This window comes from Vipera berus (assembly GCF_964194415.1).
Source record: "Vipera berus genome assembly, chromosome: Z".
Classification (NCBI taxonomy): Eukaryota; Metazoa; Chordata; class Lepidosauria; order Squamata; family Viperidae; genus Vipera; species Vipera berus.
In genome coordinates, this window is record NC_138205.1 from 72,221,603 (window position 1) to 72,365,781 (window position 144,179).

The 144,179-nt window shown below is 39.6% G+C and overlaps 1 protein-coding gene across 1 annotated transcript; it reads right to left on the reverse strand.

Annotated features, from left to right (window-relative positions):
* Positions 1-3,213: 3,213 nt before the first annotated feature.
* Positions 3,214-49,277, reverse strand: NME8 (NME/NM23 family member 8). Its single transcript, XM_081345098.1, has 16 exons — positions 49,143-49,277; positions 45,722-45,763; positions 45,570-45,627; positions 43,932-44,038; positions 42,871-42,942; positions 37,198-37,314; positions 31,441-31,507; positions 28,184-28,260; positions 25,678-25,770; positions 20,958-21,196; positions 18,645-18,823; positions 17,409-17,553; positions 16,163-16,270; positions 14,530-14,678; positions 13,196-13,340; positions 3,214-3,490 (listed from the first exon to the last, which is right to left on the reverse strand). Exons 2-16 carry the CDS (start codon positions 45,752-45,754, stop codon positions 3,241-3,243), a joined length of 1,839 nt encoding a protein of 612 aa, XP_081201224.1. The 5' UTR covers positions 45,755-45,763; positions 49,143-49,277; the 3' UTR covers positions 3,214-3,240.
* Positions 49,278-144,179: the final 94,902 nt, after the last annotated feature.

Sequence of the window (144,179 nt, forward strand, 5' to 3'; positions counted from 1 at the left end):
GAGGAAAAGGAAGAAGAACTGATTGAATAGAAGATAGAGCTGTTCGGAGAACTGTGGGGAATTGGAGAAGGACGGAGGCTGTTCAATGAATATCAATGGTTTCATTCTTCCAAAAATACTTCAATTAAATGGTCTTTCTTAGTCCAAACAATATACACAAAAACAGAGGAAAAATTATTTGATGATTCAAATGCATTGACTTGGAAAGTTAGTTGGAAAAGGAAGAAAGCTAGAGTAAGACTGAAGAAAATAGAGATTTTGATCCATTAGATGGGATATTATATTATTAACTAAATGTTTGAATATGGTGCATAGATAATTGGTAGAAATAGAAGTATTATCATAACTAGAAAGATAAGATTTGTAATTAGAATATTAGATTTTGGTATGAGAAGGGAAACAGGAAAATGCTAAGAAATTTGAATAAAGGAAGCTTTTGGTTACCCTAATATAACTTACTTTGAAATCATAAACAATGGAGACATTTTGAACGCTGATGGGAAAAAAAAAGTAAAAACAGGATATTGATTGAACATATGGATATTAAGTGCAAATGCAATTAAGATATATTTTGTTAGAAAAGTTATCTAAAACTGACATTATTGATATTATGAGAAAAATGTAACAAAGATGTTGATACTCAATTGTATATTTATTAATAATAAGAATTGTATTTGCCTAGTGTGAGAAAACAGGTACGACCAGAAGAAGATGGGTGACATTTGATGGTGTAATATTGGATCTAGACTGAAGAAGTTAATATATACCACTGAATTACTAATGGACCCTGAAAACACATTATTTATTAAGTATATGATGTAAAACTAGAAAATTAATAAATTATTTATATAAAAAAGAACATAGAAAAGCCTTTGTGAAAGCTAGGTGAGATGCCTGGGGAAAGGTCTTGCCCAGTTATCTGGGAAAAGTTTGATCCTGTTGGACTTGATGAAGTGGACAGGATCCTTGATGCTGTCAATGCAACCACCTACCTATTAGATCCCTCTCCTTCATGTCTGTAAAAGCCTCCAAGAAGGAAGTTGGTAGAAAAGGTGGCTGCTTTGTCCTGGATGAAACAGATTATGTTGACCTCTTCCAGTCAAGATTCAGGCTCTGTTATGGTATGGAAGTGGCACTGATCACACTTGTTGATGATATCTGGTAAGAGGGGAATGGAGGTAATGCAACCATCTTTGCTCTCCCAGCAGCCTTCAGTACCATCAGTCATGATATCCTTTTAGCCAGCTGTAATTTTGGAGCTGGGTGGCGCATTCTTGCACTGGTTTGGCTTCTTTCTACAAGGCCAGTCCCAATTGGTGCTGACAGTGAGTGAGAGATCCAGTCCACAGCTTTGTGGTATACCACAGGGCCCAGTACTCTCTCTACTCCTTTTTAAGATCTATATGAAATTGCTGTGTGACTGGAAGTTATAGGGGTCTGGATGGGAGATAACAAACTTTGAGTGAGACCAAATGGCTTTGAGCGCATGGAGCTTCAAGATCTTTAACATCTTTAGCTGTGGATAGGGTTGCACTACCCCAGAGATGCTGCAACTTTGGGGGGGGGATTTCTCCTGGACTCATGACTGCTTGAAGAGCAGGTGGCAGTTGTGGCTAAGAAAACTTCAACTTCATGTCGTATGCTAGTTATGCTCTTTCCTGGATCAGGAGTCTCTGATGGTTATCTCATACTTGGATTATTGCAGTGCACTCCACATGGGGCTAATTTTGAAGAGTCTTTATAAGCTACAACTGGTACAGTATGTGGCTGCATGGGCAGCTCTTGGGACCCTAGGGTGGCTCATATTACACACTTGTTCTGTGAGTTGCACTGGTTGCTGATTTACTTCCTGGTATAATTCAAGATATCGATCACCATTTTGAAAGCCCTTTGTGGCATGGGCCCAAGATAATAGGATTGATCCACCCCACTAGTGCCAGCAGAATGGACATGCTGCAGACCCCATCACTTAAGAAATTTTGGGGCTCCTGCCTTTTGGAACATCATACCTTCCCCAAGGTGAGATTTACTTCCACCCTTCTGACTTTCATAATGTCCTGAAAACCTGGCTGTGGCAGTTGGTCTACAGCCCCAACAGGGGTTCATCACTCTGGAGGTAGTTAACCAAATAAGACAACTTCCTCTGTAAGCATCTTGCTCCCTTGCTCCCCATATTTTACCGTAATTGTAATTTATACTTCATCACATAGTCAGCCAGATATTCAGACTGGATTTGGCATTTTTATTGATCTATTAAGTCCTTTCCAAGGATCTGGGATAGGAAGATGTGGATGGTTAATTGTGTTAAAGATATTGACACAGAATGTAAGCTGTTCTGAATAAAGTTGCTTTTCCAATTGGTGTGATGGTGATTTTGTCAAGGCCAATGGTGTTCAAGTGATGCTCCAATAATTTTTGGAACATACCCAAGGCTCCTATTACTACTACTACTACTACTACCACCACCTTTGGTTTTTTTTGTCATAGTTTTTCTATTTCTATTTGTAGGCCTTTGTATTTGTTATCTATCTCCAGGTTGTCTCCAGGTACTGCCATATCCACTATCAAGAATTTTTTTGTCTTTCTTATCAACAGTTATTAAGTTTGGGGTGTTATGTGGCAGATGCCTGTCTGTCTGAATTCTAAAACCCCAGGGAACTTAGCTTCTTCATTATTTTCTAATGTTTTACTGGCTTTTGTAGGTCATCCTGTCACTTCTAGGAAAGATGGTCAGCACACAAGTCAAATAAATAAATAAGTAAATAATGAAAAAACCTACTTGCACTTTTGTAAGGATGAAATAGTCAATAAGGGCTAAATGGTCTATAAAACTCCACCTCACATTCTTTTTTCCTCATCTGACCCTCTCTGTTCTAACCAATAGGCCAAGTGACTAGGATCCATTGATTCCGTATCCTGATTTGAGGCTCTTTCACATCATCACCTCTTCTACTTCCCAGTTCTTCAAGAGAAGTTTGAATATTTGTGATTGCCTTCCTTGTATTGGGATTTAGTGCCAATTATTAACAATATTATTACAGGTATTAATATGCTGCCACCTATTTATATTCTGTATGAAATTGATGATATGTTAAAATTGCACTCTTAATGGAGGAAGTACTCTTAATTTGAAGGGATCTTATGAATTTCTAATTAGTAACATGATATTTAATAAAGATATATGTAAATTTATTAATTTGTACAGATCATTTATTGTTGATAACAGGTTATCTCTGAAATTTACATATAAATGTATTTGTACTTTAGGCTCTCTAAATCAATATCTCCAAAGATAAAGTTAATGCTTTTTTTAGCATGTTCCTCATTTGAGGACCCATGAACAGCATTCTGCATAATATCAGTTGCAAATTTAGCACGTATTGAATTAGGATGTGTTTCTTTTGCTTTCATTGGATCTGTTGGTCCCATTAATTGTCGCCATTCCTCCACAGCATTTTCTTTAGTTAGAACCATAACCATTGATGGGCCTCTAGAAAAGCAATACAACCAACAATGTATGAGATGCTCACAATCTGATTTTGCAATGAAAACATTAAGTTGACATAACTAATGCTGCATGATATAAACAAATCTAGTCCATTTGGGGTACATTGTCTATCTGATTATTTCACAGTGTCAGAGGTTTATGTTACAGAAGCCAAGGCTTATGAAACATACATTATGTAACAGTATATGACTTCTTTAATAGTCCATCTCTGCTTGCATTTGTGCTTTGCTGTATGTCAGTCTGCCTGTATTGCATGTATATAAAAAACTATGATATCACGTCATATCATGTGCTAGAAATAGAAGTCCCATTTTTGCTGACTTTCCTTCCCTCCGAACATTCAATTATATGAAGATGCTCCATAGGTAAAAGAGGTTCTCTTTTTCTGTTCTTCAAAAGAGAATGTTAGATAGCATTCTTCAAAAAGTTATTGTTGCCAGAGCAAAAACAAAATTGCTCACATCACAGAACATCACCACATCATATTACATCACACAATTAAATTCAGTTAATACAATTTATCTTCAGTAATGTTCTTCTTTTGTCACACAACAAACATTGCAATTGGGCAATTGGGTTTCGAAATCTCTGCACCAAAACTATTTGAAGGCAAGCAGGTAATGTGGACTGCTACAGCTGACAAAATGTTGGAGCTGGGATCTACAGAGATGCTAGAGACATGACAGAAATCCATCAGAGAATAATATCCAGAATTTTTAATCATCTTACAAAACTTTCATGGTACTGGAACTTGGTATTTGCTATAAAATAGAAGAATATCCTACAGGGCAGAAGCACCTAAGACTTATCAACCAGATTCTGGTTTTCATGATTCTAGGAAAGAAGTAGCTACAAAATTAAAAAGTGAATTTCTGGATAGGGCTGAAATCAGACATTTCTATATTGTCTATAATTGTTACTTACTGAACAGTGCTGAGAATAACGCATGAAAAACATTGTCCCACCCAGCTGCCACAAGTTCTGTAAAAACAAATATCCCCTCCCCAAGAAAGAGAAAAAGAATCAGACACCTGATGGTTTGTATATGGCTCCTTCCCCTACTGAAAATGTCAACAATTTCATGCTTGTTTACTTTTGCTGGGCAATTAAGTAGGTGATGCAATAGTGTCAAGCCTGAATTCTGATTGGCAATTGAAACTCAGGCCCTGAGAGGCAGAATAAAACAAGAGTTTTCATTGAGGGAGAAATGACCCCTTTCCCAAGTTCCATAAAATTTTATCATTTATTTGTTGTTAGCTGTGGTCATGTCCGACCCATCGCGACCCAATGGACAATGTTCCTCCAGGCCTTCCTGTCCTCTACCATCTTCTGGAGTCCATTTAAGCTCACACCTACTGCTTCAGTGACTCCATCCAGCCACCTCATTCTCTGTCGTCCCTTTCTTCTCTTGCCCTCAATCTTTCCCAGCATTAGGCTCTTCTCCAGTGAGTCCTTCATTCTCATTAGGTGGCCAAAGTATTTGAGTTTCAACTTCAGGATCTGGCCTTCTAAAGAGCAGTCAGGGTTGATTTCCTCTAGGACTGACCGGTTTGATCGCCTTGCAGTCCAAGGGACTCACAGGAGTCTTCTCCAGCACCATAGCTCAAAGGCCTCAATTCTTTGGCGCTCGGCCTTTCTTATGGTCCAGCTTTCACTGCCATACATTGCAACTGGGAAGACCATAGCCTTAACTATACGCACTTTTGTTGACAGGGTGATGTCTCTGCTTTTTAGTGTGCTGTCTAGATTTGTCATGGCTTTCCTCCCGAGGAGCAAGCATCTTTTAATTTCTTGGCTAAAGTCTCCATCTGCAGTGATCTTGGAGCCCAGGAAAATAAAATCTGTCACTACCTCCATTTCTTCCCCATCTATTTGCCAGGAATTGAGAGGGCCGGATGCCATGATCTTAGTTTTCTTAATGTTTAGTTTCAACCCAAGTTTTGCACTCTCCTTCTTCACCCACAACAAGAGGCTCTTTAGTTTTTCTTCACTTTCTGCCATTAGAGTGGTATCATCTGCATATCTTAGGTTGTTGATATTTCTTCTGGCAATCTTAATTCCAACTTTTGATTCATCTAGCCCTGCCGTTCTCATGATGTGCTCTGCATATAAGTTAAATAGGCAGGGTGACAGTATACAGCCTTGCCAGACTCCTTTCCCAATTTTGAACCAATCAGTGGTTCCGTGTCCAGTTCTCACTGTTGCTTCTTGGCCCACATATAGGTTTCTCAAGAGACAAATAAGATGGTCTGGTACACCCATCTCTTTAAGAACTTGCCACAGTTTGTTATGATCCACACAATCAAAGGCTTTAGCATAGTCAATGAAGCAGAAGTAGATGTTTTTCTGGAACTCCCTAGCTTTCTCCATGATCCAGCGTATGTTGGCAATTTGATCTCTAGTTCCTCTGCCTCTTCGAAATCCTGCCTGTACTTCTGGTAGTTCTCGATCCACATACTGCTGGAGTCTAGCTTGTAGGATTTTAAGCATATTTTACTAGCATGTGAAATGAGTGCAATGGTGCAATAGTTTGAACATTCTTTGGCAATGCCTTTCTTTGGATTTGGAATGTAAACTGATTTTTTCCAATCCTGTGGCCACTGTTGAGTTTTCCAAATTTGCTGGCAAATTGAGTGTAGCACTTTTACTGCACCGTCTTTTAAGATTTTGAATAGCTCAGCTGGAATACTGTCACCTCCACTAGCTTTGTTGTTGCTCAGCTTTTCTAAGGCCCACCTCACTTCACATTCTAGGATGTCTGGCTCGAGGTCAGTGACCACCTCATTGTGATTATCAGGGACATTAAGCTCATTCTTGTATAGTTCTTCTGTGTAATTTTGCCACCTCTTCTTAATCTCCTCTGCCTCTGTTAGGTCCCTGCCGTTTTGGTCCTTTATCATGCCCATTTTTGCATTAAACGTTCCCTTCATCTCTCCAATTTTCTTGGAAAGATTTCTGGTCCTCCCTATTCTATTGTTTTCTTCTATTTCTTTGCACTGTTCATTTAAGAAGGCATTCTTATCTCTTCTAGCTATTCTCTGGAATTCTGCATTCAATTGGGCGTATCTTTCTTTTTCTCCCTTGCCTTTTGCTTCCCTCCTTTTCTCAGTTATTTGCAAAGCTTCCTCAGACAGCCATTTTGCTTTCTTGCATTTCTTTTTCTTTGGGATGGTTTTGGATGCTACCTCTTGTACAATGTTGCGAACCTCTGTCCATAATTCTTCAGGCACTCTATCAAATCTAATTCCTTAAATCTATTTGTCACCTCTACTGTATATTCAAAGCTGGACGTGGTCAAACAAGAGATGACAAAACTGAACATCGACATCTTAGGTATCAGTGAACTAAAATGGACAGGAATGGGTGAATTTAATTCAGATGACCATCAGGTATACTACTGCGGGCAAGAATCCCTCAGCAGAAATGGAGTAGCCTTCATAGTCAATAAAAGAGTAGGAAAAGCAATACTGGGATACAATCCTCAAAATGACAGAATGATCTCAGTTCGAATCCAAGGCAAACCATTCAATATCACAGTAGTCCAAGTCTATGCCCCAACCACCAGTGCTGAAGAGGATGAAATTGACCGGTTCTATGAAGCCCTACAGCACCTTATAGAACTAACACCAAAAAATGATGTCCTTATCATCATGGGGGATTGGAATGCTAAAGTAGGAAGCCAAAAGATAACTGGAATAACAGGCAAGTTTGGCCTTGGAGTACAAAATGAAGCAGGGCACAGGCTGATAGAATTTTGTCAAGAGAATACAATGGTCATAGCAAACACTCTTTTCCAACAACCCAAGAGACGGCTCTACACATGGACATCACCAGACGGTCAACACAGAAATCAGATTGACTATATGCTCTGTAGCCAAAGATGGAGAAGCTCTATACAGTCAGTAAAAACAAGACCAGGAGCTGACTGTGGCTCAGACCATGAGCTTCTCCTTGCAAAGTTTAAGCTTAAACTGAAGAAAGTAGGGAAAAGCACTAGGCAAGTCAGGTATGAATTAAATCATATCCCTGTTGAATATACAGTAGAGGTGACAAATAGATTTAAGGAATTAGATCTGATAGACAGAGTGCCTGAAGAACTATGGACAGAGGTTCGCGACATTGTACAACAGGTAGCAACCAAAACCATCCCAAAGAAAAAGAAATGCAAGAAAGCAAAATGGCTGTCTGAGGAAGCTTTGCAAATAGCTGAGGAAAGGAGGGAAGCAAAAGGCAAGGGAGAAAAACATAGATATGCCCAATTGAATGCAGAATTCCAGAGAATAGCTAGAAGAGATAAGAATGCCTTCTTAAATGAACAGTGCAAAGAAATAGAAGAAAACAATAGAATAGGGAGGACCAGAGATCTTTTCAAGAAAATTGGAGAGATGAAGGGAACGTTTAATGCAAAAATGGGCATGATAAAGGACCAAAATGGCAGGGACCTAACAGAGGCAGAAGAGATTAAGAAGAGGTGGCAAAATTACACAGAAGAACTATACAAGAATGAGCTTAACGTCCCAGATAATCACAATGAGTTGGTCACTGACCTCGAGCCAGACATCCTAGAATGTGAAGTGAAGTGGGCCTTAGAAAAGCTGAGCAACAACAAAGCTAGTGGAGGTGACAGTATTCCAGCTGAGCTATTCAAAATCTTAAAAGACAGTGCAGTAAAAGTGCTACACTCAATTTGCCAGCAAATTTGGAAAACTCAACAGTGGCCACAGGATTGGAAAAGATCAGTTTACATTCCAATTCCAAAGAAAGGCAGTGCCAAAGAATGTTCAAACTATCGCACCATTGCACTCATTTCTCATGCTAGGAAAGTCATGCTTAAAATCCTACAAGCTAGACTTCAGCAGTATGTGGATCGAGAACTACCAGAAGTACAGGCAGGATTTCGAAGAGGCAGAGGAACTAGAGATCAAATTGCCAACATACGGTGGATCATGGAGAAAGCTAGGGAGTTCCAGAAAAACATCTACTTCTGCTTCATTGACTATGCTAAAGCCTTTGATTGTGTGGATCATAACAAACTGTGGCAAGTTCTTAAAGAGATGGGAGTACCAGACCATCTTATTTGTCTCTTGAGAAACCTATATGTGGGCCAAGAAGCAACAGTGAGAACTGGACACGGAACCACTGATTGGTTCAAAATTGGGAAAGGAGTCCGGCAAGGCTGTATACTGTCGCCCTTCCTATTTAACTTATATGCAGAGCACATCATGAGAAAGGCAGGGCTAGATGAATCAAAAGTTGGAATTAAGATTGCCGGAAGAAATATCAACAACCTAAGATGCGCAGATGGTGCCACTCTGGTGGCAGAGGGTGGGGAAGAACTAAAGAGCCTCTTGTTGCGGGTGAAGGAGGAGAGTGCGGAACTTGGGTTGAAACTTAACATTGAGAAGACCAGGATCATGGCATCTGGCCCTCTCCGTTCCTGGCGGATAGATGGGGAGGAAATGGAGGTAGTGACAGATTTTGTTTTCCTGGGCTCCGGGATCGCTGCAGATGGGGACTGTGGCCAAGAAATTAAAGGACGCTTGCTCCTGGGGAGGAGGGCCGTGGCGGGTCTAGACAGTACACTAAAGGGCAGAGACATCACCCTGTCAACAGAGGTGCGTATGGTCAAGGCTATGGTCTTCCCAGTTGCAGTGTATGGCAGTGAAGGTTGGACCGTGGGAAGGGCTGAGCGCCAAAGAATTGAGGCCTTTGAGCTGTGGTGCTGGAGAGGACTCCTGCGAGTCCCTTGGACTGCAAGGCGATCGGGCCGGTCAGTCCTAGAGGAGATCAACCCTGACTGCTCTTTAGAGGGCCAGATCCTGAGGCTAAAGCTCGAATACTTTGGCCGCCTAATGAGAGGGAAGGACTCACTGGAGAGGAGCCTGGTGCTGGGAAAGATCGAGGGCAGTAGAGGGGGGGGAGAACAGAGAATGAGGTGGCTGGGTGGAGTCGCTGAAGCAGTGGGCGTGAGCTTGGATGGACTCCAGAAGATGGTAGAGGACAGGAAGGCCTGGAGGAATGTTGTCCATAGGGTCGCGATGGGTCGGACACGACTTCGCAGCTAACAACAACAACAACAATGATTTAATTCATACCTGAGTGGCCTAGTGCTTTTCCCTACTTTCTTCAGTTTAAGCCTAAACTTTGCAATGAGAAGCTCATGATCTGAGCCACAGTCAGCTCCTGGTCTTGTTTTTACTGACTGTATAGAGCTTCTCCATCTTTGGCTGCAGAGCACATAGTCAATCTGATTTCTGTGTTGACCGTCTGTGTTGACCGTCCATGTGTAGAGCTGTCTCTTGGTTTGTTGGAAGAGTGTTTGCTATGACCATCATATTCTCTTGACAAAATTCTGTCAACCTGTGCCCTGCTTCATTTTGTACTCCAAGGCCAAACTTGCCTGTTATTCTGGTTATCTTTTGGCTTCCTACTTTAGCATTCCAATCCCCCATGATGATAAGGATATCATTTTTTTCGTGTTAGTTCTATAAGGTGCTGTAGGGCTTCATAGAACCAGTCAATTTCATCCTCTTCAGCACTGGTGGTTGGGGCATAGATTTGGACTACTGTAATATTGAATGGTTTGCCTTGGATTCGAACTGAGAGCATTCTGTTATTTTGAGGATTGTATCCCAGTATTGCTTTTCCTACTCTTTTATTGACTATGAAGGCTACTCCATTTCTTCTGAGGGATTCTTGCCCGTAGTAGTATACCTGATGGTCATCTGAATTAAATTCACCCAGTCCTGTCCATTTTAGTTCGCTGATTCCTAAGATGTCAATGTTCAGTCTTGTCATCTCTTGTTTGACCACGTCCAGCTTGCCTTGATTCATGGATCTTACATTCCAGGTTCCTATGGAGAAAAAATCTTTACAGCATTGGACTTTCCTTTCACCACCAGACACACCCACGGCTGAGCGTCCTTTCGGCTTTGGCCCAGTCGCTTCATTCTTTCTGGCGCTACTAGTACTAGCCCTCTGCTCTTCCCCAGTAGCATATTGGACGCCTTCCGACCTGAGGGGCTCATCTTCCAGCGTCATATCGTTTTACCTTTTGGTACTGTCCATGGGGTTTTCATGGCAAAGATACTGGAGTGGGTTGCCATTTCCTTCTCCAGTGGATCACGTTTTGTCAGAACTCTCTGCTATGACCTGTCCGTCTTGGGTGGCCCTGCACGGCATAGCTCATAGCTTCATTGAATTGTGCAAGCCCCTTCACCACGATAAGACAGTAATCCATGAAGGGGTTTTATCGTTTATATTACATTATAATTGAATCAGAAGTTAATCTGTTCAACTGTTGAAAAGATGACAAAATGGAGTCAAGGGAGAGTGGCAAATGCAGTTGTTGGAAGTACCCAAAAATTAATGATTACACTTGGTGGACACAAAATCATTGTTATCAAAGAAGCTTATTAATAGGCATTCTGGTTTCATTTGCTGGATCAGGAGGCTCTAATTATAGTCATTTTTGCCTCTGTGATTTCTCATTTGGATTACTGCACTGCACTCTGTATTGGGCTGCCCTCAAAGAGCATTTAGAAGCTTCAAATAGTGCAGAATGTGGCTGATGGGTAGTCAATGGTGTCAGATATTTGATATATATTATACCACTGCTACATGAGCTGCACTGGCTGCTAGTGTACCTCCAGGTACAAATCAAGACACTGGTTATCATCTTCGAAACCCTTCATGGCTTGGAGCTGTGTTATCTAAGAACTATCTTTTCCTAGTTGTTTCTAGTTGTCCAATTTGATCTGGCAAATTGAGCATACTACAAGTCCTATCAGCCAAGGACTAGGAGAAATGCATTCTTCGCTCTGCCCTGTAGAACATTCAAAAGTATACAGTATATTTGTAATCTTCATCATTAATTAATAATAATAATAGTACTATTACTAACAACAATAATAAAGAACATTAATAATCTTCAGAGATTAAGATAACCTTTAAGCTGCTGGGTTTTCATAAGATCATGAAGACTGCATTATATTCCTTGCCTGTTTCTAGATTACTGCATACTAGTATCCATGGCAATATATATTTATAGTTTGTATTGTTTTAATTGTTTTTATGATTCAAACCGCCAGAGTTACTTATTGAGATGGGTGACAATCAAGTAAACAAAATTAAAATAGAAGGAGAAAGAAGGCTTCTGTATGGATAGCAATAAAATTAGTAGAGCCTACTGGCCTAAAACATGTTCTATTTTGTAAACAAAAATGGTTAAAAAAAAGAGATGGACTTTAATTCTGAATTTGCCATGGTGTTATTTTACTAGAGGACTGAAAAGAGACTCGGTATGTCATGGCTTCACCAGGATGGCATTTTGGAGTTAAGAACAATCATGAATCAATGCAAGCTGGGAGTGAGGGTCAAAGAACTATGTGAAAACATATCAGAATTCTATCAGTTCTTACTGAACAAATAAGAAATCAAGTGGAATGAGCATTTTCTTATACCTATACTATACTGAGAAGTAGCCAGTGGCCAGCCTTAGTAAATGTAGCCAGCCTGCAGGAAGAATACTGCTTTTTTCTCTCAGAGAACCCTGAGTTATTTAGCTATCTATATTCTGTGGGGCAGGAGATCAGCTGCATGGATATAACTAGATGCGGGGGAGATCAGCAATTTTTGACAAGATATGTAGTTGCCCAATACTTAAAAATACACAGCTGGCATTCAGAGCTTGATTTTTCCTGCTTTGGTTTTGATTGTTACTCTGAAAAAATTCTAATATTTTTTTCAGTCATTATTAAATACGTTTAAGGGTAATATGATTAAGGAAACATATGTCACTGGAAATGACATAGCAGAGAGAACCTATGATGATTAAAAGGTGCTTTTGAAACCAAAGCATAGGCTTATTTTCAATGTTTTTCTTGAGGGACTTAATCACAGGCTTTCCATTTGTTCAAGAGTTTACCATAATTCATCAATTCAAAGTGTTGATTGTTTAAAATCTAGTAGCCTTTTGATCATCTACGAACAGAGGGATAAAATCAAGATCATGCAAAGTGTTAGTGCCACTTTATAATCCCTTGATAACACTACACTTGGAATATTGCCTCCAGTTTTGTCACCATGATATCAAAAAGATGTCGAAACTTTAGAAAGTGGACAGTGAAGAGCAATAAAGATGATTGGAGGTACTGGAGACTAAAATATGAAGAACAATTGCAAGAATTGGATATGTTTAATGAAAAGAAGAACTAGGGATGATGTGATAGCAGCATTCAATATCTAAGGGGCTGCCAGAAAGAAGAGGGAGTTCTCCAAAGCACCCGAGGGCAGGACAAGAAGCAATGAATGGAAACTAATCAAGGAGAAAAGCAACCTCGAAATAAGGACAAATTTCCTGACAGAACCATTAATCAGCAGGAATGGCTTGCTTGCCTTCAGAAATTGTGGGTGCTCTATCACTGGAAGTTTTAAGAAGAGTTTGAACAACCATTTGTCTAAAATGGTATAGGGCCTCCTGCTTGAAGAGGGCCTTTGGACTGGAAGATCTCCAAGGTCCCTTCCAACTCTGTTATTCTGTTAAAATGATGCAAAAGAAATCAACTGTTTCTTTGATATCTTAATGCCAGACTGGCAAAAAAAAATTATTGTCAGACAAATTTAAAGTCAGTTCTGCTTTCATCAAATTTTGTTTTTGGTTGTTTTTTTTTTTAAATTGGCACTTACTTTGACATATAATCCACTAGTTGATTATAATATGGCTTATCTTCATGATCTTGATAAAATTGTGCTGCTATTTCAGGACTTATGTGTGCTTCTTTCAATTCGGAGATTAGAAATCCAGCATCTTTTACTTCATTTATAATTTTATCTAAAAGAAGAGGGGGACATCAACATTTCATTATTTCAATCTTAAAAGTATTGCATAGTATAGTATTGAACTATGAAATATGTTCAAATGTGTAAAAACTGACAAAAAGAAACTATTTTTCTGCTACTTGCAGAATTTCTCTGTTTATATGAATGTGTTATTCCCAAATGATGGCTGTGAAATGAGATCTTTTACATTTATGAATGAAAAAAATCTGTTACAAAATAATTAGCAGAAGATGAAAATTACAGTACTGCAGACATCGGTGCTGAAAATATGGTAACAGAAGCATCCGTTGAGGGTATGTGTGTAAAAAACCTAAGATGGCAACCAGAATGGTGTAATTGAAGCCCTGAACCTTTAATATGAAGCTACCATATTGAGGTTTTAAGGACTCCCCCGCATATGCCTCTGCTTGGAGGTTAGCATTTTGCATGGGAGTGGCTACTTGCCTAGTTAATGTTAACCCTGTACAGTTAGTTTGTGACTTAAAACTGTAGCTGAGCCTGAAATTATAGCCATAAATTGTCCCAGTCAAGGGGTCACCATGTGACCTTACACAACTTTATGACCTTTTTTGCTGTGATTGTTAAGTGAATCCTGGGGTCACTTAGTGAATGCCACTGTCGTTCAGTGAAAACTGCAGTTGTTAAGCAAACACATTTTACTCAATGGGTGGTTTTTTACTATGGGGCACAGCAATGGATGTAATTGTGAATTGGTTGCCAAGTGCCCAAAATGCAATCACATGAACACAGGGGTAGGATCAATTGTTGGAATTTCAAAACTGGGTTGGAGGTAGCTTTGGGGAAGTCCATCACAATAGTGATGTAAGTAACATGTCATAAATTGAGGACTACCTGTAATGCCTAAGCAAGGTTCAGTGTCTTTTTTTTGTCTTTTTAATCCGTCTAATTGCCTCTTCCCTTTGCTTTTTATGCACCCACTTTTCTCCCATTTTATTTTTTCTTCTAGCCTCCTCTTACCCTTACTCTGTCTGTTTTCTTTGTTTTCTCACTGTTGCTGCTAAGTAGAGGGAGGACAGCATGTTTATGTATATTACTGTGTGAGGAAGAGATTTGTTGATATATGCAGATGGGGATGAAATAATTTTATAATGGTATAATTTATTTTACAGGCAATTACAGGGACAGAGAAAAATATGAACACCTCATAATACTAATCTTACCTTTCTCTTCAAAAGCAGAGGGTTTAATGAGAGCCATAGTGTTTTCTACAGGAAAGAAGAATTGTAATTCCTCTGTAGCTTCATTCATGTTTTTGCTGCCATGCAGCTGATTGATTGGACAATCTTGGATTGCAAACTCAGCACGTAAACTGGAACAATGAAGTCAGAAAATTAAAAAAAAGACACCAAGCCTTCCTTCTTTGCCAGCTTCTGATACAGATAACATCTTAAAAAATCATCTGTAGTGTCAAAGGGAATGGTCAAAGCATGCTCTAATATTGAAATAAGCAATTTGATCAATGCATCATTCAAAGTGCCAAATAAAATCAGTGAAAGTACTATCCCAAGAATTATTTCAATGTTTTGTTTTCCAACACATTCTCATTGCATTCCTTTTGAAAGGGACAGATAAAAAATGGCAAAATAACTGTATCTATAAGGATTCAGTAAGAAAATTCAGATAAACATTCTGCCCCCAGGCTTCTTGTTATCTTAAAAAAAAGAAAGCAATGACAGGGCAAACTCTGAAAATAAAGCATCAGGTGAACAGATCACTTTTCTCCTGAAATAAGTTTTAAGGGACTGGAACACCAACCACAGGGTTGACCTAAAGTTAAAATTGAGATTCATATAAACATTCCTTTCAACAGCAGGAAACTAAAATAACTTGGTGATTATTAGCAAATATCTTGTAGACAGAGGGATGTTTTTACACTTTATCTGTCCATAGATATCACCTTAAGTAAAATTCAACATCAGTTAAGAAAATCTCATTCAATAATAATCATTGACATTTTAAAGGACAATCTTATAAATGTTGAACAGTGTAATCACTCAAGGATTTCTGCATATGGCAATACCGATGCAGTGGAGAATACTTCTTAACCATAGCCAGTTTCTCTTATTTAAATGGTGAATCTTAGTATAATGAATGTTGATACTCTTCTGCTATTGATAGGGAGGGAAAAAATGACTCCTTCAGGGGCTCTACAAAATGTTTCTCATGGTCTGGTCCTTGTTTGTAAGCCATATTTTGATAAACTGAGGTTCTCTGAAAGATAATGGGAGACAACCCTGGAGTGACTTTTTATTCAATAATTTGGGAACCAATCCAAAGGTTATCAATAAATGAGTTACTGAAGTCGTTTTATTTAGAAGTCAAACTTTTCACTGAATAATTAATAATATTTATTAAATACAAACTTAATAAATAACAATGTAAAAAAAGAATGTAATCATTTTCAGTCACTAAACTACAGTGCCAGTAATATATAAAATAGATACAATCTTGCACATTTTGTCTTGCACTTTCTGTAAATACATGAGTGTAAGCTCCTGCTTGGACAATATTAATGCAATGTCCTTTTTAAAGATGTGTAATGACATTGTTGAAAATTATATCTGTGCCTTCTAAGTTAACAAGTGGTTTCCTATAGAGAAGTGCCCACAGAGAAGTGTCACTTGCAAAGTTATTTCTGTATTGTATATTAAAATTTGTCATAACATGCCGAAGTAGTATAAGATACTATCCAGATGATGGCACTATTATCATAAACATCACAAGAGTGCACAATTTCAATAGAGAAAATAAAACAAGTTCTCAATATGCCACTATTACAATAAAAAAGATTACCTTTGGGGGTATTGTTCTTTTGCTTCTTGGACTATCTTTGGGCCAATTAAATCCCTCCATTTTTGGATTGCATTCTCTCGTACCAAAGCAAGAACAAGAGTTGGCCCACTGTTCAAGACAAATATAGCTTGCTTGTTTATCTATCTATCTATCTATCTATCTATCTATCTATCTATCTATCTATCTATCTATCTATCTATCTATCTTTCTTCATAAAATTAAAACATTTACAATTATAAAGAAAACCATACAAATATGTTTAAGGCAAAATTCTCCAAAGTAATAAATATTGACCTGAAGGGTTGATAAGATTATCCTTTATTATAGTTGTTGCTAAAATGATACTGTTAAAATTGTTTTCACATAAAACATCTTCTGGGAGTCAATGAACAATCTCAAATTTCATGAATGGTCAATGAGGTGAAGAGTTGGAGACTCCTCGTTTAAGATATCAGCATTAAGGTAAGCATTTATCAGAACTTATTATATTTAGACAGACTGCTTCTCAACAAATAATTACAAATCCATGCTATTTCTGTTATTTTAAACTTTAATCACTAAGCTAAAATTCTCCATTATAACTATAATAAGTTATAATTACAATTACTACTCACAACAAGACATTCTTCACAGAATTTTTGCCTTAAGAATATTTTTCCTATACATTCAAAAGATTTTATCTAAATTAATTTGGAATTTCATGATTGATCAGGATAAGTACAATGATTATCAGTCTCAACACAAGAGTTTTATAATGTTTGCGGTGCATGTTTTATCACTGAAAATTGCTAAATTAAATTGTTACAGACATTGTGACTGTATGATGAAATCAAACATTGGGCAATAATAGGTGTATCTACAGGGACTGGGACCAAAGCAGTCAAGGTGATTGCCTCAATCCAACAATTGAATTTCTGCCCTTCTTAAATAATCCTGGATAGTAACAAAATTCACATAGGAGCCCATTGGTGCTGGTGCTGGAAATTAAGCTCTGAGAAATTCTTGCAGATTTGTGATGCTCAACATGGATTCATAACTTCTGCATATAACATATGCTTTCAATGGGATCAGGAGAAACAGTAAACATCTCCTACACATGACAAGTACAGCAGAAGGAAAGGAGAATCAGGGGGTCCCACCCAACACCCCCAAACAAAAAATACTAACATAGCTATGATTTCCTATTCTAAAATAAGATATTTACTATGGTATGCTGTATTGTAGAAAATTCATTTAACTTGGGTACCTGGTCATTTGTTCCAAAAGAAATGGAAAATAATCTTGATTTTCATGTTCTCGGTAGAATTGACGAGCTTGTTCTTCTGATAAGATGATTTCCTTTTGCATTGCTATTTCAAAGCCATTTTCTACAATTCTATTCAGAATAGATTCTGCATAGCAAAAATTATATTGACCACATTACTTTTATCTATGTATAAATATGGGTATATGACTGGTGCTTCTCTAATATGGGGGTGATACAGCTTCACAATCCTATCAATTTTAGTCTCTTACATTCTCTTTCATGTTCTATACATTTTTCTGATCTAATGGCTAAATTACATTCAAATACCTGGAGAGAGTAAACCTGTTAACACTGAAAAGAAAGCAATTGATGGGGGAAATAGACTTATCACAATTGTAAACTAAACAATAAAGAGAGCTATAATGGATTGAGACAAGATTATTTAAATTATTACGCAGATAATGGGTAATTTTGCTGAATGGAAAATCAGTATATAAGTGCAACAATATAAAGAAATCTTCCATAGCAAAATGACTGGTTCATTGTGCAGTTAGATATTTGCTGCTTTAGAATATTCATGTGTAAATGATCATTTGAAATACACAATAGATTTCTGTGATAGCCTTCTGAAAAAATGGGCACTCTCTCATTAAGCCCCAGTATTCTGAATAATGTCCGTAGTAGCTGAGGAATTTTCCCAGTTTACAAATCAAAAAGGTTTCAATGTTGGAAAATGCTGTTCCATATTACTTTCCTGTTGAGCTTTCCAGAGTAGTTTTCCTTTAAGCTTTCAATTAATTTGGATTATAGTTTACACATTTTCACTTACAATCAAGCAAGAAAGAAAAAAAGAGAGAATAAGTCTGTATGTTTCAAACTACACCACATTTTAAGCAACAGTGTGTATTTCTTTAGATCTGTTTGCTTAAATATATTCTGTTATTTTTATATGTAAAAAGATTGGATAAAATTGTAATGTATACATTTGAAAATAGTGTAATCTAAGAAAGAAACAAGTGACAGGACATTGAATCAGAGTAGGTTCCTCAAGCTAGAAAAGGTAACTTTTCAAGCACATGAAATCATCTGTCTAAAGTACTGTCAGCTCTTACCAAATCTCATAAAACACCATCACATCTGCCTTTCTTCCACTTTTTTTTATCAAAACCTAGTAAGAATAGCAAAGTACCATATATTTCAGTTGTGTGCAAAGTGCCTGTAATAATTTCCACCAACCTCTTCTTTCTTTTAAAAGAGAAGGTCTGATCAATGCCACTGTTCGTTCAACAACTTTTTCATTCCTTTGCTTGGAAAAATCAGAGAAAAAGAAGGCAAGTTGCCTGCTTGTTTCTTCAACACGATCCTGAATATCACAGTGATGTAACAGATCTTGGTTTTTCAACATCTCTTTCAAGCTGATAAAAATGAAAATAATTCTAAAAAATGTATTTACAGTAATATTAACACAGGACTTACTTTATCTTCAATATCTTCAAAATTAAATACCCAGAAGCCAATATTGCATGTTAATATGTCAAAGGCAAAAAAGATGTGAGGGTAATACCATATTGTACTGAACAAAGTAAGTATTTCCTTAAGTCCTTTGGCAATAATACAAAAATGATTTGCCTTTGCTTTTTTCTGAGGTGTTTTTTCATCTTCCCAAATTAGCCTTTTGGCCTGGGATTCCCAGATAGTTTCCCATTCAGAAACATAAACAATGTAATAACTGATTTATGCTTATGAGATTAGCCAAATTTACTGTTATGTATTGAATATATATAAAGTTGTGTTAATCCCTGCTAAAGTAAAACTAACAACTCCAACTGCTTGTGAAGCTAAAATGAAACTAACCTTTAGATGACCCTGACTGTTAACTCCAACTGTTTTGGAGGGAAACTTTGAACATTCATATTTGGGCGGGCTTTTCAAATGTTGTGATTGGTTAAGGCCCTGGGGGCTCAGAGTATAAATTACACACAATTGCCTGCAGTGCTCCTGTTCTAGTTTGAGTCAATAAATAATGTTGTAACTATGCTGGTCAGCTCCTTGCCTATTGAAACCCACTACTCAATACTTACTATTTGCTGTAACAAAATATAAGAATAGTAAGCATTTAAAAAATTCTCCCTCTGAAAATTTTCTCAATGCTCTGATGAATTGACTGTTTTAGAAGTGGTCCAAATAAATTAGTGAACTGCCATTCTGGTTTTTGAATTACTAAATTTATTCAAATAATTATATCTGCATACACATTACAGTATTGATAAATTTTGGTTTACCTCCTCTTTCCTTCTCCCTCCTTCTCTTGTATTATCAGAACATATCAAAGCATATATTCATCACAACATAAAAACCAAATCTTTATATGAATTCATGGTCTCTTTTTTCCTTATTTTAATGAGTTCTTGCAAACCTAGCTGGACACTAGTAGCTTCTGAAAGATTTTAAAAGCTGCAGCAAGTGATGTGGGGGCAAGCTGGCTGTTTGATTTTGGTCTTATCTGATTAACTTTCCTCGTTCACCAGTCCATGTGAATCCTATTCAAAGTTGTGCACTTGGTGGATTGTGACAGTTATTACAGATGGAAGGAAGGGACTAGTCAGGGCTATGACAGTTGGCCTTCTCTGCTATAACCTCTAAGTACTAAATTCTGCAAAAATCAATTAAAGCCTGAATATATTAAATCCTTTTAGCTTCAAAATGCTCCTGTAATATATTATGAACCTAATCTTTAAAGTCTGTTTAAATTATAGCCATTAGGCAAGTAATTGAATGAAACCAGGCAATTTTAGTTAGCTTAGATCAGATTGGGGAACAAGATATTCAAGGCTATAAATCCCATTAATTTCAACAGAAATTGTCTTCAGTGAACAAATGGTTGCATCCAGTGGTGGGATTCAAATATGTGAACAACCAGTTCTCTATATGGATGCTGCTTCTGGAAGTCCATTCTGGGCCTGGGCAACAAAAAATTAGCTACCAGTTCTGCTGAAGTGGTGGGAACTGGCTGAATCCCACCATTGGTTGGATCTCAATAACTTAATGGGATTTACATTAGACTGGGGTGTCAAACTCAATTTCATTGAGGGCCGCATCAGTGTTGCAGTTGCCCTCAGGGGCCTGGGTGGGTGTGGCCTGGGTGGGCATGGCCTACTGGGTGGGTGTGGCTAGAGTGCGTATGGCCTACTGGGTGGGCATGGCCAGCTCTACATCGTTTGCATCAAGGGTGCCTATGGGGGCCTGGGCAGGAGTGGGACAGATCTGAGGGTCTCTGGCAGAAGGAGGGTCCTCTGGGCCAGGGCCAAGGCAGCGGGGGCCGTTCCCTCACTGTTTCCAGGATGGCTTCGCGGGCCGCATGAAACCACTTCACAGGCCGGATCCGGCCCCCGGGCCTTGTGTTTGACATGTCTGCATTAGACTAATGGAATGCATTTGGTTGAAATGGATCTGTTTTAAGCCTGAATCCACCCTACTAATTGTGAATTATGGACTTGCAGAATAAATCTTTTTCTTGTATATACATAGATATAAACATACATGACATACCCAATTACAGGTGTCACAGAATGTTTCCTCCATGCTTCAGATAAAAATTCTCCCTTTTCTTTCATTTCTTCTTCTTCCTTTTCCTCCTCCTCCTCCTCCTCCTCTTCTTCTTCTTCCTCCTCTTTCACTGCTTCCAATTCATGTAAAAAAGGCATACTTTGGCCATGTTTTCTTTCAGATATTATCAGGATATAGGAGGGTGCAGACAGCATATATGAAACAAAGTCTTCAAAATCAGGCTGGAGAAAAAATGTTTTGCATTAAATACCAAGAAATATGCTGACCTCACTGCATTCATCCTGTTAACAATAAGATATAAAATATTACTATATTTATTACCAATTTTCTAATAACCTGTTAATGAAAATAATAAAATATGATATTTTAGATAGTCAGGAAATGTCACGCATGGGAATTTGTGCTCTATCTGCTTTTTTAAAAAAGATATTAATTTTTGTTCCTAGAGATGATGTTTCTGAAATTTCGCTTCATTGCTCTTGCAAAATATTGATGCCAGCTTGGTTCCTAAATCTTGCCCTATACCAGTGATGGTGAACCTTTTAGAGACCAAGTGCCCAAACTGCAACCCAAAACCCACTTATGTATCATCAGGTACCAGGTGGGCATGGTTCATTGGGTGGGTGTGGCTGTGGTGGTCATGGCAGATTGGGTGGTCATGGCCAGGGTGGGTGTGGCTGCTTCAATGTTGCTCATGGGGAGGGACGCCTATGGGGACCAGGCAGGGTTGGGGGAGATCCAGGGGGTCTCTGGAGGGTGGGATGGTGGGCAGGAGGCTCATCCTGTCGGGTGAGGTGAGGTGAGGCAGGGAGCAGGGCAGGGGTGCCATTGCTGCAGGGCAAGGCAAGGCAAAGCAGGGGCTGGGGTGGCTGCTGCCTGATACCATCGGTCCCCACACAGAGAGAGCACATGTGGAGGGCCAACTGTGTCCATCAGCAGCCACAGCCTGCCGGCCCCTCAGTTTCGGCATGAAGTGGCTGTTTGCCACCTCGCACGTTGCACCCAATGCAGCTGCCATGAGGCCGCGGAACAAGCCAGGCATAGGTAAGGAACCGGTATACTGGTTTCTTACCACCGCCTGGCTTGCTCCAGGTGTCATGGCAGTAGCACTGGGCAGGAGGCAGCAAACGGCCGGTTCCGACGCAATGTGGCTCCAGCCACAGCCACTTGTTGCCTCGTGCGTCACACCCACCCCCATCACAAATCTTTCCAGAAACTCACTGCAAAGGATGCCCAGCATGAAGGATGCCAGCACATTTCCCAGGAGCCAGAGGGGTGCTTCATGGCAGTGGCACTGGGCAGGAGGCAGCAAACGGCCGGTTTCGGCACAACATTTGCTGCCTGACACCATCGGCCCCCACACAGAGAGAGCACATGGGGGGGCAACTGTGTCCATCAGCAGCCACAGCCTGCCGGCCCCTCAGTTTCGGCATGAAGTGGCTGTTTACCACCTCACGTGTTGCACCCAATGCCACTGCTATGAGGCTGTGGAACAAGCGGGGCAGAGGTAAGGAAATGGTATACCAGTTTCTTACCGCCACCTGGCTTGTTTCTTGGTCTCACGGCAATGGCATTGGGCAGGAGGTGCCAAACAGCTGGTTTTGGCATGATGCAGCTGTTTGCCGCCTTGTGTATTGCACCCAATGCTGCTATAAAGCAGCTAGGCCAAAAGCAACTTTGCAGCTCTGCCCAAAGAGCCACCAAAGCAGCTGGTGGAGTGCCGGAGGCTCGGGGAGGGAGGGCGCTAAAGTGGGCAGTCGGGCCATTGGCAAGAGCAACATGTCTGAGTGGAAAGTGACCTCAGAATAAGTGGGGCGGGTAAGGAAATAAATCCTCACTCCCCCCCAGAAATTACCTTTCTTTCCTTACCTGACTTCCAGCCCCATGCCATTGCTCCTTCGAAATCCGCCATCGCCGCTGTGTACAAGGAAACAAAGGAAGGGTTTTGGGGAGAAAAATGGTTAATCAATTAATTCCATCTTCACGATCTTTCACGAGAAGTTAGAATTGATTGATTGACCTCCCAAAACAAACTTCCTTTGTTTCCTTGCACACGGCGGTGGCGGATTGCAAAGGAGAAACGGCACGGGGCTGGAAGTCAAGTAAGGAAAGAAAGGCAATTTCTGGGGGAAGTGAGGATTTCTTTCCTTACCTGCCCCACTTGTTCCAAGGCTGCTTTCTGCTCAGACATGTTGCTCTTCCCAATGGCCCAACCACCCACTTCAGCGCCCTCCCTCCCAAAGCCCCGGCACTCCACCTGCTGCTTTGGTCAGTCTGCTGGCCCCCACCTCAACACCCTGTCCACTGCCACCCAGCACGGCTGCCCCGGGGCTGCAGGGGCTGGCCTGGAATGGGAAGGGCATGCACCCCACCCTCCTGCCCCCATGCAGGGTAAGGTTGCCCTCCTCCCAGATACCCTCGCCTCCCCCACGTTTTTTTACTAACTTGCCTTTCAGCTGCATTCCGTTTCTCCGTTCACTTCTCAGCCTTCGCCGTGTGTTTGTGGGACTATCAGTAAAAAAAAATATCCATCAGACTTTCTAACCTCTCACGAGATCTCAAGAAGCTAGAAAGTCTGGTTTTTTTACCGATAGTACCACAAATGCGGTGAAGGCTGAGAAGCGAATGGAGAAATGGAATGCAGCTGAAAGATAGGTTAGTAAAAACAAAAAAACACTTGGGGAGGCGGCGGCGGACGTGGCAACCTTACCCTGTGCAGGTATTGATGCAGGTTGCTCATGGACGGGACTGAAGACCTAGGACTGGGGCGATGGCGCACATGCCCACAGAAAGGGCTCTGCATACCACCTGTGGCACGTGTAGATTTGCCACCACGGCCCTATACTGTTCATTTGTTGAACACATTTCTATACCTCCGATCTCACTAAGTGACCATAGCAGTTTACAATATAAACATAAAAATTGATATAAAAACATCAAAAAGCCCCAAAGATAAAACAGAATTAAGAACAAAGCTAAGATTAAAATATTAAAATTTTTTAAAAAGCAGGGGCAGTAACTTTCATATCAGCATACATCCCCAGAATCAGATATCACTCTTCAACCCCTATGGCAACAGAACCACAAAAGAAATTAATATTTCCTATCAAATATAGCAAACAGATTATGTGCTTCATATCTAACAATGACTATAGTCAAAAATACTACAACTTTAGAGAGGAAGAAGGATGCAAGGCACAATTGATGAAAGAAAATATAGGGGTAGAATATGTTATAGAAGAGAATATGTTTAGGTTTTAACACATGGATTAGTTATATGATAATTGCACTGTGTAGTAGTTCTTGGTTAAAAATGAATGTTAATGTTAATGATAAAGAATAAATGAATTAATGTTAATGAAAGAGAGCGTTCTTTTTTCATTCTTAGTTCATATTATCTGTTATATTTATATTTTAGTTTTCTTCCAAGGGCATCACTCCCTGATTCTTCTCTAATATCTTAACTTTTATATCATGCTGGCTCTCACATGTGCCAATATATATATATATTGGCTGTTGATGAACAAGTAGGTTGAATACACAGAATTGTATGCATTAAAATAAACTGATAAGAAATGTTTATAATAGTACTCTAAATTTAAGATTGTTTAAAAATTCTAGATATTTTATGATTAGCATAGTGGCTCTCAGTTCAACAATTCAGGAAGCAGTCAGTTTACATACCTCTCTCAGGCCATGGATTATAGTGCTCAAGTTAGCAACAAAAAACCAGGGAATCAAATACATGATATTTGAAACAAATAAACAAACAAAAAATGTGAACATAGCTGGAAATGGAAGCATATACAGTATAGCAATAAAAAAACAAGAAAATCAAAATTAAAATTTGTAGCTAATGATGACAATTTATATTTATACTGTATAATGGAGTATATTTGACCAAGCAAACTTTAGAATCGTGTTGTATGGATAAAATAGAAAAAATTGATGAGTAGGCTAGTATCCCAAAGAGCACCTATGCTTCTTCAACAATATTATAAGACAAGATATTAGAAATGAGAATGATTATGCCATCAATATAGATAAGGAATTGGTAGATGCTTGTAAGCTATATTAATATGAGAATGGTTTGCCTTCCAAATGTTACATTATTTGAAGTGCTACATTAATGACATGTAGAAGAGTGATGTGCAAAGAAAGGACATATTTTGTCCCTAATTGGGGTGTTGAGGTGCCAAGAATACCTGCAGGCATCAACTGCCTCTATCCAAATATCTTTCAATTGACACAATTGCTTTTGGTGATGCTGAGTTGGGAAATCTGAAAGGCATCTAGTGAGACTTTCAAACCAAAGAACCAAAACATCAAGCTCTGGCATTGAAGCATTTCTCCATTAGTGAATTATAATGTTTTTTTAAAATCACCCAGCCATTGTTGAAATGATGGAAAACTTGTCCTCATTACTGTTATATCAGAACAATGATTGTTCATGATTCTGGAAGAAGACACTTTAAGTCACTATTGGGAAGGAAGTCTGAGAAAAAAAAAATTCATATGGTGTTAACTTCTGGGTTATTTAAAAGGCATGATGTGATTGAGCTTTCACAGCTATATTAACATGCAATTTATATCATAAATATTTTCAGTAATTACAATGAACAATACTTCCCTCTATAGTGAAAGCCTTTTATATTTTAATAGTAACTGTGCCCTCACCTCCCCACCTTCTTGAGCTTATTACCTCTTCCGATTTGCTTTCATAAAAATTCCTAACTTGCTCATCAGTTAAAACCTTCTTCTCTTCTGCAAGAATGTTGGAGCCCATTTCAATAATCTTCAGTTGTAGAAAAATGCAAGTATATTTAAAAAGGGGGAAATGGGTTATTTGTTTCAGTTCTCAAAGGTTTTTTTTAATTAACCAATTATTTAAGAAATTTGTTAACTAAATTTAAATAAATGTACATCTTACCAAAGCCTTAAATGGATTTATTTTCTAAAGAAAAGAAATATATCCCTTAATAAACCAGGGATACCAATTATTCTTACGATTAAAAATGCCCTTGAAACTTTTTTGCTTTCTTTCTATTGCATCCCACATCTAACAACCCAATCTTTTTCCTATGGTTAGAAACCCAGAGGCAAACTATTAGATAATGTGATTGTGCCAAGAAAGTTATCAGTTCCCAAGTTTATAATGTTTATACATTCATTGGATTTTGCACAAAGAATGCTGCTCCTAAAACATTTAATATGGAGGTAGGACACAGGTACTTTTTTAATGTGCATATTCCATGTACTGCAGGAGAACAAGATTCTTTTCATTTAAATTAATACTTGGTGGGAAATCGGCATACAGGGTCAGTGTTTGAAGGTGTTTAAATTGTTATAATCTTTGTTGCTCATTGAAATGGAGACTGAAAAAAAGTTTCCATTGCTAGAGTTGGCAATGATTTTATTAGAATGCTTAACAAGGTTCTGCATTCTGAGAACTGGCAAAATACAGTTCAAAGCCAAAATCAGGACAGTTCTGGGGAAGTTTTGAATAGCAATTGGATTATAGAGCAAGGGGTAAATTGGATAAGCTATTACTTAGACTTAGAGCATGGCCATTTTTTTGTTTTGTTTTATATTTCTGGTGCTCTACGTTCAGAACTTTTTCTGTATCATGACTAACATGCATATAGAAGGAAGGATAAAGGAAAACTTTAAACCTTTGACATTGAATTAAACAGCCAATGGATTTTTTTTTATTAAACCACTACATTGATAGAATTTTACAAAATAAGTATCAGGCGGGAGAGATTCCCCAATTTCTTGGTGTAGAGCCAATTTGAAAATTAAGCATATGCTCCACAAAAGGACAAAAGCAAACCACTGTACTATTTTTATTTGCAGGTATTTGTATTTTGTTATCTTCTCCAATTCTTTCCCTTCTTTTCTGCTGTTTCCAAATATAGCCACATCCACTATCCAGACTTTTCTTTCTTACTGACAATTGTTAACTCTGGGGTGTTATGTGGCAGGTGCTGGTCTGTTTGAATTTTAAAGCCCCAGAGCACTTTAGCTTCTTCATTTTCTATTATTGTTGGTCTCTCCAGCACTCAATAAGCCTTTATGGTATATTATGTATGCAAAGTATATTATGTTTACTTGGTAAGTAATTCATCATATAGTTTGGCCATAAACTTTATTTTACATAAGTGGTGTGTATGTTTGGATACAGACTTTCATGAACACCTCACTAACAAGGTAAAAGTTCTCTGGATTTACATTTTTTTAACACTAAATTTCATTTTGTTCTTCCAGCTTCTTTTTTCACTACCCTACAGCTCACAATTATTGGGTGGTCTCTCATCTAAATACTAATCAGGTCGTAGTTTTATAAAGTCAGCCACATCTTCCCTTATATATGACTTATTAATTATTTTATTTATTCAATAGCTTTACTGCAGTCCATTACAAAAATGATTTTAAACAATACTGCACTTTAGGAGCTGACAAAACACTTCAAGGCTGCTACCTCCTGAATGCCAGAGAGAAGAGCATTCCTAAAAAGCAGCTGTCACATCTGGCAGTAAGTCACAATAATGACTTTTCCAATGATCTTAGTATTTTCCCGATCTGGTAGTTTTAACAGGCAACAAACATAATGGTTAGAATTTTGAATCCCCTTAGAAAAACCTTGACTTGGTTCAATAGCTAATATGTAGCCAATGCAGGAACTCCAACACTAATAGGTGCATAATAAGGTGCTTATTTCAGCAATCTGGCTGCTGCATTCTGTACAATAATAACTTCTAAACCATATACATGGTAACATTACAGAAAACATATTAAAATAGTCTGGATATTAGGGTATCCAGTGTCTGAACTAAACTACCCTATTAAGAAAGGGCATTGCTAATCAAATACCCTTTTTACAGTAGAGAAGGGGATTTGTTGATGTGAGTGGGAGGGGGTAAAAGGAGTCACTAAATAAAAATAATCCCTGCATGATTAAAGCCTTGGCCCATTCTTAGGTATCTCATCCATCTCATAGCAGTCATTCCATGATGCATGTAAGAGCAGCAAAACTGCCATGTAGGACAGTTTACTTGGGCTCTTAAAAAGCTTTGGCATGGCTCACAATAAACTGACATGACAATGTATCTTCTGCTCAGCTCAGGGGATTCATGAAATTTTATGGATTCAGTTTAGCAAATTTCTTCTATTCTCATTTAAAATTGTATGTGTGTTTTTATGCTCACCAATTGCTTAATTTCTTCAGCTTTTCCTTCTGAAACAGCATCAGGTTTTATAATGACAACCATACATTTTTCCTCCTCTAAAAGAAAAGCAATAATTAATTTAGGAAGCTGTATAACAATTCCAGAAGAATAAATAATATAAGCACTTAATGTTTATTTGTTTATTTGCTACTCTAAAAAGAACTGTCATTGAACTATTTGTGTCTGAGACCAATTTATTTGTCTGCAATTATTTATGGAATACTTTGGCAGGATTCCACAATTATTACATAAAACAAATGCTTTTCATAATCATAATAGTAGTAAAGTTGGAAGGGACCTTGGATGTCATCTAGTCCAACCCCCTGTTCAGGCACGAAACCCTATACCATTTCAGACAAATTGCTGCCCAGTCTCTTCTTGAAAACTTCCAGTGTTGGAGCATTCAGAGCTTCTGGAAGCAGGTTGTTCCACTGGTTAATTGTTCTAACTGTCAGAAAGTTTCTCCTTAGTTCTAGGTTGCTTCTCTCCTTGATTAGTTTCCATCCGTTGCTTCTTGTCCTGCCTTCGAGTGCTTTGGAGAATAGCTTGCCTCCTTCTTCTTTGTGGCAGCCCTGAGATATTGGAACACTGCTATCCTGTCACCCCTAGTCCTTCTCTTCATTAAACTAGACATACCCAATTCCAGCAGCCGTTCCTTATATGTTTTAGCCTCCAGACCTCTAATCATCTTTGTTGTTCTTCTCTGTACTCTTTCCAGAGTCTCAACATCTTTTTTACATCATGGTGACCAAAACTGGATGCAGTATTCCAAGTTTGGCCTTACCAAGGCATTGGTAAGGAAGAAACTTACAACCAGTTCTTGAAGTATGATAAAACTTCTGAAAAGCAGTTTTGCATAATAAAGGAAAATATTTGGGAAACACTGGATTAAAGTAACTTTCAAGGCAGTGACATCTTTTCTCAATCACACAGAAAACTGGAAAAGAAGATAGTGGCTGAATAGCAGCCACTATGGTTATGTGAGATCCAAGCATATTTCTTAGTCATTTTTGAAACATACATATTCTCGGTATGTATGGAAAGATACAGTTTACATAGCCAGAACAAGTTCTTTGGCTTCATCTGGTTACAGATTACATGAATGCAAAATAGCTAATTAGGTCTTTAGGAAACAATTAAATTTCTCATAAATACACTTTAGGAGAAATTTATATCTTCTTGGGATTTGCATCTTCTAATGTACACCTTCTAAAATGTATATCTTTAAGTGTACTTATTATTTACTACTGTTGCTATTTAACAATAGGACATCAATTTCACTAAAGAAATGCTAGCTTAGTATTTAGCTAATAATTTTACTTTTTCATTAGATTATTTTGTTATCTAATTTTGCCTTCCAAAAGACAGAAGCAGATGAAAAATGTGAGGTTCTTTCCTGTTGGCTTTTTGAATTAGCTGTTTTAGATTCTAAAAGTTTAGTTCCTAAAGAAGTAACCTTGTAAATAATTTTAATGTCCTCCTCTAGTTCAGGGTAGGCAACCTTGGCTCTTTTATGACTCAAGGACTTCAACTCCCATAATTCCTGAGCCACCATGGCTCAGCTAGGAAACTTCTCTCTTTCCCCTCAGAGTGGCTGGCTCAGGATTTCTGGGAGTTGAAGTCCACGAGTCATAAAAAAGAGCCAAGATTGCCTACCAGTGCAATAGGCTTTCAAAAGCCAATAGAGGGAACTTTCTTTTGTGCAAAAAAAAAGTGCCGGAACGCCATTCTGAGCATTCTATGAGAAAAAAAAGCCCGGCTTCTGACAGAATGGCATCCCAAAAGCTATGCACAACAAATTTTCCTTCCCCAAAACAGATACCAATAAGAAACAAATAACATCCAGAAAGGTGTTCTTGAGCACATTCATAATTAGTCTGATTTTCCCAGCAGAGTAAATAACGCATTATTGTTTACCATATATATTCATTCATAAATAATACCTAGCCACAACAAAAAAGCAACACTGATAAATTAATTTTGGTTATTTGAAGTATATGTGCTAGATTTGAAAAAGAAAAGACAGGAAACACATTCAACTAAGCAAGAGTTTCCTTTCCTTGAGATCATTCCCATTCCATCAGTTCAGTCATTACAAGTACTCCTTGACTTATGAGTGTAACTGAACCTGGAACTATAGTTGTAAGTTGTGGGAGTTGTTAAGTGAGTTACCACATGACTGCATCCAATTTTATGAACATTTTATGACAGTCATTAGGCAAATGTTGCTGTTGTGAAGCAAAAACCATGGTCATGTGACTGCAGGATGCTGCAAATGGCTGTAAATGCAAGCTGGTTGCCAAACACCCCAAATGAGATCAGATGTATGCAAGATATGTGTGTGTACAGGTGGGCATCAAAACTGTACAATCAGATTGTGAAAAGGGTATATGTATAACTGAAGTGCTTACTATATATGAAATATGCAAGATTTTAAAAAAAATGAGAAAGGTTTTTTGATCCATATCCTAAACTACTGCTAGTTTATACCTATAACATGTATGCAATTTAGAACCTCTATCAAGAGTCATGGTTGCTATATCAACATCTTGGGGGTTCTGTACTGATTGCTTCAGTTACATTGATTCACTGATTCACTCACGTACTCAATCAATCAATCATGTGCATGATGTACATTTAAAAAATGGCCCTTTGATCACATCCACAATCTTTGACTCCTCTATGGATGCCATCCTAAAACCTATAATACTGTCAAACCTGACTCAAGTCCATAGTTGCCTGCACTTGATTTCACTCGCAGCTTTGCCAAACAGTTACAGGGGAGGGTGGTGAATTCCTGAGGGCAAGGGGGAGAGGCTATGGAATGCAAGAGAGTCTTCTGGTGCCTGAAAAACATTATCTACTAAGGCCAAGTCATGAAGAATGTTTGACTGGAGGAGAAATTTTTTTCCAAAGCAAAAGAATTGAACTCAGTTGGTGAATTATGAATTATGGTAGGCCCAGAGGCGAAGAGAGGAGTTACCTAGGTGTGTTTTTGTATGAAAATCCCAGAACTGACTTTGCTTCTGCCTATATGGATTTTTCAATAAAGCAACACTCTTGGTCAATCTAAAGAGGCAGGAATTTCTTTTGTTGAAAGTGCCAAATGGGATGGTTGACAAGTATTTGCTGTTTCAAACCATTTTTTCACCAAAATATTTCAAACAGGCCATCCTGTTTATGAACAACTGTATAATTGTGTTGCTATCCCATAGCTTTCATAGAGTAAGACTCACCTCCAGCTTCTTCTTCTTCAGGTTCTTCTTCTGATTCTCTCTCTTCTATAAACATGAGCTCTGGCATCTAAAATTAAATATTTACATTGTCAAACTCTGGTGGAATTTATTTAAAAGGTCTGTATGGCAGTTATTAGTTTCGACATCTAATCTGACTTAATATATTTTAATTTTAAAATGCTTTCTACAGAGATGAGGTTTTCACAGTTTTCAAAATATATAATAAATTCAACTAGATTTTTTATATATATGAACCTCTGAGGAGTGAAATAGCAGAAATGGCATGCCACCAGCAAAATTTTATCAACAGGAAAGGAAAAAATGGGAAGTAGGCCATACTTCTGTCAGTGCAGTTGAGAGACTGGCACCCTTTATTATCCTTAAATGATTTCTATCCAGGTTGCTTCTTAGATAAACACTATAACAAGCAGAATGGGCAATGGTAGGCCAAAGAGGAATACCAAGGAGAATCATTATTTCACCCAGAAGGAAACTGACAAGAGAAAAAGATTTCTGATTTTTAACCTCTGCCTTTCCCAACCAAGCAGGCAAAGCCTATTAGTGTATTTCTTGAGATCAACCTGGAAAGATGAATCATTCTTGCCTGAATTCCACACTGAATTTCTGTTGGGTGCTATTCATGGACAATGGAAAATTTCTTCATAGAACAGCCTCTTTAGAGCAGTGTGCCTTTCCATTGACAGACAGTAATTAAGAAAATATGTCTCTTTTTTAGCCATTGATTTCAGGCCAGGAATCCATAGCTGAATTTGCTTCATTTTTCCCTTCTTCTCTTCTCTCCTGGTGGTCCATTTGCATTATTATGCTGGACAAGGATTGCCTAGAAAATTATCAGCAACTTCGACAACTTTAAGATTTGTGGGTGTCAGTTCAAGAATTCCTCAGCCTGCTTGAAGTGCACAATTTTAAAGTTCCTAAGTTTGAGAAACAGTATCCTAGGTCACAAGATCCTTCCTGGCTAAAGCCAATGGTTTCAAATAACTCATAAATTATAAGCAACTGAATAACAATTTAAATGTATTGAATTTAGTATCAGAAGATATTTGACATTGGAGGATCAACCAAAAATGTTTTTTTAAACTGAAAAACATTAGATGGGAGTTTCTGGGAAGCTTCCCTCTTTTCACAATTTAGTGAAAGTTCCAACAAATGTTATTAAATGGGGCGAGTGGGGGCAGAGATATTAATTAAGTATGAGAGCAATAAATGAGCATAAAAAGCATGACAAATCAAATTTCTCATTATACAAAACACTCCATAATTATATTTAAGGTGTTCATTAAAACCAATAGATTTAATAGACACCTAGATTATCATTATGAAATGTTGTATTGTGCTAGATTTGATTTGTCATCCTTTTTTATGCTCATTTATTGCTCTTGCACTTCTTTTAAACTCTTTTTAGATTTTTTTAAAAAGTATTTCTAGCTTTTTAAGTAATTTTATTTTTGAATTTTGTATTTTATGCTTTTAAATTCCTTATATGCCACCCTCCTGGTGCTGGTCTTTGACCATAATAAAGCTTGATTTGATCTGACTAAGCTTCATTTACATCAGAGCAACTCCATGCAAAATATGCCTAACTTGGTATTGCACCTTCTAAAGAATGTATTTAATGTTATTAGAATTGTGCTAATTGTGAATTTGCTGCTGATTTCTGCTCATCTTGAAAAAGCTAAAACCTGGTAAGTAATTGGATGAGAAATCAGCAGAGAATCTCAGATTAGTCTCAGAGGCTAAATTGGAAAGTAAAATGAAACTAGCAAACATCCTGGAAGAAGTCAATGGCAAATATCTTGCTGTAGATGTTTATGTATCATTATCCAGAGAGACATTATCTTTAATTATAAACCTAGCCTGCTGTTGTTAATTTGTATGGAGCTATGGAGTCCTAGGTGCTCTTTAAGCATGGTTGTTTGTTTGCAGATGCTTCATGTCTTGATTAGAAATGTCTGCAAGATAACAAACAAGCTCAGAGAGCACCAAGGACTTCACATTTCAACCCTGTGCTACATGTATTCTCTTCTATCATATGGTCCTATATACAAACTGATAATACATTGGAATGTTCTTCTTTAAATAGCACAAATAAAATTATCTATCTAAATTGGAACTATCACTAGTACTATGCTAATAGCACTATTCTATTTTACTGTTCCCAAACGATCTGTAAATTACCTTTATTGCCAATATGCTTTATTCAATTAAAAAGTCTGATTTAACTTTATCTGACATTGGTGCAGGATAGATGGGAAGGAAGGGGTCTCTGCTCATGAAAGTTCCTTTTGCTTCCAGAATGGTTTGTGACAGAGAAATATGCTAATAGGAAAGCAATAAAAATATAAGATGAGCGTAAAATAAACAGATATAAGCATAAGGTAAGCAGAGTGGATGAGTGCTACCTTTAATGGGAGACCAGGGGTTGAAACCTGGCTAGTACCTACTTTACCAGTAGGTGTTCTTGGGCAAAGACCCCTAATACTTCATCTGCTTATCTCATATAACAGTGCCAAAAACTAAAAGAATCATGCTGGCTTGGACATTGCCTGGATTAATAAGGTCTGTGCCAGATGTTGGGGAACCCTGACAGTCTTACAATAAGTAGGCTACTAGAACAAACCACATATGGACAAGCAAGAACCAGGAATTGATGGAATGCTGCTATAACAATAGATCTAACAAGAGGGGATATATGAGAGAAATGTGGATATGAGGGAAGTGGATTAACAGAAGACCTGCAACCACATTAGCTGAGAAACAGCTAGTTATTCAACACTTCAACATATTGAGCAAGCATCTGGTCCCATAACTTGAGACAGACCAATTTCCCATTACATCCCAGACTCAAGAAGACTCAGAAAAGAAACTAATTACATCCCAGATTCAAAAAGATACAGAATAAAACACCACTTGAAGCTGGAACATCACTGCCACCTTCAGAGCATGGCAACTGATATGAGGCATACATTCATGGATAAACTAGCTACAATCAATCCTCAAGATTGGTTACCAAGACTCAGTGGAGAAGTACCATTAGATAGGATGCTAGAATATGCCAATAGTATCATCATAAATATCACTATTACCACCATAATTTAAAGGATGAACTGGTTTACACTACAGCATATGTAATCTTGGAGATGCTTGGCTACACAATATAGAAGATCAGCTGTACATACCACCACCACCACTATAATTCTCACCTGGAAAATGAAATTAAAGGCTAAGATAAGGCAGCTTGGAGAGAAATTACTCAGCTGGGGGAACTATAGATGGGTATATAGATTAAGGGTAAGACTCAGCTACTGAAGAAATATAAGAATCTGACTCCACCTAAAGTCCCATAAACCACTAAACAACGACTCACAGCAATAGCTACCAGGCCAAGGAGATACAGTAGGTAGGCAGAGGTCAAGAAGATAAATGCCTGATTCTCCAAAAACTATCCAAAATGTACTCCCATCAGCAGTGCAACAACATAGTAACAGCAAAGCCACCAACACAAAAAACTGAATAGTACTGGAAGAACACATGGGAAAAAGAGAAAGCACATAAGACCAGGCAAAGTGACTGTAGGACCTGAGAACAAACCTCCACAATCTCCCAGTCACTATCAGAGTAGCAAATACCCAACATGGGTGGGTGATCAACATGAAAAGCTGGATAGCACCTGGCCTGGACATAGAAAATAGAATAAAAGTATTGGAAAGGACCTTGGAGATCTTTTAGTCCAGACATGTCAAACACAAGGCCCGGGGGCCGGATCCGGCCCGTGAAGTGGTTTCATGTGGCCCGCGAAGCCATCCTGGAAACAAGGAGGGAATGGCCCCCACTGCCTTGGCCCTGGCCCAGAGACCTTCCTTCTGCCAGAGACCCTCAGATCTGTCCCACTCCTGCCCAGGACCCCATAGGCACCCTTGATGCGAACGATGTAGAGCTGGCCACGCCCACCCAGTAGGCCATATGCACTCTCGCCATTCCCACCCAGTAGGCCACGCCCACCCAGGCCATACCCACCCGGCCCCCTGAGGGCAACCGCAATGCTGATGCGGCCCTCAATGAAATTGAGTTTGACACCCCTGTTTTAGTCCAATCTGCTATCCATGGCGGGAGATACTATATCATTTTGAACTTTGGGCTTGATGGAATGGATACACACTCATAGAAAGAATAGCAGAATAATAGAATAGAATAATGGAGTTGTAAGGGACCCTGGAGGTCCTCCATTCCAACCCTCCATCCAAGCAGGAGCCCTTATACCATTTCAGACAAATGGCTATCCAATCTCTTCTTAAAAACCTCTAGTGATGGAGCACCTATAACTTCTGAAGGCAGCCTATTTCTCTGGTTAATTGTTTCACTGTCAGGAAATTTCTCCTTAGTTCTAGGTTGGTTCTCTCCCTGATTAGGCTTCTTGTCCTGCCTTCAGGTGATTTAGAGAATATGTTGACCCCCTTTTCTTGTAGCAGCCGCTTAGATGTTGGAACACTGCTATCATGTCACCCCTAGTCCTTCTTTTCACTAGACTAAACATATCTAATCATCAAATGCAGCATATAGCAGGATGATCCACTGTCCCTCCTGCTGTTCTGCATAGGTTTAAATCCCCCCAGCAAAATAATCACAAAAACTAAATATACATATAAGTTCAAAAGTGGAAATACTATCATCCGTGCTTTCTTTATATATGCTATATGCTAAGAGTGAGTGAGACATTGACACACTCATCCATCTGTTGCTGATCTACAATAAGGACATTGGAATGTCATTCGATTGGAGATTTGTGGCTGGACGGTAGCCAATAGAAAGTAGTTAATGGTGATGGGATGGAACTAATAGAAGGCCACATAGCAAACACCAAGATTGCCTGCTGAGAGAATACCTGAGGCAGAGCAGACATGAAAGGAAGATCAAGCAGAGGAAGTACTATGTCAAGACAAGTTTCTGCATGGGATGTATTGTACCATCAACAGATAGCTGAAGTGGCTGACACTGGGAAATGTTACCAATGGCTGAAAGAGCTGGACTAAAGACAACACTGAGGTACTATTAATAGTAGCTCAAGAATGGGCACTAAGCATCAGATCCATAAAAGCTGGGCTCTACCATACTAAAAAGACCTAAGGTGCAAATTACGCAGAGAAGCCTCAAAGCCAGCCCAACACAAAGTGGCAGAGTGTAAGATACAGGTAGAAATAGTATACATTAAGCAGCACAACCAAGTAGCTGTTATATACAGGGACATCTGAATAGGCTACACCCTCCCAAGCCCAGATTCTACAAAAGGACATGGAGAATAACATGGCTAAGATCCTCTGGGGCCTCCAGATCCAGATGGACAGGCAGGTATTGATCAATCAACCTAACAGTGTGGTAGTACACACTGTAGCAGAGCCAAGGGGCAGCCACATCAGGAAGAAGGAGCTTATGAAACTGGAAAAGTATCAGGGTCTGGAGGAGGATATGGAGAGGATATTGAAACTAAATGCTAACATTGTCCCAGTAATAGTAGGAGCACTTGGAGCTGTGACTCCTAAACTGGGAACACAGGAACAACAACAGAACTCTCTGTCCAGAAGAGTACAGGGGTTGGAACATCTAAAATACTATACAGAACCTTTACACTTGCAGGTTTCTGGTAAAGGACCCAAGTTTGAGGAAGACACATACCACCCATAGAGATGAGAAGAGAATGTTTTATAAATATATAAAATAAACAGCCAAATAAAAAGTTACCTCTGGTCTTTTCACTTCTCCAGCTACAATTTTTCTTTCTAGTTCAATTAATTCTATTACTTTTCTATTTAGAAGAGGTCCATTTGCTCCTCTTACAATATCTATCATCTTGCCATCCTAAAAAACAAATATACTCATCATGTATTCTATTTCAGTCTTAAGGCTGAATCAACTAATTTAAGCTCAGTGGGTTAGGATGCTTAGCTTGTCGATCAGAAGGTCGGCAGTTTGGCGGGTCGAATCCCGAGTGCCGCGTAACAGAGTGAGCACCTGTTACTCGTCCCAGCTTCTGCCAACCTAGCAGTTCGAAAGCACGTAAAAATGTAAGTAGAAAAATAGGGACCACTACGGTGGGAAGGTAACAGTGTTCCATGCGCCTTTGGCGTCTACTCATGCCGGCCACATGACCACGGAGACGTCCTCGGACAAACGCTGGCTCTTCGGCTTTGAAACGGAGATGAGCACTGGCCCCTAGAGTCGGAAACGACTAGCATGCATGTGCGGGGGAACCTTCACCTTCATATTTATATCTGTCTGTATCACTAGCTATCTTGCAATCTTGCATTCAGCTACTCTCACATATAACTTACATTCTTTCATTCATAATTCTATAGAATTAGGGATATGACCTTGGGGGAAACATACAAGAACTGTTATATAAGATGGAGCATTTCTTCTCCCAGCCTGATTACCAAAGGATACACTGCAGATGGTTAGGATTTGCAACAGTTTCACCCAGCATGGCCAGTGACAAGGGACTGTGGAAGTGCAATTGACCACCAATACTTCACCCAATCTCTGAGTGCTGCCTTCTTAGATTAAAAAAAACTTATTCTGCAGTGGAATTTTCTGCAGCTCTGGGCTGGTGGTTTTGTTTTCATGAAAGTTTTTGGCCTGGATTTATATATATATGCCCAAGGCCATCTACAGGCAGTAGCCACAGCAGTGGCAGCTCATATTTGTGTAAATTTGTTTTTTGGCTTGCTAAAAAAGAATAAAGGGAGACAGATATGATCATTTCAAACTTATTTGTTCTCATCAGTCAGCCATACCCTTCTGAGATTCAAACCTGGGCCGACTGCATCTTAAGCAGTTATTTTAACCCCTAGGCCACAGGCTCTCTCTCTCTCTTTGTTAGCTGAGAAGCAAGGGAGATATGTGTTAAATGTTAGTTAAGTATTTAGAATGCACTTGCTTTGTCCCAAACACAGGACAAGTCTTATTTCCTGTTTCAGCCTAGCCCAAGGCCATCTACAGGCAGTAGCCACAGCAGTGGCAGCTCATATTTGTGTAAAAAATTTTTTGGCTTGCTTACAAAGATATAGAGTGGCTTAGACTTACATCTGCTGCCCCCTAGAGGTGAGAGATCTATGGGGTATGCCCTACCCAGGGTGTGTGTTCCAGACCACCCCCGGGATCAGAGCTGCGACCGTTGTGAGAGGATGGTGGTTGGCCTGTTCTGGGGGTTCACCCAGCTTGAGTGGCAGTGAAGCTGGGTTGATGGTCTGGACACCCACTCACCCTCTGTATTAGACCCTCCTGACTAACTAATTAATTATGGGACTGCCTTCCCCTGGATTTGCTCGGACAATTATGCCTCATCTTTGTTACACCAGTACGGACTTGTTCGCCCTCAGGGGTGCCCCCCCTTCCTGGGTGAGACCCGCCTTTCTTTCCACCTCTAATCTTGATGAAGGGCCCGATTGTTGGGACCCTGAGACATGGCTGGGCAGGGGCAGGGGCCTCCGGTACAAATTTAATAAGAGGCTCCTGGTTTTTTAGTTAATTTTTTTGTGGGGTTAGGGAGGGGGGTGGGAATCTTTCGTGGTAGTTTGGAAATGGGGGGTAGTCCATCAACCGTTGTTCAGGCCAGGTCCGGGATAGATCACGTGGGGGGAGCGGGGGTCGGTTGCCTCCGGAGCAGGTCATGGGATTACCTATTCCCATGACGTTGGGGAATGGCAGCAGGTGTATGAACAGAGGGCCGTATCGACATCCAGGAGGGCATCTCCGCTATTTACAAGCGGTGAGGTGCTCCGACCCTCTGCTTTCGCCCCGAGGTCCCGGGAATGAGGATGTGCAGCCGCCTGAGCTCCGGCTGGTGTACTTGAATGCCAGGTCCGTTGTTAATAAGGCTCCTCTCGTCCGGGATCTGGTTGAGGGTGAGCATGCGGACCTGGCTTGCATCACGGAGACTTGGTTGGGCCCAGAGGGTGGTATCCCTCTGGTTGAACTTTGCCCACCAGGTTTCCGGGTGCTACACCGGCCTCGGGCTCAGGGTAGGGGCGGGGGAGTGGCGGTAGTTATGAGGGAGACCTTGTGTCCGCGGGAGGCCACCGTTCTCCAGATAGTCGGGTGTGAGTCTCTCCTCCTGAGATGTGGTCCTAGGGCGCAGTTGGGCTTGCTGCTGGTGTACCTTTTGCCTAGTTGTGCAGCAGCAGCCCTGCCTGAGCTCCTCGACATCCTCTCGGGGTTGGTGATTGAGTTCCCCAAACTTATAGTTTTGGGTGACTTCAATCTACCATCCCTGGGAGGATCAGCTGAGTTAGCTTGGGAGTTCATGGCTTCCATGACGGCCATGGACCTGACGCAAGTAATTCATGGACCGACTCATGTGGGAGGCCACACCCTTGACTTGGTTTTCTTATCTGGACGGTGGTTAGATGATCTTGGTGGGGGCTCCCCAATTGTTATGCCCCTGTCATCATCTCCTGCGGCTGGTCTTCCGCTTTGCCGCTCTCCGCCGTGGGTGTGTGGAGCCAACTAGATGGTTCCGCCCCAGGCACATAATGGACCCTGATAGGTTCCAGGCAGCGCTGGGGTCCCCACCTGCCTCTGTTGCTCACAACTCGGCAGATGCCTTAGTGGAAGCCTGGGAAAGGGCAGCCACGGAGGCACTTGACTGAGTTGTACCCTTGCGGCCCCTGACCTGGTGCAGATCCCAGCGAGCTCCATGGTTTTCCGTGGAGCTTCGGGAAATGAAGCGTCGGAGACGGGGCCTAGAGAGCTGTTGGAGGTCCAGCCGATCTGAATCTGACTGATTGTGACTAAGAACCTATATTAGGTCTTATCTCGCAGCGATAAGGGCGGCAAGGTCTAATCACTTTGCTACCCTTATCGCGTCCGCAGATAACCGCCCGGCCACCCTGTTTAGAGTGACCCGCTCCCTCCTTAATCAGGAGGTGAGGGAGGAACCCTTGCAGGGTCGTGCCAAGGAGTTTAGTCAACATCTGTCGGACAAAATCGCTCGGATTCGGACTGGCCTGAACTCCGACTGGGCAGAGTCTGACGATCAGGACACAGGTGGTCTTGTCAATGTTATCTGGGAGGAGTTTGATCCTGTGACTCCAGAGGAAGTGGACAGGATTATGGGGAGGTTGAGCTCCACCACATGTTTATTGGACCCGTGCCCTTCCTGGTTGGTTTATGCAGCTCGGGAGGGGACATGAGGCTGGTTCCAGGCGGTTATATCTGCCTCTTTGAGTGAGGGCAGTTTCCCCACCGTCTTGAAGGAGGCAGTGGTGAGACCTCTCCTCAAGAAGCCTGCCTTGGACCCAGCTGTGTTAAATAACTTTCGTCCAGTCTCCAACCTCCGCTTTCTTGCGAAGGTTGTTGAGAGTGTGGTGGCGCATCAGCTCCCTCTGGTTCTGGATGAAGCGGATTATCTAGACCCGTACCAATTGGGTTTCAGGCCCAGGTACAGCATGGAGACGGCATTGGTTGCTCTGGTGAATTATCTCTGGAGGGCCCGGGACAGGGGATATTCCTCTGTCCTAGTCCTATTAGACCTCTCAGCGGCTTTCGATACCATCGACCATGGTATCCTGCTGCGGTGTCTCAGGGGATTGGGAGTGGGAGGCACAATTTTTCAGTGGTTCTCCTCCTATCTCCTGGGATGTTCGCAGTCGGTGTTGGCAGGGGGGCAAAGGTCAACCTCAAGGCTTCTCGCTTGTGGAGTTCCTCAGGGGTCAGTCTTTTCGCCTCTCCTGTTCAACATCTACATGAAACCGCTGGGTGAGATCATTCGTGGTTTTGGAGTTGGGTAACATCAGTACGCTGATGATACCCAGCTTTTTATTTTGACCCCAAACCACCCCAGTGATGCCCTCGACATGATGTCCCGTTGCCTGGAAGCAGTTCGGGTCTGGATGGGGAGGAACAGACTTCAACTCAACCCCGACAAGACTGAGTGGCTGTACGTACCGGCATCTCGGGATAATCAGATTATTCCATCTCTTTCTCCCCGTAGATAGGGCTCGCAACTTGGGAGTCCTCCTAGATTCACAGCTTACTCTGGAAGACCACATAACAACTGTGACTAGGGGGGCCTTCACCCAGGTTCGCCTGGTGCGCCAGTTGCGGCCCTATCTAGACCGGGATGCCCTGCGTACGGTCACTCATGCGCTCATGACCTCTCATTTAGACTACTGCAATGCTCTCTACATGGGTCTGCCCTTGAGGACCACTCGGAGGCTCCAACTGGTACAGAATGCAGCCGCGAGAGTTGTGTTGGGAGTCTCCCGATACTCCCATGTTACACCTCTGCTCCGTGAGCTGCATTGGCTCCCAGGTGTCTTCCGAGTGAGATTCAAGGTTCTGGTAATGGTTTTCAAGGCCCTACATGGCATGGGTCCGGAGTACCTCAGGGATCACCTGCTGCTGGCATCAACTTCCCTCCGCCCTGTGCGTTCCCACAGAGAGGGCCTCCTCAGGGTGCCACCGGTCAGAGAATGTCATCTGGTGGCCCCCAGGGGGGAGGTCCTTCTCTGTGGGTGCCCCGGATTTATGGAATCGGTTACCGGTTGAGCTCCTGTGCAACTCTAGATCCATGCATATAAATGTTCACTTATCTGTTTGGTTTATTTATTTAGTGAATTTATATGGCTACCCACTTACTCCCAGTGACTCAATGTGGCTTAAAAAATAATGTATAAATCTTTCCATTCCCCACCATCCAGTTAGAGCTGAGGAAGTAGATGAGAAGTGAAATGTCTTCAAAGAAAAACAAGAAAGTCCAGCTGCCTTGTGAAAAAGCATCTTTGGGATAACTATGACCTGGATGATTGAGAATCTCCATAGTCAAGCCACTTGATGGGCTCCATCCCATTCTGGGTTTCCCAGGCTCATTCAGGGCTTTGAGAAAGAGTATCAAAGTGGGAGCTAGACTAATCTCTGTGGTGATGATGTTTCAAAGGGAAGGAGCTATCATGGAAAAGATGTATTTCCTTTGGAGAGGAGACCCACAACATTCCCCAACTCCCTGCTTTGGTGGATCAATGGATGTAACTGAGAAGAGATGGCCCTTCCCAACTCATGAAGGGCTTTAAAGATGACAACCAGCACCTTGAATTATACCTGGAATCATTCTTTGTTGATTATTACAGGATTTTTTTCCTCTGAAACCCTTTTCTTATTGGGATTATTGTGCCAAAGGCAGCGGAATAAGGGCTAGAATTGTGAGACATCAGGGTATGACAATAGAAAGGGATTTGCATGCACAAATATTCACATATACAGTTCTATAAATATGTGATACAGAAGATTCCAGCCATTTTGAATTATTGTCCTCTTTTTGTATATTTCATCACGATTCAAGAAAACATCATATGTTATAACACACACACACTCACCCTATGCAAAGTTCTTTTCTCATCCCCATTATGGTGCACTTACCAAACAGAAGAGAAAAGCAGGTTCACATTTATCTTTAAATGGGAGCAGGGTCACCACACTATCAGCCTCTGCCTTAAATGAATAATACACAAATACATCTGCTATATTTTTTCTCCTAAGTCACATTGTACAGTAACAATCACCATATGAGTCTCTATTGTGGTTTATTATAGCTTTACTAGAACTTGGGCTGCAGTATCTAGACCAGTAGATGGAAGCAAAGAGATATAAACTCATTCTTTGAACTATGTATGATCACCCTGAGTTTTTGCAGTCAATATTCATTAGTCCTATTTATTGAGAGTTTTGGTTTAGTCTACTGCTTCTTTTTCTTTTTTCTATTGCAGAATCTCAATGAAAATTAATCCCATCATTTTAACCATTGTAGTTGCCACTGAAAAAAACAAAGCTAAAGAAATGGGTATGCTGTTCTGCTGTTTAATTTTGCTATCCTACTCATAGTAAAAAAAACTTAATTATGGGTAAAACAGCCCTAATTTCATATAATTCTAAATGCTTTAAATAATTTTAGATTGGATAATATATGTATGATTGTGACACCATTGTAAATCTAGGCTAACCTCTAGTATTTATTTCTTTATTCCCCTTCTTACCTACAACAGTTCACTCTTTTACCTTTCTCAAGTTTCAAAATCTATGTATCAACAAGAAGCCCTGTTTTAGCCAATTTCTACCCATTTCTTGTTTGCCCAAAATGTGAAAAATATCTTTGAGTGTACTCATTAAATGGACTAAATTTATTAAATTGGGATGGTTAGCCAGGTTCTTTGTCACTCCATCATCTCACCTCATCTCTAGGGCATAACAAAGCTATTGTGTGTCTTAAATTCCCTCTTCCCAATTTCAGCTTATGAAATTTTTTAATAATAATATTTTCAATAATCTCTCTGTCAAAATGAGATTGTTGGTCAATTGAGATATTAATGCCACAACGTATTTAGTATGAGAAAGTACTTAACATTGGAGGTATGGGAATTGAAATCCAACTCATAGGGAGGGTGCTAGTTTAGAAAAAGCTAGTTGATTATCCAAATTCTTACCACAGCAAAATGTAGAAGATTATCTTCACCATATTCATTTTTTAGCTTCCTGAACAAGTTTATTACAGCTTTGCAAGGTCCACACCATGCCTGATAAACATCTATCACTGATAAAACATAGAAACACAAATTTCTATTTTTTTAAAAAAAATAACAATACAGATTCCTTTGCTGGAACTCTCATCCATGGATAAAATGTGGATATGATCTCAAATTGAAATAATACATACATTAAGATTTCCAGAAAAAAAAATCATACATCAATAATGGACAGAAAGGGTGCATTTGCAATTCTTCAAAGCCCTGTTCCAAAGATCAGCAAGTGCTTTAGGCTTAATAACTGTCAGACTTCTAATGAATGCAATTGTTTATTGCACAATTCCTCCTTAACATAAAGCAATACATATTTTAGTGGAGGTTAAACCTGTTTCCGGCTTTATTATATCCAGAATACCTGCTTTTTAAAGTGGATATCTCAGGAAATGGTGGACTAAATAATCCAACATATCTAGAGCAGGGTTTTTAAAACTTTTTCAGTCTGCAGAACCTGGAAATTTAAAAAAAAGGAAAAAGAAAGAAAAATATCCCCAGAAATTCTGATCAAAAGACAAAATTCTAGTGAGAGAAAATTGGCTGAGGTTAATTGATTTTAATTTTATCTTATTTTTGCCTTTAATTTGGTGTTTTTCAGCCTTCACAACTTTATGATATGTAGACTTCAACTCCCAGAATTTCCTACAATCATATCACTTGATTTTTCTCCAAGATAAGCAGTGAGAAAGATTTAACAGATCTGATACATCTTAAGGTTGTTCTAGAATAGTATTTTTTCAACTTTGGCAACTTTATGATTTATAGATTTTAATTCCTGCAGCATCATGTTAGTTTGAAAAATTACACAGAAATAGCTTACGTGAGTTTCTGAATTTAATTCTAATAGAAGTCACTCAGTATTAAAGGGATGGAAAACTGAAAATTGACAAAGTTGCAGAGAGAACTAATTAGGAGCATAGAAAGGCCATTTGTTGACAGCGAATTTAGATTTAAATGTTTAAAAAGTATTCAAATATATTAAAGTTACATGTCCCTTGTGACTTCAGGAATTTTATTTTGCTTTATTTTGTCCTATCCTATACTTTGCTATCTTTTTTCTTCTAGGTGCACAGTAGATATTCGACATGCAAAGTACATGTGAGCTTTCCTATATATATATTTGTATCTAATCTGTTTAAAATTAAAATAACCAATTCCAGGAGATTGTAATAATGATATGCAGGGGAAAAAAACCTAGTGCCTTTCTTTCCTTGTTCTAGTTCTGTTGATAATTAAGTTTAGCAAAGTTCCCCTTTGTGTCAGGCATAAATTTCTCTTTGGCGCTGAAAGGGCTGGAACTGCAGGGATGGGCTGGCTCAGGAATTCTGGGAGTTGAAGTCCATGAGTCATAAAAGAGCCGAGGTTGCCTACCCCTGGGCTAAGCAATTTGAAATTACCAAAGATGGAGGGGAGGTTCCATTCCAAATTTATAACAAGCATGTACTTGCAAATCGCTTGCATTTGGTACACAAAGTGAAACACACATGTGCCAAAAGTACATCATGTAAGCAATATGTAAGAAGTACAAAAACATAGAAAAAGTACCTGTTAGACCTTTATTTAGCAGCATCTCATCCCATTGTATTTGATTGAGTATTACTGCCTATAGTAAAAACATACAGAAAACATTATTTCCTCAATTTGTTTGCTTATCTGAAGAACAGTTGGGTAATTGAACTAACAGAACAACAAGATACCTGTAGCTGAATTTCTTTCTTCTTACTTGCCATTGTTATTCTCTGTTATGAAATAAAGCAAATTCAAATTATTGGGAAATATACTATTACTATGCTTCAATGTTGGGTTCTATCTAAATCACCCTGCTTATACTATGAATTTGTACCAGGTTAACAAAGATCTTAGTATAATAACATGAAGATAAGAGAAGGAGGCGGAAACACGTTTTCAAACAAACACATTATTATCTCAGCCTATCCATAGAAATTTTCACATTTATGTACTTCAAAGCCATGTATCATGATACAATCACAGTACAAGTATCTTTTTTTCATTATACCTCCTTATTAATTAATCCAAGATAGCTCCTTCAGAAGGCAAAACTGTTGGCATGAGGGAACACGAGCAGGAGTGAGCAGGCTTTTCCTACTGTTGCTATGGTCACCAAAGAACATCTAGATAGATCCCAACTGTAAAAAATATGTAGGTGAGGATATACACAGGCAGAATGGATCTCAAGCCAGATATCCTGGCTTGAGGGTTTTGGAAATGATGGGCCTCTGGCAAGCTAGTGACTGAGAAGGATTAAAACTCAGGAAAAACATAATGGCTGAAAAAACTCAACCTTGAATGCTTCGCCTTCTTTCTGTGAGATTGAAGAAAGGAAAACAAGGCTATTATAATCATTTACATCTTGAAAGAAAATACAACAGTTGTCAAAGTACAGGTAGTCCTCGACTTGTGACTACAATTGGGACCAGAAATTTTGTTGCTAAACAAAGCAGTTGTTAAATGAGTCATGTCCAATTTTATGATATTTTTGACATGTTTTTGTTAAGCAAATCACCGCAGTTAAATTAATCACATGATCATTAAGTGAATTCAGATTCCCCCATTGAATTTGTTTCAGACACTCGTTAGGATGGTAACAAATGGGGATTATATCACCCTGGGACACCACAACTGACATAAATATATGCCAGTTGATCATGGGAGCAAGGGGATGCTGCAGTAGTCATAAGTGCAATTATTGGTTGTAAGTCACTTTTTTTTAGTATCCTTGTTACTTCAAACAGTCAGTAAATGAATGGCTGTTGGTTGAGGACTACCTGTATTAGGAGTTATGGCACCTGCTGGGCTGTGCGTGTTGCTGGAGGACCACATGAGGGAGATAAATGCATCACCAACAATAGAGTTGGTTTGCCCATTTTTGCCATAACCTTACTGGCTTACAATCACTACTGGTTTACAATCCCACATTTCCTAGGAAATTGGGGGATTATCACCCTAACCCATTTGGAAAGCATCAGATTAAGAAAGGCTATTTTTCCTTTTCTTTGTATTCATAAAAGGAATTATATTTCATTTATATTCATTTATACATTTATGGGCTTCTGTGCCACCCACCTGAGATAGTCTTAGTAAGACTAGTAAGACCACATCTGAAATACTGCAGCCAATTTTGGTCACCATATCACAAAAAAGATGTTGAGAGTTTGGAAAAAATTCAGAGAAGAGCAACTAAGATGATCAAAGGACTGGAGACTAAAACATACAAAGAATGGCTGCAGGACTTGGGTTTGGCTACTCCAGGAGTAGTCAACCTTGGCTATGCTGGCTCAGGAATTCTGGGAGTTGAAGTCCACTAGTCATAAAAGAGCCAAGGTTGCCTACCCCTGGATTAAGAAGAAATAGGGGAGACATGATAGCAGTATTCCAGTATTTGTGGGGCTGGCACAAATAAGAGGGGGGTCACCTTATTCACTAAAGCAGCAGAGGGAAGGACAAGAAACAATGGCTGGAAACTGATCAAAGAGAGAAGCAACCTGGAATTAAGGAGAAACTTCCTGATAGTGAGGACAATTAACCAGTGGAACAGCTTGCCTCCAGAAATTGTGGGCACTCCGTCACTGGAGATTTTTAAGAAGAGACTTGTCTGAGATGGTATAGGTTCTTCTGCTTGAGCAGGGGGCTGAACTAGAAAACCTCCAAGGCTCCTTCCAATTCTATTCTATTCTATTCTATTCTATTCTATTCTATTCTATTCTATTCTATTCTATTCTATTCTATTCTATTCTATTCTATTCTATTCTATTCTATTCTATTCTATTCTATTCTATTCTATTCTATTCTATTCTATTCTATTTGCTTTAAATTCTAAATATTCAGTAAGATTCATCTAAGATCCATTCTCAATGACTGTATGGCCCAAATAAATGTTTAAATGTGCTTGGATTTCACACTGGCATGTCCAATGATGCCTTGCTCTCAACTGTGTGGATTTTAATTTCCACAATTCTTAGCAATGGTCCTAGGTAAAGGTTTCCCTTGTCCAGTCGTATCTAACTCTAAAGGGTGGTGCTCATCTCCATTTCTTAGCTGAGGGAGTCAGAGTTGTCCAAAGACACTTTCCATGGTCATGTGGCCAGCATGACTATATACTGAGGTGCATGTAACGCTATTACCTTCCCACTGATGTGGTAGCTATTTACCTTCTTGCATTTGCATGCTTTTTAATTGGGCAGGAGCTGGGGCAAGTAATGGGAGCTCATCCTGGTGTGCAGTGCTCAGTTCTTGAACCTGGGCTTTCCAGTTGACAAGTTCACCATCTTTAACCACTGAGCCAGCACACCCATGTTGTATTCTGAAAAATTAAATCCTGATATCTGAAAGATACCTAGGTTAGGAAATATTGCTTGGTGGAAGAAGAAAATTAATTGGCTAATGGATAAAATTATTCTTATTTATTTTTTTACCAGACACTTCACAGACCCTTCCTACTTCTCCAGTGTTTGCAATCCTAAACAGATCCAGAATGTTTATTTAGTCTCTACCTATTTTAAGCCATAACTGGCTATTAATCTGTATTCAGCTTGATATATCACAAATTACACACACTGTTTTATACAATACATTCTGATTCCAGTTTTGCTCTCTTTGTTTTTTGTTATCTATGTTAGAACAAAAATAAGATTGGTTATTGGTCACTGATATTGTCTCTAAAGACCTAGAATGGAAAGAGGAAGGAAAACCATTTTTTCTGAAGACTTTTTTTTGAGAAGTTGTTTGTTTTCTGATTTCTTGGTTTTGTCTTGGTCAATCTTTAGGTCCTTTTTTCATTTCTTCCTTCCTGGCTATTTAAATTACTTACAAAACAACTTTGATTCTGAATGTCAAACTGTTCCCCCAAAATAATTTTTATTTTATCTTTTTGCTCAAAAGGATGGCCTTATAGACACATTTTATAGAATGAAGGACATTTTGCCTATAAAAATGAGCTCAACATATTGGAAGAAAAAGTGTTGCCTTGGTGATGATGTGATAACCTTAGGAAAGAGCACAACTATTGTATGAATAAAAGCCTAGACAGCAATCAAATCACATCCAATCTCTTAGGATACACCAGAGGCCTTTCTCTTGCCTTCCTCTCAGATAACTTACCTTAGGAGTTTTGCCCAGCCTCCAGGTATAGAAAAGGAATTAAGACATCCTTCTTGAACTATTGTCTGCTTTTTTTTTCTTCCAGAAGATATTCCAAATATATTGTACTTGTGTGATTTCTTGGTTTTTGGCTTGTTTTTACTTCTTGCAAACCAGATACAGTATGCCTGAGAAAGGGACACTGAGATAGGGTTATTTTGGATGAATGAGAAAGTAAGATTATACAAGGCTCTGGTAAAGAAAAAGCAGCCATCAAATGCTTCAATCTAGCGAGAGGGTATTTGTGTCAATAGCTGAGTTCTCTCATCAGAAAGACCCCCATTTGAAAGGTTGGTCTAGAACCATAGAGGATTTGGCTTAAGCTTGTGCTGGCATGGATTCCAAGTAGCTTCTGTTTGTGATCATATCAAGGCTGACTAGATTTTTCATCCCCTCTAACAAGAATATTTACTTGCCCACAGGCGACTGATATGCAGGTTCTGAGGTTTTGCTGGTAAAAAATACAGGCAACCAGAAGTTGCCTTCAAGCTTTACCTCTTTATTCAGCTGAACAAAAAGATGGGCTCCTCTAAATGAGAGCAGCCCCGAAAGACAAGAAATACTTGTATTTATTCTTTCTGGTTACATAAGCAAGCCATCCAGCTAATTCAAAAAAGCCAACAGGAAAGAAACATTTTTCTCAATGTAATATGTCTAATTTAGCTGATGCTAGAAAAAAAGTATCTTTTGTACATACTCTTGAAAACTATTTTGAATCTAACCATCTATTACAACTAAACCACTTTAAATTAAACAATTCTTAAGAATGAAATATTCTTAATTTGGACTTTACTTTTACTGTTTGGACTGTTGTGTGTTTTGAAAAATAGATTATTTAGAATCTTGTTACGTTGCACTTCAGTCTTTAAATAATTAACCTAGTATATACATAACAATATATGATGTTTTTCATGGTGAGCTTAACATCAATAACAACATTTATTAAAAAGGCTCAAATAATTTCTGGTGGTATTATCTGTACATTAAAATTTTGTTTAGTCACAATCTTTCACTTTTCACATTCTGGAAAAGCAGTGGTCATGTATCCTAGCAAAAGATGTTACATATCTGCATAAGTGTAGTCAGTAGCATATGCATTTTTAAAAATATCAAACATGAAAAGAAACAATAAGTCCAAAATATCTGTATTACATCCAGAAATGCCAACTTTGCAACCAATATTTCTCATCCATAACTATGGCACCCTAAGGATACCTGCATACATGCAAATGCTTCTCTGGGATCAGTAATGCAGCAGGGATTGCTTTTTCCTTCCAGTAACAGATTGCTGGGAAATACCAAACATGGCCTTAAGAATTCCAATGTTTGTTACAAATTTTTCTGGATGTGGTTGGAAAGAGGCCTAGAAATGCCAGCACAAATACACCACACTTGCTGAATGTGCACACACAACTAATTACAATCTTCAATCATATGTGATATATCCAGGGCTTTTTTTCCTCATAGAACACTCAGAATGGCGTTCTAGCACCTTTTTTGCACAAAGCTGAAGGAAACTCTTCCGGAGACCCAAATTCTTCTCAGGCAGCCAGGTTGCAGAGCAGCAGAATGCATCGCAGCGACAGGCCTTCAGATGGCTCAAATCGAAGGAAATGCAATCCGTACAGGCTAATTTAAAAGTGGGAGAGTAAGAAGGGCCGAGTGTGAACAGGTTGCTTAGCAACCTGCTTAAACAGTCTCTGTAACTTTCAGCTCCTGTTGCCTTGCCTTTTTTAAGCTGGGAAGTTGAAAAAAAGGCTAAAAAGAAGGCAATAGAGTGCTATCAAGGAAAATGTATAGATATAGCCAGCAGACTTTTAGGGAACCTTTATTTTTCATACACTGTTCGAATTTTGTTTTAATGCCATGGTGATACACAATCAAATGTAGTCAGTCTTTTTTTTTAATCCCACAGCATCTGTTCGTTAAATACAGTACAACAAAGTTTTGGATGATGGAATTATTTTTTATCTAAGGATAACTAATGATAATAGCTCTTAAATCTGTTATTTTGTTTTATTTTTGCACAAAATAATTGTATAATTTGCGTTTGCATTCATTTACAAATAGAATATATTGTTAAAATGTATTGGTGTTAAAATAATTAGTGCACACATATACCTAAAACCAGTTTATTGCATTTGGCAATTTACAAAAAAAATCTCATTGTCAACCAATATAATTCATTTAATTTGAAATCAAGTGAAAAATTGATTTAAATTATTTTATTAAAACAAATTAATGAGTTTCTTTCTTTTATAAGAAATTGCCTCAAACAAAATGAGTTTGACATGCCTCCTCTAAATAATTGAATGCTCCAAAATAAATTCTAGACCAGGCCTGTACATGCAGCCTACCAAGCACCCTTGGACAAAGCACAGACTTTTTTTTAAAAAAGTAATAAAATCACCACCACTGCCCTGAAAGTCATGTTGCCTAGTGCCTCCATGGCTTACCATGACCATGAACTCCAACACTGTAGATGCTCCTCTAATCACCAAATCATTGATTAGCCCACCAGCATTCCTTTGCAGACCACAAAGATTTTTAATTTACCAGTGTGGGCCTTTCCCTTCTACAATTTGCACACACCTCTTCTAGATTTTCCTCTTGCCTTTCTGAGTTAACTCCTTGGTCTGTCATTGAGCAAGAATTGACTTTGTAGGGAAGCATATTATCATATGATGTATATTTAACTTATGTTCTACCTTTATTTACCAATTATATAATATTTGTATGCAATCCACATGGCGAGGTTTGGGGCAACTTACAATATTTTTAAAATCATAAGATTAAAACATAAAAACAGGGCTTTTTTTCTCATAGAACACTCAGAATGGCGTTCTGGCACACTTTTTTGCACACAAAAAAGGTTTTTGCACAAGCTATGCTACTCCCTCTATTGGCTTTCAAAAGCCTATTGGCTTTCGAAAACCAATAGGAATTGCTGCTGAGTGTGCCAAAATACCTGGCCGCAAATGTTGCACCGGCAAGTTGTCTGCAGCAAAGTCGAGTTGGCAGGAACTTTGCATCCCCCCCTGCTGCCCAACTACACCATCTCAACTAGGTAAGTAAGAGAGGACAAGGAGTGGGAGGTGGGTTCTGCGGAGTCCATGTGCACTCTTTCCTTGTGCTCACTGGTGTCAGCCAGGCTGGTGGCCCACCCAGAGCTGGACCTGTGCCACCGTCACCTTGCACTGTGTGCCTAAGTGGCCGCCCTGCATCGCCTGGCCTGCACCGCCTCTGCTGCCCACCCCGCGCAGCCGCGCCATATAGAATAGGCTCCACTGCTCCCACAGCACCAGCAGTGCCGGCTCCAGCCCTGGGGGGGGGCAGCCCACCACCAACACCCCTTGCACCTGTGACCACAGCAGCACCCCCCCCCCCGCCCCAACCCCTGCGCCCACCAAGATGAGAGTTCCAGCACTTTTTTTTTTTGAAAAAAAACCACTGATTAAGAGTGTTGGATGAGCAGGTACAAAAACAGCCAGGGAAGTGATTGAAGTCATTGGGAAATGGCCCCCTCGTCAGTCAATAGGAGTATTGATTTATCACCATCTGATCAAGTACTTATGAGGTGAGGGCTTGGCAGCACAAGGAAACAAAAGCCAAACAACCTAATAGGCAACCACCAACACCCCAACTAACAACTAAGAAACCACACACAACTAGGCATCATATAAATACTACACACAGAATAGCCCAAACCACATACTCTGCTAGAGAGAAGTTCCCTGAGGATGGGGTCCAGCACAAGTCCAAAAGCTAGGAAGACTAAACCTCTGGTCCTGGTAACCAACACAGATTGAATCCTGCAACATTATCCTGGAATGCATATATTCATCTTCATTTATAAGAATATTTATTTTATTAATATGAGAAGACTAGTAATAAATTCTAGGTGAATGTATGTTTTCATTTAAAAAGTTGTGGATAAGCAAACTCTTTAAAGAGTAAAGAATACACATTGTTCTTTAAAAGTTAAATACAGATTTTTAAAAGAAAGATTATGAGTTCAACTTTATGGACTTGCTAATTAACATAACAGTCAAATAACATTTTGAAATATATATTGATCTCTAATTTTGGAATGGTATATCATCTATCTAAGTGCTTCCATGTGTTAAGTTAGTGGCTAAAACTAGATTTTGAAACAAGAATTTTCTTCTTTCTCCTCTCCCAGAACAGGAAAAGATTATATTGTTTTATATTAACCTCTTAATTATTCCTTAGTTTTAAGAAATGTTATTATATAAACCAATATATTTGACATTATGTTTTAACATAGACTTTACATGTTCAAATAAAAAGCTTAGAAGAATATCTACAGATTCCCATATGCTAATTATTTCTGTTCTAAGGCCAAAGTATACACAATTCTGAAAAGCCTGCTAGGTTAAATCTCAAAGTTTGTATAATTGCATCTCTTGTGGCCAGTTTTGATTCTGATGAAAAAAATAACAGTGAGTAGCCAGTTCCAGAGTTGTTGGATGAACTGCTGATTGAGCAGCTGCAGGCAGAGGAGACCACATTGCTACTAACCAGGAGGCGCTACTGCAACAGTCTCGGAATATCAGCAGTTTGAGCTGCCTCTCCTTCCCAATACAAGGATTCAAGGTTCAGAGAGAAGAGCAAAATAAAGGCACTCTGCAAGGTTCTTTGCAAGAAAGGAGCCTCACCCTTCCAAATGAGCAACATTGGAGCAGTTTCTATTTAAGAACAGCAAAGTCAATCCTCTCCTTTAGCAACATTTCATTTAGACAGAATACCTATGCTTTGACTCCTGACTTGAATTCTCATGACTGGGACTCTAGACTTGGACTGGATTGGACTGATGAACCTTCTACAACTTGGACCCTTGAATTTAGCTTGTTTACTTTGTTTTGATCTCTTTTGTTGAATTTGGGAGTATTTGTTCCTTTACTGGTTACCAAGATAAATACACAGAATAAAAGGGTGAGATACATATGAAAGTATACCATGGCATTCACAAATATACTTAATAACTGATGATCCAGTTGTTTGTGATGTAATAGTACAGGTAATCCTCAAGTTATGACTGGTCATTTAATGACTATTTTGAAGTTACAACATTCCTACCCTAAAAATTGCATATAACCCTGTTTCAAAGTTACAGTCGGTCTGTAGTCATTTGTCCTTACCAGAGGTGCTGTGGTGCATCCCCCACCTATATCCCCCCCATCCTGCTGTGCCAGGTCCCCGTAGGCCCTGGCCCTGCTTTATAATCCTACTAGGTTCCACATGTTCCTCCCCACTTTGGTCATCAATTACTCACTTACTTTCCAAAGGTCTCTGAACTCCTGAGGCTAGGAAAGGGAAGGAGAACAGGCCACTCCATTGCTGGGCTACATGGCACAATCCCACAAGCAACCATATTTATTTAGCACAGCTGCAAACCACTTTGACCCAACAATCCATGCAGCCTAGCAACTAAGCAGTTTGTGGTTGTGCAGCACACTCAAAGAAGTGTTGGCTTGGATAATGACAACCACTTGTAGGATTCACACAACATAGAGCAGAGCAATCCATTTTGTTCTGCCTGCCAAAAACGATCTAAGTTATCATTTGCTAGCTATTTGGCCTCTCTATCCTAGGCTATGCCAGCATACAGTCAGGAGGGGAAATAGCCCTCTGTCCAGCTAAAGAGGCTTGGATCTTTGAAATGAGAATCTCTTTGGTGAGCAGAGACATTTCTACTACCACCATCTCACTGTGTAAATTAAGCAAAAGATAGATATCGTTGGAAGGAGGGAATGCTGCATATTAATTTAATCCTGCAAACATAGCACAGTACTATAAATATAAAAATTATTACATTTTAGTTTCATATGTTGACAACTTGCAGATCTATATGTAGGAGGTCCTTCAGTTCTTATCAGAAAATTTATTTAACCACTGCATTGCTACAGGAGCCCCAGTTTAGTGTCAACCTTGAGGTTACAAAGTTGTATAAAGGTTATCTATACAATTTGCAGGCTAGTTCCAAAAACAATTTTAAATATTCAATCTTGGCTATAAAGGTTTTGCTGTAGAATTTTGTTTTGATAGAATATTGAAAAAGTTAACATGTGTAATATCAGAGGAAGGCTATATAATGAACTTTGGGACATATTGATAGAACATGTGAAAAAAATAATAGAATAGAATTGAATTTGAAATATTTTAAGTCATAAAATATTTAGGGAACACCAAACAGAATGGGAAAAAGTGGATCTTCTTCCAGATTATTTTGTTATATGTAATTTTGTTCCTACTTTTATTTTTATGAACTTGATGCTTTCAGCAGCTATTTGATTTCTTGATTCTTTTGTGGATGGGGACACCAAATTAGAATTAAATAGAATAGAGCTACTCCAGCCCCCTACACAAGCAGGAGGACCTATACCATCTCAGATAACTAACTGTCCAGCCTCTTCTTAAAAATCTCCAGTGATGGAGTGCCCATGATTTCTGGAGGCAAGCTGTTACTCTGGTTAACTGTCCTCACTGTCAGGAAGTTTCTCCTTAATTCCAGGTTGCTTCTCTCTTTGATCAGTTTCCAACCATTGTCCAACTATTATCCTGCCCTCTGCTGCTTTAGTGAATAACGTGACCCCCCTCTTCTTTGTGCCAGCCCCACAAATACTGGAATACTGCTATCATGTCTCCCCTAATTCTTCTTTTCTTTAGACTAGCCAAACCCAAATTCCGTAGCCGTTCTTCGTATGTTTTAGTCTCCAGGTCTTTGATCATCTTAGTTGCTCTTGTTTGAATTTTCTCCAAACTCTCTACATCTTTTTTGTGACATGGTGACCAGAATTGGCTGCAGTATTCAAGGTGTGATCTTACTAGGGTTTTATAAAGCAGTACTAATACTTCATGTGATCTTGATTAGTTGATATCCTCTATTTGACTTTGGTAAAACCAAATAGTTTTGGAGTTTTACTAAGATCAACTACTATAATAGCTAAACTATTATAATGGATAAACTGAAATTAAGTTGTTTATGGTATTCATAGCTGGATAGTGAGGGCCAAGTTATTATAGAAAGTTCCTTTGCATCCTTGTCTCATAAACCTGCAGATTGCAATAAAATTGGGGAAATGAGTAATTGGTAGTTTGCAATGAGAAACAAAGAAATGGCTTGGGTATTAGGAATGTGGGTGGCCAGGGCTAGTAATTACCTGTAGGCCGTACAGAAAGAAAAGAATATATACTGTAGATAACAAAAGCCAAAGAGGGTAAGACATTATGAAATGAAATTTTAAAAAGTTCTTACCTGACAATAGAAAACTTGTGAGAGAAGAACTTGCAAGGAAAGAGCCAGTTCGATCCAGCAATTATGGCACTAACTAAAAACTGGGAGTTTGTGAGTTTTAGTCCCACTTTACGCCTGAAATCTGGTTGGGGGATTTTGAGTCAGTCACACTTTCTTAGCCGAAGCCATATCACAGGCTTGTTGTTGTGGAGAAAAGAGGAGTATTAGCTATGTTCATTGCCTTGAGTTATTTATAAAAATAATAAAGGTGGGTTATAAATAAATAATAAATAAAATAAAATGAGCTGCAGCTTTCAAAAAGGAGGAGGGAGATCAGAGTATAAAAGAAAAAAATGAAACTTGGTTTAGGAAGGAGGTTATAAAAGAGCAAAAAACATGTAGACACAGGGACTGGCTTGACAGAAATCCTTAGAGAGAAACCAAGTTTGCAAGAAACAGCTTGTCACAGTTGTGAAGGAGACCATGATGGGAAGAATTAATGAGGAAATTGAAGACAATCAACAGGCAAGAGGAAAAGAGAAAGAAAACCCCTCCGATGTGTTTTTTTAACACAACTAAGCAGGAGTGTATTTGCAACTAAGCTTGTTAAATTATGTGAGCATGTTTGGGTTTTAAAATGTATTATATTTTTAAGAACCATTTCCTGCCTGTGGGGACCAGAGTGACATAAATTACATTCTCCGAGCTAGCCTCTCAGGACTGGAAGCCAAAGATTCATTTCCATGGAGTTCAATAGCTGTATTATGTGAACATATTATTCCTGCATTTATGTATCTCTATAAATCTAGTTGTGGCTCTTTATGATTATTGCTTAATGTAAGTAGAGAAAGACCACTATTCTCAATGTTTGAGTCTGAAAGTAAAGATTTGTTACCTGTTTGGGGTCTTATGGAATGGAGTGAATGCTTCTTAAAGCACTCTGCTGGCGAGAAATTTAACAGCAGATATGGTTGAAAGGGACGTGGTGGCTCAGTGGGATGCTGAGCTTGTCGATCAGAAGATTGGCAGTTTATTTATTTATTATTTATTTATTAATTAGATTTCTATACCGCCCTATTCCCAAAGGACTCAGTGTGCTTTACAGGGCAAAGTTAAAAACAGTTAAAACAGTACAAAAGTTAGAATACAGTTAAAATTAAAATAGAATTAAATAACGTTAGCCCAAATTTAAAATTTAATTTAAAATTTAAAAATTTAAAACCCCTCAGTCCAGGCCAGCTAAATCAAACAACCAGGTTTTTAGGTCCCGGAGAAACGAACGAAGGTCGGGGTCAGTCCAGAGTTCCACAGGCAGGTCGTTCCACAAGGCAGGCGCACCCACAGAGAATGCCCTCTCCCCAGGGATAACCTGCCGGCACTCACTGACCGGTGGCACCCTAAGGAGGCCCTCCCTGTGGGAGCGCACAGGACGATGGGAGATTGATGCTGGCAGCAGGTGCTCCCTAAGATAACCCGGACCCATGCCATTTAGGGCTTTATAGGTCATCACCAGCACCTTGAATCTCACCCGGAGGGCAACTGGAAGCCAATGCAGCTCACGGAGAAGAGGTGTTACATGGGAGTGGCGGGAAACTCCCATCACAACTCGCGCGGCCGCATTCTGCACCAGCTGAAGCCTCCGAGTGGTCCTCAAGGGCATCCCCATGTAGAGAGCATTGCAGTAGTCTAACTGGGAGGTCACGAGTGCATGAGTGATTGTGTGTAGGGCATCTCGGTCCAGATAGGGCCGCAACTGGTGCACCAGGTGAACCTGGGCAAACGCCCCCTGGTCACGGCTCCTATATGATCTTCCAAAGTGAGCCGTGAATCCAGGAGGACGCCCAGGTTACGAGCCCTATCAATGGGGAGTAACACCTCATCCCCCATAATTAAAGATGGACAAAACTGGTTCATCCAAGATGCCGGTATGCACAGCCACTCAGTCTTGGCGGGATTGAGTCGAAGCCTGTTTCTCCCCATCCAAACCCGGACTGCCTCTAGGCAACGGGACATCATGTCGATGGCATCGCTGGGTTGGTTCGGGGTGGAGAGAAAAAGTTGGGTATCATCAGCGTACTGATGATACCCCACCCCAAAACCACAAATGAGCTCCCCCAGTGGCTTCATATAGATGTTGAACAGGAGGGGGGAGAGGACCGACCCCTGAGGAACTCCACAAACAAGAGACCTCGGAGCCAACCTCTGCCCTCCTGTCAACACCGACTGCGAGCGGCCCAGGAGGTAGGAGGAGAACCACTTTAAAACAGTGCCTCCCACTCCCAACCCCCTGAGACACCGCACTAGGATACTGCGGTGGGTTGAATCCCGAGTGCCGCGTAACAGAGTGAGCGCCTGTTACTCATCCCAGCTTCTGCCAACCTAGCAGTTCGAAAGCACGTAAAAATGCAAGTAGAAAAATAGGGACCACTACGGTGCGAAGGTAACAGTGTTCCGTGCGCCTTTGGCATCTAGTCATGCCGGCCACATGACCACAGAGATGTCCTTGGACAAGCGCTGGCTCTTCGGCTTTGAAACGGAGATGAGCACCGGCCCCTAGAGTTGGAAACGACTAGCACGCATGTGCGGGGGAACCTTTACCTTTACCTTTTATGGTTGATTTAGATAGAATTAGAAAGGAAACTGCTGGATGACCTCTAGTGGACATGGAATGAGGATAGCATAGCCATTCTAGTTGTCATAAATTATAACCAGAAATAGAAATAGAATAGGCCCTTGAAGGCCTTATGGTCCAAACCCTGCTCAAGCAAAAGACCCTATACCATTTCAGACAAATGATTGTCCAGTCTCTTCTTAAAAACCTCCAGTGATGGAGTACCCACAGCTTCTGAAAGCAAGCCATTTCACATTCCCGCAAACAAAAATCTGAACTGCCACCTCTTCTAACTAAAGAAAAATGGTCATTTTTATAATTATTCCTAAAGTATGTACAAAACATCAATATGTTATCCAATGCAAAAAAAACCTTGCTGTTGGCAAATTGTCTATAATAAACTGATTAGTTGTTTGTGCAAAATATGGTTGGATTTGGCTATTTAATAACATTGAAATTATCACTGCATTTTTATTTATAATGCATAAGAGTTTTTTGTTTTCCTTTCAAGTAAAATAGTTAATTACTCCTACATACAAGCATTTCATTTTAACCTCAAGTTGTCTAAACATCTTCAGAATCAAAGCTTGATTTTTTTGAGGAAAAATAATTGAAAGGTTATGACCAAGATGAAAATCATTGAAATCTACTCCATTTTCCCTTTCCTTTTTAAATTTTTTTCCAAGTCTTTTAGCAATGTGTGCTAAACCCCAGCTTTACATATGTACACAGATTCACATATGGTACCTGCGTTGATGTTAAGATTTGTCCTCAGACTATACCCATGCATCAAATCTGAATTGAACGCCAAATAAAATAAGATTTACATGGTTTTTTTCCCAGAAGGAATGTTTATTTTTTAGTAGCTGCACAGTTCTATCCAGCTGTCATCAATTTAATATTATTTCTTTCTTTAGGAATAATTTTCTGCTTATACCTGTCAGGCATTAGATTTCAATCAGACCACACTTTTTGTCAAGTATCTTCAAAACCATTTGGTGTGATTTAAAAAAGGATTATCTTGAAGTGAGAATTGTACCAATCCATCAGCACTAAGAGAACCATTAAAACGCTAACCAAAACTAAACAATCGTAAGTCCTTGCTCCCCAAATCACTTAGCATATAGATGTGTGTGTATAAAAGCTATTTGCATTTCATCTAATCTTCATTCCCTAATTCCTCAAAAGCAGTTAGGAGCTGATTTGCAATTTTATTTATTGTATTGTCACTAACTTTAAAATGCCAGGAACAGTGTCTCAACCAAACTGTTTCAACAGTCTGAAGAATGGAGAAAATAGCTTCAGTTCTTCTACCATCTATCCACCCCATTTTTATATAGAATAGAATAGAATAGAATAGAATAGAATAGAATAGAATAGAATAGAATAGAATAGAATAGAATAGAATAGAATAGAATAGAATAGAATAGAATAGAATACTTTATTTGACCAAGTGTGATTAGACACACAAGGGCATTTGTCTTGGGTGCATAAGCTCTCAGCATACATGTAAAACAACAGAGTAATAATAATCAATCAACTAATCAGACTAGCTGGAAGAGAGCTTGGAGGTCTTCTACACAACACCTTGCTCAAACAAGGGACCTCATACTATTTCAGACAAGTGACTGTCTCTTCTTAAAAACCTCCAGTGATGAAGCACCTACAACTTCGGAAAGCAAGCTGTTCCACTGGAATTGTTCTCATTGTAAGGAAGTTTCTCCTTAATTCCAGTTCACTTCTCTCCTTGATCCCAATAATAATAAGGATGATTCCAATAAGAGAAGATAATAGAAATATAGTAATTTGCCTGGATCATGAAAAACTGAAGAAATGCAAACCCCTTTGCTATGAATGGAAGATTCAAAGGTGCCAAGATATATAGCTGATAATGTTAGAAAAAAGTGAGGAAAGATTAATTTAAACCTAGAAGCCAGGAGGGAAGACAATGTGCCCATAAACACTTTAGCTGTTTCACTGCAAACAGAAGAAGATTGTTTTTTTCTCTTTTAGCATACTGCAACAATAAACTGGTTTAATTCAGAGGGTGATATGAGATCTTACTAGTGCGGACTGAAGTAACTATAAGCAGTTCCTGCCTTAATCCATCAGTCACAATGTAAATTGGGATTTTCAGCAGTTTTAGCTTGCATGACAAAGTGTACTTGTTGATATCTGTTCTTCTGAACAAATATTAAAAAGTAAAAATTGTTTTTCATCTGTTCATCCATCTGTTATCACAAGCCACGAAACTATTGTTGGCCACTCCTTTTGATCACTTCCTGATAAAATAATAAAATGATCTGCATCATTTTCACTGAGCTTGGTAAACTTCCAAGTTGAACTGGCAAAATTTCAGAAGGCTATCTTTTAATGTGGGTCCTTCTCAGTGCTTTTTTCCTAAAAAAAAAAAAGGTGCTGGAACTCAGAGGTGCTGTCACTGGGAGCGATGCCGGTGTCTTGCTATGGTGTCACTGCCCGTCCTTTGCACCCCCGCCCCTGCGGCTCGGAGCCACATGCTGCGGCGATTCCCCTCCCCGCAGTTGCCATGCTGCGGCCCTTGCTGAGCCCCCACCCGGAGCTGCTCCGAACCCCAACCCAGAGCTGTGTTCCTCGTGGTAGTGGTCTCTGGCGCCAAACAGCCTCTTTCCAACCACATACAGAAAAATTTGTAATAAACATTTGAATTCTCAAGGCCATGTTTGGTATTTCCCAGCAATCTATTACTGGAAGGAAAAAGCAATCCCTGCTGCGTTACTGATCCCAGAGAAGCATTTGCATGTATGCAGGTATCCTTAGGGTGCCATAGTTATGGATGAGAAATATTGGTTGCAAAGTTGGCATTTCTGGATGTAATACACATATTTTGGACTTATTTTTGTTTCTTTTCATGTTTGATATTTTTAAAAATGCATATGCTACTGACTACACTTATGCACATATGTAACATCTTTTGCTAGGATACATGACCACTGCTTGTCCAGAATGTGAAAAGTGAAAGATTGTGACTAAACAAAATTTAATGTACAGATAATACCACCAGAAATTATTTGAACCTTTTTAATAAATGTTGTTATTGATGTTAAGCTCACCATGGAAAACATCATATATTGTTATGTATATACTAGGTTAATTATTTAAAGACTGAAGTGCAACATAACTAGATTCTAAATAATCTATTTTTCAAAACACACAACAGTCCAAACAGTAAAAGTAAAGTCCAAATTAAGAATATTTCATTCTTAAGAATTGTTTAATTTAAAGTGGTTTAGTTGTAATAGATGGTTAGATTCAAAATAGATTTCAAATATGTACAAAAGATACTTTTTTTTTCTAGCATCAGCTAAATTAGACATATTACATTGAGAAAAATGTTTCTCATTTCTTTCCTGTTACCTTTATTGATTTCATTGCAGAGATGTTAACATAGGAAATAGATTATTTTGTTATCTAATTTTACCTTCCAAAAGAGAGAAGCAGATGAAAAATGTGAGGTTCTTTCCTGTTGGCTTTTTTTTATTAAAGAGTTTTACAATTTTTTTTTACAAAACATCCCCAAAACCCACCCACCCCAACCCCCCCTCCCCACTTCCCAGAGCTGAATACAGGGTCATAAATATAATAATCATATTCTAACTAAAATTATCCATTATAAAATTAACCAAATTCATAATGTGCTTTAACTCCCCTTTAACATTGATACATTCAAATTATTAAAAACATAATAATAATAACTTAAAAAAATATAATCAATACTAATACTAAAGTTAATAAAAATCTAAAATCTACTCATAAGCTAAAAGGAACTTTTTAGTCCCATATTTATTCTGAATATAATCTATCCATCTCCTCCAAACTGAAATATATCTTTCTTGCGAATGATCCTTCAAATAAGCAGAAATCTTAGACATTTCTGCAAGTTTCGATACCTTAAGTACCCATTCTTCTATAGAAGGCAATCTATCCTTCTTCCAATATTGTCCCACCAGTAACCGTGCTGCTGTTATCAAGTTCAACATCAGATTAATTTCTTTAGTATCACAATCTACAACAATACCCAATAAAAACAATTGTGGAGAAAACTTTGTCTTTCTCTTAAAAATCTTTTGAATGTTCCACCAAATTTTAATCCAAAAAGCTTTTATATTTCTGCAAGTCCACCACATATGAAAATAAGTAGCATCTAAACTACCGCATCTCCAGCATTTAGACTGTAGGTTAGGATACATGTTAGACAACTTTTTGGGATCCAAATGCCATCTATAAAACATTTTATAAAAATTTTCTCTTAAATTTTGAGCCTGAGTAAATTTAACATTTCTAACCCAGATTACCTTCCAAGTATCCAACGGAATTGCTTCCTGTATGTTTTGTGCCCACTTTATCATACCTGAATTAGCTGTTTTAAATTTTTAAAGTTTAGTTCCTAAAGAAGTAACCTTGTAAATAATTTTAATGTCTTCCTCTAGTGCAGGGTAAGCAACCTTGGCTCTTTTATGACTCAAGGACTTCAACTCCCAGAATTCCTGAGCCAGCATGGCTCAGCTTTGAAACCTCTCTCTTTATCCTCAGCGTGGCTGGCTCAGGATTTCTGGAAGTTGAAGTCCACGAGTCATAAAAAAAAGCCAAGATTGCCTACCCCTAAAGCCAATAGAGGGAGCTGCTTTTTTTTTGCAAAAAAAAGGTGCCGGAACGCCATTCTGAGCGTTCTATGAGGAAAAAAGCCCTAATCCTTCTATATTTTTTTGAAACTTACAAATATTTTATACTGTTTTGAAGCTCTTATTAACAGGATTTCAAGACAAAGATACTTAAAGTAAGCACAGATATTTCTTCCGGACTATTGTTTTATTTAACAGCATTGTTTTACTGCACCCTCCAGATAAAAGGAAGAGATATAATTGTATGAATAAGCAAATGAATTCACCTTATAGAACAATTTTATCATTTTTGCTGAGTAGTCAGTTCCACTGAAATCAATTATTGCAGCCTTACATATCCAGGAAATTGGTTCTGTGTGAAGTCAGTCCCCCACCCCAGAAAGAAATATTTTGGGGAATATTAAAAAGGCAGAATATTTTATTTCCCCAAAGGATCTTAAAGGCATAGAAGCAGGCTCAGTTTTTCTTCATAGCCCCCATTAGAAACTCAGGAAACCACCCCATTCATGAGCAAATACCACCAGGCAGAAGCCCATTCAAGACAGGATATTTTGAAATCCCTTGTAGCAAAACTGAGAGGTAACAATAGCAGAGTGATAGAATTAGAACCAGCAACCCTCACCCAAAAAATCCAACACAGGACATAGTCATCAGCCACAGCCCCAAGGAAGCAGGATGTGACCTTTGGGACATAATAGGATTAACCCACCACCATCAGAATACCAAAAGGGCACACTCAGACTCAGGTCAAAGTACAAGACACAGGAAATACAAAGCCTCAAACAGGAACAACTCCAAACACAAAAGCCCAAGAAGGTATAAAAACGTATCACTCCCAGCAACATGTGGTCAGCTGCTCCAGAGCCCCATGTCTTGTGGTTCTGCTCTTCAATAAACTACAGCCTTCTTTCTAAAGCAATCTCCATTTTGTTTATTCCCAGCTTGGACTGGACCCTGATGAAGATTTTTCTTTCTACAGTTCCATTGAGTGCAGTGAAACATACACTTGGCATGTAAGATTCAATTTTCAACAAGCTATTCAACTTATACTTCTTCACCAAGAATTTCCCTGAAAGTTCTCTCTCTCTTCTTCTTCTTCTCCCTCCCTCTTTCTCTTTATAGGATTTCTTTTTTACTTCAGTGACTTCACTGTGGTTATAATCCTATTAGATTTAATTATCTGTGCTCATTATTACATGATAATTAAAAGAAAAGTATGAGAATGAGAAGGAATCCCAGAATAATTGCTATATTATGCATTTCTTTAAAAAAAAGCAAAATAAGAATATTTTATCCAGAAAAGCTGACTATTTTTCTGTATCTTATTCAGGAAAGCTGAAAAACAATCCATCTTTAAGGAAACTCTGCAAAGATTTCACCATTCCCTGAGTAAAAAATTATTACGTGTGCCAGTTTTGTATAATCCTATTATACACTGAATTTTGTATCTAATAAATAAGGGTTGTTGACATTTAGCCTTCATTTTCAATATTTCATCCACTATAAAACAATTTTTGCTGCTGATTTCACAATATCACCCTGAGTCACAAGAAATATTACCATGATTGTAGACTGTCTGCCAACTATAAATGATTCATAGCTCTAATAATCATTATTATGCTAGCCATAAAGTCATAAAGTAGATTTTGTTATGGTTGCTGAAGAACTCGTTAACATTTTGTGAAAGAAATTATTGACGAGGAAAGTCCTTAAAACAAATCTAATAATACTTTTCTAGAATATCAATAAAGGTTTTGAAGAAATATAATTGAACACAATTAACACACAATTATATATTCATATCAATTGAAAAGTGACAAGCTATCTATTACAACAGTTTTTGATATGCTCTGCAATATTAGCTCAGCATGTGTCTAAATACTTTTTCCAGAATAAAACCATTGTAAAAGTTCTGTACAAGTATTGAAATTTATGAAGGCTAAAACTGAATTTCAAAATCACTGCTCTCAACATATGTTAGAATAATTTGGGGGGTCAATTTTCTTTACTTATTTCCTTAAGAAAGTCAATGCAAACTCAGAACTATCCTAAATGTTCATAGTAAAGAGAGAGAAAAAGAATTTATTCAATTTATCTGCAATCTTCTATCTTCTAGGAACATCACTTTCCATATTATTTTGTGGTAATTCCCAGCTGCTTTCCTGGTTGGTTTTTTTCAGGTATATTTAAAGATCTTATTTTTGTTAATATTCTTTGCCATATGCTTATCTTATTTTTCCTCCAGTTCTTTTCTTTAGGCAGATTTTTCATTTTCTAATGGATGTCTTCTCAAATTTACAGCTTCCTGGACACTAGTAGAGAGTCACATTAGCTTCTTCCTGAATTTGGTTGACCATAAAGGGACTCTAAACCTATTATGACTTTTTGACACTCTTCCTTCTCCATGACATCTTTCTGAATGTTATTACAAATATTATTATAAGGAGGACCTAAGCAAGCAGCCCATACTCCCCATAAATTGTAACTTTATAAAAATATAACAGTTCTTTAGCTATATGACCAATAATGAGATTTCATAATTATTTAAAGAGGCTATCATGGCACCAAACAGTTTCAAGTGGTTTTCAATTTAAGTAGCAGAAATATACCTTCAATGCTAAATTATGATTAACAGTTTGTTTTCTTGCAAGTTTTGTTTTCTTGTAGTAAGCCTTATTTATTTATGTATTAAATTTATAAAGTGATCCATGTCACAAGTGGCTCACCTCAGTTAAAAACAAGAATAAAATAAACATTTAAACAACTGCAACATAAATCCATATTAAAGCCATCATGTTGGGGATAGACTGCCAGAGGAGTCAAGTGGAGAAATAGTCTAGAGTCCTTGTGTGGGCACAAGAGGGTGAAATCTGACTCCCACCTTGAATGTCATTAAAGCTCAATTCCACCAAGGTGCAAATCATCAGATTAAGAAGAAGCATAAGACATAATCAAATAATTGTACTCTTCATGTGTGGATCTGGTTGTTTATACCTGACAACCATTAAAATATCAATTAAATCCAAATATAATGGTAGTTAGGTAAATACAACCAGACATTTCATTCAGTACAAGGTTTGAAATGGCTCACTTTTACTATCAAATGTCCTGGCACAATAATCCAGCCTATTTTAAGGCCCTTCCTAAAGGCCAAAAGGCTAGTGGATAATCTAAGGCTAGGAGCCAATCTATGTTTTGGATGATGATATTGTCTGGGATAAAATTAAACTCAAAAGGAGAGTTGGAGGTCACTGAAAGAAAATTTTATTTAAAAGTGTTTGCAAAGGCTGGTGGACTTCTATTAACACAATCAAGAAGCCACACATGATCAAAATTGGCAAGGGTTTAAATGCCTCCAGATCCTGATGACACACCACATCCCTCCTCCATGGATCCAGTTGATAGGCCCACTTTGATCACATGATTTCTGACCACCTAACTTGACGACAGGTTTTCTGCCTGACAACAAGTTCCCTGCCTTTTTAGAATCTAAGGCTATGTGACATTTAATTAGGCTTTCATTAAAGAATTTTTTATTAAAAATTATATTCCCTTCAATTCCACCTCTTCTCTATTTACATTAAAAAATTCTTTATTCATATGTCTTCATTAATCAATTCAAAGTTTTTGCAATACTCATCTCTACTTTTAGAGGTTAACTTATCCACCTTTAATATTAGAATCTTTTCTCCATTCTTCTCTTTCCTTTGAACCAAGGTTACTTGTATTCATTTGATTGTATATTGTATTATTTTGACCATCAGGGGTAGAATACAAGGGAGAATCAATATTTCTCCTTTGAACAATAATAATATTATTCCCCATTTTGACCCTCCTCCTTCTATTAATTGGGACCACCAAGAAGTATCCACAATTCCTATCCAAGTCTGAACTGGCACATGAGCTATTTTTCTTATTTTAGTAGTGATTTCTTCAATTGCTTTCCCTTAATCACCTATTTGTAAGCAACAATTGGTCAGATTAAATTTACCACACACTCCTGCTTCTTGAGCCAATAAGTAATCTAAAGCTAAACTGTTCTGATGTACTGCTGTCCTAAGTTGAGTATTTTGTTTAGCGAGTAAGTTCAAAGCTATAGCTGTCTCATTAGTAATAATTTCTAACACTGCTTGAAGTTTTATTATCCTATTTAACACATATATAGGACATTTATATCCGTACGTCTCTTCTTCAGCCCAAGTGGCTGGCCCATATACCTGTATAATTCTTTCAGGAAACCATTCTTCATCATGCCATTGTTTTGGACCTGACATCTGTACTGATTGTTTTTCCCTGAGTCCAATTTCATCATAAACTGATATGCCTAACTTCTCCCCTTGTGTTTTATTGGAAGAAGGAAGAAGCTAGGTTTAATTGTGCCCAAAACACATGCTCCATTCCATTTTTGGGAAGTTTTACATAGGCATATCTGCTACAGATCCAATACATTCCATCCAGCACTTTCCACTCTAGAGAAATGTTTCCAGGTTGATTCCATATTTCTTTAAGGTTGATTACATTTGTAAAGGGGTTGAAGGGCTCACTCATATTACTGCCACTCCACCAGCTGAGAGCTGTGTCATTTATCTGGAATCCCTGTTCACATGCCAATTGGCCTACTGATTGATTGAATTGGTTTGATTCTTCTTGGATAAAGCACACTTTATCTATTATAGAGGTTTGTGTGATCTCTATCTTGTGATGACCAAGTTAAATTCATCCTGGCTACACTGCTGAGATTTAACTCTCAAGCTTCCCAGGGCTATTGTTCACCCATATTAGTTCCTCCACACACAAAGCAGTTAGTTACATTCAAGGAGGCTACTATTCTTTCAGCCAAATCAATGAATAAATTTTTGGTGATGGCTGGTATTTCAGTCTTGGTTTCCAACTCTTCATAGAAAGAATGAAACAGTTTATGTTGCTTACTCTGTTCTTCTATTTTTACTACTTTTATCATAATGAGAGTGACTGGGTCAGAGCCAGCACCATCTGTTCCCAATCTGAACTCCTGTAAAATCTTTCTGTCATTAACAACTTTCCCATTCACTAAATTTGGTGAAATTGAGCATTGGATTGCAGTTCGAGCAAGGTACCGGTATTCCTTTTCTTATGGTTAACAGCCATTCTTGCTTATCTCCATAACTGGACATGCTCTAAGACACACATCCCCACCCTATACACTTGCTTGGGTTATAACATGGGGATACTGAATCCCAATTCCCCTGATGGTAATTATGCTGAATACATAAGGACTTCTCATTGTGGGTATAGGTGCAAATCCAACTCATGGAACCACACTTTGGTATTCTCAGATTATGATCAATTGCCCCACATGCATCAATAGTAAAGTCCAGTGGAAAGTTAAGGTTCATAATTTTTGTGGAGTTCAATAACTTCCTTTCTCCAAAGGCTGACATGTTATGATCCAAGAGGGGAGGTTAAAGAGACTTATCTGGATCTCCAGATAAGTCTCTTTAACTTCCCCTCTTGGATCATAACATGTTGTCATATAATTCTCGGTACAGGTGGAGTATATAGTCTGGCTATGAGTACACTTCCCTTTCATTCATGTACACTCATAATAACTATGATAAATTAAAATTTGTGTCATTTGCCTTCCCTTTTTGGTGGTGGTAATGCAACTATTGCACTTCGACCTGTGGACTTGTTCCACAAAGGGTTTGGACCCAAACCCATAGTATCCAGATCAATATTTCTGTCATTCGTACATTCCTGTTCCCCCACCACATCTTCTATGATTATTACACTATATCATATTCCTGTTTAACGATAACAGTTGCACCATCATCTATAATTATAGAACTAGCACATCCTGTAGATGTTCTGTTGCTCGAAGGGTTAGTTTTATTTCTTCAGTGTTTGGTTTTCCATAGAAAAGCCTAGGCATCCATTCACCCCTGCAATAGAACATAGCAAACAACCAAACCAAGGACACTAATTCTGCTAACACTAGCCTGATCAATACTTCAACTGGTGGTTGCATTTAGTTTCTGGTAGCTTTTAGCTTCAATGGATCTGTTCAACCCTCCACCCCTTAGATGTTTGTGCATCAGCCTTCACACAGGTATGGTGAGTCTACCCTTTCTCTTTTGTTCAAACAGCTGTCTCAGTGTTTAACAACACTTGGTATGGCCCTTCCCACTTTGGTTGCAGCTTCTCCACTCCCCACATTTTTATTAGGACCCAATCACCAGGTTGGATTTGGTGTACTACGAATTCCAGCAGTGGTGTTTGTGCCATGAGTCTTTTTGCCCTGAGGACAGACAAATGTCTGGACAGATCACTGTATCTTTAATTCTATCCCTTTTTTCTTTTCTAACCCTCCCAGGTATGGTACTCCAAAGAACATTTCATAAGGTGATAAACCTACGTCTTTCCTTGGTTTAGTCTTTAATCTCAGCAGGGCCAAAGGGAGGCAGTTTATCCATGGTAATTTTTATTCTAGAATTAATTTTGTCATTTTTTTCTTTAATCAATCTATTAGCCCTCTCCACCTTCCCAGAAGATTTAAGGTTCAAGAGGGTGTGATGATCCCATTTTATTCCCAATGCATCCATCACCCCTTTCAGGACCCTCGAGGTAAAATGTTTCCCTTGGTCACTATTGATATAAGTCATATGGTCTATATGTAAGACCAATTGGTCTTAAAGCAGGAGGCCTTCCTCCCTGAGCTGTTTTTCTGAGAGCTTGCTTATTTATCTTCCTACATTATCTATTACCTGCTTAGCTATAGTATATATTCCCTTACAACCATACTTCCTTAAGAACAGATCCACCAATGCCTAAGACACCCCAATGGTTCCCTCATGGAGGGTATTTAATACCTCTCTGGTCGGATGAGGAAATCTTGTGGGGGAGGAGCCAAGATAGTGGACAGGCAGCAAAGGCTGTAAAGAGCTCCTCCAAAAGTAAAAGTTTTAATTTATTTTACTTTTTTATTTTAACCTCTCTGGTCAATGGCTTGTTCAACATCTCATGCCCATCAGGGAGCTCCCATCTCCCTTCCTTATCCTTAATGGCTCCCGTATCAACTAATCCCTCTTCCTCTTTTTCACTGAATGTCAGAATGACTTCCTTTAACATGGGTGTTATATATCTCCTTCCTCTGACATCCCTGCATCCTTGGCTTCTCTATCAGCCAGATTGTTTCCTATGGCTTCAAAGCTAGTTCCTTTTTGGAGTCCTTCTACATGTACCACTGCAATTTCTCTGGGCAACTTCAAGGCTTGCATTATTTCTTTTGCTAATTCTTCAAGTATTAATTCATTTAATTTTTATCCCTTTAGGGAGAGTACTAATAAAAGTCTGGGAGGCCCCATTATCAATTAAAAATACGACTTCCTCCTTATTAAGTCCCAGTAATAAATTTATCAAGGCTCTTGGTGGGGATCCCCAAATCAAGTGCCGCTGACCTCTCTAATCATCCTTAGTATGTACGTGGGACAAGGATTACGCGGAGACAGCAGGTTCAGCTTCTTAGATTTATTGAGGTACACCAAGGCAAGGTAGTGGGGTTACAGCTCCCTTATATAGCCCGCTGATCGTTGGTTCCGCCAATCCCTGGACCCGCTGCTTTCCCGCTCGTCGGATGGGCCAATCGTCTGCATTGGTTTCTGACAGCTCGGGTCCGCGTGTGGAGCTGTCAACGTTGCGCCTGCGTATTAGCTGCGTGCTGAACTGTCAATGGAGATTTACCTCACGAAGCGTTCTAAAACCATTTCAAACTTAACTAACAATAATGTCATTAACATGTGAACAGATAATACAATTAACAGATGAATACATATCACCCCTTACCCCTCCCCCGAACTGGTGCAATTCCTCTCCCTCTGTTGATGTGTGTTGCCCCGCCATTCATAGTCCCGCAAATATGTTGGTGGTCGTCTTCTTCGGCTGGAGCGTCTTGGAGTTCCGTCGTTCTCTTGTTCCCCTTCCCCCGGTGCTGGTTGGTGGAATGTGGGGATTTGACGGGTTCCGGTTGCTATTTGTGGGGGTGATGTGCGGGGCGGGGTTGGTGGCTGAATGTTTTGGGGTTGTCGGTTCCGTAACTGATCTATGTGTCTGCGGATGTGTTCATTGGATTGAGTCTGTATAATGTATGAGAGTGGCCCTGTTTGGTCGATTATGGTGCCTTGCAGCCATTTAGGTCCTGATGCATAGTTATGGGCCCATACGGTTTGGCCAATGGAAAAAGTTCTCGATGGGAGGGGTTGTTCGCTTTCACTGTTGCCTCTGTCTGGGTGCATTCTATCCAATCGGGTGATTAGTCTTCGTCCCCATCGTAGTTCCGCCGGTGATTTTCCGGTGGTGGTGCATGGTGTGGTGTGCTGGGCGAGAAGGTATTGGGAGAGTCTGCGATGCCAGTTGCCTTGTACAATTTTTCTGAGGGCGTCTTTGGTGGTCCTCACCATGACTTCAGCCATCCCGTTGGAGGAGGAGTGGAAAGGAGCTGATGTAATGTGTTTAATAGAGTTGCCCCTCGTGAATATCTGAAATTCGCGAGATGTAAATTGGAGTCCGTTGTCAGTAGCAAGGGTGTCAGGGAGGCTGTGTGTAGCAAAAAAACCCCGTAAAGCCTGGATTGTGTTGGTAGTGGTGGTGCTGTGGACTGGGGCAATTTCAAGCCATTTAGAAAAACTATCTACTGCTATTAGGAATATTTGCCCCTGGAATGGTCCGGCGAAGTCCAGATGGACCCTGGACCATGGGTTCTTTGTTGCCTCCCATCTGTGTGGAGTGTTTTGAGGTGGGGCTGATCTTGTCAATTGGCATGGGTAACAGCCCGCGACATAATTTTCAATGTTGCTATCAATGTCCGGCCACCATACATAGCTTCTTGCTAGGGCTTTCATTTTTACGATCCCAGGGTGGCCCTCATGAAGAGTTATTAAGGTCTTTTCTCTGTGCTTTTGGGGAACTACCACCCTGTTTCCCCATAGAAGGCACCCTAGGTGTGCTGAAAGCTCGTGTTGTCTAGCATAATATGGTTTAAATTCCTCCCCCGGGCACGAGGCTGGCCATCCTGTGGAGACCCATTGATATATTCGGCTGCATATTCTGTCAGTGGCTGTAGCCGAGGAAATGTCCTTAGCTGTCAGGGGGGTATCTGGAAGTTCTGTGATTGCCAGAATACGCCCAGCTGGAGCTGGGTCTGGGTCTAGTTCCGGCAGGGGAAGTCTGCTGAGCCCATCAGCGTGTCCTAATTCTTTTCCTGGTTTATGGATTAATTGGAATGAATAAGCTGACAAGAAGGTTGACCAACGTAGTATTCTAGGTGAAAGTATTTGCGGGGTTAGTTTGTTCCACGTGAAAATGCCCAGAAGGGGCTTGTGGTCGGTGTATATGGTAAACGTTCTACCGTATAGGTCAGGGATCAGCAACCTGAAACAGTGAAAGAGCCACTCAGAACCGGTTCCCTCACAAAAGGAAAAACTGGGAGCCGCAAAAAATGTGTGCACATGCGCATACATGCGCGCATGCGCAGAACAGGGTTTGACTGAAGAGTGGAGCCAAGGGAAGATATGCACCTACCCTGCATATTTGATTGGTTGAACTTTTTTAGTCCCACTTTTTTTTTTGGACTGCACATGTCAGAGGACTGGGAGCCGCAGGAGAGGGCTGAAAGAGCCGCATGCGGCTCCGGAGCCGCGGGTTGCAGACCTGTGGTATAGGTAGTCGTGGAACTTCTTGACCCCCGCAACGATGGCTAGCGCCTCCCTGTCAATTTGGGCGTAATTTCTTTCTGCCTTTGTCAGGGTCCTAGAATAGAATGCTATAGGTTTTTGTTCCCCTGAGGCTAAGAGATGACTTAATACCGCCCCGATACCGTATGGAGATGCATCGCAGGCGATGCAGAGGGAAAGGTCTTCCCTGAATAATGTAACTGTAGAACTGTGGCACAGGGCGTTTTTGAGTTTGTTAAAACTGGCATCGTGTTCCGATGTCCAGAGCCAGGGGCGTCCCTTATCTAAGAGGCGGTGCAATGGTTCGGCTAGAGTAGCCTTATGTGGTAAGAATGCATGATAAAAGTTCAAGAGTCCTAAGAACGCTTGTAACTCTTGCTTATTTTTAGGTGTTGGGGCAGCTTTGATAGCTTTGATTTTGGCGTCAGTGGGGTGGATCCCGTGGACATCTATTTTGTAGCCTAAAAATTCTGTTGAGGGAACCCCTATTTGACATTTCTGCTTGTGAAGTTTAAGACCTGCTGTTCTGAATCTTGTCAGAACAGCTGACAGGCACTCCGCTAAATTTTCTTTATTTTCGCCGGCGATAAGGACATCGTCAAAATAGGGGCATACCCCAGGAATCCCTTTTAAAGTTTTTTCCATTACTTCTTGGAAGATTCCTGGGGCTGCTGAAATGCCAAATTGTAAGCGTTTGACTTTAAAAGCCCCGCGGTGAGTTACAATCGTTTGCGCATCTGCGGTTTCAGGAGTTACTGGAAGCTGCAAATACGCTTGCGCCAAATCAAGTTTGGCAAAGATGGCGCCGGACCTGATAGAAGAGATGACGTCTTTCACCGCGGGGACCGGGTAAGCATGTGCGTTTAGTGCCCGGTTTAGAGTAGCTTTATAATCGGCACATAATCTAATTTGGCCGTTAGGTTTTATAGGTGTTACTATAGGGGTTTCCCAGGTCCCACCGTCGGTGGGTTCTAGGACTCCTATTTTGACGAGGCGGTCCAGCTCGTCCTCAATTTTTTGTTTGAGGGCGAACGGGACCCTTCGGGCTCGGATTCTTATGGGAGGTACCTCTGGTCTTAGATTAAGGGTGATGGGGGGCCCTGTGTAAGTTCCTAGGGAACCGTCAAAGACGTCTGCAAATTGTTTGGAGACGTCTTCGAGGCTTGCGGCCTGTACCCTGTTGATGCCTGTTAATTCTATGCCTAGTGCCCTGAACCAGTCTAGGCCGATTAGGTTAGATCTGTTCTCTTGGGTCACTAGGATGTTGAGGGGTCACCGGAATTTTTTAAATTCCACTAGAATTTTTGCTTGACCCTTCAGGGGTATTGGGGAGTTCTGGTAGTCCGCTAGGGTCACCTGGGGAGGTTTTAAAAGAATTTGTCTCCTGTTTTTGCGACAAATTTCCCTGAAGGTTTGCCCTGAAATGAGGGTGACTGCTGAGCCGGAGTCTACCTCTAGTTCACATGGTACCCCTTGTAGTTTGGCTTTAATTTTTACTTTAGGGGTTAACTTGTGGCTGTCCCCCCCTCCTGCCGTTTTGTTAATAGCCTGTACTAGGTGGCTGGGGGGCCTGCTTTTTTGCCTGCTCCGGGGTGTCATACCTGGGGACGTTGCTTCAACTTCGTGTAGCTCCCCACGGTTGCGGCTTCTGCATGCTGTTTTGATGTGCCCCGATTTTCCACAGTTGTGGCACCGGGCGTTTCTAAATCTGCAGGAGGATCTGATGTGGTTCCCTCCACAGCTGGCACAAGCGACTCGGGGCTCTCGGTTGTTGTTCTTGGGTCTCGGCCCTTCCTTGTTGTCGGCTTTTCGGGTTTGGAGCTTTTCGAATCGACGGTGGATGGCGTCCACGTCGGTGAGATCTTCTATTTCCCCTTGGTCTCTGGGGACTGTTTCCCCTTGGTTCACGGCCCCGGTTTGGCTATTTTCGGCCTTGGCGAAGTCTTTGGAGTGGGTGTTTTCGTACGCCTGAATCTCCCTAGTGACTTCAGCTAGATTCAGGGACGGTTTCGCCATTATTTTTTTCTGGAGGTGCTCGTCTCGGAGGCCGATGACCAGTTGGTCCCTTATCCGGTCCTCCAGGTCCGGGAAGTGACACCATCTGGCGGCCTGTCTAACTCCTGCTACGAAGTCTGCTGCCGTTTCCCCAGGTCTTTGGCGACGCCTCGCGAACTGGACCCTCCAGTAGATTTCGGAATGGGTTGGCATGTAGTGCTTGCTGAGCTTTTCTGTTAGCTCAGCGTAGGTCACCTGCGCGACCAGCTCTGGGCTGCATAGACCGACGGCCACGTCGTATACCGCGGTTCCGCTGAGGTATAAAAGTGCTGCTGCCTTAGCGCGGTCGTTGGTTATCTTGCTGACCTGCAGGTAGCCTTCAACTTGGCCGAGGTGTGATTCCCAATGCTCAGGAAATCGAGTGTCAAACTCGCGTATCTGGCCGAAAGCTGCCATGCTGTCTCGGTTCTCCTTCGGCTTGCTTGAGGTGGAAGTTACAACTTCCCGTGACTAGCTCAGAGCCTCCAGAAGGAAACCTTCCTAAGCTCAGTGACTTCAGCTTAGCAAGCCGGATCCCACCCTCGTCGCCAGTAGTATGTACGTGGGGCAAGGATTACGCGGAGACAGCAGGTTCAGCTTCTTAGATTTATTGAGGTACACCAAGGCAAGGTAGTGGGGTTACAGCTCCCTTATATAGCCCGCTGATCGTTGGTTCCGCCAATCCCTGGACCCGCTGCTTTCCCGCTCGTCGGATGGGCCAATCGTCTGCGTTGGTTTCTGACAGCTCGGGTCCGCGTGTGGAGCTGTCAACGTTGCGCCTGCATATTAGCTGCCGGCAATTTGACAGCTGTCAAATTGCCGCGTGCTGAACTGTCAATGGAGATTTACCTCACGAAGCGTTCTAAAACCATTTCAAACTTAACTAACAATAATGTCATTAACATGTGAACAGATAATACAATTAACAGATGAATACATATCAATCCTCCTCCTCCTCCATCAATTGGTAAACTTTATTCTCTTCCTTCATGACAGGGCAATCTTTCTTAAAATGGCCGACCTGGCCACACCCAAAACATTTGCACAGGCTTGGTTTTCTCCTTTCATTGGGGTGGCCATTTTCTTTCTGCCAATGCTCTACTTCCCTCCATTTCAACAACGGTCTTTCTGTTTCCCTCTCTTGCTTTACTACTTTCCTCATAGTTGCTACCAGCATTTTTCTTTTTCATTCATCCCTCTCCTCATCCCTTCTTACATATACTTTCTGAGCTACTTTTAAAAGATCATCGAGAGGTTTTTCTGACTAGCCCTCAAACTTCTGTAACTTTCTATGTATGTCTGGCCAGGCTTTAGTTACAAAATTTAATTTCAGCAAAGCTTGTGTGGTTTTTGTCTTCAAGATTCATACCAGAGTATTTTCTCATTGCATCCTTTAATCTTTGCAAAAAGGTGGATGGAGTCTCATCTTTTCCCTGGCTTATTTCAAAGGTTTTAGAAATGTTTTGCAATCTAGGCACAGCTTCCTTAATTCCCCTAATCATTATAGCTCTCATGTCTTCCATATTTTGCCTACCTGCAAGCACATTATTATCCCAATTAGGTCTCACTATCGGGTATTTTTGGTGTCTAATTTTATTATTAGGGTTCTCCATACTTTTACAGCAGCTGTCTGTATCAATTCTCTCTCTTCTCCATTAAAGTGAGTGGTAAGAATGGAATTGAGTTCACCTCAAGTATAAATGTTAAGGCCCAATAAATTATCCAATTGTTCAGCCACTTCCATGGGGTCTTCCACTAAACTTTTTAAATCTCATTTAAACATTCTTACTTCTGAACTTTTTAAGGGACCCTGCACATAACTGATGATAGACATATTTTGTGCATTCAATCCACTGGCCACTTCTCATGGGGGGAACAAAGTATCCTCCTCCTCTAATTTTTCTCTCTTCTTCTGTCTTTTCCCTTTTTCTGCCTCTATTTCAAAATTTGCAAAGGGGAGATTAGCCAAATCCCTTTTACATTGCTTTATTTCTTTCCTGAGTCTTTCATACCCATTTCCCCTGATGCTCCCATTGGTGGTTGATGAGCCTGGGGATTGTATGGTGGTGGAAGAAAACGTCTCCTTGATTCTTCCTCTATTTCCTCAATTGGTTATAGTTAAGTTTTCACTTATTTTGACTTAAGAACAAATAATCAGTTTCTGGAGGCCATTTATCTGGTACCCAGATAAGTGCATAATTAATCTCCTCAGGTTTCTTATCTTTTTTATTTAACATGTAGTTATATAGAGACTGAAAAATAAAATAGTTGAAACTTCCTAACTGTAGCCACTGTGTTCCTTCATCTATTTGTTTTTGTCCCCACACAAAATAACAATACTGAATCATTAAATTTTTATCTAAGTCCTTCACCATTCTGTGATATGGGGGAGACTTCCATCTAGCCAAGACTTTACCAAGGGGACTCCCTGGAGGAATAGAAATATTAAGTTCTTTCCCCAGCTTCCCCTCTGGGTCTTTTCTGCTCTTTCTGGACTGTTGATTGCCCATGGGTGGTTACTGTCTGGTGCTCAAGTCCTTACCAATCTATAGAGACCAGCTTGCATTTCACCAAATCACTTTGTCCATCTCCAGCCAATCTCCTCATGGAGGTATGGAAATGCAGATCAAGACTGTGCTCTTGCTTTGAGCTTTACCAGACCCTATTGGTCCTAGGCTTGTTTCATTCACTCTCTTTCAGGTCTCAGACTCATACCAGTCTACCCACCCCCACCACCCAGGTTTCCATAATTCCTCACTTGGGTCCATGCATGAAGTTACCTGGTACAGGCCGCTGGCCTTGAATCCTCTCCCTTTTTCATTCTCTTTCAGTGATCTCACTGTTTAGTGTCTTGGGCCCTCACGGGTACCAGGACAAGTGGCAATGTTCTTCCGGAAACATTAAAATCAATGGGGCATGCCTTTCCATTGGAAATGGTACCACTCGGTTTACTGGAGACTGTTTGGATATCCTGGACGATCACCCAAGTTGTCTGGGATAAAATTAAACTCAAAAAGAGACTTGGGAGTCACTGAAAGAAAATTTTATTTACAGCCATTTGCAAAGGCTGGTGAACTTCTATTAACACAATCAAGAAACCACACATGATCAAAATTGCAAGGGTAGGCTCCCGGTTCTGGATCGCGATGCAGCCAGACATGTGAGGAGAACGCTTTTCACATTGTCTGGATTTCTTTCCCGGGGGACCCCTGTAAAGGGGTCAAACGTCACCCTGGAGGGGCAACAAGCTGGGGAGAGGACTCTCCAGTTGGTGGTAGAAGGGCAGCGGCCCTCCCACCAGCTTGGACCAACTCTCTGAACCGACAAAGAAAGGATTGGCCACTCCCATGGCCCATCCCTTCAGCTGTTTCCTGCCGAAGCCAAAATTACAACAAAGCATTTGAAAGCACTTGAAAACTGGGTGAGAATTGCCTTCTTTCTTTCTTAATTGTCTACCTTTTGCTGCTGAAAGCTTCTTGAATTTGTTTCCCCCTGTGAGGAGAGAGGGAAGGGATCCCTTTCCCCCCCACCCTCCTTAAAGGTGGTCTCTGATCACGTCAGGAGAAAAAAAGAAAAAAACTTGAACAGAATAATACTATTCAATCCAACTTACTTCCTCTCTATTTCTGGTGACCCAAAACTCCTATTCTTACAGAAACTGGCTATTCTATCTACCTGATTAAAAAAGGGAGAAAAGAGAGAAAAGAACTACTTAACTCAAAACTGATAAATTTACTCTGTTTGAAAAAGATTTTAAGCATGCTGGGGACATCTTGTGGCCAAACCTGATATAGTAAGTGAATATTTTTTGCAAATTAACCTGTTTATATTTTGGAACTGCCCTTGACATTATCAGCTAAAGATAAAAACCTGAGACAGCTGGAGGTGAACTTAAGGCTTGTGGAGATGAACATTTACTGACTTTTGTTTAAAAATTAGCCTCCACTAAGGATTATTTACCATTATTTCAAAATGGAGACTGATCAGCCACAAACCTCGCTTGACTATAAGCTCATATTAGAAACAATCCATAAAGTCACTGAGATGTTTATTTCCAGACTGGAAAATTTAGGTGCCAACTCCAAGTTACAAACTGTAACACAGACTTTCACTAAAGAATTTACAACTCAGAATATAACAAAACTGGAATATAACAAAATTGAGACAAAGGAATGCAAGGTACAACAACAAGATATTGAAAAAACTAATACTAAAAACCTGACTCTATCCAAAGAACCAACAACTTTAAAAGTACAAGGACCTATCACTATGGCAAATGACTTTAAGGACCAACAACAAACTATGGGAAAACTTAATACTCAACTCTTGACTTCATCAAAAGAGCCTACAACTTCAGAAGTATACTATGTGCAAGATAGTGATGCTAACATAGAGGATGTGGAAGATCAACAAAGACAGTTTTCTAAAAGCCTGGATAGCCAAGCACTAACTGCAAAACTGGATAAGGGGAAGTATTTGGGGGGGGGCAAGATATATCCCATGAATGGGCTCATCAACTGCTGACCTTCTTTGTCTTCCTGGCCTCCCACAATGAATTGGGCTTTTAGAGTGAAATACTGTAGATTTCAAAGAGACTTTGAAATGTTATCTTTTTTTTTCGAATTATAAAATGGTCAGCATCTCTCTTTCCCAGTCATTCCATCTGTCCAAAATGTTCCAGCTCACCAAGTAAATCTCAAAGTAAATTCAAGCCAGTTATATGAAAGAAAAAAAGAAGTGGGACAGAGGAACAAGGATAGAGAACAAGGGCAGAAGAAATGGTGAACTGCAAGGGAGCTGAATGATCCTCTTAATCCATCTAATTTATGATAGAGATGTTCAAGAGATCATCTATAGGACTAAGCCTTTGTTCCATTTCATTCCATTAGTTTCCTCTCTCTCTCTCTCTCTCTCTCTCTCTCTCTCTCTCTCTCTCTGATTTTCCTGCATCTTCCTCTTTTTCCTACTTTTATTAAACAGACTTTTCCCAAGACATCTAGTACCTTTCTTATATATAAAGATATGAGGGTGCACACCTAACAATGATCTTCAGCTAGGTAAAACAATTTATGACATAATATAATATGTCACAAAACATTTCCTATGCTGATATTTGTGCTTTAAAATTCAGCATTCTGAAGGCAGGGTGGCTGTGGAGCTGTCTGTCCCTGTTGAAGGCACTGAGGAATCTGGTAAGGAACCGTTGGAAAGAATGACCAATGGAACATGGGTTCTCTAATATATTTTTAAAATCAACTTTTTTTAAAGCAGAGATCGAACTCTGTCTCTACTTTAACTTTTCAGAATATCTTCTGCTACACCATCTGTCCTTTGTCCTTTTGTGGGGAGGAGGGGTAGCAGGAAATCTCACTTGTAAACAAAGCACTGAGATGTAATCATCCACATCTTATTTTCTAAAAATGCTAATGAAAGTATAGAAGTACTTATTTAAATAAAGGTGACAGAGTTGGCACTCTGCTTTGCAGCTCAACAATTTTTTTGTTATATTTTTGCTTTCATTTAGTTTTGACATCAAGATCAGGGGTAGCATACAACTTAATGGAACTCCTTAATATTAAATGCAGATTAATTGTAGGATGAATGTAGAATAAGAAAACTTCTGCTATTCATTTACCTCAGCTCTCTCATTCTTTTTTTAAATATATATCTTTATCCTAACTTTATTATTTTTATAAATAATGAGACAAACATACCCAATACTCCTTCCCCTTCCTATTTTCCACACAACAATAACAACAATCCTTTGAGGTGAGCTTTGTTGACAGAGAGTGAGCCCTTATTAAAGGCCACAAGGCTAGGAGCATATCTGAGTTCCAGGAAGGTGATACTCTAAAGCACAAATGAACAGTGTTTTGGGGTGTGCCAGAATGTGTGGGGAAATATGCATAGGCCATATATGTCCAAGGAATGAGCCCATCTACTGCTGCCTTTCTTTTCATCTTCCTGGCTTTTCACAATGAGTTGGACTTTTGAAATGAAATAGATATCCTACCTGTGAACCAAACAGACTTTGAAAGCTTATCTTTTATTTCTTAAATTATATACTGTAGAGGTCAATGTCTCTCCTCAGCCATTCCACTGCCTAAAATATTTCAGCTCCAAAAATAAATCTCAGAGTAAATTCAAGCCAGTTATATGAAAGAAAAAAGAAGTAGGCTAGAGGACAGAGATGCTTGAGACATCCGATATCTCTCCTGCGACCCCTCTTTTAGCTGTATGAGCTTGAAGGCAGCTTGTCACCTTCATATTCAAAAGTATATAATACTTTTGAAGATATGAGATATAAGATATGTTGCAGACCCAGCAACAATCCACAGCTAGGTAAAACAAATTATGACATAATGCAATATGTCATAAAACATTTCCTGTGCTATTTGTGCTTTAAAATTCAAGCATAGGCTTTATTTTGAAGACAGAGTGGCTGTGAAGGCAGTCCTGTCCTTGTTGAAGGTGCTGAGGAATCTGGTAAGGAAATGTCTGAAACAATGGTCCAACGGGGACTGGGTTCTTTAATATACTTTTAAAATTAACTCTCTTTTTAAAAAAAAAATAAAGCAGAGATCCAACTCCATCCAGCTTACTGTCAAAATAACTTCTGCTACACCATCTGTCCTTTGTCCTTTTTTGGAGGGGGAAGGGTGGCAGGAAATCTCACTTATAAATAAAGCACTGAGATGTAATCACTTACATTTTATTTTCTAAAAATGCTAAAGAAGGTAACAAAACTGGCACTCTGCTTTGCAGCTCAACAAGTTTTTTTTTACATTTTTGCTTTCATTTATTTTTTACATCAAAATCAGGGGTAGCATACAATAGTGGAATCCCTCCATATTAAATGCATATTAACTGTAGGGTAAATATAGAATGCTAAGACCTCTATTGTAACTCAGCTCTTTACTTTTTTAAAAAATAGATTTTTAAAAAAATCTTGCCTTACTTTTTTTATATAAATAAGTCAAGGAGGCAAGCATAGCTAATACTCCTTCTTCCTATTTTCCCCATAACAACAACAAATCTATCAGGTGAGTTTAAGTGACAGAGCCACTAGCCCAAAGTCCCCAACCAGTTTTTCATGCCTAAAGCAGCACTGAAAGTATTTTGGTTTTTAGCCTGAAGTTTTAACCACTGAACCGAACTGAGTGTCTACTCACTGCTTCCCCTTGGTTTTTATTTTTTTATTTCACCCCACATACTTTCAGTGTTTGTGTATCTAGGGAGGGGGGGGCTTTATAAATTTGTTAAATAAATATATAAAATAAAATTTGTACTATCATAGTAAAGATTTTTTTTTGGGGGGAAGTTGGGTATAGCAATAGTTGAGTGGGTTGTTTTTTTAAGTGAAGCCTCTCACTATGTGTCAGCTTCCCCAACTTGGTCAGTTAGGAAAAAAAGGCTCTCGACTCCATCGCTAGTGAAAGTACAATTTACTAAAGCCAAGTGGTAGCAAAGCCAAATTAGATTTTTCATGTCCAAAGCATCTGGTTAATTCTTCCCTTCTCTTCCCCCCACTTTCCCCCTGGATATCTCCCCTTGTCCAATTACATTCAAATAAATTGTTTTGGTAAGAGTCCCTGGTTTGGCTGATTGGAGGCTATTGCACTCCATAGTGTGACCCTGGAGCAGCTGGCAGCTCTTGTGGGATGGCATGATGGTAGTTTCAATTCCTCTTATCCCAACTTCTTACCTCCTCACAGCTACACACACACACACACACACACACACACACACACACACACACAAACATCCTACATGACATATGGCAGACTGGAATCTGGCAAGGCAGGGCTGGTGCAGGTAGACGACAGCTCTGACATTATGATTGCACATTTTATTCATATATCTTAAAAGATATTACATATTACATCATCATATAATGTCACAAACAAAGAACTGCCTTTACTGCTGAAAACACCTCTTCTTGGGCTACCATTATAGTTTGGCATTTGGTAAAAAATGAGAACTTTCCCCATACACTGCATCCAAAACTTTACTTTTCTTCTGGAAATAATTCTGAGTTGGTTTTCACTTGTTGTGAAACATAGCCATCTCTTGGCCTTCTGCAAAAGGGTCAAAACTTTGCTCTGTGGCCTTTAATGGGGTGCACAGAGCACTGTGCAACCATGGGGGCTGGCTAGTACTTTGAAAGCCCCCTGCCTGTTATAATCCAAGATTAAATGGCCATTTTAGGATTTTTTTTCCCCTTTTGATGTTTAAATATCATTCTATAATTTAACATTTTTAACCCTAATTTAATGTTTAATTTTAATGTTAATGATTTTTATTAAAACAATTTTTATTGTTATATTTATCAGTTATGTTACATTGTACACTGCCTAGAGCCCCTTTGAGAGAGATTGGCAGCTTAGCCATATGGAATATAAATAAATAAGATGTTGCAGGAAATTTATAATGCATACCAAAACAATTCAATGCATGCAACCAAGAAAAACATACAAAATGACATACTAATTCATTTTCTAAAGAGGTCTACAAAGGAACTAATTCTTCATAAGCATTTTGAAACAAGATTAAGGATTGAGAACACTGATATTAATGTTTTAAAATAAATTATTACTAGGAACCTGAGGAAAAGGAAGGAATATACTTTTTTAACAAACATGTTGAAGAACAAGATTCTGTTTAATTGGGATAGTTATCTTTATTTTGCAACAATAAGAATTCATGTTGAACTCTGCCTTGAAAGCCAAATATTTTATTTCTAGAAGTAGATCTGAATTGCAACAAGAATCAACAGAATTGTAGCAACAACTGGAATCATCTCATCAGGGGACACAGTATCAGTTTGAAGGTAGGAACCACAGCCAAGTTGTTTGTTAAATTTTTAATTAGATATGGTTTACAAATATATAACTTGCAATATAAACAGTGCAAATGCTCCACAACAGAGAAGGAAGATTTTTCATTACTTGAGAAAAAATAATTCAGAAGTGACATATTTTCAAGAGACTCACATAGAAAAGAAAGATGTGAAGTATTTGATTAAGGAGAATAATTTATATTGGCAAATTACAAAAAGGCTAATAGACTCATTTTATATATGATAAAATAGACTACAACCTACTGCTTGATAAGATAAAAAAAATGTGGGTTAGACAGCATCACCACCAGATGGATTCGTAGCTGGCTGACTGGCTGTACTCAGTGTGTGGTCCTCAATGGAACTGCATCTACATGGGGGGAAGTGTGTAGTGGGGTGCCCCAGAGCTCTGTTTTGAGCCCAGTGCTCTTCAACATCTTCATTAATGATTTAGATGAGGGGATAGACGGGAACACATCAAATTTGCAGACGACACCAAGCTGGCAGGAATAGCCAACACTCTAGAACAGGGGTGTCAAACTCAATTTCATTGAGGGCCGCATCAGCATTGTGGTTGCCCTCAGGGAGCCAGGTGGGTATGACCAGGGTGGGCGTGGCCTACTGGGTAGGCATGGCTAGAGTGCGTATGGCCTACTGGGTGGGCGTGGTCAGCTCTACATCGTTCGCATCAAGGGTGCCTATGGGGGCCTGGGCAGCAGTGCGACAGATCTGAGGGTCTCTGGCAGAAGAAGGATTTCTGGGCCAGGGCCAAGGCAGTGGGGGCCGTTCCCTCACTGTTTCCAGGATGGCTTCGCGGGCCACATGAAACCACTTCATGGGCCGGATTCGGCCCCTGGGCCTTGTGTTTGACATGTCTGCTCTAGAAGATAGGCTTAAGTTACAGGAGGATCTTGACAGACTTGAACATTGGGCACTATCTAACAAAATGATATTCAAAGGTGAAAAAAGTAAGGTTCTACATTTAGGCAAGAAAAATCAAATGCATGGGTACAGTAGAGGTAGTACCTTGCTCAATAGTACTAACTGTGACCAGGATTTCGGAATCCTAGTGAACAATCACTTAAATCACTTAAATATGAGCCACATTTTACATTTTGCACTTTTCTGAATTTTTAGATGGAGTCTTCTGTTTAACAATTAATATAAAACATATATATCCATGTAGGTGTATGTGTGTATGCAAAAGGTCAAAGTATTGGAAAAATATGCAGAAGCATACAATAATAATAGATTTAAGATAGATAGATAGATAGATAGATAGATAGATAGATAGATAGATAGATAAAAATTGAACATGTTTAAACATCACATAACTAATAGACAAATGCCTTATTAAAGTAATTAATTAATAATTTAGGATGCAGTCCTGCATGCAATTTTTCATGTATACTTTCTTTTGAAATCAGTTGGATTCAGTTCCTTGTAGGATTCTATGCTGCTGAACTCCTAGATCAGGGGTGTCAAATTGCCAGCCCATGGGCCGGATGCATCATGGCAAAACTGCGCCCACCCCATTGCCGGCAATGGGAAAAAGTTTTGATACATTGCGACATGTCATGTGACATTAGGAATTTGACAACCCTGTCCTAGATCATCAGCCTATGAAAAGACATTTTACTCCACTAGTTGTAGAGGGTAATGCTCATCTCTGTTTCTATAAACCACTGAGCTAATGCTTGTCCAAAGAAGATTCCATGGGCAAGTGGCCAGCATGACATCATACCGCAGCATAGAGCACATGGCGAAACATGGAACAGTGTTACCTTCCCACGAAGGTATTTACAGTATTTACTTGCATTTTTACATGCTTTCAAATTGCCGGAACCCAGGTAAATGATGGGAACTTGCTCCATCACCCAATCATAGGACTGGAACCGCTGGAGCATAGGTCTTTTCCGGCATCTACTAACCCACTGAGCCGCCACACCTACTATATAAAGGAGATGAAAAAGAAAACCACAACTTATGCTTCAAGAGATTGAAGCTTCAAAGTTTATATTAAGTATCAGTGTCAGTAAAGACAAAACACCATTATAAGAATAAAACAGGCAAGTTTGTGTATCAGGTATCAATTGGCACCAAAGATTTGAGGATGAAGAAACACAATTAACAAGAATCATGCAACAAAATTGCTGTTAGGAAAAAATAATTTCTGATGTTTCTCTTTGTAAAACAGAGTATTTTGACAATCTTTTAGAAAGACCTATATGGAACAAGAGAAGCTTTGACCGAGAATCAGAGATAAATTAAGGTACGTCATACTCGGAGGCTTCAGCTGATGCAGAATGCAGCTGCGCGAGTTGTGATGGGAGTCTCCTGATACTCCCGTGTAACACCTCTTCTCCGCGAGCTGCATTGGCTTCCAGTTGCCCTCCGGGTGAGATTCAAGGTGCTGGTGATGACCTATAAAGCCCTACATGGCATGGGTCCAGATTATCTTAGGGAGCACCTGCTGCCAGCATCAACTTCCCATCGTCCTGTGCGCTCCCATAGAGAGGCCCTCCTTAGGGTGCTGCCGGTTAGGGAGTGCCGGCGGGTGATCCCCAGAGGGAGGGCATTCTCTGTGGGCACGCCTGCCCTTTGGAATGATTTACCTGTGGAACTCCGGACCGCCCCCGATCTGCGTTCATTTCGCCGGGACCTGAAAACCTGGCTTTTTGATTTATCAGGCCTGGACTGAAGGGGTTTTAGCTTTTTAAATATTGTTTTAATTGTTGGGCTTAATTAATTTAATTTATTTTAATTTTATATTATCTTTTATATTGTATTTTATGCTGCCCTGTAAACCACCCTGAGTCCTTCGGGAATAGGGCGGTATAGAAATCTAATTAAATAAATAAAATAAATAAATATTTAGTTGTACAAGTTATTAACACTGAAAATAAATGCGACTACTTATGATAAGGTTATTTTTATTTCTTTATTTCTTTGCAAATCTAATCAGATCCATCATTAAAGTGCTAAAATGGAAGCTTAGTGGGTTTTTTTTTTTAAAAAAAAAACCTGTTTCTTTTTTTAAAAAACCTGTATGACCCCCCCCTTCCTCCATTATTTTTGTTGGGGTGTAGGTGAGGAATACCTAGAAAATAGTCCCTCTTATATCAGAACTATGCAGCATTTTGCCCTCAAAGTGTCATATGGCCTTTAAATAGCAAGCTAGGCAAAGTGAGTGAGGCAGTTTATTAAACTGGCAAATACAACTACAATATATGATTTATATTGTACAACGACATTATATAATCAGCGGTGGGATTCAAATATGTGAACAACCGGTTCTCTGTGTGGATGCTGCTTCCGGAAGTCCATTCTGGCCCTGGGCAACAAAAAATTAGCTGCCAGTTCTGCCAAAGTGGTGCGAACCGGCTGAATCCCACCACTATATAATGCTAGGTATTTAATAATTAACACATAAACTTTGGAGGGATTTTGAGGTTTTTATTGCAGTTTTAAGCTCTGTAATTACACCTTACCCTGACTCTATGAAATGCAAGTATTCTTGAAGTACAGCTAATCCACATATTTATTTGACTTTGGATGTATACAGGAGCTCTCTACTTCAATTTATCACTGAAGTTTTGAAACTATGTTCTAAAATATGATGAAATTGCTGTTTTAGTCATCTAGTATTGCTTGTCACTAAATAATTCACATTCTAATTTAAACATGGATTTATCGTATGGCCTTAAACAAGTTTTTTCACTCATATGATGGAAATAATGCAAACTATTTTACAAATCCAGATGACAGACAGACAGACATACAGACAGACCAACCAACCAACCAACCAACCAATAATCCATATAATGATTCTAGCAATCTAAAATTAAGGAGAAACTTCCTAACAGTGAGGACAATTAACCAGTGGGACAGCTTGCTTCCAGAAATTGTGGGTGATCCATCACTGGAGAATTTTAAGAAGAGGCTAGACAGTCATTTGTTTTAAGATGGTATAGGTTCTCCTGCTTAAGCAGAAAGCTGGACTAGATGACCTCCAAGATCCCTTCCAGCTCTATTCTACTTTATTCTATTCTAATGAATAAAGGTACGCCTAATTAGTTAAGAAATAATTCAAAATAATTAAGATTGTTGTCTGCAATCCTGCATCCAGTTACTCATGCATAATTTCCTTGGAAATCAGTTAGATTATATCTCCTAGGTTTTACACTGTCTTACTAATTTTTTCTATTTTCAGAGACTAAATCTTAATACAGAACTAATGTAAACTAACATTGATATGCAGGTGAGATTTAAAGTAAAACTTAAAAAGATATCAATGCATTATAATATTGCAAATCAACTTACCAAGATTACTATATAAAAAGTTTCTCCCCTATACTTCTGTAATTGTGGGAGAGAAAGAGTTTAATAGAAAATATTTAATATTTAAGGAGGAAGAACTTTATTGAGATGACTAAAATGCCACAAAATAATGAACATGCTGTTAAATACAATTGAGAGTATAAAAATAGGTAAAGAATTGCAGCAGTAAAAATGAATGTTTTGCCAACATTTTTATTTTTGTTTCAAATGATTCCTATACTTAAAAAAGACTCAAATTTGGAGGAATGGCAGAGAGGTGTTAATAAATTTATTTGGGCAGGGAAAAGACCGAGAGTTAAATTTAAGATAATGCAAGATATACGTGAAAGAGGTGGTCTTAAAGTGCCCAATCTTAAATTATATTATGAGGCTGTGGCTTTATCATCAATTAGTAATTGGTTTAATTTAACAGAAGGGAGATTATTGAATATTGAGGGGTGTGATTTGTTATATGGCTGGCATGCTTATTTATTGTATGATAAAAAGGTGGATAATGTTTTTAAGACACATACCGTATTTTTCGGACCATAAGACGCACTTTTTCCCCAAAAAAGTGGGGGGCAAAACGAGGGTGCGTCTTATAGTCCGAAGGTGATCTGTATGGCCAGCCCCAACCTCCACAAGTGGAAAGCAAGGGAGATTGACAGGAGTGTGAATTGGCACGTGCTGAGAAACACCGATCTCACGCTCCTGCAATCCCCCTTGCTCGGTTTCAGCTTCCCTTGCTACAAGAGAAAGCAGGCTGAAATGGAGCAAGGGAGATTTCCAGGAATGCGAATCGGCTGATCTCGCGCTGCTGCAATCTCCCTCGTTTCAGCCCGCTTTCTCTTGTAGCAAGGGAAGCTGAAACCGAGCGAGGGATATTGCAGGAGCGCAAGATCGGCCAATTCGCATTCCTGTCAATATCCCTCGCTCCGTTTCAGCTTGCTTTCTGCAAGAGAAAGCCAGGCCGCAGGGCCGCCTCCACGAGTACTGCTCTAACGCGGAGAGGGAAGGACAAAGAGGGTGGAAAGGAAGGAAGGAAGGAAGGAAGGAAGGAAGGAAGGAAGGAAGGAAGGAAGGGACAATGGGAGAGAGAGGGAGAGAAATAGAGAGAGAGAGGGAGAGAAAGGGAGGGAGAGAGAGAAGGAGAAAGAAATAGGGAGGGAGAGAAAGAGAAGGAGAAAGAAAGGGAGAGAAATAGAGGGAGAGAGAAAGAGGGAGAGAAAGAAAGGGAGAGAGAGAAAGAGAGAGAAAGAGGGAGAGAGAGACAAGGAGAAAAAAGAGGGAGGGAAATAGAGGGAGAGAGAGAAAGGGAAAAAGAGGGAAAGAGAAAAACAGGGAGAGAAAGGGAGAGAGAGAAAGGGAGAGAGAGGAGAGAGAAAGAAAGAGGGAGGGGGAGAGAGAGAAAGAGAAGGAGAGAGAGAAATTAAATTAGTAACATGATAGTTAAGTGAATCTGGTTTCCCCACTAACTTTGCTTGTCAGAAGGTTGCAAAAGGCGATCACATGACCCTGGAACAATGTGACCATCATAAATATGAATCGATTGCCAAGCATCTGAATGTAAATCACATGACCCTGGGGATGTTGCAACGGTCATAAGTGTGAAAAATGGTCATAAGTCACTTTTTTCAGTGCCGTCGTAACTTTGAACAGTCACTAAGTGAATCATTGTAAGTTGAGGACTACCTGTATCATTTTTTTTCCTTTTTTGGGGGGGTCAAGTTTTTGACACATTGCTGGGCCACTGGTGGTACTCTGACATTGCCTTGTCCTAAAAGTGGTGCAATGGATGAAAAGGTTGAAAAGCCCTGTTTTAGTATAACGGTACTATTTGGTTCAGAATATTTTTTTTCTTGTTTTCCTGCTTTAAAAACCGGGTGCGTCTTATGGTCAGGTGCGTCTTATGGTCCGAAAAATACGGTATATTAAGGTATGCCCTGTTGCGAGTTTGGGAAAAATATCGATATAAGTTAAGTTATAAAATACCAATTTGGGCAATACCCAAACATGCGATAGAAAATATAAATGTAGGATTTAAACATGATGTGACTACATATAAAGAAATCCTTAGACTGGAAAGGAATGTATGGCAATTAAAGCCATTTAATATTTTAAAAGAGGAAAAAATAGTGCAAACTTGGTTTCAGTATGGCCAAATACAAGCTAGATGGAAAGAAGATCAGAAAATTGGCATTTCGATATCAGATGTAAATTTGGTAAAACAAATTAGAGATCAAAGTCAAGCGCATATAAAAAGGATATATAATGCATTGATAGAAATAGATTCTGAAATGGAACTTGTTAAAAATTGTATGATAAAATGGGCCCAGAATATTCAAGAGCCAATTATGATGGATACTTGGGGAAAAATCTGGGTCAGAAATGTTAAATTTACACAAGCACAAAATTTAAGAGAGAACTTTTATAAAATGTTTTATAGATGGCATTTAGATCCTAAAAAATGGTAGCATGTATGTATCCAAATTATCATCCTAAATGTTGGAGGTGTGGTTGTGATGATGCAACGTATTATCATATATGGTGGACTTGTAAAAAGGTTAAAGCTTTTTGGATTAAAATTTGGTGGAATATGCAGAAGATATTTAAGAAAAAGATAAGGTTTTCTCCACAGTTATTTTTGTTGGGTATTATTACAGATTGTACTGTGATAGAGACTAAATTGATGTTGCATTTAATAACAGCAGCAAGACTTTTGGTATCGCAATATTGGAAGAAGGAGGATCTGCCTACTATAGAAGAGTGGACTCTAAAAGTTTCGAACCTAGCAGAAATGGCAAAAATTTCAGCATATTTGAAAGATCAATCGCAACAGAGATATATACTGGAGTGGAGAAGATGGATTAATTATATACAGAATAAATATGGGACTAAAAAGTTTCATTTAGCATACGAATGAGTATTAGTATAATTATTATTAGAATTATAAGACGTGTTATTATTTAGTTATGTTTAAGGGAGTTAAAGTGCGATAGGATTTGAAGTTTAATTATAGTTATTTAGCATATTTTAGTTTAAGTTTGTTAAAGGCAATACCCTGTATTCAGCTCTGGGAAGTCGGGGGAGGAGGGGGAGGGGAATTGGGGTTATGTTTTAAATGTATTGGATAATGTATGTTATGCTTATGTTTAAAAATGTATTGTAAAACTTTAAAACTCTTTAATAATAATAAAAAATAGGTAATGAAAAATAAAAACACAAATAATGCCAGGGGAGATTTATCTAATTAGTTTATATTTCAGTGATGCCATGGATGTCCTATCCCAGTGTCTCCAGGGTGTTGGGGACTGGATATGATGAAATGGGGTCCAATTAAATCCTAGCAAGACACAGCGGCTGTGAGTATTTGGACCCCCAAGAGACAAGGATCTTCCACCTCTGATTTTGGATGGTGTGGTGCTGCCCCAAACAGATCCAGTGCGCAATCTGGGTATCCTCCTGGACTCATGGCACCTTGCTCAAATATAAGGTGGCAGCTGTTGCCAGGAGGGCTTTTGCACACCTTCGGGTGGTGTGTCAGTTGCACCCATACCTGGACCAGGAGACCCGGCTGACATTAATTCATGCTCTTGTAACCTCCAAATTAGATTACTGTAATATAGTCTACATGGGGCTGAATGGAAGACTATTTGGAAACTTCAACTAGTGGAGAATGCAGCTGTGTGGATAGTAATTAGTGCCAGATATACAGCAAACATGACATCACTCCTATGTGAGCTGCACTGGTTACGGGTATGTTTTCAGGTGCAATTGAAAGTGCTGGTGGTTACCCATAAAGCCCTATATGGCATAGGACCAGGTAACTGAGAGATCACCTTTTTTCCTGAATTTCTACCCATCCTACCAGGTCAAATGCTGCAGATGCCATCAGCCAAAGAATGTTGACTGGTGGGGACTAGAAGTCAAGCTTCTGCTGCTGCGGCCCCTGCTCTGTGGAACATCCTCTCCCTTCAGAGATTAGAATGACCAGTGAGCCTTTCATAAAGCTCTAAAAACCTAGCTGTGCTCCCAGGTTTGGGGCGTTGCCTACACCAAGGGCCCCACCACTTGGCTATATTGCTTATGGGTCAGACATCTTGCTTTATATGTATTTCAAATATTTTTGGTTTGGGATGTGGATGAGAATGCACTGAAAATTAGTCTCTCTCTATATCAGAGATATTCATCATTTTGGCTCTGAGTGGCATGTGGGCTTTAAATGACAAACTATTTATTGGATCTTGGGTTTATATAGGACATCTGTGCCTCTTGCTTCTATGAGTGAAACTTGGAAAACTGTTCTAATAAAATAACACGAAATGGCTGTTTTAGCCATCTGTATTGCCTGAGACTAAATAATCTTTCTGTTCTTATTATGTTACTGAATTATAAACTTACTTTATAAAAGATAATTTAATAGCTTCCAGGCACAAACCTTATAATTGCCTCACTACAGATTTTCACTCAGGATTTTATTACATGATGACTCCAAATCATATAGTTACTAATCAATTTTGGTATTGAGGTGATGTGCGGATTCACATCCCAGTTTAACAATACACTTATTATATAGTCTCAAATAACCTTTTTCCCTTTCAATAATAATTTGTTATTGTTAATGTGATGAAAATAATGCAAAGAATTCCACAGGAGATAGATAGATAGATAGATAGATAGATAGATAGATAGATAGATAGATAGATAGATAGATAGATAGATAGATAGACAGACAGACAGACACAGACAGATAGAAATGTCATACAACTAAGAAATACACCTTATACATAGATATATAATTGAGATTTACTATGAATGTAAGTTTTAATTCTGCAGTATTACACATTTTAAAATAGAGTTATTTATTCCTAATTTCAAATGAATTGAGTTCAAACCTGTCATAGGATTCTACAGGAATTTCACATGGATCTTTTCATTTTCAGAAATTGTATCTTTAAAAAGCAAAATGTTCCTCACCATTGATATGCAGATGAGATGTGTCAAGTAAGAGTTAAAATAAACCTTGGTGCATTTTAATATTGTAGATGAATTTATCATGAATAAGATTTTTCCCTCTACTTCAGGGATTATGGGAGAAAAAGACTAATGGAAAAATTAATTTTTATGGAGTAAGAATTTTATTGAGATGACTAAAATGCCACAATATAGCGAGCATCCTGTTCAATACTCCATCATATGCTGTAAAAAGTGGGCGATGAAAAAGGAAAAGGCAATTATGCAAGGAGCAAGAACGGCTGTCAGTAGAGACAAACAGACCAATATAAGAATAAATCTTATTTTGCTCAAAGGTGCTTACCTGTAGGCAAGTTAAGGTACTTGTGTGCATAACCAAGGTACCATAGATATCAGTTGACACCAAACATCTCAGGATGGTTTCACAATTCTCACTTTAGATAAAACAGTTAATAGAAAAATTAGTGTCTTTGATTGTTAACATCAGGTTGTCTTTTTAAAACAGTGTATTTTATCAAGACTGGAAAAAGAACAATTTGATAGAAGAACAATTTTGACAGTGCATGGGAGACATATGCCATATTGAGTATATAAGAATTAATAAGAAAAACACCATCCCCCCATAAAACTGTTGAAAAATTATTGTGTTTAATTGCTGACTCTAGGTTGTCTTTTTAAAACAGCATATTTTGTCAGTTTTTAGTTTGGTCAAATTTAGTTCATAACTGTTCATGAAATTTGTCTTTTTAAAACAAAGTATTGTCTCAATATGGCAGGACAAAAGACTTGAAATAAGCACTGCTTTAACTGAACAAAGTAGCAAGATTGAGGTATATCATATTTACTTGTATTTTGCATAAAAGACAATAACAATGAAAATAAGTATAATTACTTGTGGTTAGGTTATCTGAATATCAAATCAGATATGGGGTAAGTTTTCATAATCATGGGAAAGACGAAGGAAGGAAGGAAGGAAGGAAGGAAGGAAGGAAGGAAGGAAGGAAGGAAGGAAGGAAGGAAGGAAGGAAGGAAGGCTAATGAAAGGCTTACTTTGTGTTTGATCATGGTAGACCAGGGGTGTCAAATTGGCAGTCCGTAGGCCGGATGCATCATGCACAGGCCATACCCACCCCGGCTCCGCAAAGGCAAAAAACATCACGATATGTCATGATATGTCATGTGACATGATCGAGTTTGACATTCATGTGGTAGACTGTGCCTTATCAGATAGACCAGACATGAAACAAAATCAGATGAGCTAATTCTATTTTATTGTAAGGCTATATTGACAGAATCCTCAAGTCTGAAAATACATATCTCCCACCAATCTCCTTTACTGTCTGAGAACTTAGGTGGGCTCCTTCTGAGCCTCTTCCTCTGACCACTATGCAGCTGTGAGCTATGCTGTCTCTAATCTGTTCCCTAGGCAGCATCTCTTTGCCCCATCCCCCAAAGTCTTTCTCACCATTATACAGACTGCTGCAATAACATTATTGCTTCAAGGATCCATACAGAATCTAGGGTTCTAATTATCTCCAAAATAGATAGAATCTGCCTCCCTACCCTAATACATGCTCTCATATTCAAGGGGCCTGTTATATTTGGTAACCTGCTTCAAGACCCATTGTGAGCTACTAATCTGGGCTATAAATTGCATAAAGTTACTTGTACAATTAATGTTTACATTATCATTTTCACATGTACACAAACCAGGCTGAGAGATCAGCTCTCTCATACAATGCAAAAAGGCTATTTATATTTAAATCATGAGAAATTATTAGTATTATAACCTGAAAAATATTGCATTTTATAATAAAAGAGGTGAATGGTGATTGTGGTATATGTTTATAAATATATTTCTCATTTGTAATATATTTTGGCTTTTCCAGATTCTTCAGTTAAAAATAAAGCAACTGAACAAGGAGCTGAAAAACTTAAGCTGCAGGATTCTTTGTAAATCTTGACATAGTGCTTTCATGTAGAGTACTTTATATTGAAAATATGTACTTTCAATTGCCCAGTGTCGAGTGAAAACCTGGCAGCTACATACATACCTTATTGTTTCTAACTTGTCAATAGAATAAGAGGGAAGAGATGAGGCTTCAAATGGGTTGGTTAGAGAAATGAAATCTCTCCAGTTCTGCGGGCATTTGTTGAGAAAAGATGTATGGAAACTTTTCAAGGACATTCTAACTACTGTGAAGATAGCAGATGGTTCTCAAAATAACGAGAATGTGTTTGCATGAACTATGTGCACATATGGGAGATTTGGTTGGGAATGTCATTGTTATATGCTTTGGTTAGATGTCTTGGTTTTTAGAGTTAGTTTTCTTTCACCTATATCATGTCATGTATTCAATAAACCAGAAAGATTTTCAGAAATCTTTATTTGGATATTTATTTGGTATTCGAGCTGGAGGTTCACACCTAGAGTTCTCACTTTTTGTGTGGCATTGCTTATATCCACCAAGTACTAAATTTTATCTGGCTAAACTTCGTAGCCTCTGACATTTAAGATCTTGAGAGCTCAGAAAAGAGACAAAGAATAAGTTATGCTGATAATACCAAAGAGCTTCATCAAACTGAAGCATGTCTGCAAATCTTTGTATAATCACATTAAGAACTAAACTTTGAACAAACTTTGAACAATTCATAATTTCTACATTTACAATAGTACTGGCCATTCTTTTTAAAAAATCAGTAATGGAATTTCATATAATTTGGTATTTCAATCAGTCCAATCTGGTATAACTAGTCCTGGATTTATGACTCATCGCTTACTGACTGAAGTTACAATGGAGCCTGAAAAAGGTACTTATGACTAAGATTTGTGGTTCTGATGCCTGTCTGCCCTACAGTCACATGACTGAACTTTGGATGCCTGGCAACTGGCGGCATTTATGGCTGTTTGCAACATCCCATGGTCATCCCCATGAGTTTGCTTCATATCTGCAGCATTCATTTTACTATTATTTTTGCTTTACGACTGCTGCATTTGCTGCTGCAAAGTTGAAAATCAGGAATGATCACATGATGATCTGTTTTATGATGGTTATGATTTATGACTGAAATTGCAGGGTCAATTACAGTCATAGATTGTTTATACTACCTGTACTTCAGTACAGGGAACACCATGGCATTCAGCATGATAATAACAGTAGAGAATTCATTCCAGTGCTGAAATTCTTTAGCAGACATAAGGAGGTAAAAAGAGTAGATGACATAGTTTGGAACAATTGTTAATTTTTCAGTTGGAAAATTGCCTATACCACCTGTAGACTGATGTACTATGAATCAAGCCACTCCTGGAACATGGAAATGGATTTGTATATAGCATATGTAAGATCCTTTAATCCTTTAAAACCCTTGAAGAGGAAGCCCTGAAGCATCCAAACAAGATGCAAAAAAATGGGTTGAAATATCTATAAATAACCTCAAAGAGGAAGCAGCCAATCTAGGTATTCAGGTATGGCTTGAAGCATCCATTTAAGGCATTCAGGAATTCAAAGAACAAAAAGGTCTGTAGAAGGAATTATTAAATGACATGAAAGAATTGTCAAAAGCATCTCTGAAAAACCTTGCAAGGGAATATCATGAAATACCTAGGAGAAATGTACAGGGAAAGGTATCTCGTGTTTTCCAATGCTTAAGCCCAAACATCATTTGGAAGATTCCATTTTTTGAAACCTTACAAAATCATCCCCAATAAATGTAGATTGGGAACATGAGGCCTATTTTGTTGCTGTTGTTGTTGTTAGTTACGAAGTCATGTCCTACCCATCGCGACCCCATGGACAATGTTCCTCCAGGCCTTTCTGTCCTCTACCATCTTCTGGAGTCCATTTAAGCTCACACCTACTGCTTCAGTGACTCCATCCAGCCACCTCATTCTTTGTCGTCCCTTTCTTCTCTTGCCCTCAACCTTTCCCAGCATTTGTCTCTTCTCCAGCAAGTCAGTCCTTCTCATTAGGTGGCCAAAGTATTTGAGTTTCAACTTCAGGATCTGGCCTTCTGAAGAGCAGTCAGGGTTGATCTCCTCTAGGACTGACCAGTTTGAATGCCTTGCAGTCCAAGGGACTCGCATGAGTCTTCTCCAGCACCATAGTTCAAAGGCCTCAATTCTTTGGTACTCAGCCTTTCTTATGGTCCAACTTTCACTGCCATACCTTGCAACTGGGAAGACATAGCCTTGACTATACAACTTTTGTTGGCAGGGTGATGTCTCTGCTTTTTAGTGTGCTGTCTAGATTTGCCATGGCTTTCCACCCCAGGATCAAGCATCTTTTAATTTCTTGGCTGCAGTCCCCAATTGTGGTGAACTTGGAGCCCAGGAAAATCTGTCACTACCTCGATTTCTTCCCCATCTATTTACCAGGAATTGAGAGGGCCAGATGCCATGATCTTGGTTTTCTTAATGTTTAATTTCAACCCAACTTTTGTGCTCTCCTTCTTCACTCGCAAGAAGAGGCTCTTTAGTTCCTCTTCACTTTCTGCCATTAGAGTGGTATCATCTGCACATCTTAGGTTGTTGATATTTCTCCTGGCAATCTTAATTCCAACTTGAGATCCATCTAGCCCTGCCTTTCTTATGGTGTGCTCTGCATATAAGTTAAATAGGCATGGTGACAGTATACAGCCTTGCTGGACTCCTTTCCCAATTTTGAATCAATCAGTGGTTCCGTGTCCAGTTCTCACTGTTGCTTCTTGGCCCACATATAGGTTTCTCAAGAGATAAATGAGGTAGTCTGGTACTCCCATCTCTTTAAGAACTTGCCACAGTTTGTTGTGATCCACACAATCAAAGGCTTTAGCATAGTCAATGAAGCAGAAGTAGATGTTTTTCTGGAACTCCCTAGCTTTCTCCATGATGCAGCGTATGTTGGCAATTTGATTTCTAGTTCCTCTGCCTCTTCAAAATCTTGCCTGTACTTCTGGTATTTCTCATTCCACATACTGCTGGAGTCTAGCTTGTAGGATTTTAAGCATAACTTTACTAGCATGTGAAATGAGTGCAATAGTGCGATAGTTTGAACATTCTTTGGCACTGCCTTTCTTTGGAATTGGAATGTAAACTGATATTTTCCAATCCTGTGGCCACTGTTGAGTTTTCCAAATTTGCTGGCAAATTGAGTGTAGCACTTTTACTGCATCGTCTTTTAAGATTTTGAATAGCTCAGCTGGAATACTGTCACCTCCACTAGCTTTGTTGTTGCTCAGCTTTTCTAAGACCTACTTCACTTCACATTCTAGGATGTCTGGCTCGAGGTCAGTGACCACCTCATTGTGGTTATCAGGGACGTTAAGTTCGTTCTTGTATAGTTCTTCTGTGTAATTTTGCCACCTCTTCTTAATCTCTTCTGCCTCTGAGGTCCCTGCCATTTTGGTCCTTTATCATGCCCATTTTTGCATGAAACGTTCCTTTCATCTCTCCAATTTTCTTGAAGAGATCTCTGGTCCTCCCTATTCTATTGTTTTCTTCTATTTCTTTGCACTGTTCATTGAAGAAGGCATTCTTATCTCTTCTAGCTATTCTCTTGAATTCTGCATTCAATTGGGTGTATCTTTCTTTTTCTCCCTTGCCTTTCACTTCTCTCCTTTCCTCAGCTATTTGCAAAGCTTCCTCGGACAACCATTTTGCTTTCTTGCATTTCTTTTTCTTTGGGATGGTTTTAGTTGCTACCTCTTGCACAATTTTGCGAACCTCCATGCATAGTTCTTCAGGCACTCTGTCTATCAGATCTAATTCCTTAAATCTATTTGTCACCTCTACTGTATATTCATCAGGGATATGATTTAGTTCATACCTGAGTGGCCTAGTGCTTTTCCCTACTTTTTTCAATAAATTTTGCAACGAGAAGCTCATGGTCTGAGCCACAGTCAGCTCCTTGTCTTGTTTTTACTGACTGTATAGAGCTTCTCCATCTTTGGCTGCAGAGCATATAGTCAATCTGATTTCTGTGTTGACTGTCTGGTGATGTCCATGTATAGAGCCATCCCTTGGGTTGTTGAAAAAGAATGTTTGCTATCACCATCGTATTCTCTTGACAAAATTCTGTCAGCCTGTGCCCTGCTTCATTTTGTACTCCAAGGCCAAACCTGCCTGTTATTCCAGTTATTTTTTGGCTTCCTACTTTAGCATTCCTATCCCCCATGATGATAAGGACTTCATTTTTTGGTGTTAATTCTATAAGGTGCTGTAGGGCTTCATAGAACCAGTCAATTTCATCCTCTTCAGCCCTGGTGGTTGGGGCATAGACTTGGACTACTGTGATATTGAATGGTTTGCCTTGGATTCGCACTGAGATCATTCTGTCATTTTGGGGATTGTATCCCAGTATTGCTTTTCCTACTCTTTTATTGACTATGAAGGCTACTTCATTTCTTCTGAGGGATTCTTGCCCACAGTAGTATACCTGATGGTCATCTGAATTAAATTCACCCATTCCTGTCCATTTTAGTTCGCTGATACCTAAGATGTCGATGTTCAGTCTTGTCATCTCTTTTTTGACCACGTCCAGCTTTCCTCGATTCATGGATCTTACATTCCAGGTTCCTATGGAGAAAAAATCTTTACAGCATCAGACTTTCCTTTCACCACCAGATACATCTACAGCTGAGGGTCCTTTCAGCTTTGGCCCAGTCGCTCCATTCTTTCTCGCGCTGGTAGTACTAGCCTTCTGCTCTTCCCCAGTAGCATATTGGACCCCTTCCGACCTGAGGGGCTCATCTTCCAGCGTCATATTGTTTTGCCTTTTGGTACTGTCCATAGGGAGTGCAGGGATTGCAGTCATTGACTGAAGCAGTCAGATGAGCATTTAACAATCACAACAACTTATTTTGCAGCATATAACCTATCTTGGTTGATCTCAACATTTCTGGTTAAGGTCTGGATGAAAGCATCAGGAAATCCCAGTTCTCTAGGCTAGATAGAGATGTTTTTAAAAAAACTTCAAAGGATACATGTGTCCAGATTTATCTCCTGTTTATCTGGCTCAGATTTAGCTGCAGTTTCTAAAACATACAACATAACTAGCAAATAATCTTTTATATGCGAAGATTGAATTAAGGGTCTCTTATAAAATGAAGTCTCAGTCCTCCATTAAGAAAAACATAGTTCCATTTTCTCCTGCTCTTCCAGAGAAACACTGTTTTGTATTTCTCACACTTAATGCTAAGCAACCTTACATTTATCAACACCAACATTTTAGGAATCATAATTCATATAGACAAATAGACATAAACTTTCTTTTTTCTTCTTTAAAGGTCTAAGTAATCTGAATATCAACTGTTAATAATTTTCCATCAATCCCATCTAAATACCACTGTATTCACATAATATAATGTACTACTTGCATTTTATAATAATACAATAAAACAATATATTAGAAAAAAGATCTTCAATTTGGTTAAGTAATCTTACCTGGCATAATCCTGTGAACCAGTAGATTGGGATTCCATTTATTTACTCCACTTTCCTTTTCTTCCCCTACCAATTGCTCTTTGTATTTTTCCTCAATCAGCCAAATCATCATGATATTTGACTTTGCTCTGTTCTCATAAACACTGAATCCCACAAAGCATGCCTTGATAATGGCTTTGTCTTACCTTGCCCACCTGGTGTTGCCTTGATATCAGCTCCGCACAGTGAATAATTCATCTTTGTTATTTGTAGCAATAACTACAATTTTCCCCTCCTCATTCTAGGATAGTTTTTTTTCCAAATTTGGAAATTTTAAAATGTGTCAACTTCAACTCCCAGAATTCTTTAGCCAACATGCTTATCGAGGAATTCTGGGAGTAGAAATCTATACATTTTAAGGTTAAAAAAACAGTATTCTACAGCAGGGCTTTTCAACCTTTTCACCCATTGTACCACTTTTAGGATATGGCAACATCTGAGTACCACCAGTCGCCTAGCAAGGTGTCAAAAACTTGATGACCAAAAAAACAACACAGTATTCTACAGCAGGGCTTTTCAACCTTTTCACCCATTGTACCACTTTTAGGATATGGCAACATCTGAGTACCACCAGTCGCCTAGCAAGGTGTCAAAAACTTGATGACCAAAAAAAAAAAAAAGGAAAAACGTGATGAAGTACAGCTGGTCCTCGACTTACAACAGTTCACTTAGTGACTGTTTGAAGTTACATTGGCACTGAAAAAAGTGCCCCCCAAGCCACAGCCGAGCAAGACACCTGCCTGCCCACCTGGCGGCGCTCTTCCTCCTGTCCGAGGTTTTCATTGTTGTGAGCATTTCTGTTGAGGACTGCAGCGGGGGTGGGGTGGGTTTAGTTTTTATTTTTCCCCCTCTGCTGGGTGGCTGCAGCAGATTTTGGTCACTTCACATGACCCTGGGACACTGTGACTGTCAAAAATATTAATCAGTTGCTAAGCATATAAATGTAAATCACAAGACCCTGGGGATGCTGCAAAATTCCAGCTGATCAGCGCTTCTTCTGGGCTCAGAAGCACCAGGATCAGCGCTGAGCTCCAGCTGGAACCTGACGCTGATCCTGGAGCTTCCGCTGAGCCCTGACAGCCCTGCAGCTCCAGCCGTCTCTCGCTTAGGCTTGTGCGGTGCTGCCACCAGTTCAGCTCATTCCCACTTTTCTAGGATGGTCGCGTACCACCTGCCAGGTGCCAATGTACCACAGGTGGTAACCATACCACTGGTTGAAAAGCCCTGTTCTACAGCAATCTCAAGTATTAAATCTATTAATCTTTTTTCCTTTTTTAGGAAAGGAAATCTTTTTGGAGAAAGTCAAGTGTTGCAGTTGTGGTGATAAAAGTTATCCACCCCAAAATACACATGAATGTGAACTGTATTCATTTTAGCAAATCTATGTGATGCTCTACACATGCACACACTCTCTCACAGAGAGAGTTGAAAGTGGTGATGGGGAAAGAATCACTCAGAAACCTTGTCCCAGTACACCAAATTGTTTATAATTCACTGGTCGTATTTCAGAGATAGTGTAGCTGCCATGCTGACCTAGCAGAAAGAGATAAATAATAAGGTCATCCTATTATAATTTTCATTTTGACTATCTTTTTCTTGCCTTTCCATTGTAGCAGGCCAAAGTTATATAAGGCAGTAGTCTGCTGTTGTTAAGGGCTGCCCAACAAGCTGTCAGTACTTTCCTGAAAACCCAGTACACACTTTTTTTATTGTTGGCATCCTAATAACATTATGTTGCTTTAGGGGAGCAGAGTTTTGGTCACAATAAATGACTGCAAACAGGCACAAGAAAAGCAGAATGGTAAGAACTGGCAATGGGGATAGCAAAATTAAGTTGATTCAATTTCTTGCCAACTCAGTGATGGGTGGAGAGCATTTAATTTGAAGTAGGAAAGACAACCAGAGTGATTTAAGGGGAAATAAAGCCCTTCAGCTAAATTGTTCTGGAAAATAGATGTAAACATGTTTTCACCCCATCTCAGCTACACCCAAAGTTTGCACTCTTCCACGGACTTTCATCTGCACCCTGGGCATATTTTAGTTTCTTTGTACAAACTAGAAACATCACATATTCAAGCACGGATACAATTTTCACTGTGTCTTTAATATCTATGTTTCTTTTAATCCACCTCCCTTTTCAAATTATTTCATTCTATTTCTATTTCTTGATTAATAGAATAACAGAATTGGCAGAGACATTGGAGGTCTTCTGGAAAAACTCCTGCTCAGGCAGGAAACCCTATATCACTATGGATAAATGGTTGTTCACTTTCTTCTTAAAAACTTCCAGTGTTGGAGCATTCACAGCTTCTGGAGGCAGGTTGTTCCACTGATTAATTGTTCTGTCAGGAAATTTCTCCTTAGTTCTAGGTTGCTTCTCTCCTTGATTAGTTTCCATCCATTGCTTCTTGTCCTGCTTTTGGGCTTCTTTTTGGCAACCCCTGAGATATTGGAACACTGCTATCATGTCACCCCTAGTCCTTTTCATTAAACTAGGCAACCATTCCTTATATGTTTTAGCCTCCAATCTTCCTAATAATCTTTGTTGCGCTTCTCTGCACTCTTTCTAAAATCTCAACATCTTTTTTACATCGTGGCAACCAAAACTGGATGCAGTATTTCAAGTGTGGTCTTATAAGGCATTATAAAGTGGTATTAACACTTCACATGATCTTGATTCTATCCCTCTATTAATGCATCCTAGGACTGCATTAGCTTTGTTGGCAGCTGCAGCACAGTGCTGGCTCATATTTAAGTGATTGTCTATTAGGATGCCAAGATCTCTCTTGCAATTACTACTATTGAGCCAGGTACCAGATACACTATATCTATTGATTTTCAGCGGGCTGTTAGGAATTCCTGCCTCTCTTAATGTTGTTTGCAACCCTGAAAAAACACAGATTGAGAGAGGGGGAGGGATCTGATTCCTTTCTCTTAAACATCTGTCTGGTCACTATGGAAACAGAATACTGAATTGAAGAGTCCTTTAATCTGACTCATCACAAATCATTTTATGTTGAACAGTAGCCTAGTGCAGGGATGTCAAACTGTCAGTCTGTGGGCTGGTTTCATCATACTGAAGCAGCGCCCACCCCATTGCCGGCAATGGAAAAAAAGTTGCGATATGTCGCGGCATGTCAAGTGGCATGGCAAGTTTGACACCCATGGCCTAGTGTTTTCTTTCCACCATACCTGGCTTCTCCTGTCAGTTCATCTAAATGTTTCATTTTATGCTAGAACATGAAACAGAAAACCAATAAGGGACTTTTTTCATCATTGGGGGAAAAGTTCAGATGTAGGTTTAGACAAATATAAAAATAGAGAGTTTGTCCTTCCAGAGGCATAATGATGTCAATATTGCCCAACCAAGGTGTGTTTATTACACCTTGAGGACTAGTATAGCATATATTTGGAGTGTTGAATTCATGTCATTGCATCTATGCTGTATTCACTTTGCGATAAATATATGTGGGAATGCTAAAAACAAAATATCAAATAGTGGCATCAAATACCACATAAATGGAGAAAATTACAACCTGTAACAATCATCTGAATCACTCTTCTAATTCATCATTTAGTTCTAATTTATTTTGTTATCCAAGAGAAAACCGATTGGGAAATCTGCATTAACCACTAAAAGACTATTCAGTCAATTGTTAATTTTGTGAATGGATTATTTTTTGTAATCTTGCTTGGCTCTGAGTGCTGATGCTGAAGGAAAAATGTATTTCTCAGACACAGAGACAGCATTTGTTATTATGAAGAATAATATTTATCTTCAAGAGAAAATAGTTCTCCCAATGCCCTCTTGCATCTTCATATGTAATTTTCATGTCACTATGGTTTCTTTTCTGAGATAATAAACCAATAAGGGTTCACTGCTGAGAAAAATCTTCCAAAATCTAATTGATTAATTGTTATCAGAGTGCCATATCAGGGATGTTATAGTTAGCAAACAGCTAAAATCTCCACTTTAATTATTGTAGCAAGCTTAAATACATTTTTTTCTTCTTCCCATTGTTTAATTTAATATATATATATCCCATCTTTTTGCTTTGGTGAGATAACAAGTGAAGATGTCACATAGATGGAAATGTGTACCTGTACTCTATTGCCACAGAGAGTAGAACCAGAACCAGTAGTTTACCACTTCAGGGAAGCAGGTTCACATTAAAAATTCCAAGTATATGAGTTATCATGCAGTGGAACAGGCTGCCACATGAAAGGGTGAGTACTTTGCAGAGTCTTCAAATAGAAGCTACATGGTGAACTATTTTAAATGTGCTACTGGGTCCTATACCAAGCAGACTAGAAGTAGTATAGACTAGAAGAGCTCCTTTCAGCTCTAGGATTCTTGATTATATAGTACTGAAATTACATATTCTCTCTACCATCTTTATATTACCGGTATATCTCTTTGCTGTAAAAATAGTAATGCAAATGTTAAAAAGGGGAGCCACCAGAGAAGTCACATTGTATTCAAGATGATTTTGGACATAACTTAGTTTTGAGACTCAGGTACAAACCTATGTAGTCATTTATAGTGACTCATTATTAGTTCATCACATAGTCAGCCACATGTTCACACTGGATTTGGCTTTTTTATCTTCCTATCAAGTGCTTCCCAAGGACTTGGGATAGGCAGATGTGGATTTTTTGTGGTGTTAAAGATATTGTTGCAAGATGTAAACTGTTCTGATACTTTTGCAACTGACAGATGGTAATTTTGTCACTGCAGATGATTTTCAAGTGGTGCTCCAGCTGTTTTGGGATTGCATCTACCTTTGCTTTCTTTTGCCACAGTCATTCTATTTCTATTTGCAGGTCCTTATTATGTTTCCAGTTCTTTTTCTTCTGTTCTGCTGTCTCCTAGTACTGCCACATCCACTATCCAGACTTTTTGTGTGTGTGTTTCTTATTGACAATTGTTAAGTCTGGGGTATTACGTGACAAGTGCTTGTCTGTTTGAATTCTAAAGTCCCAGAACACTTTAGCTTCTTTATTTTCTATTACTTTTTCTATTTTATCACCCCACTAGTTCTTGACTGTAGGCAAATGGTATTTCTTGCAGATCTTCCAATGCACCATTGCTGCTACTTTGTCATGTTTGTAGTCAGCCTGTGCTGTCTTCTTGCACCAGCTAACCAGATGTCCCCCTTTTTCCTCACTTCTTTACAGAGGTGGCACTTGCTCACTGTTACTATTTCCTCAATTCTGACTTTGTATGCATTTGTTCCTAAGGCCTAGTCTAGTGCAGCCAGAATGAAATCCTTGGCTGTTGTTGTTATTGCTTCGCACAGTCAGCCAGATGTTCATACTGGACTTGGCATTTTTGTCTACCAATCAAATCCTTTCCAAGGACCTAGAATAAGCAGATGTGGATGTTTGATGGTGTTACAGATATCATCACAAAATGGAAGCTATTCCGAATAAAGCTGTCTTTTCAAATTGACTGATGGTGAATTTCTGAATGCCATTGGGGTCCAAGTGGTGCTCCAGTTGTTTTGGGATTGCACCCAAGGTGCCTATTACTATTGGTACTACCTTTGCTTACTTTTGCCACAGTCATTCTATTTCTATTTGCAGGTCTTTGTATTTTGTGATCTTCAGTTCTTTCTCTTCTATTCTGTTGCCTTCAGGTACTGCCATGGTCACTATCCAGACTTTTTTGTATTTCTTATCAACAACTTTTAAGTCTGGGGTGTTGTGTGGTAGGTGTCTGTTTGTTGTATTCTAAAGTGCCAGATCAATTTAGCTTCTTCCTTTTCTTTCTCTATTTTATGGTCCCACCAGTTCTTGCTTGCAGGTAAATGATATTTCTTGCAGATGTTCCAGTGCACCATCATTGCTACTTTGTTATGCTGTTGCTTGTAGTCAGCCTGGGTTATCTTATGGCAGCAACTAACCAGGTGGTCTACTGTTTCTTCCACTTCTTTGCAGAGATGGCATTTGTTATCTGTTGCTGTCTTCTCAATTCTGGCTTTGTGTGCATTTGTTCTTAAAGTTTGGTCTTGTGCAACTCTTCTTCCTGCTCTTAGCCATTGCCAGGTCCTGTTATTATTTGCTTTCTCTGCTATTTTTTTATTGTACTAATACTTTGTCTTCCCATGACTACCTTCTCTTCTTCATTTGACCTTTCTTGTAGGCTAGCTTAGTCTTTCTAGTATTCAGTACGCCTTCCTGGTACACCAGCTTCAATCCATGTTCTTCACTGTACTTCAGATATTCTTCCAATGCCCTTTTTGCTTCTTTAAATCATCTAATATACTTGCAACATTCCACATCCACCTATTTTTCTTAGTAGGTAGAACCTGTCAATGTCACTGTGAGAATGAAGGGCATGATTCATTGTCATTATTTTTCTAGTTTTCCTATCCATGCCTTTTAATTCTATTTGAGTTCAGTCCACTATACCAGCTGTGTATGTAATGACTGGAACTGCCCAGGAATTGATTGCCTTGGTGGCATTTCCTTCACCGAGTTTGGACTAAGATCATCTTCACTTTTTTGATTATTCACCTTTCAGTGTGCTTGATGTTTTCAGCTTGAAGAATACCCAGGTAATTGTAATGATCATCTTCACCCACACTCTGGATGTTATTTCTGTAGGGCATTTTGATTCCTTCAATTTTCACTATTTTCCCCCATTTGATGGTGAGCATGTTGCATTTGTCCAGTCCAAACTCCATTGCTATATTTTGGCTATATATGCGAAGAGTGTTGAGCCACAATTCTATTTCAGATCGTGTTTTTCTTTACTTCAGATCATCCTTCTAAAGGAGATGGGATAGCTGGCAGATGTTTTTGATATTTGATAGCCATGGCCTGAGTTACTCAGTATTGTTGACAGAGGAATCAATGCAATAACAAATAGTAGTGATAGTGAATCTCCTTGAAGTATTCCTCACTTGATATTAACCTCTTCCAGCCTCTCACCATTGACCTGCAACTGCGTATTTCCTTGTACCATTGATCTTTGCACAAAGTTTCTGATGTTTCTACTCACTCTTGTTATTTCTAGGCAGTTGATTATCCAATCATGTGGCAGAGAGTCAAATGCATTTTTGTAGTCAATCCATGCTACATTCTGGTTGCTCTTCCTTCTCTTGCAGTTTTCCAAACCATTTTGTTAATTAGCAGTTGATCTTTTGTTCCTCTGCTATTGAGGTAGTTTCCTTTCTGCTCAGGTAGAAAGAGCTTATTTTCAACTATATGCAGTTGGACTGCATTAACAACCACACCAATTAGCAATTTAAAAGTTGTTTAAGCCTTGACATTTAAAAAAATCATTTTGTTTTCAATCCAGTCTTGATTCTTCTGGAACTCATCTATTTTTAAGCTGGGAAAATAAACACGGTTATGTGGATGTCTAAAGCTTAGGGTTCAGGAACTGAATAATAACAGTTGTAAAATTACCTTTTTTTTCTAGGTGCCTGAGTCACTAGATAAAAAGCAAATTTTCCCTGGAAATAGTTTTTTCCCCACATCTATTTTTTTTTTGAAAATAGAGAAAAATGGAGAGCTAATCTTAAATGTCAAATATCTAATCTCAAATTCAAGCAAAATATGCATCTTTTAGGAAAAAACCCCCACACAATTATAAACAAGCACTCGAGGGGCGGAGCCAAGATGGTGGAGAGGCAGCAAAGGCTGTAAAGAGCTCCTCCAAAAGTACTTTATTTTCATTTTAACTTTTTAACCTCTTTTAATATTGTATTTTAACCTACCTCTTTTAAACTTTTTAAACCCATTTTTAACCCATTTCAACTTTTTAAACCATAGTTTTAAACTTATTTTTAAACCTGTTTTAACAAACCTGAATGGGGAAAAGAAGGAAGAGACAGCACTCTGCAGCAGAAAGTATATCCAAGCCTTTGAAGCAGCAGAAAATGGAGGATTATATTGCAAACAGACAGTCTGCTCCAGTAAGTAACTCATTCGCAGGCACCTTATCAGATAAATTTAATTTATGTGACTCATCGGAATGGGACTTACAAACTGAACTGGAGAGCAGACAGCGTGTGGAGTTGTCCTCCTCCCTCTTGGAGAATGGCTCCCCTCCTTGGAATCTGGCAACAGCCTCTTTTACACAGGAGGGAGATGTGACAGATTTGAAGGGGGAAAATGTGACAGACTTCCTCTCTAGACAATGTTTGCTTACAGCCCAAACTGTAAACTCAATATATAATCTCTTGTCAATTGTCATGGATAAGGTTGATTGTCTGAAAGACTCTTTTGCAGAGTTTGTTAGGAGCCACCCAAATACTGTGGAAGGACTTGGGAGGATAACCATGGACAGACATGAGATGGCTAACACAGAAGGTGAAAGTAGAGAAGGACCTTGTTCTCCTCCCAAAAATTTGAACACCTACAGAGAAAACACTCAATCAGGCAAAGGTCTAAGAGATGACCAATATAACTACAGTCTGCAAACTAACCAGGTTACTTTGCAAATTTATGACAAGAGAGTAAATAGAGGGCGTTGGAGCAATAGAAAAGCTATTAGGCTGTCCCTGAGCCAGCTGCTCCGCTGTGAATCCACTCTGATAGATCTACTACATGTAGAGTGGCTGCCAGCAAGAACACAATGTATGAGAATTCTCCTATCATTCAAGCAGCCCACAATTCCCTCCATGCTCTTCAGAATGAATCCCTTTTTGAGCTTTTTCTCTATATTTCCAATAAGGGTCTTTTGCTCAGAAAAAGTGTGCCCACTCCTGAAACAGCGTCACCAAGAGGGAACTGTCGCTTTAAATCTAGGCTGCAACAGCCCTCACACTACTAAGCCTGATGCTGCTGCAACTGAACTGACCCTGAGAAAGCAAAGAAGCAATATACGAACTGTGTTACCCACAGCTGCAGGAACTGCTGAGGATGTGCCAGAGGAAATGTTGATTGACCTATTCAGTGCATTGCCAGAACCTGAGCAAGTTAACATCATTCAAAGATTGGACGACCTAAAAGAGGCACTGACAACAACCCAATCTACAGCAAAGCCTCTATTTAATTTGGATCCACTAAACACGCAACCTTGTGACAAGATATTTAATCAACAATCTGCCTTTACCTCAACAGTAAAAAAAGGTGTTGTCACACAGGCTGAGAGTGGAGTAACTGCACTGACTGACCCAGCCTCTGAGAAACAACTGAAAGACAAAGGGCTTCATCACACAGTGCCCCCTAAGCTGACAAACACTAAGGACATAATCCAGCTTCCATCCTCATTTGATTTAGAAGTTCCCACAACATCTCTCCACAAGATGAACCCTCAGCCATGCCCCTCCAAAAATGGACATAAATCTACATTTATAGACTTAAGCCAGAGTACCTGCTCTTTGGGAAAAAAATCATTCTTGGAGCAAGAGCAGAGGCACACTGGCAACCGAGATATAGAGGAGCAACAACAAGTTCTGCAACCCACGAGGAGAAATATCGAACCTCACAACAACTGTGTTTATATGGGAAGCTTAGATGATATTGACCCAGCTCCATTGTCAAGTTGACATCTGGCATTTCCACCATCTAGCCAATCAACCAAGTCAGACCACGTTGCTTCTGAGAACCCCATACAGTTGATGACCTGGAACATAGCTGGCTGGAAAAGGATGGTTGATAGTGGACTAATGAGCTTTCTTTCTAGATTTGACGTAATAGCCTTTCAAGAAACCTGGCTAACCGAAGTGGATGAACCAGTACAATTGCCAGGCTTTCAGGGATGGGCCTCCCCAGCCCTAAAAACAAAGAACAAAGGGAGACCCTCTGGTGGGCTATGCATTCTTATAAAGGAAGAGTTGCAATGGCAGGGAGAGAAATTATATAACGAAGATAAGTATCCGTACTTTCTAGCTGTCAAATTTGAATATGACCAGTTTGAGTTAATATTGGTAAATGTGTACATTCCTCCAAGCACATCCCAGCACTATAATTTTGAATATTGGATGGGCTTGGAAGTTATCTTAGAAGATTTATCTATATTGTACCCTCAGCCCATAGTGGTATTATTAGGAGATCTGAACGCTAGACTGGGTCCCTCTCTGTATGAGCTTGCCCAGAAGAAGGGAATCCCAGGGGAGTTCTTTGATAACCATCCTCAGTGGCTCTCAAGAGACTGTAAAAGTAATGCCACTGGCCTGCTCCTAGTCTCCTTAATTTTTAAGGGTAATCTCCAAATTTTGGGAGGTAAGGACAAGAATTATACATACCCTTATACATACCACTCAGCCAATTCAAGTAGTGTACTGGATCTCTTTTGTGTGTCTAGAGATAAGGCTGACCTCTTCTCAGAGGTCACAGTACACCTTAGCGACAATAGCGACCATCAGCCTGTAAGTGTGACATTGCGAGGCCGCTCAGATTTAAGACCATATAACATGGCTGACAGATGGCTCACCAAAAAGGTAGAGGTGACCCAAAATAAAAGGTTAATTTGGGCCAAAGTTGATACTAAGGCAATATTAGAATGCCTTAAAACAGAGAATGCTACTAAGTGGGCTAGAACAATACAGTCATCTACTACTGACTGGATGTCAGCCTTCAATGCATTCTCCAATCTGTGTAACATACTGAAGAAACACCTAACAGCTAAACCTACTACAAAAAGAGCCCAAGTGGGTAGACCTCGCTGGTTTGATCCTGATTGCCAGCGACAGAAAAAGAAATTGAAGGCAGCCATGAGGCTTGCCCAGAGGAATCCTACTGCCCATATACAAGCTAAGATGCTGCACACAAGAAGGGAATATAAAAAAATTATAACATTAAAGAAAAAACGTTTTGCCATTTCAATCTGGTCAGAACTTGAGTTGGCTGCCAGAAGTCATAATTCAGTATTATTTTGGCACTCAGTAGCAGGTATTCTGAAGGAACGGAGATTTGCATTTGACATACCAATCTCTGCTGCGGACTGGGAGAATTATTATCAGTGCTTGTTTGCCCCCACCGAACCGGTAAAGAAATTATTTTTAAACAGTGATTTGGTAAATCCTAGAACCCTCCCCCCTTGGCCACCAGTTTCAGAAAAGGAGATACAGTCCATCATTAAAAGCTTAAAGAGCAATAAAGCCCCAGGCGAGGATTTTTTACCAGCAGAATTATTTAAGAAATTTCCCAACTGGTGGGGCCCTGTATTAGCAGGTCTTTTTACACACATAAATAACACCTGCCATATACCAGATGGGTGGAAGATGGCAATAGTTGTCCCTATATATAAAAAAGGGAATAAAAAGGATCCTAGTAATTATAGGCCCATCAGCCTGATTGACATTGTAGCAAAAATATATGCTAGGTACCTTTTGAACAGAATTGAAATCTGGGTAGAGGAAAACAACATCCTCACAGAAGAACAAGCAGGTTTTAGACAGAACAGATCTACTATTGATAACTGCTTTGTTTTGAACCATCTAATTGCCAAATATGCCTATAAGAGGAGACCCCTGTTTGCTGCTTTTATAGACCTTACAGCAGCATTTGATATGGTAAATAGAGACGTACTATGGAGTAAATTGATATCTCTTAAAATAGAACCCAGACTTCTGGCTTTGATTAAAGCCCTTTACACAAGTACCTGTTTGAGGGTGCGGTATGGGGTTAATGGGGCCCTGACTAATAGGATTCACACAAATAAAGGGATAAGGCAAGGGTGTATCCTGGCCCCATTATTATTTAATTTATACATCAATGATTTGCCAGGATTAATGAAGGATACCATGGTACACATGCCGATGATCCTAAATACTTACTGTAACAGCTTGCTTTATGCTGATGATATGATTTTATTATCATACTCACAAGTAGGATTACGTAGGCTATTAAGAAGATTCAGCTCTTATTGCCAGGATAACTCCCTAATTATTAGCAAATCCAAATCGAAAATAATGGTGTTTGGAAGAAACCATCAGAGACATAAGTGGCAATTAGACGGTGAACCAATTGAACAGGTTAATACCTTTGTATATTTGGGAGTAACTTTTTCCAAGACTGGATCTTGGGCCTGCCATCATCAACGAAGTACATTTAGAGCAAAAGCCCGTTTGAATTTATTGCTCAAACTAAAGAATCATAGTTACCCAGGGTCCCTAGCTCCACTACTCAAAGTTTATAAGGCTAAGGTTATGACAATGCTCTTGTATGGAGCAGAAATTTGGGGTCTTTATTCAACCACAGCTTTAGAACGAACACAGTCCCAGCATCTGAGATGCATTTTGGGTGTAGATCCAAGAACATCTGCTGCAGCAGTTAGAGCTGAATTGGGAATTCATACAATTCAGGCATTATCTAAAATTAGAGCTTATAACTACTGGTGCAAAGTTAATGAAATGGAGACTGATAGACTCCCCAAATTATGCCTACTAGAGCAAATAAAACTACAATCACAAATCTCCTGGATCACCAAACTAACAAATTTTGTAAGAAGCTGTGGCCTTCCTGTTTCTTGCGTAACAGGAGAACAATCTAAAAAAAGAGTTGCCCAAAGAATTAAGGATATAGAAGCACAAACTGATATAGCTATCCTTAGTAAGGTGGGTAACTTGAAATGGCTGAGTAAATACAAATGTACTTTTCAAGTGGACAGTTATTTGAAGTCACAACTCCCAAAACATCTTAGGGAGATATTTACGAGAGCAAGATTTGAACAGCTGGACACAATGGTCAGATATGGGAGATTTCATGCTATACCGTACAATGAGCGTCTCTGCATTTGCGGAGCGGCAGAGGTAGAGGACCTGGCTCACATCCTATTTGACTGTTGTTTGTATAAGAGGGTGAGAGACAGGTATCTTGGTCTATATACCAAACGAATGACCCATTGGGATCCCCATATCAAAATAACTTACCTTATGTCCGGCCAGAACTTGAAAATAACATCCAACGTAGCACAGTATTTGAACAAAATGATCCAGTTAAGATCTGCATATGTGGGACTGATTGGGGTAGATTGTAAGGGCGACTCCGAAATATAATGTTTCCATATTTTATCTATATCTTAAATTTGCATTTTATTACTATTTTAACTTAAATTGTATTTTAATTCCATTTTAAATTGTATTTTATCAAATTCCATTTCGGATTGCTTTTATCTAGTTTTGGTGATGGTTTGTTGCTGGAACTTTGTACTTTGATATGGCCCAAGGGCTAATCAATAAAAGTTGTATAAACAAGCACTCTAGTAAAAATACTGGCCATTTAACAAACCCAGAAAAAAACAACCTTCAAACAGAGAGCCATAGTCCCCGCAACATACCTTCTCAGCAAATGACACAAAAGCCACAAGAACTAAACTGCAAAGTCAGACAAAATACTAATTCCATTGAAAGAGACAAGAAATATACTCATCAAATGAGCATGCATGCACGTACTAGTGCATATACTTCCAAAAGCAAATGATGCTCCAACAAATTTCTTTCTATACACACTATTCAGAGATACAAGAATCCCATCTCTTAAATACACAAAGTCAAATGGAACAGCAGCCATGAGATCATACTGGGAGTTTCACATTTTCCAGTCTTTGAAGGATATTGAGCTATAACTAGTAATGAATCAGGCGGGTGGTTCAAATATTCATTAGGTGAAGAGCTATTGTTGACCAATGCTGATAGAAGATAACAGAAATTGACAGGGCCCTGGTATTATATGTAAGCCTACTACTTTTTCTTCATACTTATTACATTGTAGATAAAATTGGTCATATCTGCTCCTAGTTAAACATTGGGTGGACAGGATCTCATGAAATAGCAGAGGGAGTTTCTTGTATTGTTACCTGGGGAGGTTTAAGGCTGTGATTCTTAAGAAAATAGATAGGTTCTCTGCAGCCTTAGCTCTACCAATTGTGTCCTCTCCCTCTGGCTTAGTTTGTGAAGGAAAGATGGATTTAGGCAACTATGCCAACAGGCCTGGAAGACACACTACTCTTATCAGCTTGATAAGCCTATATTGGATCTGCCTGTATTAGACAATTATTATTTTATAGCCAACCTCTCCTGTTTAGTGTAGACAGGGGGAAAATGTGGGGACATAGCTATAGAGAGCCCTGAAATAAATGCTCTAGGTTTAGATCTATGACTGTCAAGATTCTAAATTAGACAAGAGATTGAGATTACCCTGTGCCTTCATGACTGACTTGTGATAAGGCTTGGATAATGGGAAAGTGACCATTCTTGTCTCACTAGACATCTTAGTGGTCAGATATTTTAGTGGATATTGTCCATTACAGTGTCCTTCTGAATCATATTTACTGGTGCTTCTCACAATTATTTCACTGAAGACAACTTCAATCACACTCCATGACGAGTTGAAGCAAATGATTCCCACTTTAACTTGACATATTAATTAGATTTCCCCAAAAGCAATAATATCTTAGAGGCAGGTTTATATTTATTTTTAGAGCTTGTTTATGAGCTTCAAATTCCAAACTGATAGAAAATTCAAAAAACCCACAATGAATATATTTCCTACTAAGAAAGAAAGTAATTGCTGCTTTGAGATTTAAATGCTAGCTTTTTATCCTACTCTCACAGCAGGGCATTCAGCAACCCACATAAGTTGTCTGTTGCAATTGTATTTTGCCTTTGTTTAAAAACTATATTATAGTTGCTGGTTTTTTTCCTGCAAAGGAGAATAATTAAATATTTCACAAGATTATACATACTAACAGTAGGAAGATGCTTCAAAGCAAATTAAATAATTTTAAAGGACTATGTTGGTTACTTACTTTCCCTTATATTTTCCTGTTATATATTTCCTATACTATATTTCCTTTTTCTATTATCAAATTATTTTTCCTTGAAGCAACAAAACATTTTAGGCCAAACTTGATGTAACATTAAATTGTTTCTACATTTTTTTTAAAAAATGTCTTTTTTAAAAAAATATGCATCTTAATGAGGGAGATAAACCTTTTGAAATTAAGGTCAGAAACAGCCTTTTATAGATACTGAAGGTCACACTCCCAAAGTGGGAAGAAGCAAAGAAATGAATCAATCTGGACAATGACAAATTTGAATTCAATTTAACATAATGTTGTTGAAGGAAAAGTCTTCATCAGGGTTCAGTCCAAGCTGGGAATAAACAACATGGCAACTGATTCAGAAAGAAGGTTGGAGTTTATTGAAGAAGAGAGCCAGACAGAAAGATGGCTCTGGAAGAAAAGAGAGAGAGCACATGTAGGGATTGGGTTTTATATCCTCTTGGGCTTTTGTTTGGAATTGTTTCCTGTTCCTGTTTGAGGCTTTGTATTTCCTGTGCCATGTACTTTGACCTGAGTCTGAATGTGCCCCTTTGGCATCTGTGGATGTTGTGTCAGAAGTAAATGGGAGTGGTTTTCCTGAGGCGGGAAAACCCGGTGCAGTCATTGGTCGTTATATTCTCGGCGGGAGATTCTGAGCCGGGGATTGGTTATTGTTTAAAGTTACTTTAGTATATAAATACGGAGTTAACGGTTGCTAGTCAGTTGACCTATGTGCATTCAATAAACGTTCGTTTGCCAACAACCTCACTGTCAACGCTAGTCATTTCGGACATAACAAGTGGCAACGAAGGTGGGATACGATGGCGGAACAGTGAAGGAGCAGCGGAAACCCAGCTGCGCGCAAAGCGGGAAAATTTGAATCACAGTCAACCGAACTGCTGCCGCGACCGCTACTACTAAATGGCGCAAGTTGGTTCCCTGAAGGAGTTCGACCCGAACTACCCAGAAGATTGGGAAGAGTATGTCGGCCAGGTCGAGGGGTTTATGCTGGTCAACGGCATAACTGACGACCGGAAGAAAGCGGCGGCCCTTCTCACGATCAGCGGCACACCGGTTTACCGGGTCGCCGTCGGCCTGTGCCAACCGCTGCCAGTCTCCAGTGTGTCGTACGCAGATTTGTTGGCCAAACTAAAGGTCCACTTCACTCCGAAGAGGTCCGAATTATTTTGGCGGTGAATTTTTGAGAAGAGGAACCAAAGACCCGGCGAGTCAATTACACAGTTCGTGGCAGCGGTCAGAGAAGCGGCCCTGCGCTGCAAATATGACAATCTCGAGATTCGAATTCGTGACAGAGTAGTTTTGGGCTTACGAGATGAACATTTACAAAACCGAATAATCGCAAAGCCCACCGGAGACCTACAAGAAGTCTTAGATGAACTACTCACGTACGAGTCTACAGGCAGATGAGACCCCCCCCACAATAGCATGGGCGCTTCAACCGAAATTAACCTCAAGAGCCATGTGGACGGTGGGGAGGTGGATTACCAGTGGGAAGCTGACGTTGCCGAAATTGCCAGAAGGTTCGGGAAAATGGCGGCGAGACCCCCGCGCACTGATGGACCAGACCAGGGACGTAGGCAACAGTCTCAAGCGCAACAAAGATCCCAGAGGGACATCCAGACCAGACCTCGCGACCCAGAAACAAGATGTGGAAGCTGCGGAGGCAACCACCCCCGAGCAACATGCAGATTCCGTACAGCAAAATGCAGAATGTGCGGAAAAACGGGCCACATCCAGGCCATCTGCCGTAGCCGACCGTGCGACAACCGTCTCCACGAAATCGACGCATGGGCCGAAGGTAAGGTAACCCCCAGTTGTAGTGGCAGAGAGACCCCCAGACCTAAGGCACACACTTCCAACCACGGGGAGGTGGCGGTGGTCAACCACGTGGGTACCCCAAGAATTAATCTCATACTGAGGCCTAAATTAAAAATAGGAGTCCAATTGCAGGGTGTTCCCTGCAAGATGGAAGTAGATTCGGGGGCCTCAGTATCCATAATTTCTAGTAACACCCTAAGGTACATTGAAAACAAAAGCGGCCGTAGAATTCCTCTTAAACCAACCAAGATCCAGTTAGTGGATTTCCAGAAAACCCCCATAGAAATAAAAGGCAAGGCCACCGTCAGGGTTAAGTACAAGGGGTTCAGTGGATGGTTAGGCCTTTTAGTTACCAAAGGCCAGAGAACCAGCTTGGTAGGCCTCAATTGGTTCTCGGCCCTCGGAATTTGGGTAGGGGGAATTAATACCATTCAGAGTAAGACTTTCAAGTCTGTCTGTGATGAGTTCGCAGACGTGTTTGATGGGTCGTTAGGTAAATACAAAGGGCCCCCATTAATTTTAATTTAGATCCAGCAGTTAAGCCCATCCGGCTTAAGGCCCGGAGGGTGCCATTCGCCCTTAAGCAAAAAATCGAGGCCGAACTAGATAAGCTAGTAGGCCAGGGCGTGCCGGAACCTGTTGAGGGAGGCCTTTGGGAGACACCAATCGTCACACCCCTTAAACCGAACGGGGATGTGAGGATTTGTGCCGATTATAAGGCCACTCTAAATTTAGGAATGAAAAAGCACGCTTACCCGGTCCCGATGGTGAAGCAGGTCCTCGCGACGATCCAGGACGGCGCCATCTTTGCCAAGCTCGACTTGGCGCAGGCATATTTGCAACTTACTGTGTCTAAGGAAGCCGCCGAGGCTCAAATGATAGTTACCCACAAGGGGGCGTTTCGCATTCACAGACTCCAATTTGGCATTGCTGCAGCTCCAGGCATCTTTCAGGAGGTGATGGAGAGGACCTTAAAGGGCATACCAGGTGTATGCCCTTACTTCGATGATGTCCTAATTGCTGGAAAAACTGAAGAAATCTTAGCTGACAGGCTGGAACAGGTACTGGGAAAATTTAGAGATGCAGGGCTTAAATTAAAAAGGGAAAAATGTTTTATAGGGGTAAAATCAACTGAATTCTTAGGATTCAGAATTGATGCACAGGGCATACACCCTACCGAAGAAAAAATTAAAGCAATTAAATTGGCACCAGAATCAAAAAACAAAGCTGAATTACAAGCCTTCTTAGGTTTAGTAAATTTTTATCATACCTTCTTGCCTCATAAAGCAGCCATCGCTGAACCATTACATAGGCTTTTAGACAGGAAAACCCCTTGGCAATGGCAGGAAAAGCACAAAATCAGTTTTCAAACATTGAAGGGCATTTTGTCTAGCCAATCCACAGTCACACACTTTATAGAGAATAAGCCAATTTATTTAGCGTGTGACGCTTCACCTTATTCCAGGACTCTAACTAAAGCGGAACGGAATTATGCACAAATAGACAGAGAAGCATTAGCAATAGTGGCAGGTGTAAAAAAGTTCCATGATTACCTTTACGGTAGGAACTTCACAATATACACAGACCATAAACCCCTGCTTGGATTATTTACCACAGACAAACAGACACCCCAAATCATGTCCCCTAGGATGCTTAGATGGTCTATCTTCCTTTCAGCTTACTCATTCTCACTTAAACATAGACCAGGGAAGGAGATGGGCCATGCAGATGCCCTTAGCAGACTTCCCCTAACTGACACTGGGTCTGACCCAGCACCTGTGGGGCAAATCATGTCTATACATGAACTCTCAGAATGCCCATTGACAGCTAAGGACATTGCAGCAGCCACCAAGAAAGATCAAATCCTTAACAGAATTGCAGCGTGGGTACAAGGGGGTTGGCCTAATAAAAACCCTGACCCCAAATTGACACCCTTCTTCAGAAGGAAGGATGAATTGTCATCACACCTGGGATGCATCTTGTGGGGCAACAGGGTAGTAATTCCTGAAAGTCATAGGAACGCAGTGATTGCGGAGCTACATGAGGGACACCCAGGGATTGTTCGCATGAAAGCCCTGGCAAGGAGTCATTTGTGGTGGCCTGGGTTAGACACAGCAATTGAGGGTAGAGTAGCAGGATGCTATCAGTGTCAGCGTTCTAGACCGGAGCAATCACACACACCTGTACACAAGTGGGAGGTGGCTAGGAACCCATGGTCCCACATTCATATTGATTTTGCAGGGCCCTTTCAGGGCCTAACATTCCTGGTTGTTGTGGATAGCTACTCCCGGTGGTTGGAGGTAGTGCCTGTTAAGTCCATGATATCTACACAAACGATACAGGTCTTGAGGGGACTCTTTGCCACCCATGGGTTACCTGACGTGATTGTCTCTGACAATGGGCCCCAATTCACCTCTAATGAATTTCAGGACTTCCTCAAGGCCAATTGGATTAGGCATGTGACGTCGGCACCCTTTCACCCCTCCTCCAACGGATTGGCTGAACGAAACGTCAGAACAACAAAAGACGCTTTGAAAAGAATCATCCACGGCAATTGGCATCAGAGACTGGCCCAGTTCCTGTTGGCCCAACATACAACACCCTGCACGGCCACGGGGAAAAGCCCAGCTGAAATGAGGTGGGGCAGACGCTTAACCACGAAATTGGACAGACTACACCCTGATAGACTACCTGTGGAACCTGAACCGGTCATCCCGACCTGGTCCCTCAACATCGGAGACTTAGTTTGGGCCAGGAACTATGGACAGGGGGACAAATGGTCACAAGGGGTAGTCATTGACAAAACGGGGCCGTTATCGTACATTATAGAGGGGGAAGGGAATAGAGTAATCAGGAGACACATAGACCAGTTAAGGAAAAGGTTCCCTGAATGTGTGCAGGCCAATATTGGCAGAAACATCACCTCACAGGATAACATGAGTAGTCACGACCAGTTTAGTGCTGCAATAGGTGGGGAAGGGGTTGGAACAGAACCCAGTGGGACGGAGTCATTGTCCCAGAGCAGCTCAACAGAGTCGGAATTATCCCCTCAGCGCACCACAACAATATCACCAGGACCACTCTTAGGAGCACAACTAGCCAATGGTACCCCACCACTGGTTCCACCCACACACACAACGGGTCCAGGGGAAGAAACAAACAGGAAAGCCAATAGCACACCAGCAGTCAGCACATCTGGTAGATACCCAGCCAGGATCCATAAGCCTCCCAGTTATCTGAAGGACTATGTCAAATAACAACATTATCTGGGGGGGAAGGGGTGTTGTGTCAGAAGTAAATGGGAGTGGTTTTCCTGAGGCGGGAAAACCCGGTGCAGTCATTGGTCATTATATTCTCGGTGGGAGATTCTGAGCCGGGGATTGGTTATTGTTTAAAGTTACTTTAGTATATAAATACGGAGTTAACGGTTGCTAGTCAGTTGACCTATGTGCATTCAATAAACGTTCGTTTGCCAACAACCTCACTGTCAACGCTAGTCATTTCGGACATAACAGTGGATTAATCCTATTATGTCCTCTCTTAGAGCTTGGGTGGGGTATGTAGATTTTAGGTGTCTTTATCTTCCTAAGCTTCTAGCTGGAGGGCTCCAACCTTCCTGAATGGATTATTTATATCTGCATTTCTACAGAGCTGGTTTCTGCTTGGGGGAGGGAGACTTGGGGCTATTAAGAAAAACTGGGCATGCTTTTCTGCCTCTTTAAGATCCTTTGAGGAATATATTCTGCCCTTTTAATATTTTCTTCTCTGGGGCAGGGCTCATTTCCCACAAATCCCCCCTTTGTGCCATAAGAGTGTGGATAACACAGTTTTACTGGCACAAAATTAAAATTGTTCTGGTCAGGGAGACTTGATAGACAAGTTTTTAAACTGTTATTGCAAAAGAAAAAAGAAAAAAAGATGATACTAATAGAGGCAGCAGAAACAGATCCCTGCAGTGGCTCCCAAAAGGGTAGCTTCCAACCCATAAAGTTCTAAAACTCAGGGCAAAAGTTCTGTTAGATGGAAAAGAAATTTATAGTGTCCAATATTCTGTCCCAATTGTTTCCAAATGTTGGATGTCACTTTGAGCTTCCAGTCAGGTTTGCACATTCCTCCCAAAAATTTTCATAGCCATGGTTTGCCTCAGTACATAACCACTGGCTGCTCATTTTCAAGGGTTGTTTCCTGCCTTAGCTCTTAGTTCAGTGCATCCAGGTTTGTGATGTCCAATTGAGGTTAGCCAATTTGCAAGTCAGTCTATTAATTTTTCTTAAATTGCACATAGTGAATCCACCAGTGCAAAATATTCAGGGCTTAGGTTTGGAGATCTCTTTCCTGCTACTTCCTCAGTCAGGGCATATGAATTGCAAATCACCTGATGGGGCCTGGTTCCATCCCCCTTGGAATTTGCAGCAAGTTGTGCATCCAAAGCTTTGGTGCCACAGAGCAAAAATCAGCTTTACTGAAGGTAGGTGAAAAGGATAGACTCAGTGTGATTATGAATGTTGTCTGTGTGTGTGTGTGTGTGTGTGTGTGTGTGTGTGTGTGTGTGTGTGCAGCTACTAATACAAAACAGGCAATACAAACATTCTGGACAAATTTTCCTCCCACCAGACAGAAGTCCATGGTGTTCAGTACTTGCTGTGCCAACTATTCCCAAATGCCGTCACTCGATAAATACATTCAACTGCTTAATTACAACACAAATGGAGCAAGAAAGAAAACCTTACAATAAGTTTCTGCCCTCCCCCCATAGTCTTTCGCTCTTGTCTTCTGAGGCTTCATGTGAGGGCCAATGGCTCCAGGACTCCTTCTTTCCTCTGCAGCTTTCACAGACATTTGGGGGAATAGTAGGATTTGGGAAGTCTGTTCCACTCTGATTGCATGGTGGCTTTCTAGTGGATGGCTGGATTGAAACCCAATTTCCTGGCTCAAATGGATGGAGGCAGTATGTGGGTCAGTGTGCTCTGCTTCCAAAGGTTAGTGGGGGGGTCATCTGGGTAGGTCTGAACAACATGAGAACAAGGTCTCCTCCCCCAGTTTCTGGGTGATTCTCCCAGGAGAAGCAGACAAAGGCATGGAGAACAGAGGATAAGAAAAGGAGAAGTAGAATTGGGAGGGGGTGGATAGCTTGCAGGCATGTTTGAAAAAACATTACTGCCATTGTTAAACAGATAGGGAGACAAAATGAGGACATCACAGATGAGGACAAAAGAGAGGCTGGATTCTGGTAAGAACAAAAAATGAAAAATCTCACTTCTGAAACTGAACATTTGTATCATGTTAAAGAGGATTTAAGTACTTACACCTTGAAAATGCTTCTCAAAGCTCCAAATAATTTTAAAAGCCTAATATTTTAAGGTGTGCAATTTGCCAAGGGCAGGAGAATCTACCTTTAACATTTATTGTAAAATAGACCACATTATTTTACAGATTAAAAAATGCTTATATGTTCCAAGATTAGTTTCATAATAGTTTCACTGATTAGTGATAGGATAAGAAAAGTAACTTAAGAAGAAGATTATTTCCCTACACAAGCAAACTTGAGCTCATGAGGCTGTTGGAACTAGACACACCTCATGTTTCAGGAAAAGGATAGACAGATAAAACCAATTTAAACACATACAGTAAATGCAAGAGTGAAACTTTTCCAGCAGATAAACTTAAAACATTCCCTCTTGCTTACTTTGGACTGTTCTTAGAAGTATATATATAGAGAGAAACAACAACAACAACACATTTTTCTTCACCCTCTTTGCTGAGCAAACAAACAAGGTGAGAGTATATCCTTTGGTGGCTTATTTTAAGCAGAATTTCTAGCAGAATTTTAAAATTCTTTTCTCTTTGGATTAGAGACAATTAAGAGCTAACGTTTACCTCGAGGACACAAAGACTTTCACACACATACACAAAGACAAAGAGGAAAGGAGAGGAAAACAGAATACTCAGTTTTCACACCCTGGTCATTTCCACTATTAATCTCAGTTAGCTCAAATTAGGGAAGGCACAAATCTTAAACATAACACATGGTTGTATAGAAAGAGAGAGAGAAAAAAAATCACTATTCCTTTATTTTATTTTTCTTTAAGTACCTTTATTTAGCCAAACTGGTTTCCCAGCAAAGCCCTGAGCAAAGTCTTTTTTTTTTGCCTACCTATCTCTTTTTCATACCTGCCTGAACTGGTAGCTGATTCCTGTCCCAGGCCTCAAGCAAGCTTTTACTGGGGAGCCTATCTACCCTTGAACTAGAACATCCCGTGATTCCTTATTTCTGATGCAGGGGTTCACTTTGATTCTATCAGATCCGGTGCACTGAAGCCTCCTAGTGAGACTTCTGCCTACCACCATGGTTTCGTGTCAAAAAGGGACCCATGGAGGACTCTGGATCCCTCACAGAGTACAGGACGCTCCTTTAGGGATCTACCACCACGGTTTCAGACCAAAAAGGAATCTGTGAGAACTCTTCTGCTCTCCTGCAGAGACTACTGGTCCTCTCTTACGGGCTTTACCTTCACCTTTCACCACCACTGGTTGCAGACTTCAAATGTCCGAGAGGACCTCTGTTTGCTTTCCAGAGGTAAGGGATGCTCCTAGCATGGGGCTTAATTTTCTAACTTGGGGCTTTGCTTACAGGGCCTTACCAGCTCGTTGCCTAAATCCAATTCTCTCATTCACTCATTCCATTCATTTTCACACAGCCTCTCCCTTTTCTTTAACAAAAGGTCCTGCGCTCTGGCCAAACCCCCATGCTTTCCAGGTCTGTTGGTTGAACAGATACTTTCTGCAGTTAGGAAAGACCAAAGGGAGCAAAATCCAACTGTGATTGGGAAAAGGGTCTTCTCCCTCTCTCACACAGACATACACACATTTCTCTCATTCCCCTGGGCTTTAAAGTTAGAATATAGAGGTACTCACCTTCTTTCCAAAGCAGCTCTTGAGCTCAAAACCAGAACTCCCCTTACCACCCTGGCTCCACATGGGCAGGGCCTGGGAAACCCATCCACAGACACAAGGGGTCTTCTGCTGGCAAGATGGGGCTTACCAGTCTAAGTCCATTGGAGAGGTTAGCATGGAGTCCCATCCTGGGTGCCAAATTGTTGAAGGAAAAGTCTTCATCAGGGTTCAGTCCAAGCCAGGAATAAACAACATGGCAACTGCTTTAGAAAGAAGTTTGCAGTTTATTGAAGAAGAGAGCCAGACAGAAAGATGGTTCTGGAAGAAAAAAGAGAGATCACATGTAGGGAGTGGGTTTTATACCCTCTTGGGCTTTCGTTTGGAATTGTTTCCTGTTCCTGTTTGAGGCTCTGTATTTCCTGTGCCATGTACTTTGACCTGAGTCTGAGTGTGCCCCTTTGGCATCTGTGGGTTAATCTTATTATGTCCTCTCTTAGAGCTTGGGTGGGGTATGTAGATTTTAGGTGTCTTTATCTTCCTAAGCTTCTAGCTGGAGGGCTCCAACCTTCCTGAATGGATTATTTATATCTGCATTTCTACAGAGCTGGTTTCTGCTTGGGGGAGGGAGACTTGGGGCTATTAAGAAAAACTGGGCATGCTTTTCTGCCTCTTTAAGATCCTTTGAGGAATATATTCTGCCCTTTTAATATTTTCTTCTCTGGGGGGGGGGTGACTTCCCATAATATTAAATGGAAATAATTATGGATTTTATGTTTCAGTGAAAGATTCGGAGTCACTTCCAGTTTTACAATTAAGTACCTAATGAAATCAAATTCTTTTCTAGCAAGCAGAATCTCAGATGGCCCAGAAAGCTACCTGATTATTCAAAGCATTATTTCAAAAATCTTTCTTCAAATGAGTCCAAGCTAGCCCAAAATGTATCTTAATCTCTTTCCAACATTGTTTTTCCAGTTCAAAAGTTCAGATTGGTGGCTGATTAAAAAAATCCTCCTTGCTAGCAACCTTAGACATTTCTGGAGAAAGCTGCATATAAGATTAGAAGTGGGCTGGGGCCATAGATGCATATTCATAGATGTGAGATTCACCTAGCTCAGGGGTAGGCAACCTTGGCTCTTTTATGACTCGTGGACTTCAACTCCCAGAATTCCTGAGCCAGCTATGCTGAGGGGAAAGAGAGAGGTTTCCAAGCTGAGCCATGGCTGGCTCAGGAATTCTGGGAGTTGAAGTCCACGAGTCATAAAAGAGCCAAGGTTGCCTACCCCTGACCTAGCTACATGTTCCTGAGATTTCTAAGGAAAATTAAAGTATACTTTAAAAAAAATAAAAATAAAACTCTCTTACTTATCTGACTTTTATTCTGAAGTAGGAAGAAGAAATGGTGTTTTCATATTCAGAAAGAATGTAGCATAGACACTATGTGGTAATATACTGCAATCAATAATAAAATAATACTAAACAGATTTTGCTGACAATCCTTTCATATGACAATTATCCAAAGTTAGGCTTCTACTTATGATGAAGAAGAATAGGCAGTTGATAGTTTTTCAGTCTGAACCTGACATACTATGGAAGTGAAATTGGAAATCAAAATTGGAAATAATAAGGAAGAAAACATAGCGGATTAATGACATTTGGGGATTTGATGACAAGATCTGTTTTAATTATAAAATATAATGTATTGTTATTGGTCTTGTTTGTCGTGTATGTTTTATATGTCATGCCTTTAATTTTTGCTGTCTTAGGTAGAGTAAGGCTACTTTATTATAATATAATATTTGTTATACGGTAAGGTCATAAATTGTGATAGTCATTAAGTGAGGTGACCACATGATTGCCTTGTTTAATGATCTCCATCCTTGCCTTCCCCATTGCAGTGATTAAACAAAGGTATGAGTCATTAAAATGAGCATAGGGTACCTCAGGAGTCGGGGAGACCCTAGCACAGGCACAGGCCCACCTACACCACCCTCTGAGGCAGCCTCTGCTCTGCTTCCTGCACCTAGGGTCTCCATAGGCCTTAGGCTTCCTTCCCATCAAACATCTCATTCCAACCACCATCACCAGTTATTCACTTAGCTTTCATAGATCTCCAGAGCTACAGAGTTCTAGAGAAGCAAGTGACTACCCATTCCCAATCCCATGATTATACCCTTTCTTTTTCTGGAGCTCCAGAGCTCTGGAATTCAATTCATTGTGGCTCTCCAAAAAGGACACCCACTGACAGCATTAGGTGGGCTAGGGATGCTGAGAATCCTGCTCTCTTTCCACAACCAGAGTTCTGGAGTTCTGGAGATCTACATAAGATAAGTCAGTGATCAGTGACGGGATGAAGTGAAGAGTGTGTAGGCAAGTGAGGCAGGATGGGATGACAGACAGGCAGAGGGGCCTACGGTAGTGTTCTTTCAGTCAGTCAGTCAGTCAATCATAAGGCCGAATCTGCCCAAATTATGTACATATGATTGCAGGGGCATGCAGAGGCTGTAACTTCAAAATATGGGTCATAAGTAGCCTTGGGGGGCGGGCGGTGTGTCATAACTTTGAATGGTCATTAAATGACTGGTCGTAAGTCAAGGACTACCTGTATATGAAGATGTACTGAAGAAAGTTGGAAGTTACTCTTTTTCAATATATTTTCTTGTATTTTTTTTTCTTGTTACACCTCTTGCATTTTTAACTTTTCTTTTTCCATTATTTTGTATGTTATTAGTTTTGGAAATTCAATAAAGGTAGTTCTTAACTTACAACCAATTGTTTAGGGACTGTTTGAAGTTATAATGCCACTGAAAAAAAGTAAATTATGACTGTTTTTTACACTTACAACTACTGCAACATGAAGTTTGATCACATAATCAAAATTCAGAGGCTTGGCAACTGGATCATATTTATAATAGTTGCAGTGCCTCATATTATATGATCACCTTTTGCAATCTTCTGATAAGCAAAATCAACAGGGAAGTCAGGTTCACTTAAAAACTGTGTTATTAACTTAACAACTGCAGTGATTCACAATAACTGTGGCAAGAAAAGTTGTAAAATAGGACAAAAATTATTTAACAATTATCTTGCTTAGCAGTTAATAACAGAAATTTTGAGCTCACTTATGATTGCAAGTTGATAACTACCTGTAAAGTTATAAGATGTTGTGATGGTAATAATGCATGAATAGGATATTGCAGAACTGGCAAACAATTAGAAGGACTGAACATCTGATTTATGATGGGAAACTATGGTGTCCAGGGCCAATTACACCAAACCACAGCCAATCAGTACAGAAATGATAAATCCATATATAGTATTGCTTGCATGGAAAATGTGTATTGGTTTTTTTTTCTCTCTCTCTCTTTGTCTTTTGTCCAACCTTAGAATTCAGATCATTTCTTGAAACTTACTCCATGAGGACAGAACTGACAAAAAGGACTTTATACACCATGTAGAGTTGAACTGTAGAATTCACTGTCAGTAGGTGTATAATAGCCACCAACTCAAAAGGTCTTAAAAGGTGACAGGAGAAATACATGGAGGATCGAGCTTCTATCATAGCTATTAGTCTTGAAGACTATGTGTTCCCTCAAAAAGATACACTTCTTATGCCAACTGTTGTGGTGAAACAATGGATGCGAGACAGAGATATTGCCTTCTATCTATGTTTGAAGTCCCAGGTTGCTCCTGATGAACCATTATGAGACACAGAAGATTGGATTTTACTGTTACTTAGAGTTCTGCTCTTGGAGTCCTTAGGTCAGCAATTGTGATGTCATTTGGTATCTTTATAAAACAGATTGGGTACTTCTTTAGACCCTGCTTATTTTTTACATGTACCTCATACATGTTTAAAAGGGCCAGAACTTTGGTCCATCTTGACTTTTTAACTTTTAACTCCTTCCCCATCATGGATATTCTTCACTCAATCCTGACTGATTTAAAATATATTAGGTGTCATGGTTCCAATGAATGAGACGATTCAAACAAGTGGCAGGCATATTATTTATCTAAAAGTCTTTGTAATGAAACGAAACATCGACACTCATGGAGGGATGCCAGAATCTGAAATCTCCTCCCCCCAAACCCATTCTAACATATACACAATCACCGCCCTTATCTACACATCATAAATCACATTATCCAATTAGTTTTACATATGAGGTCCCACCTCCCATTCTTTATGCAGGCTTTTCTTATCTTCTCAAAATAGTCGTTAGAAAATTCCCTCCCTTCAAGATTCAAAGTGAAGCAGTTTAAACAAAAGCCTGTCTCTTACATTGTCAGTGCAAAAACATGTCAATGTTTGCAGCATTGACATCCGCCCCCCCTTACAAAAAGAACAGATCCCGTAATGTAAACAAACACAAGTTAGGAGCTGACTTTTGGTTTGTTGGGGTGTTTCTCATAAAACTTTTTGATAAGTCTGTCAGTTTTCACATCGTTAGATTTCACCCAAATGGCTTCAGACAATGGGTATCCCTTCCATTGTACTAGGTACTGCAATTTTCCCTTAAAGATTCTAGAGTCAAGGATACGTTTCCCTTCATAGGTCTGACCTGCTACTATGAGGGGCCCAGGAGCTTTCTTAAGGGGAGGTTTTAAAGTGGAGTCTTGAAAAGGTTTCAGTAAGCTGCAATGGAACACTGGGTGAATTTTTCCCAAAAGTCTGGGGAGTTTCAATTTTACTGTGACCGAGTTGATGATTTTCACAATGGGGAAAGGCCCCAAGAATTTTGGTCCCAATTTCTTGCTGGGTAATTTGAGACGTAAATATTTAGTTGACAGATAAACCTTTTCCCCTACTTGGAATGTTCTTTTGGGAGCCCTCTTTTTATCAGCCTGTTTTTTATAAGTCTCAGAAGTCTTCTTTAATGCCATTTTCGTGTTTCTCCAAACCTCTTCCCACAGAAAACTATTTATTAATTCCTCTTCAGAAATTTCGCCAGCAGCCAGGCTTTCACTTTCCATCTTGAGGATTCTTCCCTGAATCTTTGACAGCTTATCTCTCTTACCAAAGACAGCGGCGGGGGTTCAGGACCTCCCCTTTGAAAGAAAAAAGATTCTGGCATGATGTCATGGTTCCGATGAATAAGACAATTCAAACAAGTTGCAGGCATATTATTTGTCTAAAGGTCTTTGTAATGAAATGAAAAATCAGCACTCATGGAGAAATGCCAGAATCTGAAATCTCCTCCCCCCAAACCCATCGTAACACACACAATCCCCGCCCTTATCTGCACGTCATAAATCACATTATCCAATTAGTTTTACATATGAGGTCTCTCCTCCCATTCTGTATGCGGGCTTTTCTTATCTTCTCAAAATAGTCATTAGAAAATTCCCTCCCTTCAAGATTCAAAGTGAAGCAGTTTAAACAAAAGCCTGTCTCTTACATTGTCAGTGCAAAAACATGTCAATTTTTGCAGCATTGACATCAGGCTTGTTTTTTAATTTGGTAGGTTTAAAGTGTTCAAAACATCTCAACTGTATGGATTAGCTGAAATATTTATAATAATACGGTAAGATAATAGATATTATTTCCCCCCTACTTTAGAAATGGAGGGATGGACAATAGAAGCTGAGAGTGAGTAGCCACCTTCATTTATCTATTAAATTTATTATGTGACTTATGTGACTCATTTAGAACTTAGTACCTTAGCCACTATTGCTACTCTAACTAGAGAAGAAAAAATACTGTAATGGGTTAGGGTTTGCAAGGAGGATTTCTATAGTTTGGAGTTATTTGCTCATTCTGCAACACTGCAGCATTCTGGGAGTTGAAATCTGACATTATAAAGTTGCCTTGATTGAAAAACATTGCCCCAAAGCCATATTAAATGTGTTTCACATTTGATTTTCCTTCTGAAGCTAAAAATCTGTACTTAAATTATGGTGGTGAAACTCTATGAAAAAATTGTTTCACCTTGCATTTGTGTGAACTAGATCTTACATAAACCGAATTTGCAGTACAGGCAAAATAACTTCAGTTGTAGATTAGTCTCACAAGGAAGAACTAGTTATCGGATGCATAGAAGTAAAACTGTGATTTCAAAGTTTCACAGGAAACCCTGGGTGGCAAAGTATGTGAATGACTAAATTATTTACCAGAAACCTAACCAGGTTGTATGATGTCTAGATAAAGAAAATGGTGGGCCTATTGCATCTGCAAAGCATTTGCTAAGTATTCAGGAGAGGGCCTTTTCAATGGCTGCATGCAGGCTCTGGAATTCCCTGTTCAGGAAGGCATCTCAGATGGTTTTCTTAATATAGTAAGCAGTCCTTTGGGCTATGAAATGAGAGCTGCTTGTCCTGCTTTCTTATGGGACAACAATCACTAAGAGCTAAGAGACTGTTCTTCAGTTTTACTGATTCATTCTTTGCATTGAAAAATGTCCCTATTCCTTCTGAAAATAAATAAGAGAAAGGCAAGCAAAAGATCTGAAGGAAATTACAGTAGAGTGCTTTACTACCAGCTGGATGGGAAAATTTAAGAAGTATACTGTGACTTTGGGAGGCTAATAATAAACCTCAAGTTAAGCTTCATTTTCTAATAGAGGCAAAGTGCATTAATCTTCTCTAACATCTGTTTAAAAATGCTCCTGAGATCTCTTGAAATTTAAGATATTTTTTGATTGAGACAACAGTATTATTTTATTATCATCCTCATCACAGCCTCAACTGCTTAAGAGTTTTTTTAAAAGAGAAAATTGATCATCAGAGGCCTCAAAGTTGCATGTATTAATGTTTGACTGTTGACCTATGGAAGCTGATCTAAAAATAATTATTTAATTAGAACAGCAGTTGTTGGGAAATGCCCAACCAGAAAGGTAGGAGGAATCAAGTGGGGAATTAGTCTTAAGTCATTGGGTAGCTGCAAGAGATCCAGGACTGACACCCTTCCCCAAAACTCTATGTAACTTTATCTATCAGTTCCTAAGAAAAGATGTGTCTTAGTGAAATAACCATGATCAAATATAGATTAGTTGTCATGGTTCCGACAGACAGAGATGAATAAAGCAGAGCTCCAAGGCTTGCAAATTCCTCAAAGAACATGTTTATTAATTACAATGTATCGGCACGTCAAAAGTAAAACCAAGTCTGAATACACAAGCAACAATTCCCCAATACAAAGTTAAATGTCCCGCCCACAAAAGCTATGTAAGCAACTATGTTCCCCCATATAATTATTTGGTGGGCTTTTTATGAAACGTCCAGTCTCTAGTCCTGGGAGCAGCCAATGACTTTGGTTCTCATGGGACAAAAGATTATTTTGATTAGCGAAGCACCTGGGCAACCCCCTCCCTCTGTTCTATGTGGCAACCTCAAATGAGAAGGAAAATGGCTGCAACCATGCTCATTTGTAAAAATGACAGTAGTGGGATGTAGGGGAAGTATATAAAATAAAGTTATGCTCACAATTGATATACATTTACAAATGAATAAACAAGATATCTCTTTTTTTCTTCAACGTCCTATAGATTTATAATCACTACTGGTGAAGCAAATTAGTTGAGCTGAGAGAGTCTGGTCTGAAGTCTTGCAGTTCTGACTAACACTAACTGCTCCTTTGGCAGAAATATGAACCTGGCTCTCCAGTCTTCATCCAACACCTTACCATAATTTTCTCTTCTTTTCCCCTCTGCCATTTTCTCTTCTTTTCCCCTCTGCATAAAGACATATAGGAAGTTTTCTTCATTTTCATTTGAACTTAGATTCTTACTTTGAAAATTAGCTTCCTCGGTAGAGGAGGACAGAAATGAGTGGAGAAACAATTTAGAATTATCTCTGTAACATAAGCATGGCATAACTTCATTTACACTGAATACATGATATTTCTTTATGAATGTTTTGGATTTGAGTCAGTATTGACTCCAGGAAATTGCCTAGATTAGTTCTTGCAGCTTTCTTGGCAAGATTACGGAAGTGGTTTGCCATTCTTCCAAGGGCAGAGAATGTGACTGTGTGAGGAAGTGAAATTGTGGTCGCTGTCTGCAATTTTCAAAAGTAACTGAGTCATGCAGATAAGTCCCCCCTCCCTTACTTCAGGCATTCATCTATTCCATCAGAATTGTACTCAAAGGTGTCTAAGCCAGTCTTGCAGCTGCCTGACTAATTGAGCCATACCCTGGCATTTTCAGGGAGTGCTGACATCCAGATTCACCTTAGCCAGTCTTTTGAATTTACAAAAGCAAATACTAAAGCAGAATGAAAGATGTATGTAGCATGAGAAATGAAAGCAAAGGGCTTACAGATAAGGAAGGTGAGGCAATCTCTGAGGATTGGCAACTATCATAACCAGGATTTTTATTCAGCCACCAGAACCACAACTATAGCAAGGAGCATGTCCTGGTGGGAACCCTGCCTGGAACTGTCTGGAGCTAGGAGTTACTAGTAAAAGAATAAACACACTGAAACAGCACTTTACCTGAACCGCTGCGAGTATGTTTGTAAAAGACAACAGTTGTATATTTATTTCAGTCTTTAAAATAATATACAACCAGTGTGTCATGGTTCCGATGAATAAGACAAATCAAACAATAGTCCATAGCTATTTCTTCCCATGGTTGAGAAGGTTCGGCCACCAGTTGCAGTAACCCAGGGGACTTTCCTGGGATTCTTTTCATGGTGGCACATACAGTACAGCTCTTGACACAGTTTTCTACATCTCGTTTTAGTCCCGGCCACCAAAATTGCCATTGAGTGAGGTGTAGAGTTTTTAAATATCTGAAGTGTCCAGCCTGTTTTACATCATGGCTGTGTCTGACAACATTGAGATGGAGGGTTTCAGGTAGAGGCTTCTTATAGCGGGCGAGCTGAACATCTAATTTCACTGCTGCCTGGTACCATTCATGCAGTTGGTCAGGCACATGCCAGAGAAAGGTAGTCATCTAATCCTTCTCTAAAAAGATGAATTATGGATTGCTCAGGCCATCTCTCTATCTGACCGGCCAGCTTTCAAAACTCCCACACGTACTCCAGGGCAGGCCGGCCAGCTTGCTTTATCTTATGGATTTGCTCTTCCACTCTGAGTGTGACAGATGGGTCCTCAAATCTTTCCCTCAGCCCTAGGAAGAAAAGGAGGGGGTCCTCCAAGTCAGGGGCTTGCTCGTTATATAAATTGTTCAACCATTCGGATGCTTCTCCCTCTAGGCTGGACGCAATCACATCAACCATAGCACCTGAGTCTGGGTAGAGATGGGCCCAGCTATTCAAATGACAGCATATGTGGTTGAGGAAGAAAATCAGTTTCTCTGGGTCCCCATTGAAGGTTGCTCTGAAGGGTGGGTTCATCATTAGTTGCTGGGGTCCCCATTGCTGCTGGCCCCACCCTAGTTGTTGGTTAAATGGTTGCTGGGGCCCCCATTGCTGCTGGCCCCACCCTGGTTGTTGGTTAAATGGTTGTTGGGGCCCCACTGCGGTTGTTGTGTCTCCAGTTGCTGCTGGCCCCACTCCGGTTGCTGATTTAATGGCTGCCAGGGCCCCCACTGCTGCTGGCCCCACTGGTCCTGCTGTACGTTCAGGGGTTGCATATTTGGTTCCTGCTGCTGTCACCCTTGCTGTTGTCCTACCAGCTCCTGATCTCCAGGCTTCTGTACCATCCCCAGCTGTTACAAGGCTTCTATTAGCTGGGGCAAGCTCAGAGGTGTTGGCCTTTCACTTGTGGGGGCTTCCCAACCTCCCATTGCTGCAGAGGCCCCAGGCTGGGATCCTCTATATCTATGGGTCTGGAGGGCTTGACCGGGGACTCCTGGGTCTGGCAGGCAGTCTGATCTACAGACAGGATTTTCCACTCACCCAGATTCTCAGAGGCTGAAGGGCTGACACGTCCTCCCCATTCTGCTTCTGGGGCCTCTTGCCGCACATATTCTCTACTGGAGTGGTTCCAGCTTGACAACAAGATAAGCCCAGTTATCTGCTGAAGTTTGGAGATCGGCTCAAATTCATCTTCCCACAGAAAACTATTATTTCCTCTTCAGAAGTTTTGCCAGCAATCAGACCTTCTCTTTCCATCTTGAGGATTCTTCCCTGAATCTTTGCCAGCTTATCTCTCTTACCAGAGACAGTGGCGGGGGTTCAGGACCCCCCTTTGAAAGAAACGAGATTCTGGCATGATGTCATGGTTCCGATGAATAAGACAAATCAAAACAATTGCAGGCATATTATTTATCTAAAAAGTCTTAGTAATGAAACGAAACATCGGCACTCATGGAGGGGTGCCAGAATCTGAAATCTCCTCCCCCAAAACCCATCGTAACACACACACAATCCCCATCCTTATCTACATGTCATAAATCACATTATCCAATTAGTTTCACGTATGAGGTCTCTCCTCCCATTCTGTACACGGGCTTCTTATCTTCTCAAAATAGACATTCGAAAAATTCCCTCCCTTCAAGATTTAAAGTGAAGCATTTATTTATTTATTTATTTTATTGAATTTGTATACCGCCCTATTCCCGTAGGACTCAGGGCGGTTTACAGGGCAGTTGGAACCATGAAATACAAAAAATCAAAATCAAAATCAATTAAAACAATTAAATTAAATTCAAGCCCCAAAAGTAAATCTAAAACCCAATTAAATTAACAACCCCACAGTCTGGACCAAACAGCTCAAAGAACCAGGTTTTCAGGTCCCAGCGAAATGAGCGAAGGTCAGGGGCAGTCCTAAGTTCCGTGGGTAGTTGGTTCCATAGGGCAGGCGCACCCACAGAGAATGCCCTTCCCCTGGGAATAACCCACCGACATTCATTAACTGGCAGTACCCTGAGAAGGCCCTCCCTGTGGGGGTGCACAGGACGATGGGAAGATGATGCCGGCAGCAGGTGTTCCCTTAGATAGTCCGGACCCAAGCCATTTAGGGCTTTATAGGTCATTACCAGCACCTTGAATCTCACCCAGAGGGCAACTGGAAGCCAATGCAGCTCGCGGAGAAGAGGTGTTACATGGGAGTATCGGGAAGCTCCCATCACAACTCGCGCGGCTGAATTCTGCACCAGTTGAAGCCTCCAAGTGGTCCTCAAGGGCAGCCCCATGTAGAGGGCATTGCAGTAGTCTAACCGGGAGGTCACAAGTGCATGAGTGACTGTGCGTAGGGCATCTCGGTCCAGATAGGGCCGCAACTGGTGCACCAGGCGAATCTGGGCAAAAGCCCCCCTGGTCACAGCTCCTATATGATCTTCAAAACTGAGCCGTGAATCCAGGAGGACGCCCAAGTTGCGAGCCCTATCAACGGGGGGTAACACCTCATCCCCTATTTAAACAAAAGGCTGTCTCTTACATTGTCAGTGCAAAAACATGTCAATGTTTGCAGCAGTGACACAGTGTCTTACAAATGTTCTTGCTGTAGTTTGTACAGGGTGCTTTTATTTGATTACCACATTAATAGCATGAGTGCAAAGGCCCGAGTATTAAAGACATATTTATGTGGCATCATCACCTTGCAAAGCCTAGAAGAGTGGAGTTGGCTCAGAGCAATAGTGTATTGTTGGAGAAGGGCTACAATAAAGTATTACAAAAGATTTGCTATGCTGTGTTGTCTCCAGTCCTTGGAGAATAGAGAACCCTCACAATTGGTCACCCAGATGGCTTGTGCCTAAGATGGGACTTGAATTTATGGTCTCTTGGTTTCTACTTTGAAACCTTAATTACTGCATCAAACTGGATGTCTAAATGTAAGAAATACGTCAACTAAAAAACTTAAAAATACTATAACTCTGTGGTATAATTAAATTGATGGATTTCAGCTATTTCCCCAAAACATAATTTGACTTGTTTTGTGTTAGTTTATAACAACTGTTTGACTTACAAACTGAGTTTACAATAAAAAGTACAATGAAAACCCAGCTATTGTGATTGATTCAATAAAACATGGGTTCAATAAAACCACCAAAGAAAAAATGAACTTTCTAGCCAGTCAGTTATGCTCATTAGCATGATGAATTTATATTATCTTATTGCTAAAGCAACTATCGATACTTACTACCCAATTCAAGGAAATGGACTGAAATAGAATTAGTGTTAACAGCTTATCTTTTTTTAAATGAGATTCTTGCTCTTGAAAAGCCTTTCCTTTTGCTCAGATTATTTATTTTTAGACAAAGGAAATAGCCTCTTACTTAGAATTTCATTGTAAATAGAATAACTAATAGAAAATTAAACATTTTAGTATCTCTGGCAGTGTTTAAAACTATTTCTCTTTGTCTTTCATGTTGTGATGATTGTGGAAGTGCACAAGAAGGAATTAAGAAAATACTTAAAAAAGCATTTTAACCCTGTAACTATAGATACAATATGGCTATCTAGTTTTGGCTTGCTTCTTCCAGTTCGGGGGAGGGGGGGAGGTAGGGGGACATTAAAAAAATAACCATTCTTGAAGCAAGCAATCATACTTTGTGGTCCAGCCACTGTGTTAATTATAATCAGCATTTTACAAGTTTAAAGGTCATCTACAGAACACAGTGCATTTATCTGGAATGACTTAAGAATGGTTTCTTCGTACATTCCTTGAAAAATTTGAATATATTCATAGAACTGCCGACTATAGAAGAATGGACTTTAAAAGTTTCCAACCTGGCGGAAATGGCAAAGATCTCAGCGTATTTGAAAGACCATTCGCAACAGAGATATATTGTGGAGTGGAAAAAATGGATTGATTATATTCAGAATAAATATGGGACTAAAAAGTTTCACTTAGCATTTGAATAAGTACTGATGTGATATTTATATGGCTTGTAGTTATTTTATAAGAGTTAAAGTGCGATAGATTTAATAGTTTATTGTTGTTTGCATATGGTAGACTAGGATTGTTTGTATTTTTATACCTTGTATTTAGCTCTGGGAAGTCAGGGAGGGGAAGGGGGTGGGAGGGAGGTGTTGGGGAGGGTTGGGAAGAGGGGAGGGGGTTGGGATGTGTTTTGTTTTGTTGTGGTAAAAATAAAATGTACTGTAAAACTTTTCAATAAAACTTTTTTTTGAATATATTCATGCACAGATGATGTTCCATCTATTGATTTAACATGTGATTATATGAATCTGTATTAATTTGTAGACATTCAATTTGGCAGATGCACCTTATAAATAATAAGTAAATAAATACATAAGTAAATAACTATTTTCCTACTTTCTCAGCTTCAGTTTGTAACAATATTTAAACTGAAGCTCCAGAGTAGTTTATTCTCAGTACCTTCAGTGTTGTGAGTAAAGATTAATCCTTCTGATAAAGTTGTGAGGGAAAGATATATTGAGAAAGATGAGTTCATAGCATAAAGCTTTTGTATATAGAGTCTGATGTTAACTAATACAGAGGTGGCAATGCCTTGCAAATCACATCCAGACTATGATGTGAGAACTTCAGTCACTTTGGAGATCTGAATTTTATTTGTGGAAATAAACATTAGACCTAGTTCCAAGCCGGGAGAAAGACACTGAAAATAAAATGGAGGCTGCTAAGAAAGAAGTTTTCTATTTATTTGATGAGCAGAAGTGACAACAGCATGCAATTCTGGGACAGCTGACAAAATGGAATTGAGAGTAGGTGGGTTTTTATACATTCTTTGGGGCTTTGGGATTGGGATGCCTGTTCCTTGTGAAATGTACTTTGACCTGTGCTTGAGTGTGCCTTTTTTAGTATTCTAATTATTGTTGCCTGACTCCCATTGTGGTTGGGAGGTCATGCTCTGTCCTTGGAACTGGGTAGGGAATGTAGATTTTAGTAGTCTCTGTTTTTCTAATCCCATCAGCTCCAGCCTTCTGTGGGAGCTGTGGCTGAAAACGTTTTGTTTATGAATGGGATGGCCCAGTCTTTCTTAATAGGTACAAAATATTCATTTCTAAAGACTTCTGGCTTCTGCTTGAGGCTGTTTTTCCTATAGCAGGAAGACTAGGGCTGCTTTCTGCTTTTAAGAGCATGTTTCTTCTCTTCTCCTTTAGGAGAAGTATAATATTCTGCCTCTTTTAATATTCCCCAAAATATTTCATTCCTGGGGAGGGGGGCTTCCACATATTTATAGTCTTTGGTACTATGAGTTCAAATGAGTATTTTCAAAATGCCCGAGATCTACAAGTGCAAATCCCTTATTTCTTCTAAATTAAACAAAATAGTATCACAAACCTTTATCCAAACTGAAGGAAATTTTCTACTCTCACAGAGATGTTTTATTCACATGAAGATTATTTTCATAAGAAGTATAGGAAGTGGTCTATTAATAATATCAACTGAGCTTGACAAATAATGAACTGGGTCAAAGAATTTTCAGGGGTCTGGAGCCCCGCCCAAGTTTCATAGTTTAAATCTTTCTGATATAAAATAGAACCCATCAAGAAAGTGATCAACAAAAACAATGGTCTGCTTCAATAATTTACCAAGTGACCCTTTTATTTACTCCTATATAATTGCTGATATTTGGTTTACAGTACAATCCCTACTCAGTCTCTTAAAGGAGATGGTCTGATTCCCATAACAGACCCTGTCATCAGAATGGCATGATTTCTTTTAAAAATTGATTTTAGAGAGCAGTGTTGTGAGTGTCAGTACGTGCAGAATGTTTGATTATGTTTTTAGGAAATGGAGTGTTCAGTTCTTCTTGAGATCAGTGCTGATCTAACCATGGCACGTAGGTATGGTCCAATCCCAAAACACATACACTTGCTGGGATAAAAATACTTGATCAGTTTGAATATACAATTTCCATTTTTCTTTTTCTTATATATAAAAGTATAATAGAATAATATAAAAAGTATAATAGTATTCTGCTCTACTCCAAATCAGGAACAATTTTCACTAGCAGATCCGTTTTTCCAAGCTACCCTGCAAAACAAATTTATACCAGGTTACTATCAAACAGGTTAAACCTCTTGAAACCATTTGTTTGCCATGCTGGAAACTTCTGAGACCATCTATTAAAGAGTCTTCCATGCAAAAAGGAAACAAAAAGGAAAGTCCTTTGGTACTTTGCCTTAAGCCTATTTTTACAGATTTTAACAACCCTTTTTCTAGTCCTGAAATGCAAGGAGTAATTGCACAATCTTGCAGCTGTGTGCGCTGAAAAAAAGTTTAAATGAAATATTCTCTTATTAAGCTAAATCCCAAGATATAAAATGAAGTTTATGAAAAATAAGAAACACAGAAAATTCCAGATAGAATCAACACTATCAGTCTAGCTGAACGATACTTACTATTTGCTTTTGTAAGCTTTTGGATTTCAGCTCATATTCACACTTCACCACTAAGAATACATCTGAAGAGAATTCATCTGGGGCTCTTTTCTGCAGATTGAAAGGCAGGCTGTCCTTGCTCTTCTTTTTCTTACTATAACCTCTTTAGCAAAAAGTAGAAGATAATTGAAAGCCAATGTCTTTGGGGAAACTGACTAATGCTCTGCCCAATAGAGGGGAATGCTCCATTTTCAGATGTCCCCATTTTAGTTAGTCTGTTAGTAATTATCTAGGATGGTGGTTCTCAATCTGTGGTCTGCAGACCTTTGGGAGGCAGCGATGTCATCACAGGGGGTCCACGAAGGCTTGAAGAAAAGTTATGCTTTAAATCTTGAGTTAAGTCTTGGTGGTCCCTAGCCATGATCTCTGGCACAAAAGATATTTAAAAGGGGGGTCATGGTGAAGAAAAGGTTGAGAACCACTGATCTAGGAGTTAATGATGTTATGATGGTGATCCTTGGTGGAATAACTAGAGAAGCAATCTAGTTTTATCCAGCTGTGCAGTTGTATATACGAGATTACATAGGAGAGGCATACTAGAATTCAATTTTATTTGATGCTTTAGGGAGTCCATGTTATGACAAAATTAAAAGTTTTATTTTTTACATGGGGCTCAAGAAAAAGACTTTGCCTCTGTTATAACCTTATAACATCTTATGAAATAAAATATTGAGAAATAGTGACTGGCTCAAATGTTGGATTCCATTCCAGAAAAAGATTTGAATCAGGTCTTACCAGTTCTAAATCAGTGAACAAGCATCATAGTATCCTACATTGTCATATCTATGGGACATTCCTTATCTCCCTGCCAAATAGCATGACAAATAACTCTGTATGCTTTGTCTTCTTCAGCGCGTGCAGATTATTTATAAGTACTGAAAGATGAAAATAATTGTATATATTATTTGCTAAAGGAGCCACACTATTTGTGAAGTTCCAGTAGCAGGCATTTTGATTCAAGCCCCATCCATGAAAGCACATATTTATTGCCATTATAACGAACAGCACATTGTGTTCTATTAAAAATGTATCTCTTTTCTTAGCCAGCACATTAAAGAACCAATGAGATTTAACTGTAGCTGTTTTTCTACAAATACAGAGGCCATTTTATAAAAGCAGTCTTGATGTAAAATAATAACCAAAATAACCATGGTTTTTCAAACATTCTTGTTCCATGTAAAGTTAATTTCCCCATTTGAAAGTTTGGGCAGATATGCTATTTCGAATTAACAGCTTTTAATTTTGCCACAATAATTGTTCATATTTGAACTTGTGTTTTTTCAAATACAGAAAAAAGGATTCCATAATCTCATTTTGGGGTAATTCTATGAGATCTGAAAATATTTAACACATAGCAGTGCTGATGGAATCTCTTAATAAAAACAGATTACAGAAAGGGAAAGATTAGGGAATGTGGTAGATTACTTAACAGAAGTCACAATCTTATTTTATATTTCCTATTTTCCTCTTATTAAAATCAGTAGCTAACATATTAAATTAATCTAGGGCAGTTCTCAGACTATCACCACAGAAATGAAGTTTGACCATTTATTCTATGATCAGAATCAATCAGGATATCCTGGGGTGCTTCATTCAGTCCCTTGACTTAAAGCTTACAATTTTTGTTATACTGTTTTTATTATTATAGTACATTTAATTTTTTTAAAAGAAACTTAAAATATTACATATGTACTTTAATTTGTAAAACAAAAACAATTAAGAAGTCTCTTGAAACCCCTTAGCAATTTTTAAATGGGCCATTAGAAAAACAAATTTTTTTAGAACTATTGCCTCGCAGTCTTTATTCAATTAACATTTTGAAAAACACAAAGTTATCACGTGCTATTTTTTTCCACAAAATATAGGCTTGGGACTGTGATGTTTTTAATTAACAGCTATGTTAAACTGTATAGTGAGCATCTTAAAATGTAACAAATTTTAGTAAACATTTTATTATTTGTCTTTGGAGATTCTCAATCATCCAATCATGGTTGTCCCAAAGGTGCTTTTCAAAAGGTAATTGGACTTTCTTGGGTTTTTTTCCCCTTGAAGATCTTTTACTTCTCATCCAAGAAGCTTTTTCAGTTCTGGTTGAATGGTGGGGAGTGGAAGGATTTATATTCCTTAGCGGTCATCTGGTCACTAGCACTCTGAAGGTTGGTCATTTGTTCTCTGAGAGTTGTTGAGACCACTTGAGGGGCTGTACCCTCAGGGCCACTTAAATTATGGCTATGAAACCTTCTTTGGACTGCTGAGAGGACAGGAAAGTTCACATTCTGGACAAAAAGGACCACAGGTTTGAAAGAGGGGTCAAAGAGGTCACCTATATTAAAACTAAACAGCCCTCTCTCATCAGAGGGGGAGGGATATGACACCACCTATCCTTTGTCTACAACACTGTCCTCTCCTCAGTCCCAAGAAGATTCCACAAGGTTCCAAACCTATTTGCTTTCTGATTCAGGTGACCCCAAGGATACAGACTCCAAATGACCTCAATGACTCACAGAGAGCTAATGATTGATCTTCAGAGTGCTAATGACCAGATGACTGCCAAGGAATATAAATCCTTCCATTCTCCATCATTCAGCCAGAACTGGAGAATCTTCTTGGATGAGAAGCGAAAGTTCTTCAAGGAAAAAAACAACCAAGAAAGTTCAGTTGCTTTTTGAAAAGCACCTTTAGAGCAATTTTATCATTTCAAAATCCTACCTCTTTGAGAAGAAGTGTTTATCTATACATTCGTAACTCTTCTTTTGATAAAGATACTAACAAGAACGTAGTATATTTTGACAGTAATTTATTATTGTATTATTCAAGAAATCAATGTAGCATTATTCTCCAATTTTAATAGAAAAATTTAAAGGTAACATTAAATACTTGGCTCATTTCTATTCACCCTATTATGTTTTTCCTCTTTCAGCATCTTTTTCCTAAATTAGAAAACAGTGCAAATTGATCCATGCTATTTTTTAGGCAGTCAGAAGTGTTGTGATGCAACAAGTAGTATTTTCAGAAAGAAAATATTTTTCATGTGTCAATGTGATCTAATAGACAGTAATACTGGTTATTATTTTCTAATTGTTTTACTGAAAAATATATGCATTCACTGACATTTTGCTATTTATTATAGCATATTCATTTTGCCATAGTATTCACTAGAGTCTAGACTGTGTGTAAGATATGAATTTATTTCATGAGCCTGTAGTGTGGGTCCCTCAATCAGTTACAACTTTAAGCTGAAAGCAAAACCAGGAGATTTCTGTAGCCAAGGGAACCCCATTTAGTGCGAAAGGTTTGGCATGGCTGGATGCACATTGCTCAAATCTGCAGTTTGTACACTCAAATACTCAGCTTTATTTTTCAGATACAGTGATACTAGTAAAGATATATAATTTAAATGGTATCATAGATTATGCTATTTAAATACTGCCCATTTCTTATAATGTGAAATATCATTTCTTCCCCAAGGTCATTATTCAACTAGACTTTTTGTACCACATACACAAGATGTGTGCCCTCAAGTGACTTGTGGGAAGACTCTAATAGGTTTTATTATGGTTGGTAAGCTGTTCCAAATAAAGATGCCTTTTGCAATGGAGTGGTGCTAATTTTTGACAATGCTGATTGTGCTTCACATGTTTTGCAATACTATTGGCACTATCTTTGTTTTCTTTTGTCACAGTTGTTCTGCTTCTGTTTGCAGATCTTTGTGATTTTTTTTGTTCCTGTCTCTTCCCTTCTGCTGTCTCCAGGTGTTGCAATGTCTGCTGTCCAGACTTTTTTGTCTTTCTTATTGCCAGCTGTTAAGTTTGGAGTATTTATGTGGCAGGTGCTTGTCTGCTTGAATTCTAAAGTCCTACAACAATTTAACTTTAAAAAGAGCCTTGGTGGAGCAGTGGGCTAATGCCTCAAGTAACACCAGCTGCCTGCAATTAGTGCAGGTTCGCATCCCACCAGGCTCAAGGTTGACTCAGCCTTCCATCCTTCCGAGGTAGGTAAAATGAGGACCCAGATTGTTGGGGGCAATTAAGCTGACTTTGTAATAATGCCGCTTGGGGGGGGGGGTGAAAGCCCTAATAAGCAGGTATATACATAGAATGAAGGCTACTGCTAAGCTTGTAAGCCGCCCTGAGTCTTCGGAGAAGGGCGGGATATAAATGGAATTTAAAAAAAATCTTTAAAGGGCTCTGTTCTGGGCCCAGTGCTCTTCAACATCTTCATCAATGATTTGGATGAGGGGATAGATGGGGAACTCATCAAATTTGCAGACGACACCAAGCTGGCAGGAAGAGCCAACACTCCAGAAGATAGGCTTAAGATACAGAAGGATCTTGACAGATTTGAACATTGGGTGTTATATAACAAAACAAAATTCAATAGTGAAAAAATTAAGGTTCTACATTTAGGCAAGAAAAACCAAATGCACAGGTACAGTATAGGCGGTACCTTGCTCAATAGTAGTAA

Coding starts and splice junctions, on each gene's coding strand:
- NME8 (XM_081345098.1), bottom strand. CDS start 45,754: ATGGCAAGTAAGAAGAAAGAAATTCAGCTACAG. Junction 18,824..20,957: donor TCTGTGACACCTGTAATTGG/GTATGTCATGTA, acceptor CATTTTTATCAG/CTTGAAAGAGATGTTGAAAA. Junction 14,679..16,162: donor AAAGAACAATACCCCCAAAG/GTAATCTTTTTT, acceptor TCATTGTTCCAG/TTTACGTGCTGAGTTTGCAA.